At 39.3% G+C, this 144179-nt stretch overlaps 2 protein-coding genes, 2 non-coding genes and 1 pseudogene across 24 annotated transcripts; 2 read left to right on the plus strand and 3 right to left on the minus strand.

Annotated features, from left to right (window-relative positions):
- The first annotated feature begins 6049 nt into the window (after positions 1-6049).
- Positions 6050-84374, plus strand: ELF2 (E74 like ETS transcription factor 2). Of its 15 annotated transcripts, XR_008703312.1 has the most exons (10): positions 6050-6186; positions 25825-25990; positions 66728-66841; positions 68183-68356; positions 70649-70687; positions 71082-71168; positions 73502-73694; positions 75067-75417; positions 75867-76802; positions 83579-84374. XR_008703312.1 is itself a non-coding variant. In XM_055549835.1 (9 exons), exons 1-9 carry the CDS (start codon positions 6115-6117, stop codon positions 76492-76494), a joined length of 1824 nt encoding a protein of 607 aa, XP_055405810.1. In that variant the 5' UTR covers positions 6050-6114; the 3' UTR covers positions 76495-78185. The 15 variants fall into 15 exon arrangements, 14 of the variants coding, with proteins under 14 accessions (XP_055405810.1, XP_055405811.1, XP_055405812.1 ...); XM_055549835.1 differs by lacking the exon at positions 83579-84374 and having other exon boundaries at positions 75867-78185; XM_055549836.1 differs by lacking the exon at positions 83579-84374 and having other exon boundaries at positions 68219-68356; positions 75867-78185.
- LOC129629694 (60S ribosomal protein L4-like) lies at positions 6181-18656 on the plus strand (annotated as a pseudogene).
- On the minus strand, positions 79910-79991 carry LOC129630492 (small Cajal body-specific RNA 18). Its single transcript, XR_008703742.1, has one exon. It is a non-coding gene; the product is annotated as a small Cajal body-specific RNA 18 (non-coding RNA).
- LOC129630439 (small Cajal body-specific RNA 17) lies at positions 80059-80201 on the minus strand. Its single transcript, XR_008703705.1, has one exon. It is a non-coding gene; the product is annotated as a small Cajal body-specific RNA 17 (non-coding RNA).
- A 1346-nt stretch (positions 84375-85720) lies between the features above and the next one.
- NOCT (nocturnin) lies at positions 85721-104600 on the minus strand. 7 transcript variants are annotated; one of them, XM_055549854.1, is made up of 4 exons: positions 104362-104600; positions 91433-91470; positions 88799-89068; positions 85721-87684 (listed from the first exon to the last, which is right to left on the minus strand). In XM_055549854.1, the coding sequence occupies exons 3-4, from the start codon at positions 89058-89060 to the stop codon at positions 86861-86863; spliced, it is 1086 nt and encodes a 361-aa protein (XP_055405829.1). In that variant the 5' UTR covers positions 89061-89068; positions 91433-91470; positions 104362-104600; the 3' UTR covers positions 85721-86860. The 7 variants fall into 7 exon arrangements, with proteins under 7 accessions (XP_055405829.1, XP_055405830.1, XP_055405828.1 ...); XM_055549855.1 differs by lacking the exon at positions 104362-104600 and adding an exon at positions 103977-104039; XM_055549853.1 differs by lacking the exon at positions 104362-104600 and adding an exon at positions 90495-90624 and having other exon boundaries at positions 91433-91450.
- Between the last annotated feature and the right edge of the window lie 39579 nt (positions 104601-144179).

Genomic DNA, 144179 nt, shown 5'->3' on the forward strand with positions numbered 1-144179 from the left:
ATTGCTTCAAGTGTTTCTCCTTACCATATTCTAAGCTGTTTGAAGGGTGAGTCCTAGCTTTCTATTTTTGTGTTCCTGGCATAGTGCTGTATTTGGTATATAGTTAAGTGCTTAATAAATGTTACTGAAAGAACTAGTATGGTAGAGAGAAGAAAGAGGTGATGTTATTATAGGGGAAACGTTGTCCTTGGGGGACAGGTAGAATTTGAATAACCAAAGAAGAGGGCATTCCTGGTGAGAGAAGGGAACCAGCAAAAGGATAGGGACGGGAATGAGCTTGGTCTGTGTAGTGAACAGTGAAGATATTTGTCTTATTGGGACATGTTTGTTTATCCTTGTATTCACCACATCTTTACAGTGTATCTGCTGTATGAAACCCCTGGTTTAGTTGGTATAAATCACAGATTTTTAAAACCTGGATACACAGGTGTTTAAACTTGGTGCTTTGAGAAAGTAGTAAGAAGATAATATTAAGATGGTAGAGAAGCAAGATTTTAAGGAGCTCTGAAGAAGGGCGTTAAGTGTTGGGCTTGATATGGTTCATCGGAGGTGGTAAGTGGATGATCCGCTGGAAACTGTTATTTTCCTGATGTTTTTGTGAGGAAGGTATATAATGTGGATTGGGGGGAGAGAATTACAGAGAATATTGATCCCTTTGGTGATGCAGGTACTTTAAAGCTGAGACCTGTTAAGACAGCTAGGAATTGGCCAAATGGGCAAACAGAGGAAGGATGTCAAGAGAGAAGAAATAGAGAGCTGTAAACAACTGTGGTATTAAACAACCACAATGGAGGGAGTAAAAAGGGAAGAGGAGGCTGGACAAGGGAGCATGGATTAGATTTGTGACTTCCATACCCGGAGTGTATCAGAATGAACATTTCATAACTTCTGAAAAAGAGACCTAGACCCCTTACTTGTTCTTACTAAATCAGTATGCTTGCAAAGATTGAAATTTCATCGTGTAGGTGATGATGAACTGTTTAAGAATTTTGAGAGGGGCTTGACATTATTCAGTCTTGGTTTACCCTGCTGGTGTGGTTAGATGGACTGGAAAGGAGGGGAGATTAGAGGCCAAGAGGCAAATTCTGAGGCTCTTACAACTTCAAAAAGATGATAAGAACCTCAGCTAGGGCGGATCATATGAGATTATAGAGAAGAGTCAAGAGTGAAAGAAGATGATAATGATGGAAAAAGAAGCCACAGATGCCTTTAGCATCTGTTTATTAGGCAACTTGTGTAGGTGATGGTGTGGTTTTCAGAGCTAAGCACAGTAGGAGAGGTCATACTGTGGGGGAGGTAGCAGAGAAAAAATTTAGTTTGGGACATATTGGGTTTCTCTCACATTTTTATTCATCGCACTTAATGGCTAATCCAAGTGCTCTGATTGATTTCTCTGGAGTCATTCTTGACTCTTCTCTTTCATTCACACCCCATATCCAGTTTGCTATCCAATTTTGCTTCTTTTATCTACAAAAATTTCTGAAAGCTCGCTGTTGACTCACTACCACTCAGCCCTCACCACTGTCGCTTCCCACCTGATTGTGATAGTGGCTTCTGCACTGATGTCTGCTTCCGCCTTGTTCTCCTGCCTGCTCTCAGTCCAGTATCTGGTGAGTGATCCTTTTAATAATCAGCGCGTCTCTCTGCATAAAATCCTCCTTCTCCTTGGATAAAAGTCAGAGTCCTCAGAGAGGGTTTCCCTTTTCCCACCATCCCTTTCTCTTTCCTCTCTGTCATCATCTTCTGTCTTCCTTTTACTCACTTCACTCCAGCTCTGTTGTTGATATTTGAACTACTCAGGCTTATTCCCTTTTTAAGATCTTGAATTTTCCCTTTCCTTTCACTGGGGAGCTGCCCTGACTTCTGCCAGTCATTAGCACAGCTCATTCCTACTTCCTGAGTTTTCACTCATGTGTCACTTTTTCAGTGAATTCTTCCTTGATCACCCAATTTGAAATTGCAACCCTCTTCCTTGCTGAATATTCTCTCCCTTTGGCTCATTTGTCTCCTTAGCCTTTATCACCATCTGCACATGTGTAATACATATTTTGCTTATTTTCTTCTCTCCACACTGGAATTTAAGATGCATACGAATAAGGACTTGTGCTTTAAGAAAAATATGTTTATTTTTTATTGTGTTGGGTCTTCGTTGCTGCACAGGCTTTTCTCTGGTTGCAGCGAGTGGGGGCTACTCCCTTGGTTGTGTGTGGGTCTCTCATTGTGGTGGCTCCCTTGTTGCAAAGCGCAGGCTCTAGGGGGCTGCAGTAGTTGCAGCATGTGAACTCAGTAGTTGCGGCTCCCAGGGCTCTAGGGCACAGCTTCAGTAGTTGCGGTGCGCAGACTTAGCTCTGTGGCTTGTGGGATCTTCCTGGATCAGGAATTGAACCCTTGTCTCCTGCATTGACAGGTGAATTCTTTACCACTCAGCTACGAGGGAAGCCCAGGACTTTTGCTTTATTCACCACTGTAACTCTAACTGAAAACTGCTAGTACATAAAAGGCGCTCAATTAATATTTATTGATTGGTTGAATTAATTAATGTAGTCCTTGGGATATCCTGGAATAGATGCTTGCTGTTTAAGTTTGCAGGGAAGTATAGGCAAGAAAATATCTAGTAGACAAACTGGCACCCATAAAATGATTTAGACTGGAAGAGAGATTTGAGTGAAGCCAGGGCAGTGTCTAGGATAGTTAAGAGAGAGTGTGAAGATCTGAAGAGGACTAGGGAGGGATGGCGTCCTGGAAATACCTGCCAGGACTGACTAGAGAGTTACTGTCTCCTTAGAGTTATCCAGGCGGGAATCCTAGTCTGGGCCTTGTGCTTTAGAGGTCCTCATCTGGCCTTTTTCCAGCTATACCGCTCCTGATAGGATGAAGATTTTGAGGGACTAGTCCATCTGGAACCCGTATCTAGATCAAGCTAAGAGTATTTGTATCCTCAAATTCCCTGTCCACGTGGGTCCTTCACAGGTCTCTTCCCTGATTCTCTCCTCTTAGACTGTACCACATGTATGTATCCCTGGCCTAAGGGATGGCCAAGTGGCAGCTGTTTGCAGGCATGTAGGCAGAGGTTAGACATGTTGCTGGTATGTCCACATGTATATATATGAGGCTCCTTGTAGTATGGAGTGGAACCAGAGATGGGATGAGGAAAAGGCAGGCTGCATGGTGGTGGGGAGTATGGTCTTCCCATTCCCCATCCCCTCCCCCCCCCAGTTGATGTTGAGTCTGAGAATGCCAAATCAGAACTCAGCCTTTTAAGTTTTTATAAAAGTATATATGTCAAGATAGTGGGATAGAATAAAATTTACTAGCTTATTAGTTTGGTTTATAGCTTTAAAATATTTAGGCATATGGTATATGGGCTTACATTTGTACTCTTAAAGCTCCTTGAAGACTAGGGGTGGGCCTGCAACAGGAAATTGAAAAAGAGTATCTGGAGAGGGAGAAGATAAATTCAAGATAGTTTCAAGGAGGGAATGAACAACAGTGTCACATGTTTCAGAGACATTAAATCCTATGAAGACAGAAATGTATCCTTTAGATTTGATAACCAGAATTTAATAAAATTTCACTTGGTGGTGATGGATACTAAACTTCTGTAGAAGGAACACCTGAGAAATCAGAAAGTGGAGGCACAGTTTAAATGATTTTTTTTTTTTTTTTAAGTAGAACTGTATCTGAGAAAGGAAGGAACTAGAGGGCTATGCAGCGTCGTGGAGGAGTCATGTTTACAATGAAAGGGTCTTGAATTTCCTGGCGGTCCAGTCGTTAAGACTCCATGCTTTTACTACAGGGGCGTGGGTTAGATTCCTGGTCAGGGAACTAGGATCCCACATGTTGTGTAGCATGGCCAAGAAATTTAAAAAAAAAAAAAAAAGAGTCTTATAAATATTTGGATGTTGAGGAAAAGAACCCAGTGTTAAGAAAGAGAAAAATAAGGAAAAAGAAGGAATAATTGATGGAACAAGGCCTAAGATCCAGTGCATCGGTCAGTAGATCAGCTTTAGAAAGCAGAAGGGCTATTTGAGGAGGCTTGGAGTGTTTGAATTTTGTGTGAATGCTAACTTTTGAAGAGTGAGCAAAAAAGTGAATGGCAGGAAAGTTTAACAGGCAATAATATATTAATGTTGTTCAGTAGTAGTTTTCTGAGTTAGTCTTTTTTTTTAATTTAAAAATTTGTTTAAGTTTAAATTAATTGTTTTTTTAATTGAAATTAGTCTTTTTAAACTTGATTTAATACTCCTGGAGTTCTGGAGTTATACTTGCAGCCATGGGTTAAAATCCTATTGGCTGATTGAAATATAGCCCATAATGTGGGGTATAGGCTATGTATGTGGGAATCTGTTGTTATTCAATAATTGTCATTTAGTGATGACTTAAAACTTTAAGTCTGATAAAAAACTTTTGATTCTTCAGTAGCTTAGAAGTAATTTATTATGTTCATTATAAAATGTGTGCCATCAGGCTTGGAGATGATTTGTTGTAGTATAAGTACATATTGTCTGAATCACATCTATTTTGAGTAAAATATTTTTAATAGAGTTATATTAATACTGTTTTTTTCCCCCCACTAGTAGTTCCAGGGAACTGCTGTTTTATATTCTAACTCTTGCCAAATTGTGAAACTAGTGAAGGATGCTTAGACTACTTAACATTAAAATTGTAAGTAAAATTTATTTCTGCTTTTATTATCTGTATGATTAGAAAACAGAAATTGAAAATAATTGTTACCTTATGTGATAATAGTGAGATTCAGTGTGATGGGATTGAGGATTTTTCTTAGTTTTTATTCTTAAGATACAAATATTTCCTATCCCATTTTCTGTTGATAAGATCAAGAAGAAGACTAATAATACTGAATAGGTCTTAGGTAGTGAGGTGAAATTTTGCCTTTTTTCAGGAATTTTCTATTTGTTATAGAAGTTTATGGAAATTCTTTATTATTTTATTTTCATATTTAATATAGAACATGTTATTAATGGAATGATTAATTAGAAATGATTATTTTCTCTTTAAATATGCTTAGTTTTTCTGTACTCTTAAATTTTTGTGTGAAAAATTCTATTAAAAAGCCCTGTGATTTCTTTGTGAAATATTTAATGTACACAAAAGTAAAACATAACTTTTTAAGAAATAATCTAATACATAAATCAAGATGATGTACATATTGCCGTTCATCTCCACTAGGGAAAAAAAACTTGAATTATATTTACTTGAAACCATTTGCTATATTGCATTTTGAATCAATAACAAAAAAGTTATTGAAGAAAGAATGAGAAAGTAATATTAAAGGCATTCCAAGTCATTTCACTCCTTTATTTTCAAACTATTGTATTTGAAAGTATAAGTAACTCAAATTAATCTGTTTTACAGATCTTGTAGAGTATACAAAATGTGAACACAAAATGAGCCTGCTACTGTAAGCAAAAGATAATTCTAATTAGTTATTTATATACATATATAAACAACACAAACATAAATTCATATACATAAACAAACCAAATGAGCCAAGGAAGACTGAAATATTTACAAACCAATACATCTTTTAATTTGTTAAATAGGTGAATAATTTTAGAAGTTGTCTTGGTCCAGCACATTTTATGTTTTTAGTGCATAAATTTTTTTTTTAATTTCAGAAATTCTTACCAAAATATTTCAGGAATAATAGTACATCTTCATAAGGGGAGAAAGTTGTAACATTTTATTTCTTAGAATATAAACATCATAAGATCACCAATGTGCAATAGCTTGGTAAGAACTGCAGATTGTCAACTTGACTGCTCTAAGAGGAATGCTCATAACTGCCCTCTTTTGACACAGCTGTATAAGCCTAGCTCTTTTTTTCTCAGTTTATAAAAATGTTAAAAAATTTTATTGCAAAATAGTTTGTGCTGCTTTATATTCTTGTATTTTTTTTAATAGTTTTTCAAATTCTTCTTCTTAGGCTCTCTGGTTAATCATCTTAAGAAGACTGGATTTCTGGATATCAACTCTACTCCATCTCTATTGACTTTTAAAACATGATAATGCAAACCTATGACACTGACAATCATCCATGAACCTTTAATTACATTGATTGGTAGCGTTTGAAGCTTCCTCAGGGAGTAAACAATGACATCAGCAGTGGTTGACAGTGGAGGTTCTATTTTGGAGCTTCCCAGCAATGGAGTAGAAAATCAAGAGGTTAGCCATCCAATGTATTACATTTCTTTTTTGTTCATAAAATCAATGCATGAACTAATGAATTTAATGGGAAAAACAGGTATTTGAGAGTAGAAATGTATAGTGCATGAGACTGTGTATCTCTGTCATGTGTCCTCGTATAATTAGGTTCTAGAGCATTGAGGGAGGTAGTGCTGGGCCTGAGTTGCCTGAGTTGTTGGAACTTCTATATATTGGAATGAACTAGGAGGGAAAAAAGAAAGAAAACAATAGTATTAGTTGAGAAATAGATTTAAATCTCTGATAAAATCCATTGTTTTGGATTTTAGAGTATATAGGTAAATACTGTATCTAAATACCTAAATTATATTCATACTTTAGAATTTTGTATCTCTTCTTGTTGTTACCTTTGTCTTTTGATTATTCTAATTCATGGGAATCCATTGTATTTTAAGTACGTATTATTTATACTTAAGAATTTAATTTAGATAATTTGTAAATCAGAAGAGAAACTCGGTTTTGAAATTTTATACTTGAAGAATTTTGCAATGTTAGTGTATTTGGTTTTTTTTTTTGTTGTCGTTGTTATTGATAACATTAAAGAATAAGAGATAGAAATAGAAAGCAGCAGTACCTGAAATACATGGACTTTCAGGGCCTGGCTTTTATTCTCACCATTCGGTAAAGACTGACTATTGGGAATTATCTAAATTAAAATATAATAATACTGTCACAACAATGGTCAAATACTTGGACAGAGATAAGATGGGAAAATGGAGGAAAAAAGTCTGTTTTTCTACATTCTGTGAAAGATACTGCTGTTACTGGTACTTAGTATTATGACTGAGGTACAAATTAGGATGTCAGGCTGTGTGTTCTGGGTCTGGATTCTTTTTCTTGCTTGCTTGGTGTCTGTTCAGAGGTCTGTTCAGTCCTCTGAGATAGCGATGGACAAATTCAGTGGGTTTGTTTTCAGTGGACTTGGTAACTGAAATATCCCTGTAGTATTTGAATCTAAAACTGTTTCAAAATGTACTGAGAGAAACAAAGGTAAAGAACATGTTTTATTCTCATAATCAAGTTCTGCTTCCTTCTTGAAGTTTCACTTTCTGTATGATCACTTCCAAGTATGATTCACCCAAGAAATGAGGGACTTGGGATTTCTATCCCCTCCAGTATCATCCAGGACTTGCTTCTTCAAGTACTTTCCTTTTGCCCCATGGTTTTACTCTGTTGATATTAATTCTGTGGGGGAAGCTGCTAAGAACAGTTGGTGGAATATATTTACCTTGTGGTGACTGGGTACCACCATTATGGGAAAAATGAACAGAACACTTTGTTTCTGGAAGACTCTCTATACCTCCCTTCATTTACATGGAACCCCATGTGTTCATGGCTTGACAAACTGTTTGTAACCAAAGAAAGAATCTGACAAATGAAAATAATTTAGTCAAGACATTATTGACTAATGATTTATGCAGTAGTCTTCAAAGGTGGTCATAGGCATTTTAGGAAGAGTGGCACCAGAAAGGAGGAAACTATTCTCAGGAACTTTTTCTTTACATTATGTCATGTGGATACCTACTTACTTTCATTTCATTTATTCCTTCAACAAACATTAATTGACCTCTTACTGAATGTCAGTTACTTTTTTAGGCACTAGGGATAAAGTATTTCAGAATGGCTATGAAGAATAAATCAGGGCTAGAGATAGGGAATTGGTAGAGTATTTTGATTAGAATGGACAAGGAAGGCTTCTCTGAGCAGGTGGCATTTTAGTGTAGACCTAAATAGCATAAGGGATTGAGCTGTAGAAACACCTGGGGAAGAAAATTCCTGGAAGAAAGAAAAGCCACTAGTTTCTGTAATATCTCCCAAGTTTTTAAAGTGAGTTTTGGGGATAGTGGTATTAGAAAGATAGAATTTTGTCTTTATAATGTATTTATAATATATATCTATACTACTTATACTTTAAAATATAGGCTGGGGTGGGGAAAAAATGACCTTATTACCTTAGCTTCAGAATCTGAAGAAAAAATAAATGTTTAAAATATGATGGGCAACACATTTTAAATCAATTGTACCCCAACAAATTTTTTTTAATTATTAAAAAAGTGGTGGGCATTTTGGAGAGTTATTAGTGATGTTTAGGCTTTATTTCTTATAGTTTTATTCTTGATTATGTTTTCTATGAATATTTTATAAAATTAGGATAATTCTGTTTCTGACAAAGATAGCAAAAAAAGTAGACTGTAATCTTATTAATGAGTGTGGATACAAAAATCATAAATAAAATAGTAATACATTTATAAAATAGTCATATATTTAAAAATCCAGTTACCAAATAGGATTTAGATACATAAGGATATCCAATTTTAAGAAAACAAGTAATATATACTCCTACTAATATGACATATGATATAATGGTAGGATAAAATACTTGATGAAATAGGATTTTATAAAGTTCAATATCCTTCCTGATAAAAACTCTAAATAATATAAGTGTATATTTCCTTAACATTATTTTAAAAAATATATAAATCAAGAGCTAGAATCCTATTTAATGGGGAAATACTGGAGTATTTTCTCTGAAATTGGAGAGAAAGTCAGTATGGGCACTACTATTATTTAATATTTTCCTGTAATCAGACAAAATAATGAAAAAAATATATAAGTATTAAAAAGACCAAATTGCTGTTTGTAGATAATATAACTCACCACCTGGGAAAACCAAGGGGAAAATCCATGAATACCCATTAGAACTAATAAAGAGTACCTAATAGTTTGGTGAGTGCAAAATTAACATAAAAATATCTTGCTTTCTTTTAAGGACTGTAATTAGTTAGAAAAAAATCATGGAAATAAACTGTATTTCAGAAAATTAACAAAAATGAATAAACTGTTGAGGAATAAAAGTAAAAGATATATAGGACTTGTTTGAAGGAAACTAATGATACTTAAGTAGACTTTAATAAACAAAGAGATATATTTTGTATTTGGGTAAGAGAAATGGGAATGGTCAGTATTGTGGAGGATGTCAGTCCTCCAATTAATCTATATATTTAATTCCATGTCTATAAGATGTTAGGGCCAGTTGGGGGAAATTGATCATATGGGCCTAAAGATTGTATGGAAGAATAAACATAGAGGAGTAGCCAGAGCAGTTTTTGAGAAGGAAATACATATCAGGTAGGTCTCATAGAAATGGGGAATTAATGCAGAAAAAATAAAAAAGGATTTAGGTAAATTTAAAAAACAAAATGAATGCAAGTTTTAGAGAGCATCTGCTTCCAGACAAAGAAGATTGGGACTTCTTCCACTTCAGGTTGTGATGAAACAACTGAAACAAGATTTGTACTCCAACCATAAACAACTAGGAAAATGAACAAAACACGTGAGCCCACAGTGTTTATTTGTGCTATGGTCTTGAATGTTTGTGAACCTCTCAAAATTTATATGTTGAATCCAAACTTCCAAAGATGATTATCATTAGGAAGGTATTAGGAAGTAGGGCTTTAGGAAGGTGATTAGGTAATGAGGAAGGAACCTTTACAAATGGGGTCAATACTTTTATAAAAGGCTCTAGGGAAAAAAAAGGTTCTAGAGAGACCCCTTTCCCTTTCTGCCATGTAAGGACAAAAGAGAAGTCTGTGACTTGGAGGAAGGCCCCCACTCAGTCATTCTGGTACCCTGATCTTGGATTTCTAGCCTCCAGAACTATGAGCAATACATTTCTGCTGTTTTTCAGCCACCTAGTCTGGTATTTGTTATAGTAACATGAATGGATTAAGACAGTTGGACCACAGACGGTGCAAGACTGTTCTTCCTGAGAAATGATTGCACTGGCTTCCTGCTTGGACCTACTTTCTGGAAAAACATGGGAAGGAGAAATTCAAGCAGAATGTAGACAGTCTCACTGTATTGAGGAAACCAAAATTCGGAATTTGGAGAGGCTAATGCAGCCTAGATAGCATATTCAAAAGCAGAGACATTTCTTTGCCAACAAAGGTTCGTCTAGTCAAGGCCATGGTTTTTCCTGTGGTCATGTACAGATGTGAGAGTTGGACTGTGAAGAAGGCTGAGTGCCGAAGAATTGATGCTTTTGAACTGTGGTGTTGGAGAAGACTGTTGAGAGTCCCTTGGACTGCAAGGAGATCCAACCAGTCCATTCTGAAGGAGATCAGCCCTGGGATTTCTTTGGAAGGAATGATGCTAAAGCTGAAACTCCAGTACTTTGGCCACCTCATGCGAAGAGTTGACTCATTGGAAAGGACTCTGATGCTGGGAGGGATTGGGGGCAGGAGGAGAAGGGGACAACAGAGGATGAGATGGCTGGATGGCATCACTGACTCAATGGACGTGAGTCTGAGCGAACTCCGGGAGTTGGTGATGGACAGGGAGGCCTGGCGTGCTGCGATTCACGGGGTCGCTAAGAGTCGGACACGACTGAGCGACTGATCAGATCTGATCTGATCTTAATGCAACTAAAAATGGGAAAACAATGGAATAGATGGGGAAACAGTAGAAATAATGCAACTAATAGATGGGGAAACAGTGGAAATAGTGACAGACTTTATTTTTGGGGGCTCCAGAATCACTGCAGATGGTGATTGCAGCCATGAAATTAAAAAAACACTTGCTCCTTAGAAGAAAAGCTGTGGCCAACCTAGACACCATATTAAAAAGGAGAGGCATTACTTTGCCAGCAAAGCTCCGTCTAGTCAAAGCTGTGGTTTTTCCAATAGTCATGTGTGGATATGAGAGTTGGACTATAAAGAAAGCTGAGTGCCAAAGAATTGATGGTTTGGACTGTGGTGTTGGAGAAGACTCGAGAGTCCCTTCAACTGCAAGGAGATCCAACCAGTCAATCCTGAAGGAAATCAATCCTGAATATTTATTGGAAGGACTGATGCTGAAGCTGAAACTCCAATCCTTTGGCCACCTGATGTGAAGAACTGACTCATTGAAAGAGACCCTGATGCTGGGAAAGATTGAAGGCAGGAGGAGAAGGGGATGACAGAGGATGAGATGGTTGGGTGGCATCACCAACTCAATGGACATGAGTCTGAGCAAAGCTCTGGAAGTTGGTGATGGACAGGGAAGCCTGGCATGCTGCTGTCCATGGGGTGGCAAAGAGTCAGACATGACTGAGCAACTGAACTGAACTGAATGCAACTAATTTGAGGGGCAAAGTATCTGAAAGGAAGAAGCTGCCCAGAGGAGGAACTCAGAACTCAGCCTTTGGTTCCCCTAGTCTTTAGCTGAATGAGTTCCCTGGTGTAGTAAGAAACTGCATGAAGCCAAGCAAAGGATGATCAGAAAGGTGTAAACTCAGGAACCTACTGAAAAAAATCTACATAGTTCACTCAGGGCTGGAAGATGCTAGAATTCCAACCAGTTGGAAAAGTGGGTTTTTGTTAACTGCCCAGGGCACTCATTAGAGATTCCAGAAGGGTCATGCCCACATAAGTGGAGCTAAACTAGCTCTGGAATAAAGGGGAGTCCAAACTTGCTCTTGAAAGATTTCAAAATAAGCCTTGAAAATTGATCTACAAGTAACATAACTGTCATAGTAAACATGAAATACCCAATCATGTTAAATGCAAGGATGCAGGAATAATATAACTTAAAACTTGGAGAAAAATTTGTCAATGAAAATAAATAGAAATGATAGATATGTAATTAACAGATAAACTTTCAAAACAACTATTACAGATATGCTCTAGAAAGGTAAAGAGAACATGAATCGCAGAGGAGAGGTGTAAATGACATAAAAGAACCAAGTGAAACTTCTAGAAATGAAATATATCCTATATGAAAAGAAAAATCACTGTATAGGATTACAAATAGATTAGGTACTGCATAAGAAAAAACCAGTGAATTTGAAGGATAGAAACTATATCATTAAGTGCAGAAAGACTGAAAAAAGAAAAAAGATGAACAAAAACTTGGTTACCTGTGGGACAATATCAAGTTGTCTAATATAATGTAATTGGAGTCCCAGAATGAGAGAAGAGAACATAAAAAGCATGTAAAGAAATAATGGCTATACAATTTCCCAAGTTTGATGAAAATAGAAACCCATAGATCTGAGAAGGGGCTTCCCTGTTAGCTCAGCTGGCAAAGAATCTGCCTGCAATGCAGGAGACTCTGGATTGATTCCTGGGTCGGGAAGATCCTATGGAGGAAAGGATAGGCTATCTACTCCAGTATTCATGGGCTTCCCTGGTGGCTCAGACAGTAAAGTGTTTGCCTGCAATGCAGGAGACCTGGGTTTGATTCCTGGGTCGGGAAGATCCCCTGGAGGAGGGCATGGCAACCCACTCCAGTATTCTTGCCTGGAGAATTCCTGTGGACAGAGGAGCCTGGTGGGCTACAGTCCATGGATTCACAGAGATGGACATGACCGAGCAGCTAAGCACAGCACAGATCTAAGAATCTTAAACTCTAAATAGGATAAAGCAGAGAGTAAACAGACTGAGGTACATCACAATAAAGCTGCTGAAAGCAAACTTCAAAAAGAAAATCTTAAAAGCTTCTAGAGAACTTCTCCTGTGGGAGCCACAGGGTTGAGAGGAGTGTGGCCTTCTGTCCCGCCATGGCCTGTGCTCATTCACTGATACCAGTACTCCAAAAAGGGGGAGTCATCTGGAAAAATGCCTCTTTTCCTGCTGTGTTCAAGGCTCCCATTTGACCAGATATTGTGTACTTTATTCACACCAACTTGCACAAAAACAATGGACAGCTCTATACTGTCAGTGAATTAGCAGGTCATCAAACCAGTTCTGAGTCTTGGGCTCCTGGCAGAGCTGTGACTCCCATTTCCTAGAGTTTGAGGTGGTGGGACTCACTGTTCTGGCCAGGGTGCTTTTGGAAATATATGTTGTGGAGGCCACATGTTTGCACTAATCAAGGCCTGGTAATGTTGGCACTTCAGACTGAACACAACGCAGAAATGATACTCTTGTCTGCTCTGCACTGGCTGCCTCAGCGTTACCAGCGCTGGTTGTGTCATCTTATTGAGGAAGTTCCTGAACTTGCTTTGGTGGCTGAAGATAAAGTTGAAGGCTGCAATAAGACCAAAGAGATTGTTTTCCTTCTGAAGAAACTTAAGGCGTGGAACGATATTAAAAAGATCTGTGCTTCTCAATGAATGAGAACTGGCAAAGGCAAAATGAGAAGCCGTCACTGTATCCAGCACAGGAAACCCTGCATCTTCTTTAATGAGGACAGGGCAATCATCAAGGCCTTCAGAGACATCCCTGGAATTACTCTGCTTAGTGTAAGTAAAGTCAGTATTTGAAACTTGCTCCTGGTAGGCACGCGCGATGTTTCTGCATTTGGACTGAAAATGCTTTCCACAAGTTAGATGAGCTGTTTGGCACTTGGTGTAAAGAGTAACTGCAAACTCCCCATTCACAAGATGCTTAATATAGACCTTTGCAGAATCTTAAAAACCCCAGAGATCCAGAGAGCTCTCCAAGCACCATATAGGAAGACTCATTGCAAAGACCTGAAGAAGAATCCACTGAAAAACTTGAGAATCACATTGAAGCTGCTGCTGCTAAGTCACTTCAGTTGTGTCCAACTCTGTGCTACCCCATAGACGGCAGCCCACCAGGCTCCCTCATCCCTAAGATTCTCCAGGCAAGAACACTGGAGTGGGTTGCCGTTTCCTTCTCCAATGCATGAAAGTAAAATGTGAAAGTGAAGTTGCTCAGTCATGTCTGACTCTTAGCGACCCCATGGACTGTAGTCCACCAGGCTCCTACATCCATGGGATTTTCCAGGCAAGAGTACTGGAGTGGGCTGCCATTGCCTTCTCCTTACATTGAAGCTACTAAACTCATATTCAAAGACCATGTGCCAAAACACCATTCTTCTCCCTACCAAGAACCACAAAATTCAGGTGGACAGCAGCAGCATTAGAAGCCAGATCAGATGAAAAGGGGATTCCAGGCAAGAAGACTGTGGTGGGGAAGAAAGGAAAGAAGGCTCTTGGCACTAAGAAGCAGAAGCGTTGAGGGGAAAAGAGGCTGCAGTGATAAAACAACAACAACAAACAGCAACTGAGAGGAAACCCACAAAAAGGAAGCCCAACACAGAAGAAAAGAAGTCTGCTGGATAAACTCAAATTTGTTTATTCTGTAAAGGTCAAATCATTTTGTACAGTTAATTTTGAGTAAAGACCCGATCAAAGAGGTAGTGAGAAGCATGGGGGGAAAAGGCTTCCAGAGGAAAAAATTCATTACCTACAGAAGAATAAAGATATGACTGCAGACATCTTTATTAGAACCATGCAAGTCAGAAGATAATGACTTCCTTGAATTTCACAAAACTAAAACTTGTCAACCAACCTACAGTTACATATCCAGTGAAAATGTGCTTCAAAGTGAAATTTTTCTCAGCCCAACAAAAGCTGAGAGCATTTATCACCAAAAAATGCATATTATAATAAATGTTAAATGAAGATCTTTAGGCAGAAGGAAAATGATACCAAATTAAAGCATATATATAAATTTATACATAAAGCATTGAAAAGTGCTAGAGAAATAGTTAATGTGTGGGTAAATATTTTCCAAAATTTGTTTTAAATTTATTAAAAAGATAATTGTTTAAGACAAAAATAACCGAATTATATATATATATGTATGTATATAATAGCTGAATTATGGGGTTTGCAATGTGAAGCAAAAGAAGTGAATGTATAACAACAGTCGAACAAAGGATGGGAGGCAGTATTGGAAAAATACTACAGTGCTGTAAACTTTTTACATTAAGCATTGTTGGATATAAACTGTAATATGTTAGGAAGCCTGTTGTAAGATCTGTGCTTTGCTGTGCTTAGTCGCTCAGTCGTGTCTGACTCTTTGTGACCCCATAGACTGTGGCCCAGGCTCCTCTGTCCATGGGGTTCTCCAGGCAAGAATACTGGAGTGGTTGCCGTGCCCTCTTTCAGGGCATCTTCCCAACCCAGGGATCAAACCCAGATCTCCGACATTGCAGATGGATTCTTTACCATCTGAGCCACCAGGGAAGCCCAAGAATACTGGAGTGAATAGCCTATCCCTTCTCCAGGGGAACTTCCCAACCCAGGAATTGAACCAGAGTCTGCTGCATTGCAGATGGATTCTTTACCAGCTGATTGTTCAGTGGTAAAAATCTGTCTGCAATGCGGGAGACCTGGGTTCGATCCCTGGATGGGGAAGATCTCCTGGAGCAGGAAATGGCAACCCACTCCAGTATTCTTTCCTGGAAAATTCCATGGACAGAGGAGCCTGGCAGGCCATAGTCTGTGGGGTTGCAAAGAGTTGGACAGGACTGAGTGACTTTCACTTCACTTCACTTCTTTACCAGCTGAGCTACTAGGGAAGCCCATTGTAAGATCTAGTGCACCACTAAAAAATAAAGAAATCTAGATAGTAAGCCATTACTATGTATAAATTAAATAGAATTAAAATGGATACTAAAAAAATTCTTAATTAAAAACAAGACTGAGAATGAAAGGATCAAGGAATAAATGAAGTAAATAACAGAGCAGATGGTAGATTTAAACCTTGTTTTATTGATAATATTAAATATAAGTATTCTAAATAGCCCTATTTAAATGAAGATGTTGTTTAAAATGCAGATTAGATTTTTTTTAAAAGCCAAATCTGTTAGTTTCATCCAAAGAACTCACGTGAAGTATAACCACACAGTTTAAAAGTGAAAGTATAGATATAGATGATACCATGCAAATATTAATCATAAAACCAGGTGAAGTGGTTTCAAGACAAGACCAGGGATAAAGGTAGACATTTCATAAATGATAAAAGGACCATCTTTTCAAGAAGACTTAACATTTGTTAAGTCTTCTTGAAAACTAAATGTTTTCGCATTCAACATGAGAGCTTCAAAATACATAAAACATAAACTGATAGAACTGAAAGAATAGATAAACCCACAGTAATGGAGTTTGCAGCATTCCTCACTCAGTAATTGATAGATTGATTAGAAAATCAATGAGGATATCAAAAACTTGAATAACAGCATGAGCTAACTTCACCTAATGGACTTCCATGAAGCACTGTGGCTAACAGTATTAGAACACATATTCAAGTGCACATGGACAATAAGCAAAAGTAGATCATCTGCTGGGTTGCACATCTCAGTAATTTTAAAAACTTTCAAAGGATTGAAATTATATAGACAAATTGTGACCAAAGCAGGATTATGTTAGAAATTAACAAAAAAATATGATTGCAAATTTTTTAATACTTGCATATTAAATAGTCTACTTCTATATTTGTGTAACCCATGGATTAAAGAATAAATCACAAGAGAAAGTAGATGTTCAAACTGAATGAAGATGAAGGCACAGTACATCAAGTTTGAGGGATGAAGCTAAAGCAGTGCTTAGAGGAAAGTTTATAGCTTCATATATTTACATTGGAAAAGGAAAATCAATCTTAAGGTTTTGCCTCAACAAGCTAGAATATGAAGATCAAATCAAACCCAAAATAGAAGGAACAAAGTAATAAAAGTAAAAACACAAATCAATGAAGTTGAAAGTGGACAACCTCTAAGTAGACTGCACAAGAAAAAGGCAAAATACACTAAAAGAAAGAAAGATGCATTATTATAGACAGTAAACATTAAGAAGAACTTTAGGCCAGTAAGTTTGATAACTTAGGTGAAATGGGCCAATTCCTTGAAAGTCATTCCAAAAGGAAAAGCAGGCCTGCATAGCCCTCTGTCTTTTAAATAAGAAATCTTTTAAAAAGGTATCAATGTCTTTTAAAAAGGTATATTTTAAATAAGATATTTAAGTAACCTTTGGATTTGTAGTCAAGGTCTTTGCTGCAAAGAAAATTACAGAGCTAAATGGCTTTCTTGATCTGCTAAGTATTTATGGAAGAAGTAATACCCATTCTACACAACTCTTTTAGAAAATAGAGGACAAGAGAATTTTATGAGGTCAGTATTACCCTGATATCAAGACCAGACAGAGATTTTATAGGAAAAGAAAACTACACGTCCATATTCTTTATGAACATAGAATCAAACATTCTTGATAAAATACTTAAAATGAATCCCGGGGCATATAAAAGGGATCATATGTCTCAAATGGGGTTTATCCCAGGGAGATAGGTTTAATCAATTAGTGTAATTTTCCATGTTAACAAAGGAAAATGGAAAAATCATGTGATCATATCAGTAGCCACTTAAAGCCCATTTGCTAAAAGCCAATACCTATTATACAAATTCAGTAAACTAGTAATAAAAGGCAGCTTTCTCAGTCTGGTAAGTACATATGTGAAAAACTCACAGTAAACATACTTAATGGAGAAAGAAAATGTTTTCCTTTTAAGGTTGAGAACAAGGCAAGGGTATCTGCTCTAACTACTGCTATTCAACACTGCACTGGCGAAATTGGTACAGGGCAAGAAAAATAAAAGACTTACAGATCGGAAAAGAAGAAATAAAAACTGTCTTTATTGTTAAATGATGCAATCATATACATAGAAACTCCTAAGAAATCTGTGCAACTGTTAAACTAATAAGTAAATGTAGAATAGTTGTCTATGTAAAAATCAGTTGTATTTATATATTCTGGCAAAGTTCAATTCAGAAAGTAAATTTAAAAAGTAATACTATTTAACAGCAGCATAAGACCAAAGGGTTAAGTTTAGTGAAATCTGTACTTAGAAAACTACAAAATACTGTTAAGACAAATTTAGTTCAATTTAGTCACTCAGTTGTGCTCACCTCTTTGCGACCCCATGGACTGCAGCATGCCAGACTTCCCTGTCCATCACCAACTCCCAGAGCTTGCTCAAACTCATGTCCATCAAGTCGGTGATGCCATCCAACCATCTCATCCTCTGTCATCCCCTTCTCCTCCTGCCTTCAGTCTTTCCCAGCATCAGGATCTCTTTCAGTGAGTCAGTTCTTCGCATCAGGTGGCCAAAGTATTGAGTTTCAGCTTCAGCATCAGTCCTTCCAATGAATATTCAGGACTGATTTCTTTCAGGATTGACTGGTTGGATCTCCTTACAGTCGAAGGGACTCTCGAGTCTTGTCCAACACCACAGGTCAAAAGCATCAATTCTTTGGCGCTCAGCTTTCTTTGTAGTCCAACTCTCATATCCACACATTACTATTGGAAAAACTATAGCTTTGACTAGACGGAGCTTTGTTGGCAAAGTAATGCCTCTGCTTTTTAATATGGTGTCTAGGTCGGAGAAGGCAATGGCACCCCACTCCAGTACTTTTGCCTGGAGAATCCCATGGATGGAGGAGCCTGGTGGGCTGCAATCCACGGGGTCGCTGGAGTCGGGCACGACTGAGCGACTTCACTTTCACTTTTCACTTTCATGCATTGGAGAGGGAAATGGCAACCCACTCCAGTGTTCTTGCCTGGAAAATCCCAGGGACAGGAAGCCTGGTGGGCTGCCGTCTATGGGGTCACACAGAGTTGGACACGACTAAAGTGACACAGCAGCAGCAGCAGCTATATTGGTCATAGCTTTTCTTCCAAGGAGCAAGTGTTTTTTAATTTCATGGCTGCAATCACCATCTGCAGTGATTCTGGAGTCCCCCCCCCCCCCCCCCCCCAAAAAAAAAAGTCTGTCACTGTTTCCATTGTTTCCCTATCTATTTGTCATGAAGTGATGAGACCAGATGCCATGATTTTAGTTTTTTGAATGTTTTGTTTTTAGCCAGCTTTTTCACTCTCCTCTTTCACTTTCATGAAGAGGCTTAGTTCCTCTTTGCTTTCTGCCATGAGGGTGTTGTCATCTGCATATCTGTGGTTATTGATATTTCTCCTGGCAATCTTGACTCCAGCTTGTGCTTCATCTAGCCCGGCATTTCGCATGATATACTCTGCACATAAGTTAAATAAGCAGGGTGACAATAATACAGCCTTGACATACTCCTTTCCCAATCTGGAGGCAGTCTGTTGTTCCATGTCTGGTTCGAACTGCTGCTTCTTGACCTGCATACAGATTTCTCAGGAGGCAGGTAAAGTGGTCTGATATTCTATCTCTTTCAGAATTTTCCAGTTTGTTGTGATCCACACAGTCAAAGGCTTTAGCATAGTCAATAAAGCAGAAGTAGGTATTTTTCTGGAACTCTCTTGCTTTTTCTATGATCCAGTGGCTGTTGGCAATTTGATCTCTGGTTCCTTTGTATTTTCTAAATCCAGCTTGAACATGTGGAATTTCTTGGTTCATGAAGCTGGCTTGAAGAATTTTGAGCATTACTTTGCTAGTGTGTGAGATGAGTGCAGTTGTGCAGTAGTTTGAACATTCTTTGGCATTGCCTTTTTTTAAGATTGGAATGAAAACTGACCTTTTCCAGTCCTGTGGCCACTGCTGAATTTTCCAAATCTGCTGGCATATGACAGTAGCACTTTAACAGCATTATCTTTTAGGATTTGATATAGCTCAGCTGGGAATTCAGTCACCTCCACTAGCTTTGTTCGTGGTGATGCTTCCTAAGGCCCTCTTGATTTCTTATTCCAGGATGTCTGGGTCTAAGTGAGTGATCACACCATGGTGGTTATCTGGGTCATGAAGATTTTTTGTGTGTAGTTCTTTGTATTCTTGCCATCTCTTCTTAATCTCTTCTGCTTCTGTTAGGTCCATACCATTTCTGTCCTTTATTGTGTTCATCTTTGCATGAAATGTTCCCTTGGTATCTCTCATTTTCTTAAGAGATCTCTAGTCTTTCCCCTTATGCTGTTTTCCTTTATTTCTTTGCATTGATCATAGAGGAAAGCTTTCTTATCTCTCCTTGCTCTCCTTGAGAGAAATTAAACATCTGAATAAATGGAGAAATATAACATAGCTGTGGATCAGAAGATTTATGGTTTAAGAACAGAGTTGGAGGGCTTACATACCTGATTTAAAGACTTACTGTTAAGATCCAGTAATTGAGATAATGTGGTGTTGGTATACAGACAGACCTGTGAATCAGTGGAACATCGCATAGTCCCGTATAAGACTGATTAATTTTCAGTAATGGTGCTAATGTAATTCAGTGGAGAAAGGATAGTCATTTTAACAGATGAGGTGGAACAACTAATCCCTATGCAAATAAATGAACTACAGTCCTTTCTTGCATCATACACAATGACTAAATGTTTTTATAATTAATTGTTAAAATAGTGTAAATGGAGAAAAATGAGGAAATTTTTTCAGCCTTGAAACAGGCAGTAATTCCTTAGATTGATAATAAAACACATGAATCTTAAAAGAAAAAAAATGATAAAGTTCATTTAAATGAAAAGCTTCTATTCCTTAAAAATATCCCATTAATAAAATGAAAGGGCAGGAATTCCCTGGTGGTCCATTGGTTAGGACTTCGGGCTTCCACTGCAGGGGGCTCAGGTTCTATCCCTGGTATGGAACTAAGATCCTTCATGTTGTGTGGTGAGGGGGAAGGAGGGAAAGGTAAACCAAGGATTGGAAAGGAGTTACAATGCATAACCTGTATTCAGACTATATAAAAGGACTTTTATTCAGATTATATATAATAATAAGTTGGAGATAATCCATTAAAATTAGAAGAAGATTTGAGCAGATAAATATATGAATGGCTAATAAGCACACTTTTAAAATGCCCAATATTATTAGCTATCAGGGAAACACAAACTGGAAACACAAGGAAATACTACTACATACTTAGAGAATGGTGAAAATTGCAGAGCATGTTTGGAGAGGAACTGGAATTGAACCTTTCATACATTACTGCTAAGTCACGTCAGTCATGTCCGACTCTGTGCAACCCCATAGACGGCAGCCCACCAGGCTCCCCCGTCCCTGGGATTCTCCAGGCAAGAACCCTGGAGTGGGTTGCCATTTCCTTCTCCAATGCATGAAAGTGAAAAGTCAAAGTGAAGTTGCTCAGTCGTGTCCGACTCTTCACGACCCCATGGACTGCAGCCTACCAGGCTCCTCCGTCCATGGGAGTTTCCAGGCAAGAGTACTGGAGTGGGTCGCCAGTTACTAGTGGTCACAGTGTGACCACTTTGCAGAATAATTTGACAGTCCTTTTAAAACTAGATGTACAATTACCGTATGATCTGGTAATTTGATGTGTAGGTAAATATGGAATGGAGAGGGAGGGAGGGGAACAGCAAGACATTAATAGGAGTATTGCTGCTATTTAGTCACTAAGTCATGTCCATCTCTTTGTGACTCCGTGGACTGTAGCCTGCCAAGCTTCTCTGTCCATGGGGTTTTCCAGGCAAGATTACTGGAATGGGCTACCGTGCACTTCTCCAGGGGATTGTTCCTGACCCAGAGACTGAGCCTGTGCCTCCTGCTTGGCAGACAGATTGTTTACCACTGCGCCACCTGGGAAGCCCCAATAGGAGGGTTACAGTCTTGCGTAGAGAGGTCTGTCAGTACAGTGGGAGTCTCAGCAATGAAAAGAAATGATCTACTGAGCATGCAATGACAAGTATAAATCTTAACATTATGCTAACTTAAAGAACTCAAATGCAAAAGAGCAAAACTGTTGACTCCATATATATGAAATTTTAGGAAAAGAAAATTTATAGAGATAGAAAATTGGTGATTAACCACATGGGTGGATGTGTAGATGGGGGAGTAGATGGTGGTATGGTGGTGATTGTGAGAGTTTGACTGGTATGAGGGGTGCAAGGGAGCCTCCTAGGGTGATAGAAGTATTCTGTTTCTTGATGGTGATGATCGTTACAGGGATTTCTACATTTATAGAAATCCATAAAACTGTACACTTAAAATGGTTGCATTGTATTTGCATAAAAATACATTGGTATAAAAATACATTGGTAAAGTTGATTAAAACTAAATAATTTATTTTGTTAGTTGTGATATATTATCCTGCAAATTTTATATTACCAAAATGGTATTTCTTTTTAAATTACCCCTGTAAGTTTTAATATATATATATTTTCTGGTAATTGTTATTTTTCCTTTGTTTTTTCAGTTCTCTTTTTTTGTCATTGTTATATTTAAACAGGAAAAAAAGTATTTTGCTTTTTCTTATACAGGATTATTGTAAAAAACGAATTCAGACACACTGAGAAAATGAAAATTCTTTTTATGTGTTCACCTCTCTTACAGTGTTATTAGTAGTTTGAGGTATATTCTTCAGATTTTTTAATACATATGTAAAACAAATATGTTTATAAATAGAATCATATAGTAGTACTGTTCTGTTAATCGTTTCCCTCTGATTTATTTATATCATTCTTTTAACCAAACTACAAGTCCTTAAAGTGACAGTTTAGTTTATATGAGGTATTGTTGAGGAGGATACAGTAATTGACTCTTAATATTAAAAATGGGCTCTTGCTCTTAGTCATCTTACTGTCTTGTCAAGGTGTTGGATATGTAAGCAGGTAATTATAATACAGGATCATGTGCAGTGGTGATAATAGGGAAACAACTTTTTCTAGAAGTATTTGGTATGGAAAAATTGATTCAGATTAGAGGATTGTAGAAGACTCTGTGGAACTGTGCCCTGAGTGGATAAAAAGGGTTTGGACAGATAATGGAAGCAAAAAATCATGGAAGTTTCACTTTTGGGAACAGTAGACACTGTCTCACAGTTCTGCAGTCTAGGAGTTTGAAAACAAGGTTGGCAGAGTTGATTCTTTCTGAGGGCTGTGAGAGAGAATGTCTCCCATGCCTCTTTGTTAGCTTTTGGTGGCTTCAGGTGTTCCTTGCCTTGGATGTGGTCTCCCCAGGTAGTGCAGCCCACCAGGCTCCTCCACCCATGGGATTCTCTACGTAAGAATATAGGAGTGGGTAGCCATTCCCTTCTTCAGGGGACCTTCCTGACCCAGGGATTGAACCCAGGTTTCCTGCATTGTAGGCAAGTATTTTACCATCTGAGCCATCAGGGAAGCCCATGCTTCTCATTAATCACTGTTATTTAACTGGGTGGTGCTGTTGGCAGGCTGTGATTATAAAGCTGATCAAGAAGCATGATCAGCATGAAGATTCAACTGTCACTATATCCAATTGGTGAAAAAGAATTTTTTTCTAATGTTAAAAAGTTGGACTCATTTCTTACCTTATACACAGTAAGAAATTCAAGGTTAGTATTCAATATGTACTTTCTTTTTAATTCACCGTATCTTTGTTTTGTAATTTATTTAAAAAATTTGTGCAATATTTTATACAAAATGAAGAGTATATAAGATATTATGTTTCAATCTAAGAATAACAAAAAGAGGACATATTATCTATCATTCAGGTTAAAAAAATAGAAATTATTGATATTTTAGAACACTAAGTGTGCTGCACCTCCTGTCCCCATACCTGTTCCCTGAGGTGCCATGATCCTGACTTAATGTGTTAACAGTCTTTTACTTTTCTTTATAGTTTTATTCTCTCTGGATATCTCCTAGACAACATATTATTTACTTTGAGAAAATGCATAGTGTACTTAGCTTTAGAGTTAGGAAGGGACAGCATTACTATAGTTAATAAAAGCTTCCGGGAGATAGGCTAACTAGTCTGACATTGGATTCACTGAGCTTCCAGAGATTCTACTCAGGTAATCCTTAAGCAGTGTATTGAGTTAGTTTTGGAAACAGAAGGCCATCTTGATCAGACATATGGCAGTGCTAGGGTATGGGCTTGGTATTGCAGCCTTCTTCAATAGGTATATGGTCATATGGAAAGAGTGCTATTGTGCTGTTGTTTATTTTTGGTTTTTGAGCTCTTTGTGGTCTTCCAAAACTTAGGAGTAGAGTAAATAAAGCAGAATACATCTGGGAGGTTCTCAGCTGATCCAGGTAGCAAGGGAAGGTGGGGTGAGTAAATATAGCAAGATAAGCCAAATATAAATAAAAATCTGGAATAGGCTTATGGGCATCCTGTCCTTAGGACCAGTGTCAGTGGTCATCTTGGTGATGACAGTTCATCCTGCTGTCTCAGGAGTTACTTTGCTGCAACTGAATTAGTTGCCCTTCAGATCCAGTGCACAGCTGGTGTCCTGGAACCTCTCCTCACAGTCTGATCCTCCTAAACATTGGTATTTTCTCTCTCCCATATTAGACCTTCTATATTCTAGTTATCATCTTTATTAAACTTTTACTTTTTTAGTGGAATACACTCTCCAGTTTCTTCTTGAGAAAAGATGCATGGAAGGTAAACATTTTGAGATCTGTTGATTTGTCTGAGAAAATATCTTTACTTTTTTATAAGATTGGGTGAAGAATTCTAGATTGGAAATAATTTTCCTTTATAATTTTGAAGAAATGGTTCCATTGTCATCCATCTTCCTTCCAGTATGACTGTGGAGAAGACTGAAGTCTGAGTCCTGATTCTTTGTATATGACCTGTATTTTCTTTCAAGAATCTTATAGAATCCTTTTTTTGTTCCTTAATTGTGATATTTCACAGTGGTGTGCCTCAGTGTAGGTCTCATTCTTTATTTGTTTATGCTTAACAGTTGGTAGGTGTTTTTAAATGGTCGCCTCATATCCTTCCACGCTACGAAAATTTCTGAAATTTTTTTCTTTCTTTCCAGCTTTTTTCTTCCCTTGTTTTCTTTTTCTGAAACTCCTGTTACTCAGGAGCTTGGTATTGAACTGAACATTGGTCATCCTGGATTGATCCTCTAGTAGTGTTCCCATTCTCTCCTCTTTTTTCTCTGGTTCCTGGGAGACTGCCTCAGTTTTATCCTCCATGCCTCATTTTAGCTATTGTGTTTTTAATTTCTCAGAACTCTTTATTTTTTAATGTTCTTTATTAATTTGTATTTTGTTTCTGCTTTTTGGCTATATCTTCTCTTATTTCTGTGAAGAATATAAATTTATAAATGTATATGTAAGTAAATGGTATGTTTTGTGTTAGAGGCTTTTGCTTGGATGACTAGTAATACTTGGCTGTCTGCTCATGGTTAAAAGTGGAGGACTAAGAAGCTGATTGGGAACTCTACTTTGGGTACAGAATTGATACTAGTAAATGTGCCTATGTACCTCAAAGATGCTCTTGTTTTTCTCTCTCCAGAAAGTAACTCTCCAATCTTCTGCTGAGGTGGGGAAGGGCCGGTTGCCTAGCATCATGGAGGAGGGAGCAGGTCTAGGAATAAAAGTGCTTTTCAAACAACTTTAATGGAATCTTCCTTGTTTTAACCCCCCTCTTCTTTCTCCACCAACTGCTGCTCCTCTATTTCCAGAAGTAATTGGTATTGCCTTCTGTGGATTCTCCAGTGTAAAGTGTGTTGTGTCTCATTTATTTTTTGCTGCCAGGCTATGATTTGGCTTTCCTCGGTCTGCTAAACCACTTATTAATATTCATCCATTCACTATCAGTCTTTCAAGATTTTGTTGCTCTTATCTCTTCTTATGAGTTTATGTCTAAAAGTGTTTTATTGCATTTTAGTGGGCTTTCATGAGAGAGTAAAATTATATGCATGTTTTTAATTTGCCATCTTAATCCTAAAGCCCTGACTATTTAAAATGTTTAACATATGTCTCACCTTTTGAGACTTGAAAAGATTATTAAAATGAGTCCTTTTCATCTCTTGCTTTGGTTTTTACATTCATATTTATAATACATGAAACTCATTTGAACTCCTTGAGACTATATGAACTCAAGGATTTATAAATGAATTCAGAATTTGTGAATAAAGAGGCTGATTGTTTTTTTAAATTTGCTCTTGTAGGAAAGTGGAAAGGTTTCTGAATATCCAGCAGTGATTGTGGAGCCAGTTCCGAGTGCCAGATTAGAGCAGGGCTATGCAGCCCAGGTTCTGGTTTATGATGATGAGACTTATATGATGCAAGATGTGGCAGAAGAACAAGAAGTTGAGACGGAGAATGTGGAAACAGGTAGACATCTCATAAAATGTTCATTATTTTTAACTTTCTCATTTTGTAAGTGTCAACATAACTATTGCCAATTGAATAATATACTGAAAAAATCTCTTTTTTAATGCTATTTAGTATAGCTCGGAAATGAGTGAAACATTTCTTAAGAGAGTTTATATATTTATGAAGTTCTACATAATAATTCTTTGAGGTATAACAATCTCATATCATTGACTTCTAAAGAAAACTTACAGACCAATAATAATAAAACTATTTTTGTCATTTTTTTCCTGGGAGTGGCAATATTGACTAGTTATTTATTTGTAGACATCAGTAGACCAGTATATGATTTTTCTTAATTAAAAAAATAAAGTATCCTCATTCCATAGCAGATTAGAGTTTCTTTTAACCAGTAGCATTAGAGCGGTATCATTTCTTTTTCTCTAGCTCAAAAGCATCTTTGTAGTAGTGTATCAAATTTCTCTTTGCTTTTTGGTCTTAGAAATTTTGGTATTTCAATAAGTCTGTGGTGAGATAACTGTATGTTTAGTTGGGCATTGGTATGTATAATTCTTGGAGAAACCTTTTCATTTTTTGCCATTGACCCTAAAGAAAAAAGGATTTTTTTTACCAGAAAGATTATAATGACAGTTTTATAAAATAAACATTAAAATTTTTCTTTATTAGTTAATAGGAAAAGAAATCCTTATATTTGGTTTACAATCCTAATAAAAATTTCTAGTACTTTAGATAAATTTCTTTAAATGTAGCAGAATCTCATGATTAAAAATTTTTATTTGATGTCTTTCTGCTGGTTGAGGCCCAGTTGTATTCCCTAGGACTATTAGCTTCCTCCAGCTTAAATCTGTTCTTCCTCCACAGTTCTATTTTTTGTTGAGCTGAGGGATTGAAACTTACCTTGCTCTTTGGAGGTACAGTGATGACAGCCGTGCCGGCAAACCCTGTGTAGAGTGGGAATCAAGTCATTTTATTAAAACAGATAGCTAAACATTCATAAAGACTTCGTGGCTATAGTCTGGAGTGATACTTGATTTACAGTGCAAGTGGCAGGAAGATACTTCTTTTTTTTGAGAGTTTGGAGAGTTTTCCAGTCTGAAGCTACAAGTTTAGTGGCGGAGATGAATTTTCCTCTTGAGGAAAAGAAGAACACTTATAAAAAGTATTATGCAGGATGATATTTTGAAGTAGATATTGTAACTGATTTATTACAGGGGCATAACTAAGTAGAACTAATGGAACAAGAAAAATGTGATTGCTTAAGTTGAATAAAAAAAATAGAACCGATCGAAATTTCTGGAAAATGTTTTGATCAAAAAAAATAAAAACTATGATTTTGGTAGTAAATTGTAAACTTGGAAAAATGAAAATTACAATGCCAAATTTATATCAGTAGAAATTTAAATTCAGAGCCTGTTCACCACATCTTACCGGTTATACAGTTAATGGTCAACAGTTCATTAATTTAAATTAATATGGCAAAAAGAATTCCAAATAGGAAGTGAATATAATCCATTTAAGAGATTTTATTTTCTTCTTGAACTCTCTGAGGGGTGATGATATAATTTGCATTACAGAGATAAAAGTGATTATTTAGGGACTTCTCTGGTGATCCGGTGGCTAAGTTTCTGTGCTCCCAATGCAGGGGGCCCAGGTTCAATCCCTGGCCAGGGAACTAGATCCCACATACTGCAACTAAGACCCGGTGCAGTCAAATAAAAATAATTGAAAAAAAAAGTGATTATTTATAATATTGAAAAAGAGGATATACAAAGTCTGGATAAAAGAACAATTACTTTAATGGCATTATGAAAGTAGGTTTTGAATACTTGATAATATTTTTTAGATTTATTTTTCTTCAACACTAAAAGGAAATTTTAATAAATATATTATTCTGAAACAGACTAAAAGTACTGAAAAGTTTGTCTTACATTTTGTTTTTAATTCCATTCTGTCTCATGGATTTTAAAAGTCATTTTACTTCTGAAATCCATATTACTTCTAAAAATATAGAAGAGGATAGTGTAGCTATTCTTGGCTCTCTTTATAGAACAACACTGTAAGATATAAATTCAGATATAACTTTTTAAAAAGCAGTGCCAAATTCAGAATGAAAACTACTTGTTCATACATCTATAATCAGAACACTCATATTTATTCATCATAAGGCATGCAGAACTTGGAGACTACAATATACTAATTTATTTAAAAATGCCCTGGCTCATAGTAACTTAGTAAGATTGTTAATATACATAGATTAGTTTAAAATCAGTTAATCGAGCTGAATTATGTTTTTTCTTAAAGACTAAAATGCGTTTTTACATGAGTTAAAATCTAAATAAATTTTAATTTTCCTGATATCTAGAACCTACACAGATGAATAAAGGTTGTTATGACTTACTGTAATATATGTTTCCTTTTAGTGGATTTGGATCAGGTTCATTTCTTGTGGTGATAATAAATATTTCATTTAAATCTCAGATATATGTAGGTTTTGGAGAAGAAAATAATTGGGAAGGAAAGGAAAGGAATATTTATAAGATGGCTATAGCAGTTTCTGTTTGGTGAATTGGTAGAAATGAGATCTGTATAGAAAAGAGTACCTTTTGCACATCTGGGAAACACTTCTTGGAATGATCCTACATTATCATTTAGATTACATTAGTCTACAAATGTTCATAATTGTGTTTATTGGTCTGTTATATCAGTTCTCTGCATGTTTTCATTGAAGTTTTTCTTCTTTTATTCCTGTATACCCATACATACATGTCTGTATGAGACGCAATATCCATAGTGTCATCTAGGCAGGAGTACTAAAATCATATAATGATGTACATTTAGCTGTCTTCATTATTTTGTGTATAAAATGATTTCTTATTTTGTTAGTGATAACTATAGGCTGTCTTGCTTCACATTTTTTATAGACTGAATATCTACATTTTCCTCACATTGCTTGTGTGTAATAGTAATCTTCTCTTAAGTTATATAGGGAAAACCCAAATATATTTGAAACTTTAAAAAAGCAGACATATTCATCTAAACCTATAAGTTGCTTTTTGATGATAACTAAAGTTTAGTAATCATAAGGAACTTTTGAGGAATAGTAACAAAGTATGGATGAAGGGTGGTCTCGACTCTGGCAGACGAAATACCTTTGCCCGTGGCTGCAGATTCCAGCAGTTTTAGGAGGCTGCTGGAGAGACTGATGTGTTGAGTTGGGGGTGGAGAGGCATCTCTTAGATTCCCTACTAAGATGTGGAAACTCAGTTTTTATGTTCACTCTTTAAAAATATGTGTATATATATAAATAATATAAATTTTAAAAGGTTGTTACAGATTACCATGTAAAAAGTAATAAGTTTATACCAATACAATCAATAATATGTTTTCCTAGAAAACTTTTTTAAGACTTGCCTGAAAAGATCTAGTTGTTTAGCATCTGCTTCTTCATTTTGTAGCTTAACTTAAACTATATTTACACTCATCACCCTCCACTTCAATTTATGAAAACATATTAGTAAATATTTTGTGTTTGTTATGTGCCAGGGCACTGTGTTCAACATGTTTGTTTCCCACAGGGAGGAAGTGATTTATATTTTGTGGAGATAAGATACATATATTATAAAAAAAGATAAACCAACATAAAATCAATTGAGCACTATTTATAAATTCAAAGAAATGTTCAGAAGAGGAAAGTTCGATTACAGGATTAGGGAATGTTTTAGAGAAAGTAAAGGAGGAAGACAAATGATAGGATTTGGGTGAGGTAGGCGAATGGCATGAAGAATGAGGGAAATAGAGTTAACAAATGGGTGGAATGTAGAAATTCAAGATACATTTAGGAGATACTGAATAAATAAGATATTAATAGGTTCCATTAAGAATTGTGACTAGTTTATAATTTGAACTTAAGTTAATAATTAAGCATATAAGAAACAGCAAGATTTGGAGGGTTTTGAGTAGATAATCATAGATGCTTAGTAGTAGATACAGGATGAATTGTAAAGATGAAGCAGAAAGACTAGCTGTTGTAGTATGAGGCAGGGATGGCTTGAGAAGTACTGAGACAAGGTAGAAGTAATAGGGGGCTTCTCAGGTGGCACTAATGGTAAAGAATCCACCTGCCAGTGTGGGAGACTAAGAGACTTGGGTTCAATTCCTGGTTCAGAAAGATCCCCTTGAGGAGAAAGGGCACTGTACTCCGATATTCTTGCCGAGAGAATCCCATGGACTGCGGAGAGCTGGACACGACTGAGTGTCCAAGCCCATGCACAGAAGCAGTAGGAACAGAAGGGGCTTATATAAGCAATACTACATAAGATCTAATAAGACTTGGCATGATAGATTATGGAAAGAAACAGTTAAGATATTACTCAGTTTTTTTTAACCTTAATAATGATGAAAGTATCATAAAGGTGTTTGGGGAAAGCAGATAAGTTTGACAATAAGCATGTTGATTTTGATTTGAAGCAGGGCATCTGAGGGGATATATTTAGGTATTTAAAAAGACATGTAAGTGTATGGTCAGTGTCCCATCACAAAAGAGAGGGCATATTCAAATTAGGATAATTGAAAGAATGTTTTAATAAATGGATAGTTACAAATATGTCAGCGAGTGTAGAGTGACCATAAGTGATAGCGTGGTACTCCTGAGCTAGCAATAATAGAGTTATTTCTTTCCTTTGGCCCAAGGGCCAGAGGGAAGGGTTACTGGAACCCAGAAGAATAGAGCCCTGGAGAGAGGGTTACCTTGAGAGAATCTGGAACCTTTGGTCAAAGGACATAGCTGACTTGAGGGCAGTGCCACATAGAAGGAGCCCAGGGAAGTCAGCCTCCTGGGACAGAAAACAGGATGGAGGGTGGGGAATAGATCCATAGAGCAAATGAAAGACTTATCTGGTACAACTGAAGCTTAGTACAGAAAGGTCAAGGAGAGACTAATTGGAGAATCATCCTCATTGAAGCCACGGAAATAAATGAAAGTGGGAGAGGATTTTGAAAGATTTCCTCAGGGCAAGATTTTAAATTCTATATTTGTCATTCTGTGATCGAGAACAAAGGACACAGAATTAAGAAATTAACCTTAAGGAATGTTTACATTTTGAAGATGTGAACAAGAGCCAGAGAGTAGTCAAATATGATAGAAAATCCTGGGTGACTAATCTTGAGCTTAATTTTTTTTCTTTTAAGCCTTTTAAGTAGCTATCTTTAATAGGAAAAGGAAGAATATTGATTGGGTTAGTTAGTCTTGGTTTCAGGTTTCCACTTATCACTTACTTGACAATAATTAACCTTTTCATGAGTCTATCTTAGTGCCATAAGATAGGAGTTCAAGGTTGTGAAGATTATATAAAATAAACCTATAAAACACAGTGCTTGTGATGGAAGTACTCCGTAAGTGTTCCTTAACTTCATTAACACCTCTCTTTGTACCTTCAGATATGGAGAAGGCCTTTTATACATTGAAACACACTTTTGTTTAATACTTCTCTACTTCTCTGTTGTAGTACTTCTCTTTACTTTCACTTTGACTTTTTAAAAAGACAAATGTTTTATACCATAAGTCTGTACTTTTTCTTTCTTGTTCCTTCCTTAACTTACTGTGCTCTGGTATCTACATTTATCATTCTCCTGAAGTTCTTTTGTTTATCAGATTTCCAAGTCCACTCCTCTACCAAATTCATTGACCCACGGAATCATCCAGAAGTAGAGCCTTTTAAATCTGGCTTTCTTATCTACAGAAGTGCTATACTCTAGCTGTTGCCTTTCTGCCCTCTGCGTAGCTGTGCTACTTATGCTTTTGAGCTTTTGCTCAAATATAGTTTTCTATCAAGAATGTCAAGTATTATTCATACCTTCCGGCCCAGCTAAATGAAACTGCTCACACTGCCTCTCCTGATCTTCTGTTAGACCATCTGGATGTAGGCACTTGATCATTTACTTTCTTATACTATTCTTGTGTGTATACTCCTTTTGTTTTCAAAGTAAGCATACAAGCCCCTTGAATACAGGGCCCATACTTTTCTTCTATTTATTTTATTTGAATATAATATATAATATAGTGTTTAACACATAACTGTTAGGAAATATAGACTGAAGCAAATTGAGTTTTGACTTAGAATTGCAATATAATCAAGAATCATGTATGTAAAATCTTAAATGTGTTTTCTTTTTTATATAAGCTAAAAAAAGTTATTGGATACTGTTGGGTTATTTAAAGTATAAAAATATATCTATTTTTTGTTATTTAAAGTATAAAAACATATCTATTTTTTGTCATCCAAAACATAACTATTGTCATCCAAAATATATCAAAGCCATAATGTTGTCATACTTAGATTAACTTTATCTTAAAAATCACAGTAAGCTTTATTCATTCTTGCTTATACCTAAATTTGACTTTTTATTTTCGTCTAATAAAAGCAATACATGCTCACTGGAAAAACTGGAAAAGTATTGCAAAGAATAAACAAACAGTGAAAATCACCCATAATCTTACCAGTGAGGGGACTGTAACTACCACTTTTCTAAATTCCCTGCTGATCTTTTTTAATGTATGTTTTAAGCATAATTAGCATCATGTTATATAATGCACATAGATTTATTTATTAATCTTTACTAACAAACATTGACTGAAAGGGATCTGATAGCTTCCTACTACTCTCTTCTGATTATTGGGAACAGGACTTTGATTTCTAACCAGGTATCAAAATATAAAAGGTTGGTCTTACTAGTTAAAGTAATTGTCAAGAGAACTCAGAAAGCTTTTTTTTTATGATCAACAAAATTGTGTCTAGAGATTAGCTGAAAAGATAGATGAATGAAGAATTTTTATACACTTCAACAAGAAAATAGTGCTTTTTTTTTTTAAAATAAATGAAAGATAAGCTTTTTTGAAATGGAGTTTTAAAAAATAAAAACCAGATTTCTCTTGAAAAATAAGGAACCAGATTTCTTTCTTGAAGAATCTCAAGACTAGGTTGACTTCATGATGAGTTGTGAATAACGTTTGTATTTGTTATATCGTCAGAAATCCTCCCTGTGGCACAAGAGGACTCTTTTAATTAGAAAATATTGTTGCCACAGGGAGGTAGAAGATCGACATGAAAAACTGGGGATCTGAAAAGGAGCCCCTTTCCTAGGATTACCTGAAGGGGAAACAGATTGAGCCAGAAGGAAGACAATGCTGGTAGGTTGGTCTTTAATTTATTAAGAATGTTTGCAATTTACATTTAATTACAATTATTTCTACTCCCTCTACCATATTTTTGTTTAAAGGCTGGCAGTGAGTCCTCCTTATAGGAGAAAGATTAAAATAGTATTTTTCCTCCTAAATAATTTGTTATCTAAAATTAAATCCTCTGTCTTGTTCCTAATACTTGTTTCTTTTTATGGATAAAACTCTAGGACTATTTCCTGCCTCCACTTCCTTGGAAGTTACTACTGACTGAACATCTTCAAGTCTGTTTCTTTTTTTTTTTTTCATGTCTGTTATTTCTGCTACTAATCTATACTTTTTCCTAAAATAACTTTTTAAGAAGTGTTTTCTTTCAGTTACCTATTTTCTTGAGTTTAACCTGGTCACTAGTTTTCTAAAAAGGTGAAGTGTAAATCTTAAGTTTATTTAGTTTTGATTCTAGAATGTTTGAGTTACAATTATACTATTATTTAGTTAGAAAGCATTATTAGAGAAAAGTTTTCAATATTTTATTGACAGTATTTCATTTAATCTGAGATGCCATCAATTGTAAGAAAATTTTTAGACCACTGAAAGAAAAAATGCTGCCAATTGTGAAATACACTGATTTCAGAGATTCCAAAATGTGAAAAAATGTCTTAGAATTAATGAACTATGTTATCATGCAATTATTAATCTTCCTGAAATTCCCATTATCTGGGAATTAGATATCAAAATATCTGGTTTATGAAAAATGAGATGAGTTGCAGTTGTGGGGCTATCTATATATGCTGCTGCTGCTAAGGCTCTTCAGTCGTGTCCGACTCTGTGCAACCCCGTAGACAGCAGCCCACCAGGCTCCCCCGTCCCTGGGATTCTCCAGGCAAGAACACTGGAGTGGATTGCCATTTCCTTCTCCAGTGGATAAAAGTGAAAAGTGAAAGTGAAGTCGCTCAGTTGTGTCCGACTCTTCGCGACCCCATGGACTGCAGTCTACCAGGCTCCTCTGTCCATGGGATTTTCCAGGCAAGAGTACTGTAGTGGGGTGCCATTGCCTTCTCCCCTATGAATGCTAAGATCTCTAAATTCTTTACTGTCTTTTAAGAGAGGGTATTTAAAGCACCATTTAATTATATTGTTTAAAAGTATACACAATAACCATAAGATACAATTTTAAATTATGGAGGGTATAGAAGATGAAAAAGTATTCTAATATGATGCTTTTACTTAACTCAGTAGGAAGAGTTTGGGAATTTCCTGGTGGTCCAGTGGTCAGGACTTGGGTGCTTTCACTGCTAGGGCCCTAGTTGGGGAACTGTGATTCCTCAAGCCACCGCAGGGCCAAAAAAAAAAGTAGAATTTTATCATAATTGGCAGTTTTTAATTGAATTTTGTGACCTAGAAAGCTTTTAAACTATCATTTTAAAACAGGATCCTTTAAAGGCTCTTTTAAATAGCCACAGATTTCTAGTGGTCAAAAGCAAAGAACTACCCCATCAATTAATAAATGAAAAGGAATGATTTAAATGGTATTTGTATACTTTTCAAGAAACATCTGTTTTATACAAAAGGAAAGATAAGTATATCCAGACAGTAGATCATTAAAGGATATTTGTTTAGTTTGGGAAACTAGTAGCATTCATTCCTTTGTACTCAGACTTGTTTTTTTAAACACTAATAACTTCCAATTTTATATATAACAATGTATCTAAGTAATACAGTTTTATTAACTCAGACTCTGGAGAGGGTTAAATGCAGATTATATAAAATTTTAAATGAGTAGCACATAAGGTTACAAGTGTTACAAAGTAGGGATAGCTCAGGCTTCTTTGGTTTACAAATAGGAATGCTTTAAAACTGTAGGCAAATCCATTCCTCTCCCAGGTCTTACTGCGGACCTACAGCCTGTCAGGCTCAGAGCTGAAATTCTTGTGATAAGCAGGACCCTGCCTTTGCCCTCACCAGGCTTTCAGCTTTGTGGAAAAGATGAACAGTTACATTGCTGCTGCAATACAATGTGATGAGTTAGTGTTATGGTAGGATTAATGAAAGGTTTAGAGAGCATACAGCAGAGGAATGGCTAGGAGGTCAGAATGCCTTCATGAGGAAGTGACATTTAAACAGGTTTGAAAGGTGTGAAGTAATTAGCCATGTAGTGAATAGCATGTCTGAAAGTCTGGAGGAAGGAGAACATAGTCTATTTAATTAGCAGAAAGGTATTCAATATGGCTAGATTATGGTTTATGACAAGGAAAGGGGATTAAAATGAAACAAAAGAAGTAAAATCTTAACTGGTGAGGACTCTGAAACCTTTATATCTGTTTTTTGGGCCTTATCTAAAAGGTGGTGGGAAGCTTTTTTAAGAATTTTAAGCAAAGTATGTTTTTTATACAAATTTGTTTCCAAAATATTGAGTACTGTAAATGAAAAGTAAAGTAAGACAATAAAAGCATTACCTGAAATAAAGACTGAAGTCCTTAGCTCCTCATTCACAGTTTCCTAATTTTAAGCTAGTTGACTATTCTTATTCACTTTCCACTAAATTGTCTGCCTCTGCAGATTTGGGCTATAGATGTGCTTATTGCCAATTCTAAGCTGTAAGTTAATAGAGATTAAAGTAGTTGCACAACTAGTGTTTCTTTTAGTAATCAAGATGTGGGTGCTTTGATATAATGCTGTTTCAGGAGGAGGAATCATTGTCCCTTCTGCACGCCCCATGCCCTGTTGTAAACTTGGGAAAGGGTCTATACATTTTCTCAGATTTGTTAAGGGGCACATAACTTAATAAGAGGTCAAGAACACTTTTAACACAACTGTTAACTATTAGCTTTTGCATGATTTTTTAATGTTTTTGTATTGTGGGCCTTTTTGGCCATGTGGTAAACCCTGTGGACCTTCTCTCATATTTAACGTTTTTAAATACATAAAATACCTAGGAATACCAAGGAACCAAATATATTGAAATATAGCTTTTAGGCTATTTTTAATTGTGATATAATAATACATGTTTCCTTAATAATGTATTAAATAATGAGATTTAGTGGCAGATCAAATTTACTGCTATAATTTCAAAGTGGTGATGACCATCAATTATATTTTGAGAAATATGTAATAACTATAATAGAATATGAAAATATTTTATGATTTCTGTTGGTCATGAGGTCACAGATAATGTGACTGTGAAAACTACTGTGGTTTGTACTTTATTTAAAATTAAGGTGCTAAATTTCAGGTGGATCTAAAAAACAATTTTTTTCTATCTCATTCATGTCTTATTTTAGCTGTCTACCTTATCTTCCTTTTCTTCTCCATATTCTGCACTGCTTCTGTTCTCTTTCCTTAAGAGCTCATAGTAGGGATCTGAAAGCCACTTTAAATATATTTCTTATTGAATACAGTTTTATGATTTCTGCTAAGGAAAAGGAAAAAACCTCTTAACTGTATAGTGGTAGTTTTTCATGTCACTTAATGGCTTGACTTAACTTATTCTAAAAGCATTCTAGTGTTTGTACATCAAGTACATTTCTTAAAAGCCTCATCTAATCTTTCTTTACTTTTTTGTTGGTTTGAGATGCCTTCAATTTCCATGAAAAAAATTTCTGTGACTAGTGGTTCTCAAACTTGAGCATACGTCATAATCATCTGGAGTGCTTATTAAAATACAGATCGCTAGGCCTCACCTCCAGGATTTGTGGTTCAGTGGGGTGGAATTCAAGAATTTGCATTTTTAACAAGTCCCCAGATGATGTTAATGCTGCTGGCCCAGGGATCATACTTTGAGAACCATTATCTTGACTGTTGGGAATGATAGCATTAAAAGAGCTTCTGCCACTGTGAGAACTCAGTTAATACTGTAGTTTCTTATGTGTTGTATTTTACCCATCACAAAGATTGCTGTTGAGGGTGCTGCTGTCGCTTCAGTCATGTCCGACTCTGTGCAATCCCATAGACGGCAGCCCACCAGGCTCCCCCGTCCCTGGGATTCTCCAGGCAAGAACACTGGAGTGGGTTGCCATTTCCTTCTCCAATGCATGAAAGTGAAAAGTGAAAATGAAGTCGCTCAGTCATGTTCGACTCTTCACGACGCCATGGACTGCAGCCTACCAGGCTCCTCTGTTCATGGGATTTTCCAGGCAAGAGTACTGGAGTGGGGTGCCATTGCCTTCTCCAGCTGTTGAGGGTGAAAAACGTACTAAAGTTCTTTCAGGTTTGTATGAGATGATGTAGTGCATTACTGTTATTAATTAATTCACCAGTAAACCTTGATTGAGCATCTGCTATATATCAGGCACTGTTTAAAGCATGGGCTTCCCTTGTGGCTCAGCTGGTAAGGAATCCTCCAGCAATGTGGGAGACCTGGGTTCGATCCCTGGGTTGGGAAGATCCCCTGAAGAAGGGAAAGGCTACCCACTCCAGTATTCTGGCCTGGAGAATTCCATGGACTGTCCATGGGGTCACAAAGAGTTGAACATGACTGAGTGACTTTCACTGTTTAAAGCATGGGGTTAGAGTGATAGACAAAAGAGGCAATGTCTTCATTCATGCAATACTTAGGCTCTAGTGGAGAAAATATGTAAATTCCCCTTGGAGTAAAATTTCTTTATCACAAAGCAGATTACATAAATTAACAACTCCTGAAATTGTTCTTTACAGTTAGTATTTTCAGTTAAGCTAAAATAATAAATTCATGAACCATTTCTTTTCAAGCAATTGAAGCAACAGGTTAATTCTCCCTTTTCCTCCTCCATATGTCAGTTTTTAAGCATAGTTGTGATACTGGTGAACTAATATCTATCGTGTACAAAGTACCTATTATATGTAAAGTACTGTCACAGCTCCTAGGGAGTAAGTGATTCAGAGTTAACTATAACATGGTGGCTGGCCTCAAAGAAGCTTACCAACTAAGTTGAGAAAAACAAGCATTTGAGGAAATAATAGTATTAAAGTAGATAAGCTTGGGGAAAGGTGAGGAAAGACAAAAAATAACCAAGTATAGTAGTTAGTCTGTAAGTTCCAGATTGAATTATTTCTACTGTGGTGGGTCATATTTAAATTTTATCATAAGGGCATAGTTGACTGTTAAGGCAAAGGGTTTAGGGACAGAGAAGCAAGTCAAATGGAATTAAGCATTTGTAAATCTCACCTTTTTTTTTTTAATCGTGTGGAAATACTGCCATCAGAAGCATAAGTTACTTCTTCCCATTCACAAAAAATCAGGGAATAGGGCTAAGAACTCAGTGTGTTTGCGGTGCTTAGTTACAATTTGGGAATGGGATTAGGAGATGAGATAGGACTAGTTTTTATTTAAAATTTTTTTTACATTTCTGTAATTTTTTTGAGTATATCAAGGAAAGAAGGAATATAGCTAATTTCCTTTCTTTCTCTTAGACATTACTAAGATGAAGTACAGATTTTTATAATGGATATCCCATATTCTCCACGTTTAAATTCAGCATTTGGTTGTAACTGTTTGATTTCCTTTTACTTTTAAAATCAGCCAAAATATAAGTCTTACTTAAAAGGAATGAACAATTAAAAATTTTTAATTTAATGTAAATACTTTTCATATGTTTTCTGTAAGACTGAGTCATGATAATAAGTAGTTATCCTCCAGGATTTTTTTAAGAGTATATTTGAACAAAATGAATTATTCATTAGCCAGAATTTAGAGATTTTCTTATGATTAGATGAGCTTACAAAAGATAAACCTAGAAAGTTTTACATCAAAAAGAAAAGAGTTTTGTCTCTAAAGCAGTTAGCAAAAAAGGAGTTCTTATTATGCATGTTGTTTGATGCGACTTTTAGGAGAATCTGAATCCTGTTTTTGTTTTATTTTTCATACCTTTTTTTCCTTCAACTTAATTCTCATAAAATAAAGACTTAGAATAATAACTTAAAATGCAAAATTGTTTTGAAGAGGGAACCAAGGATTTGGGTGAAGAGGAGAAAGAACTCAAATAGTTAGCATAGTTAGCATCTGTTTGGATTTACAGCAGTAAGCTGTATCCATTTGGTTTGGAAAAAACAAGGCTGGCAGAATAGCATTTGTTTTTAATTCGATTGCTACATTACATGTCTACTTAGGAGACCCTTAGAAGTTCCAATTATCTTCTTGAGATAAGAAGACACTGATTATTATGTCTAGGCTTCATCTACAGGCTATATTCTGGGAAGAAAGGCCTTCACACACAAAAAAAGAAAGAACTTTTGGTGACCCTCATCCTTGGGAATAAAAGTAAGGGGCATTCAGTTTACCCTCTCACAAAGGGAGTCAGGAACTGTAAATTAAAGACCATTATTGTAAGATAATATAACCCTGTGTTTAATTTTGTTGTTAACTTTCATTTTTCAGTAGAATTAACAGCAAGCACTTCAACAAAAAGAATCCCTAAATACTTGTTTTTGGTGGCTTCAAGAAATTGGGATGCCAATGAAAAACTAGTTAATTCTGCAACTAATCTAAAGGGAAACAGAATCCCCAAAGATAGAATAATTGAAAGGAGAAGAAAGCAAACTGAATTTCCTTTCAAGGAAAGAAAAGAACTTGAGAAGTTGCCTTGGCTTTGAGACCATTTGTGGGGTTATTCAAGACTGCCTGTACTGCATGTAGCACTTTTTTTTATGTGGGCTAGAACAAGAAATATAGCCTTGACTGACTATAAAGTAACTTGCCTCTATTAGGGAAAATATATATTTAGGAAAAGAGCTCTTTATAATGTACAGAGTGTTGTGAGGAGGAGACAGCTATTAGCTCCTGTGATAGAAAGTTCGTGTTTTAGCTGAGCCTGGGAAGATAATTCTCATTTGAGAAGTGTTAAAAATATATATATAGTGACAGTCATTAGAGTACATACAGTAAGGAAGACTTTATTCAAGATTTGGGGCTGGGTATTGTAAGAAGCCATCATTTATACCCTTTCCTCCCTTAACCTCCTAGTCCATTACCAAATCACATCAGTTTTACCACCAAAATGTATCATAAATCTAACAATTTCTTTCCAACTTTATTGCTACTAGCCTAGTCCAACCTGTAGTTATTTTTTAAATTATGAGCTATTGTGATGACCTTTAGTCTTCCAGTAGATCTTGTTTCCATTCCTGCCCGCTGCCCCCTGCCCCCAACCCTAATCAATTCATTCATGTTGATTTTAAAAATATATTTATAAATTGCAATGTGATATTCCCTTCTTGAAGAACCTTTTAGTGGGTTCTGACTGCACTTAGGATAACTTTCAGGTTTATTTATTTGTTTACTTGGCTGTGTCAGGTCTTAGTTGCACCACTCGGGATCTTCCTTGCATCATGTGAGACCTTTTCTAGTGGTATACAGATGCGGACTCTGTAATTTTGGCTTTTGGGCTCAGTAGTTGAGGCAGTTGGGCTTCGTTGTTCTGGGGCCTGTGGGATCTTAATTCCCCTACCAGGGATCGAACCCATGTTCCCTGCATTGCAAGGTGGATTCTTAACCACTGGACCACCAGGGAAATCTCAATATTCAGGATTTTTAACACGGCCTTCAAGACACAGAATAGTTTGTCTCCTCTCATCCATCTAGAAACAATAACAACAATAATAGCAACAAAACCCAAAACTCTTAATATTAATATATCTTTACTATATTGCCTGGAATAGTTCTTAGGGCTTTATATAATAGATTTAATACTTTTAGCAACCCTAGGCTGAATAACCTTTCTAAAGCTAGACAGCTATTTAAGTGGTGGAACAAGAACTTAAAGTCAGATGATAAGTCAGATGGTAAGTTAGCTAGGGCTCCAAGGCCCAAGCTCATAAGCATTACACTCTGATGAATTACCCAGTACCCTTACCCCAGACATACACATACCCTTCCTTTAAATCAAACTTTATCTTCCTAGGGTGCTCACATATGCTGTTCTCTTTCTGGAACATATTACTTTCCATTTTTTAGCTTTTAATTCCTAGGCATCTTTCAGATATCAGTTTGAAAGTCACTTTCTCAGAGAGAGGATCTTTAGCTGATACTCTTCAGTCTCAGTTGTGACAGTTCTGGTATTTTGTTGGAGACTCCCATTCCTTTTTTCTTTTTTGATTAGCACCTGCAAAACTTATGATACAATAAACTCCCATGATAAAGTAATAAGTAATTCTAAAAAATTCAAATCACAAACGTGATTTGAAATATGACATTATTGTGAGTTTAATAAAATGACCCGAGTCAGTCTGTGTGGATGAGGAAATGTGTGTGTGGAATTCAGAATAAGGTATCCAAATCAGTCTAAGGTCAGACTTAGGTGGTTTGGTGCCACCTGCTGGTATTTGTGTTCTCCAGTGACTGCTGTTGGAGAATATAGAGTGCAAGATGGGTGCCAACTCCCAGTTAAAATTTATCTGAATTCATGAAGTTTTACTTTATTATATTTATATTTATTGTTTAATCTTTTCACTCCATGCTTCATAAAGCCAGAGACCAAATCTGTTGTGTTTACTGGTATTGCTCAAAGCCAGGCACCAAGTGGGTTTTGAGTAACATATATTTGTTGATTGAGTGAATGAATCAGAAAACGTCATGAACCAGAACAGAATTTCAGAAATTTTGTATTTTATTTAGAAGCTGATAAGTAATGTAGTTTAAACTGGTAAGTAATGTAGTTTAATTAGGCTTCATAGATGTATATGGTTGAGAGAAATGAGCCTAGAAAGATAGAGTGGAACCAGATTTTGGTGGCCTTTGAATAAAATAGGAGCTGTGTGAAACATGATCTGAAGAAGATGAGAAGTGAAAAGAACATTTATTTTAAGTAACTAGAGCATACTAAAATAATAGAAATAGAAAGTATGGCTTCCAAAGTACTAAGTTGGGGGGTAGGTTAGGGAATAAATTAAATTTTTAACCAATCTAACAAAAAAGCAACAAGAGGGGGAGGAAAAAACTATGGAAATATAAATCATAAATCCAGACAGTAGAAATAGTCCAAAATATCAATTATATTAAAATTACCAATTGTGATCTTAACATAAGTCTGCTATTTTTAACATACACAAAACAAAATTAAATAAAAACAATGGAAAAACATGTTTATCAGAGAAATACTAACCAAATAAAGCTAATGTACTATAATAGAATTCAGAGTACAAATTAATTGGGCCAAAGGCTCTCAAACTGCTAAGAGGAACAGTCCAGAAAATATAATCATCATAAACTTATATGCATCTAACAACATAGCCTTGTAATATCATTTAAAGTAAAAACGTTTGGGAATTCCCTGGTGGTCCAGTGGTTAGGACTCCTTGCTTCCATTGCAGGAAGATCTACTAAGATAACACAAGCTGTGCAAGCTACCACCAAAAAATAAAGTAAAAACTTAAAGAATTACAAGGCTGAGTTGATGTGTCTACAAAACTGGGACTTTAAAAACACCTCTGTCAAAATTGACAAATTAAGCAGACACAAAATTTAAAATGACATCAAAGAACTGAACCACAGGATTAACAAATTTGATAAACTAGAGATATATAGAACATTGTACCTAACTAAATAAAGTACAACCTTGTATATTTTTTTCCAGTTATATTCAGGTCAGTTTTTAACTGTTATAGCATAGTCTCAACAGTGACTGTCATAGCAGAATCTCAACAATGTCTGAAAACATCAGTATCATTCAAAACACACTATTTCAAACTTCCCTGGTAGTCCAGTGTTAAGAATCCACCTGCCAGTGCAGGGCACATGGGTTCAATCCCTGGTCCAGGAAGATCCCTCAAGCAGCAGAGCAACTAAGCCTGTGCACCACAACTACTGAGCAACTTAACAACAACAACAGGTAGATTTTAAAATTGCTTAGAAGGTTCATCAGGGTTGCTGTGTATACCAGAGCAATGAGACAAAAAAAGATCCCATTCACATGGTTTTAAAAATTTAATTAGGTACAGGTATATGCAATACCTGTATGAAAATAAGAACTTTACTTTATGGAATGACATAACTAAATGAAGAGATACACAACTTCCTTAAGAAACAATAGAAAAACAGACCAAACCGATTTTATTGGTTCCTTTAATCTTTAACCCATAAACACATGGAAAACTGGACATGGTAAAGCTGTTAATTTTTCCCCTATTAATGTATAAATTCAGTACAAGTCCAGTCAAAATTCTAAGAGGACCTGTTTTTGGTGGAATTGACAAACTGTTAGATAGAGATCCAAAAGTAGTCTATACTGCAAAAAACAAAATATGTGGTACTTACCCTCCTATTCATAAAATTTTTGAATGTGATATTGGCCCACAGATGAGTAGTTGGGTAGAATAGAAGATTAGAGAGCCCAGAAACACAGTAAGCATACATTTATGCCTGGTATATAATAGGCTGGGTTTACAGAAAGGAAGAATTATTCAATAAATTATATTAGGACAGCTAGCTTTTTATAGAAAAGTAAAATATTAGTAGATCCGTGTTTCATACTTTTATTTATTTTTTAATTTGTTTATTCCTCTTTACCCCTTTTATTTATGTAAAAATCCAATTTTCCTCCCTCATAGCCATCAAATTTAATTGGATTAATGGGTTTTTTTAGTGTATTAACTGTATATATGGACATGAGTTTGAGTAAACTCAGGGAGCTAGTGATGGACAGAGAACCCTGGTGTGCTGTAGTCCATGGGGTTGCAAAGAGTCGGACATGACTTAGTGACTGAACAACAACTGTATATATATAAGGTTGTATAAACTTAAAGTTTATAGAAATGGTATTATGTATCTTAGTCTGTTTTTTAGTAAGTCTGTTTTTACTATTCTTAATACCCATTCATGTTGCTTTGTATGTATCCAATCTGTTGTTTCTAACTGCTGCACAGTTCTCCCTGATAGACATCTGCCACATTTTATTCTCCTGTTTGTGGTTGTCTGTGGATCAACTGGGGAGCTTAATGACCTAGGATGGTCTCAGCTGGGACAACTCAGCCCTCTTCTCTCTAATCTCCAGTCATCTTCTTTTTTATTTCTTAAGATATTGATCAAGCAACTCTAATATGCTAGAGAGTAGTTATATTAATTGGCATTTCTTGGTGGTTTTTTTTTTTTGGTAATGGATTTTCTTTTAAATTTTTTTTTAATTAGAAAAAATTTTAAATGAGGTATAGTTAACTTATACATTGTATGTATCAGGTGTACAATAGTGATTCATAATTATTATAGGTATTATAAAATATTGGCTATGTTTCCTGTGCTTTATAACAGCTTATTTATTTTGTACATAGTAGTTTGTACCTCTTAGTTCCTTACTCCTATTTTGCCCCTCCCCCTCTCCATTCTCCACTGGCATGTTTTCTGTATCTTTGAGTCTGTTTCTTTTTGTTATAATAACTAGTTTATTTTGCATTTCTTATATAAGTGATATACAGTATTTGTCTTTCTCTGACTTATTTCACCAAGCATAATAACATTACAAGTCCATCCATGTTGTTGCAAATGGCAAAATTTCATTCCTTTTTTGTGGCTGAGTAGTATTCCTGTATATATATTTGTGTGTGTGTGTCTCTGTGTGTGTCTGTCTGTCTCCATAAACACACCACGTCTTCTTTATCCATTCATAGGTTGATTGATACTTTGACTGCTTTGTATCTTCACTGTTGTAAATAGTGCTGCTGTGAACACTGGGGAGCATGTATCTTTTTGAATTAATGTTTTTGTCTTTGAATATATACCCAGGAGTGAAATTGCTGGATCATATAGTAGTTCTAGTTTTAATTTTTTGAGGAACCTCCATAGTGTTTTCCACAGTGGCTGTACCAATTTACATTCTCATTCGCATTCCTGTTTTCTTCCAAAATCTTGAGAGTGTATCTGAAGTTTCAACCTGAAGTTTAGTGTTTGTTGTAGGTTTTAGTATATAATATATACCAGGTTAAGGAATTTCCATGTAGGACATTGGTTTTGCTTTTGTGTTAGTTATTCATGGAATCCTATCAGGTGCTTATTCAGCATTCTTTGATAAGTTATGATTTTTCTTCATTAATATGATCAGTTAATTGAAGAATTCTTAGGCATTGAACTCCCCTTGCATTTGAGGATACATTATCTTGCTCTTGTTTTACTGTTAGTTAAGGGCCTTTCATAAGTAGTATGGAACTATAATTTCTTGTATTATCTTTATCTAATTTTGGAATCAAGATCACACTAGGGTCATAAAATAATCTAGGTTGCTTTCACTTTTTTTATTTTTCTGCTATAAGATAAGAATTAATATAAATTTTGCTGGAATTTTCTTAAAAGGACATTTAAGCCTGTAATTTTTTTTTTGTTTTTGTAAAGGAGGTTTAAGACTACATTTTCTTTGCTGCTTAGTATTCTATTCAATTTTTTTCCTTATACACCTTACACAGTTTCTTTATACAGTTCATCCAAATTTCAACTTTGTTAGTGTGTAATTACTGTTCATAATCCTGATTTATTATTTTTGTATGTATTATATCTGTGGTTATTTGTACCTTCTTTTCTTGGTAACTCTTGCAGAGGTCTATCTGTTTTATTAACCTTTCCAAAACCAATTTTTGATTTTGTGAATCTTTTGTATTTTTAAAAATTATTGCTCTCTATTTCATTTTTCCTGCTTATTATTTTCTTTCTTATTTTTTCCATCTTTATTGCTGAATGTTTAGCTTATTTATTTTTATTTTTAATAATTTATTTATTTATTTGAATGAATCAGTTAAAAAATTTTTTTATATGATATTATACGTGTTTTAATTCCATTCTCCCAAATCACCTCCCCTCTCCCTCTCCCACAGAGTCCAAAAGACTGTTCTATACATCTGTGTCTCTTTTGCTGTCTTGCATACAGGGTTGTCGTTACCATCTTTCTAAATTCCATATATATGCGTTAGTATACTGCTTATTTATTTTTAAACCTTTTCATGTCCTGGTTAAGTACTGTTTTAGCTGTGTTGCATATAGTTTCACATATTGTATTTTTATTGTAATTAATTTCTAATATTTCTTAACTAGTTTATGATTTCCCTTTTATTCTATGGGCTATTTAAAATACACTGTAAGTGATAGCACACATTAGTTTGACTATATCAAAACTTAAAATTTCTGTAGGACAGAGGATACCATAGACCAACTAAAGTAAAGTCAAACAGCAGGCTGGCAGAAGATATTTGGAACACTTATCTGAATTATTATTATCTAGTATACACTACGGAGAAGGCAATGGCACCCCACTCCAGTACTCTTGCCTGGAAAATCCCATAGACGGAGGAGCCTGGAAGGCTTCAGTCCATGGGGTCGCTCAGGGTCCGGCACGACTGAGTGACTTCACTTTCACTTTTCACTTTTCATGCATTGGAGAAGGAAACGGCAACCCACTCCAGTGTTCTTGCCTGGAGAATCCCAGGGACGGTGGAGCCTGGTGGGCTGCCGTCTATGGGGTCGCACAGAGTCGGACACGACTGAAGTGACTCAGCAAAGCAGTATACACTAGATAATTAGTGTTGTTACACTAGATGTTAACATTCTACACATAAGTAAGACAGAAAGTGTCATAGAAAGATGACAAAGGATATGAATGGAAAATTCATAGGAGAAACGTTAATGGGCAGTAAATATGAAAAAAATGTTTATTCTCAGTACTTATTAGGTATATGCAAATTAATACAGCATTGAAAATTTTCCCACCATCCAGCAGATGGCAAACATTTTAAAAGTCTGATTATATTTTATATTGACAAGAATGGAAGAAAAATGGGAACTCTGACACATTACTAGGAGTATTTTAGACTTAAACTGCTACTTTGGAAAGAGTAACAAATAAATTAAAAATACACTTATTCTTTGACCTAAAAATTCTCTCTGCAGGTATGTACTATGGAGAGACTGTAGCATGCGTGCTTAAGAAAACATAGATAAGATTCTTTTTTTGCAACATTGTTTATAAAAGTAAAAAATGGAAACAACTTTATTTGCCTATCAGTAGATAATTTTTTAACAAAATGGGGTATTTTTATGCCCTGGGATAATTTGAAGTATGTAAAAAGCATAGCTATATCTACTTATAATAACATGGATAGAATGTAAATCTTGAATGAAAAAAGCAAATTTTAGAATGGCATATGTAGTATAATGTCATTTATGTACACAAAGCGTGTAAAATAATACTGTATGTCATTCTGGGATATATGCACACACATGTGAACATGTAAAAGTATACAAAATAGGCTGGAAGAATATACACAAACTCATGATAGTGGTTTCTTTGGAGAGATAGAATGCTGAATGAAGACTGGGGATAGTTCTCAAAGGTGTTATTATCTTCATTTGTAATGTACTGTTTCTTAGGGAGAAACAACACTTTCAAGTATAAATAACAAAATGATAATAGTTGTTTGTTCTGGATGGTGGGGGCATGAACTGTCTGTTTATATATATATATATATATATATATATATATATTTTTTTTTTTTTTTTTTGGTAATTTCACATACATTTTAAAATTTCCTTAAAAATTATATGACTTTCTTTTCTAAATTTTTTTATATTGCTTTACAATATTGTGTCAGCTTCTGCCACACACCAGCTTGAATCAGCCACAGGAATACACATATCCCCTCCCTCTTGAACCCCTCTCCCATCTCCTTCCCCACCCTACCCCTCTAGGTTGCCCAGAGCACTGGCTGAGCTCCCTGTGTCACACGGCAAATGCTCACTTGCTCTCTGTTTTACATATGGTAGTGTGTATGTTTCCTTGCTGTTTTCTCAATGCATCCTACCCTCACATTCCCTCACTGTGTGCGCAAGTCTGTTCTCTATGTCTGTGTCTTCCATATGGATGCGTTAACATATGGTATTGTCTCTCTGACTCACTTCACTCTAATAGACTCTAGGTCCATCCACCTCATTAGGATGGACTCAAATGTGTTCTTTTTTTATAGCTAAATAATATTTCATTGTATATATGTACTGCAATTTCTGTATCCATTCATCTGTCGATGGACCTCTAGGTTGCTTAAGAGATGACTTTTTAAACTAGGAACACAGATGACTCAAGATTTCTAGCCTGGGATGATGCAATGTTATTGATAGAGGAAACAAAGGAGATTTGTAGGTAAAAGACCTTTAGATACCACTGGGTTATCCAAATAAAGACATTTACCATACAACTGGAAATTAGAACTTAGACCTAAAAAAAAAAAAAAAAAATTAAGCCTAGAGATGCTCATTTTTGAGTTAGTTCAGAAATAATATTGAAAGTCTTGTTGGTGCATGGATATTAACTGTCATTCTTCAGAGAGTGGAGAATGAAGAGAGAAGTTGGCTAAGGTTTATGCTTTGGAAGAACAGTCACATTTGAGGGTTGCGCAGATGTAGGCTAAGTCAACTGAAGAAAATAGGGAAAAAAACACGATCAGACAGTCTATTATTGTGAAAGTCATATGAAGGGAAGAAGATTAATAATGGATAGTCAAAAATGTCATTTGTTTGAAGAGGTAGAGTCAGGTGAAAACTAAGAAGAGGTCCTTGGGCTTGCTTGGCAGTTAAAAGCTTGAAGGGACTTTTGAAGAACTTTTCAGTGGGTAGGTGCAGAAGATACATTGTAATAGTAGAAGAAATTAGTTAATTTGAATATTCCTTTTAGAATCAAAATAGAATTTGACTTACAGTTGCAGTATATTTTAGTTAAGAACTCCACTGTAAATATTCTCATAAATATGCCAAACAAGAATCCTGCATAGCCCTTGTACTTTTACAGGAATTTAAAACAATTTCTAGAGTATTTAAGATACATTCCCTAATGATAATAAAGAACTCAAGTCCTTGAAATCAGTTGTTATAAATGTTATTTAAAATAGATCATTAACCATTTTAACTCACGTTGTATGGTATCATACACATAAGGGTACTTAATAAATGCTTTTGGAAGACAGTTATTTGTCCAACATCCATTAGAAAAGACCAGCTACAAGAATCAGTTGATGTGCTGTTCTAGGAGTGGCTGCTAAGGATTAGAAAGTTTTTTGCTTAGTATAAACTGTAAAGTGAAGAATCAGCAGGCTCAAAGAGAGTTTGGCCCAGGGATAGCTTAAGTAAAATGCAGAAAACATGAATAAAATTAAGCTAGATTATCAGTTTCAAAAATGGTACATGCTGGATCCTTACTCATCATAGGTTTTTATGATCCATAAATGCATATGTGGAGAAAATTTTATGATAAAATAATTTTTGGGAATCATAGACCTTCTTGAGAATCTGAATAGTCATAGTTCTTTTCTTCAGAAAAAAATGCTATTTTTTGCTAACAAAATATTTTGCTAACAATTTTTCCTTTATGAACCCCCTATCAAAAATTCATACCTTATGAAGGATTTTATACATGTAAATATAGAATATACTCATTACTACTATAATTTCATGTATAGGCAATTTTGTATATCACACTTGTCTAAGAATTTCACCTTTGGTAGAGGTTCTGTGTGAATTGAGAAGGCGTAATTTTTTTTCTTTTGTTACCTAATTCAATGCTACCAGTAGTATAGGTGCCTACAACAGAAAGTGTTGTACAGAGTGCCTACAATACTTACTTGCTCAAAGTAAGTGCTGGTTAATTATTTGTTGAATAAATGAATGGATATGTGGGTTCAAACATCTTCATTTTAATAATATTTTATAAAACCTAACTATAATATTAAATAAAATGTATCAGTATAATAAATAACTAAAAATAGAGGATTAACCACAGTAGTTTAAAAATATTTGAAATAGTCTATCTTTTCTGTTTGTAAATTTACAGACTTGCACACCTGTATGTATTTGTCTCCCAGTATTGATGAACTGAGCTTTACTTAAAGGTCCTAAATCTCTTGATTCCAGCTTGTTGTCCTGATAGATATATTTATCTTAAACCTTAGTTTTCATGACTCTTTTTTTCCCTGCTAAACATGCCCAACACACCATACCCCAGCTTTGAGTTTCATTGTTAGTTTGGCTGTATCAGAAAAACTTAGACTGACCCCCTTTTATTCTTCTCCCACCATTCACTGCTCAAAATTTTTTTTCAATTTTTTCTTAATTTCTCAGGAATACTCTTAACCATTGCGCTAGCGTTCACATTAAAAAGTAAAACATCAACACTTTATAATTTATAAAATGGTAAAATGGGTTAAACTTTTCATCCATGTTGTAACTTCTAAGTTTTATAGAATATTGTTTTGTAGAATTTTTAACCTTGAAATCATAAGCTACCATGTGATTTTGGTTAAATTATTTAACTTCTTGGGGGTTTAGTTTCCTGATGTGTAAAATAGGGCATTGGATAAAGCTGGTGATTCTCAAATAACCCTACCATTGGTGGTTACCGAGTTACTATCGCTAAAATAGGAAGTTTTTATCCTTCTCCAAAATTACAGGATGTTAAAATTTTGTATATGACATTAAATGGATAAAATTTCTCCTTCATTTGATTCCTACCTGTAATTTTTTTAAAGCTTGTTGCCCTTGGTACTTGTATCTAATAGAGCACACAGTTACATATTTGGTTTTAAAGTGTAATATATTTGATTCATGGAAGTCAGGAAAAGAGATCATGATGTTCAGTTCAGGTCCTTAATTTTTTTCAAAATCTCTAGGTGATGTGGTCTCTAGGCACCTTTTCAACCATAAGATTTTATGATTCTCTTTTCTAGATAAAAGATACAAAGGAAATAACCAGAATAAGCTAAAAACATTAAAATCGGTATGGTGTAAGACACAATTGTATGTTTACATACCTCTAAAGAATTTTTACATCCTGGTTATTCCAGGACCATAAAATCATTCAAATACCCAAGGATATGTAATTATTTTTGGTTCTATTAGACCTGGATTCCTAGGTAGCTCAGTGGTTAAAAAAAAAAATCCACTTGCCAGTGTGGGAGCTTCAGGGGATGTGGGTTTGATCCCTCCGTGAGGAAGATCCCCTGGAGGAGGACATGGCAACCTACTCCAGTATTCTTGCTGGGAAAATTCTATGGGCAGATTAGCCTGGTGGGCTACAGTTCATGGCATCACAAATAGTCGGACACGACTGAGTACACATGCATTCATTCGTTCATTCATTCATAGTAGACTTTAATGGTAATGATTATATTTTGATGACTTACTTATTTTTAAAATGGAGAGGCTGGAGGAGGAAAGAATTGATATTCAGACTATACAGACAGACATGGAAAGAACTGCTCAGGACTCTGTAGTTGAAAGTTACAGGTCATTTTTAAACTTTTTCCTTCTTTCTTTAAGCTGTAAAATGTGACGAGTTGGGAGTTTAAACTGCTCCTTTTTTGTGTTATCTTTTGCTGATTAACAAATCATCCCAAATTTAGCAGTTTAAAACAATAAACATTATATTGTTTAGTTTTTGAGATTAAGGATTGGAGATTGACTTACCTGCATGGTTTCTAACTCAGGGTCTTTCATGAGGATGGAATCATCTGAGGGCTTGATTAAGGCTGGAGGGTTTGTGTCCTAGAGAGTTCAATCACAGGACCGTTGGCAGGATGCCATTGTTCCTTGTCTAATAGGCCTCTCCACAGAGATGCTTCCTCAGATTGACCCAATAGCAAGAGATCAAGCACTTTCTGAAGTCACATACGATCACTTCAACTCTGTTGTTTGTTAGAAGTGAGCCATTAAGTTCAGCCTACACTCAAAGGGAGAGATGGAAATTATATTCTACCTCTTGAAGGAAGGAATATTAAGGAATTTTCAGAAAAGTAGGTACTAAATGCATCATAACGGATAAACAAGCCTTGTTACTTTGGAGCTTGGGGAAGTGTTTGCCGTTTGGGGACACCCAAAACGGGAGTATCATGGTGGAGAGGTCTGACAGAATGTGGTCCACTGGAGAAGGGAATGGCAAACTTCATTCAGTATTCTTGCCTTGAGAACCCCATGAACAGTATGAAAAGGCAAAATGATAGGATACTGAAAGGGGAACTCCCCAGGTCAGTAGGTGCCCAATATGCTACTGGAGATCAGTGGAGAAAAAACTCCAAAAAGAATGAAGGGATGGAGCCAAAGCAAAAACAATACCCAGTTGTAGATGTGACTGGTGATAGAAGCAAGGTCCGATGTTGTAAAGAGCAATATTGCATAGGAACCTGGAATGTCAGGTCCATGAATCAAGGCAAATTGGAAGTGGTCAAACAGGAGATGGCAAGAGTGAACGTCGAAATTCTAGGAATCGGCAAACTAAAATGGACTGGAAAGGGTGAATTTAACTCAGATGACCATTATATCTACCACTGTGGGCAAGAATCCCTTAGAAGAAATGGTGTAGCCATCATGGTCAACAAGAGTCTGAAATGCAGTACTTGGATGCAATCTCAAAAACAACAGAATGATCTCTTGTTCGTTTCCAAGGCAAACCATTCAATATCACAGTAATCCAAGCCTATGCCCCAACCAGTAACACTGAAGAAGCTGAAGTTGAACGGTTCTATGAAGACCTACAAGACTTTTTAGTACTAACACCCAAAAAAGATGTCCTTTTCATTGTAGGGGACTGGAATGCAAAAGTAGGAAGTCAAGAAATACCTGGAGTAACAGGCAAATTTGGCCTTGGAGTACGGAATGAAGCAGGACAAAGGCTAATAGAGTTTTGCCAAGAGAACGCACTGGTCATAGCAAACACTCTCTTCCAACAACACAAGAGAAGACTCCACACATGGACATCACCAGATGATCAACACTGAAATCAGACTGATTATATTCTTTGCAGCCAAAGATGGAGAAGCTCTATACAGTCAGCAAAAACAAGACCAGGAGCTGACTGTGGCTCAGACCATGAACTCCTTATTGCCAAATTCAGACTTAAATTGAAGAAAGTGGGCAAAACCACTAGACCATTCAGGTATGACCTAAATCAAGTCCCTTATGATTATACAGTGGAAGTGAGAAATAGATTTAAGGGACTAGATCTGATAGACAGAGTACCTGATGAACTATGGATGGAGGTTTGTGACATTGTACAGGAGACAGGGATCAAGACCATCCCCATGAAAAAGAAATGCAGAAAAGCAAAATGACTGTCTGCGGAGGCCTTACAAATAGCTGTGAATAGAAGAGAAGCGAAAAGCAGTGGAGAAAAGAAAGATATAAGCTTCTGAATGCAGAGTTCCGAAGAATAGCAAGGAGAGATAAGAAGGCCTTCCTCAGCAATCAATGCAAAGAAATAGAGGGAAACAACAGAATGGGAAAGACTAGAGATGTCTTCAAAAAAATTAGAGATACCAAGGGAACATTTCATGCAAAGATGGGCTCGATAAAGGACAGAAATGGTATGGACCTAACAGAAGCAGAAGATATTAAGAAGAGGTGGCAAGAATACACAGAAGAACTGTACAAAAAAAAAGCTTCACGACCCAGATAATCACGATGGTGTGATCACTGACCTAGAGCCAGACATCCTGGAATGTGAAGTCAAGTGGGCCTTAGGAAGCATCACTACAAACAAAGCTAGTGAAGGTGATGGAATTCCAGTTGAACTATTTCAAATCCTGAAAGATTTGAGTGCCACACTCAATATGCCAGCAAATTTGGAAAACTCAGCAGTGGCCACAGGACTGGAAAAGATCAGTTTTCATTCCAATCCCTAAGAAAGGCAATGCCAAAGAATGTTCAGACTACTGCACAATTGCACTCATCTCACATGCTAGTAAAGTACTGCTCAAAATTCTCCAAGCCAGTCTTCAGCAATACGTGAGCCGTGGACTTCCAGATGTTCAAGCTGGTTTTAGAAAAGGCAGAGGAACCAGAGATCAAATTGCCAACATCCACTGGATCATTGGAAAAGAAAGAGAGTTCCAGAAAAACATCTATTTCTGCTTTATTGACTATGCCAAAGCCTTTGACTGTGTGGATCACAATATACTGTGGAAAATTCTGAAAGAGATGGAAATACCAGACACCTGACCTGCCTTCTGAGAAATTTGTATGCAGGTCAGGAAGCAAGTTAGAACAGGACATGGAACAACAGACTGGTTCCAAATAGGCAAAGGAGTACGTCAAGGCTGTATATTGTCACCCTGCTTATTTAACTTCTATGCAGAGTACATCTTGAGAAAAGCTGGGCTGGAAGAAGCACAAGCTGGAATCAAGATTGCCAGGAGAAATATCAATAACCTCAGATATGCAGATGACACCACCCTTATGGCAGAATGTGAAGAGGAACTCAAAAGCCTCTTGATGAAAGTGAAAGAGGAGAGTGAAAAAGTTGGCTTAAAGCTCAACATTCAGAAAATGAAGATCATGGCATCTGGTCCCATCACTTCATGGGAAATAGATGGAGAAACAGTGGAAACAGTATCAGACTTTACTTTTTTGGGCTCCAAAATCACTGCAGATGGTGCTTGCAGCCATGAAATTAAAAGACACTCCTTGGAATAAAAGTTATGACCAACCTAGATAGCATATTGAAAAGCAGAGATATTACCTTGTCAAAAGGTCCATCTAGTCAAGGCTATGGTTTTTCCAGTAGTCATGTATGGATGTGAGAGTTGGACTGTGAAGAAAGCTGAGCGCTGAAGAATTGATGCTTTTGAACTGTGATGTTGGAGAAGACTCTTGAGAGTCCCTTGGATTGCAAGGAGATCCAACCAGTCCATCCTAAAGGGGATCAGTCCTGGGTATTCATTGGAAGGACTGATGCTGAAGCTGAAACTCCAGTACTTTGTCCACCTGATGGGAAGAGCTGACTCACTGGAAAAGACTCTGATGCTGGGAGGGATTGTGGGCAGGAGGAGAACGGGACGACAGAGGATGAGATGGCTGGATGGCATCACCGACTCAATGGACGTGAGTTTGAGTGAACTCCGGGAGTTGGTGATGGACAGGGAGGCCTGGCGTGCTGTGATTCATGGGTTGCAGAGTCAGACACGACTGAGCGACTGAACTGAACTGAACTGAAGTGTTTGAGAGTAAGGGCTCTGGAGTTAGAGTTCTTGGGTTCAAATCCTGGCTCTGCTCTCTTGAACACCATGACCTTGCTTAACATTCTTCATCTATAAAATGAGCAGAGTGTTAATATCTGTTACAGAAATGTAAAGCAGAATAGGTGAAAAAACTTAAGGTAAAGCTCTTACCCTGGTGGCTTTGATTTCAGTAAAAGTTATTATTTACCTTTTTTCCCTACTAGATCATAGGAATACTTTGATATAAAGGATGTCATTCTGCAGTGTTATGAGCAGGATATGAATTTGCTATAAAGTTTCTATCATGCTAACCTAACCTTACTCAATTTTTAAAATTCTGCTTATGAATACCTGCTTAATCTTAAATCTTCAGAAATGCAGATGTATGTATGTGAATGTGTATATATACACACATATATGCATTATATACACATATTTTCACAGTCTACATGGCTTGAGTGATATTGTATGGAAGAAATGCATTATATTTTAGTCCTGCCACATTTATATTTTAACATTTTACGATGTTGTTAAAAATTCTTTGAACATGTTTTTAATAAAACAGTTCATTGAATTTCTTGATTATTTCCTCAAGCTAGGCCCTGGAAATGAAATTCCTAGATCAGTATATATTTACCTCTTTAAGACTCTTGATATCTGACACTCATTGCTTTTTTGAAAGTATGTACCAGTTTATATTTCCAGCAGCTATAATTTCTAAAATAGTAATGTGGATTTTAACTTTTCATCCATTTTGTAACTTGGTCTCACCTTGCTTGTTATTCCTATTATATTGGTGTTTTTTGAAAGCCTAGTTATAGGACCAAAATGGAATTGCATTAAACTCTAGGGAATTATGTTTCTATAAGAGCTTTACATATATAGGAATATTTTCTAGCCTTTCTACATAATTTGTATTAATATTTCATAAATATTATATATGTGTATATATTAACTGAAGTATTATGCAGAAATAGACACAGTGTCTGTTCCCTTGGAAGTTAAAATATAAGGCAGATATGGGTCTGTATAATTAAGATTCTGTTGTTTAGTAGCTGAGTCATGTCTGACTCTTTTATGACCCCATAGACTGTAGCCCACCAGGCCCCTCTGTCCATGGGATTTCCCAGGCAAGAATACTCTCCCAGGGATCTTCCCTACCTAGGGATCAAACCCACATCTCCTGCATTGGCAGGCAGATAAGTACTGAGCCACTAGGGAATCCCCTTAATTAAGATATATTCGGAGTAAAATAACACAGACACACACTGTTATCTTCCTTAAAAGATATACCTCAAGAAGCAAATAGTAAGATGAAAGTTATGTATGATGCTTCACCTCAAGAAGCAAATAGTAAGATGAAAGTTATGTATGATGCTTCAAAGTGACTCCCACAGTGAGAAGATAATTTGTTTCCTTTTGAGCCAAGTCAGATTGTTGCCTCTAGAAAAAATAAACCTTTAGTTTTCCTCACTCTCTTCCTTTCAAAACATATTAATATCTGTTGACTGATAAGAGTGGAAATTCGGGTTTGTTATCAATTTCAGTGTTCTGTCTAAAGCTAGAAATTAGCTCCTTCATATTCCTTATCATCCTCTCATCTGGAAACTCTCAGTTTATGATACTGCCTGTAGATTGATGGTCCTTATTTTAAATTAACTAGAAATTAAAAAAAATAAAAGTGACCAGTCATACAGTTTTTTTGTCCAATAGGTGGCAAGTTTACCTAACTACAGGGAAGAAATCCCTGTTTGGTTTAAGGGAAGGTTGTACTTTGGAAATGGCAGATAGGTTCTTTTTGCGGAGGCTGGGGATTATGGTGGTAGGATTAGGGGAAAGGTCCAAGGGAATCAATGAATATTTAGAAGAAAAGAAAAAAGTCATGGACTGTGTAATCTACTCTGAAGTTGCACTGACATGTTGGGCAAATATTTGTAAAATGACATTGTATTAATACTACCACTGGAAAAAGTTTTTTGTATAGTTATCAGTATAGTTCATTAAATCTAGATCATAAGAATTACACCTTATTAAAAATAAGTAACAAAATTTTATTTTGTTTATTCAGCAAATACTTTTTGAACACTTATTCCGGAGGGAGGCACTGTTTTATGTTTTGTGTAGAAACTATACGGCAACATTTTTTTATTTAATATTATGAAACTCTGAAACCAAGGAAGCATTTTGTGTGTGTGTATGTTTAATGAAGCTTCATCTAAGTCATTTTATAGGCTTGATTTCTTGTGTTTAAGTTTGTAGTCACTAAGTGGCAATTTAGCTCCTGCTTCTACTATATTTTAATATGTAGGTTATTTATAATAAGGTTAGTTTGATCAAAAAGATCTTTAAAAGTAGACGATGTGAAGTACGTTTGCTTCAGAATGAACGAAATATAAGAGGGTACATAAACTTCATGACTAGCAAACTGGGGGAGGATAATCTAATCTCTCAGAGGTTGGCATGTTCTGTTTGTTAATAAACAGTTATCTAGAGTGCTAACACTTCTGCAGAGGAGAAAGGACAAAGTCGGTCCCTGAGAGTAACTGGATGCTCCTTACTTTGTTCAAGGAAAGCTTTTATAATGTTTTCCGGGTATGACTTTTTTTAGTTGGTATTCCTGTTTTAAAGTGCAGCCTTTCAAGTGAACGGGTTACATGTAGCATAAGCTTTGACACGGCCAAACAAGTTAAACAGCTACCTTTATTTACAGCTGCAGGACTAGGATAAGATCTTTTCCAGAAAGAAAATTTGATTAATGACTCTTTTCTAGAGTGGGGACAACTGCAGACTTTTCTTTCGCAGAGCGTGAAATGTGCCTCTTCCTGCCGAGGGGCCTCGTCCTAGCCGCGGCTCGCGGGGCGACTTCCAGCCTCAGGTGTCCCCTTAGGCTGCGGGCCGCGGCCGCTCTCCGGGGCGGGCGTCCGGGACTTCCTGTCTGGGCGCGGGGCGGAAGGATCGCGTTGCCAGCCGAGGCGGCCACCGCCGCCGCCGCCGCCCCTGCCGTTAGGTGGTGGGGTTTCTCAGCCCGGCGGCGGGAGGCGGGCCGGCCTCGGCTTCCTGTCGGAGGACGCGCAAGGATCCGGGCGTCTGAGTGTGCGAGTGCGTGAGTGTGTGTCGGCCACACGGCGTGTGTCTCCGGCCGCGGGTTCCGCCTCCTCCCCTGCCGCCGCTGCTCACGGTGTAAGTCAATGTGAAGCAGCAGCTCCAGCCCCGGGATAAACATGGCGACGTCTCTGCATGAGGGACCCACGAACCAGCTGGATCTGCTCATCCGGGCTGGTAAGGACAGGGGAACTTTCCTCCGGTGCATCAGTGTAGCAGGAGAGGGGGTGCACAGGAGGCGGGGTGGCTCCCCTGTAGCGGTCAGTGCAGGGGGGACCATGTCCATCAGTCACTGGGGCGGCCGGGGGAAAGGGGGGTAGTGAATGAAGTAATGGAGGCGACGAATCAGGAAGTGATCACCTTGGAGAGTAACCTGCCTCGAATCCGGCGCTGTCGCTTCAGGGTGGGTTTGTGGAGCAGCGGCGGCAGCTGCCGGGCGGAGCGCTGGCAGCGGGTGCCGGGGAACGGAACCGCAGTTAAGTTGGGGACTCGGGGGCGGACGAGTTGTGCGCTTCACCCCAGTTGCTGAGGAACCAGGAAGTGAGTGAGGCTGTTGTCTCCCGGCAGCGCCTGCCACGCTGTCTGACCCGAGAGGCCGCTACTGCCTGCGGTCGGGGGCGGCCGGCTTCTCGGGTGGACGCTCGCCACTCCCGCCCCGTCCTTCTTTCAGACTTGGTCCACAAATCCTCGACTTCCGCATAGACGAGGCAGCCCCGGGCCATGTCCGGTAGATCGATACGCGCCAAAAAAAAAAAAAAAAAACTGACTCTCGTCCTCACATCTCCACCTTGTGCGGTCTCAGGAGTAACGGTTCTGGAAAGGATCACTTAATAACGTGGAGCGGCCCGGGGTGGTGTTTCTCTCAAGGGCCCGCCTCCCTTTCCTCGTTTAGTGGGCGGCAGTGGAGAAGTAGGTTTATGCCCCTTCCCTCGTGGGTTGTTTTTTTTAGGGGGGGAGAATGGAAAAGACACGGAATGTATTTTGTACCCCTGCCCCGGAGCGTTGGGGCGTCAGAGAAGAACGTTTATTTTGGTAAACAGTGGGTGAAGGTGGGGCGGGCGGGAGGGAGTCTTGGCCCTAGGGAAGTCTCCGCAAGGAATTGCCCCCCTTACCCCTCCCCCCCAAGCCTCCCACCTTAGCGGAAGCGCCTCGGAGAGGACAGAACGGACGGGATTGACAGGCCTCTGGTTCCAATCTGCTCGCTGAGTTGTTCCAAATAAGAACGTTGGTTTCTGGGGGCGGGACTCCGGGCCCGCGCTGGGCCAATGAAGATTGGGCGGGAGTGAAGCTGACAATGTACGCATGGAATTGGAGGGAAGAGGAGTGTAAACACGGAAGTGGCCGCGGGGGTGGGGGATGTGCAGCGCCACTGCTGCAGCGGAAGGGCACGGACTTAAGTTACATAGAAAAAGCAGCTTTACTTAATAGCAGACAGCGCAGTGAGAGTCCTGAATAGGCGTAGCAGTGCTTGAGTACGATTTACTTACTGTAGTGAACATAAATGTTCCTTTCCCTGGGTTCTGTTTCATATCGCCATCGATGGGAATTGGAAGATGGGGAATAGTCATCGAAGAGCATTGCTGTGAAAGGTCTTACGTCTGTTTTCCATCCATTGTTTTTAGGCAGTGAAGTTAGTAGTTTAGTTGGGGAAACTGTTTCAGTTCGATTGGGAGAAATCATAAATGTGTATTTAACAGAACTTAATCTTTAAAATGTAACACTGCACAGTCCCAAAGAAAAATCACAGTGAGTAGTGATGAAAGCACATTTGACAGTTATTTTCTGATTAGAGCAAGATCTTAAATATTAGTGAAAAAGGGGCAGAGTACAATGAGAACTTGGTCCCTTTGTGTAAGTTCAGTCTATTAATACTGTATGAATTAAGGGATAGAATTTTTGGCTTTATATTATTGGTACTAACAATACTTTTGTTTAGGTCTGTCATGTTGAGCATGTACCTTTTCAGAAACGTTCCTAGTGGTTAGGAGAACTTTAGGATAGCCCATGCAGTAAGAATTTTTAAAAATACTGTGAAGATAAGAAATCTTAATTTTGCCAAGAGAAGATCCTTTTTATAAGCTTTTGGCATTATCAAAACCGAATGTGATCTGTAGGTATTTTGCTAGGAGTGGATATGTACAGATAGTCTACAGTTTTAAAAATACAAAAGTTTTATCTTCTTTTGATGAGATTTTTTTTTAAAGTGAAATGCTGTTTTCCAGTTCTGCTGCATTTCACAAGGATATACAAATCTTACAATTGAAGTTTGTGATAATAGTGTTCTGTGAAGAATACATTTTAATACAATTGTTTTCAAATATTTCCTCAGTCATGTTCATGTAATCTGAAATTCCTTTATAAACTCTGTTTTAGAAGGAAATTTGAGACAGGTTTGCTAGTTTATCCAAGGTTTATTCATTGAAAAAGTTGGGGAGGAAATGTGACCTGGAAAATGAAGAATCATGGATCTAAATTTTTATTGCTGCCAGTTTCCAGTGATGTTCGGAGAGTAATGTTTAAAGGGTTTGTATTTGTAAATGGACATAATGATACTTTTATTCCCTTGAGCGAAGTCATCAAATGTTAGAATTATTCCTCACAAAGGTTTACAGTCTAATTGAGGAGACAGGTGACAATCTATATAATACATAAATGTTAAATTTAATTAAAGTGATTGCTGTATGGGTTTATGATAAGTGTAGAATAGAATAACTGATAGTAAGGAAAACTTTTACAGGAGATAAGCTTTAAACTGAATATTATTAGCATAACTTGTTTCTAAGTAGGTACAAAGTACTTAGAATTATCACTACTGTTATATGTTAAGATGTTAGAGGATATATTTTTGCTTTTATTTTCCTCCTTTAGAGACTTAACTGTCAACTTTAGCTATCAACTTCAGCTTTAGTTATCAGTGTTTATGTTGTCAGAGGTGTTTGAATGAAGAATGAAGTAAATATAAATACACTTGTTTATTAAAAATAACTTTCATTTTAACATACAAAATACTTCTTTGTGGTAGAGACTTGACATACTTTATTAAAAACTTTCACTGGCAACATGATATATGAGAAAGAGCCTTGACCCTGAGGTCAGGAGATAAGAATCTTCATCCTGCTGTCCCTAAACTGCTTTAAAGCTTCATTTTCTGTAAGAGAACAGGATTGACTAGGTGATTTCTACTAACTTTTAAAGCTCTAAAACTATAGGCAGCTCAGATATATTTAATGAAAAGTGAAGGTTCTCATTTTCTTGGATTTATTTACACCATGTGAGTGAATTTGTCTAAGGTCATTATGTAATGGCGAGGTTAACTTCTTTCACCAATCTTTGTAAGTGTCTGTATGTTGAATAAGACACAAGATATAGTTTATTTAATAATTTAGACCCATTTTTAGTCTGTAAGGAAAAATAAATATTCCTTAATATTTATGCAAAAGTATTGTGTACATGTGGTCTGTGTTTTTTGAAGACTTCAAGTTTAAAATATTCTCCCTTATTATCAAGTACATGCTTTCCTTGACTTTTTTTTTTTTCATCTTTTTTTGAGAAATTGAAAATTGGGAAAGTGGAGAATTAGAGAATTGAGAAATAGGGTAACCAAAAGTATTGTTCTGCTTTGAGTTATTGAAGGGAAGGGGGAAGGGGGAAGTTTTTCTGGAAATGCAGCCTGAGTATTTTCCCGGACAGAACAAATCTGTCTACTTTGTCAAAATTAATCATGAAATTTGAACTTGAAAATCTAATTTATTATAAACAGGAATACCTAGTATCAACCTTGAAAAGATCATTAATTTGAAAAAAAAATTTAGCAAGCAGTGAAAAAATGAGGGCCTGTGTTGAAATAAAATTGGAAGAATGGCATTAATTTTTTAAAAATTTATTTGAAAATGTGTTTAAGAAATTACTCTTCAGAATTCATTGCAGCATTAGTACTAAAATTCATAAAAAATTGAGTTAAAGAGTAAGTTATCAATATGTAAATAGTCATTCCAGGTAGTTCACCATCAGTTTCGTTTAGGGACAAATTTAACTGGTGGAAAGGGGCAGGCAGGAGAGTGTTTCTGATTTTTGAAAAGTTAAAAAAACTTCATGTGCAAGTAAGTTGACAAAATACTATCGTACTTATGGAAATGGAATTATAATTTTTTGTCCACGCATTGATTTTATGTTTAGAAGCTAAAACTTACAGAAATAAGAGGATAGAATTTGGGTGTTCTTAATTATGTTTGATACTAAATTACACCTGTGGTTCTTAAAAACTGAAATTCCTGGGAGTCCCCCCAGACTCTTTAAGGGGAGTCTGTGGAATCAAGTTATTTTCATGATAACGCTAAGATATATGCCTTTTCACTTTTACGAATGTTCACGGGAGTTTTCTAGAGGCTACATGGCTGGATGTAACAGATCAAATGAAGAAGCAAATATGAGAGCCCCAGTGTTTTCTACTATGTATTAAAAAGATTTGCAGAAATGTGAACTACTTTTTAAATTTTTGCTTTTAAGAAAAAGTTACTTTTTATAAAAGTAAAAGTTTTTTTAGTTTTAATTTCAAATAGGATAAATATCTAAACATGAGACTTATATAAGCAAAAGTGTAAAAAGATTCTTTGACCAAAGATGTTTGCAAATAGCTGTACTATAGTTTAATTAGTCTACACTTTGAGTACCATAGCGACTAGCCTTATTTGGCGATTGAGTATTTGAAATGTGATGGATAAACCAAATTTTTAATTTTATTCAAACATAAAAACTAACAGTAGAAAACTTCTTGACCATGTAAATTTCTTTTACATGTTGAAAAGGCAATGGTTTTGAATATACTGGGTTAAATCAAAGGTACTAATTTCACTTTCCACTAACTTTTCTCAATGTGGCTGCTGGACATTTAAAAATTACATGTGGCTCTTGTTATCAGACAGCTCTACTTTAGAAAATTATTTTATTCTCTTTCCGTTCTTAACCTTATAATGAAGCTGTAGAAAGTCAAAGGGGCACAGGTAAAGATGGATACCTTTATCTTTCCTCCTTTTCAGTGTGTTCATTTGTGTTCTTTACTCATCTGTTACTGTTACAGTCCTGGGACTTCAGAGAATAAGCTGTGGTAAGTCAGGTGTGGTAGTTGAGTGATGGCCTTGTAAATACTAGTTTATGGTCTTGTAGGGGAATACCACTATCACCTAATGAAGTGTTTTCTAATTTTTCCTATGGCTGTCAAATTGCTGTTAATTTTTATTTTTGACTTTTAAAAACATTGTTATGAGCTAAGTCTATTGCCAGCATTCTCTTCTGCAAAGCTGAGAGGTATGTCTCTTGTCAGACTTAATTACCAAGTTTGGTATTTAGTAACAGCTGTTGAGTGAGTCTGGAATCATCCACCATACAAACACCAGTTGATTAGAAAGCTAGAAATGGAACAGGACTCTTACCAATAGTAAAGGAAGGCATAAGCAAATTTAATTTTGACACTGATCAAAATAGTTTTGAAATTTATTTGATACATTTAGTTTTTCAAGGAATGTTGACCAGCAACCTAACTACTAGTGGTAACTAGTTGATGATGTGCCTGTCAGATAACTTTTTGCTTCATTGCTTCTATTTTTAAAATGAGGTTTTTTTTAACTCCCATAAATTTAATACATAGGCCTAGAAAAACACCAGTAAATCAGGTTTTAAGTAAGAGATAATAATTCTCAGCTGTCACTTGTAAGTTTACTTACTTTGATGGCACAACACTTTTATTTACCTTAAGAATTGTGCAGAATTTTAGTTGTATTTGAATTATTATTTAGTTATATTTGTATTGAATTCAAATTGTATTTGAATTACTGATAAGAATAAAATAGTATTGAAAAGTTTTCAATTATTACGGAAAGTTGAATAGGAAAAATATTTCTTAAATTTCTGTTACCAAAAACTACTTGTTGACTTATGTCAACAAAAGAAGAGTAAAAGGAGATAGTGTTGCCTTTCAACAAAATGGATTAAGTATTCGTGGAAACTGTCAAATTATTTTGCATCTTTGTTTTGAAATATTTTACTCCTGTTTATCTTTTCGATACTTTCTGAACTATTTGTATAAGCTTCATGAGGCCAGAGATCTTTCCACACTTGTATCTCAGGTTTGTAGCACAGGGTAGATCCTAAACAACCATTTATTGACTGTACATAGCAGAGTATAAGATCTGATCATTAGTTCATAGAGAATTGATGCATTTTTAATATTCTCATCCTAAATTTAAAGGATAAATGTGTTAATATTCTTCTTAAATTTGTATGTTTTCTCTTTGTTTTACTATGTACATGTACGATATTTTAGAGAAATAATATTTTGAACTTAGAAAGGGGAGGTTGAGGTTGGAAATAAGAGCTAGGAAATTTTAACTGACATAACTACCATGAAATCATGGTTTTGAAAATATACCTCAAGCTATGTAGGAATTCGGGGCAGCATAATATGTAACTGTTGGGAAATTTTGTTTATAACTTAAAACATTAAAATATCTGGTAAGATTCTATTGCTGTATTATTATCAAATACTCAGAGCTCTAACTTTAATATGGTAGAGTTTTAGGGTGTGTCTTAATACAATTACATAAGGAATTAGTTTACCCAGGGTAGTTTATTAATAGCACCTCAGACAACAGCTAAATTGCAACACAAGCAGACTTTAAAGAGAATGAAGTTCTTAGAATAAACTTTAAAACCCTGAAGCTGCTTCCCAAGGTTCTTTAGTGCACATGAGTATTGTAGGGAGGTAATTTGAAAAAAAAATACTTGAGAATGGTAATACATTTTGTACTTACTAATAGTAAGTTTCTTAAAGTTGAGCTAGAAGGACTGATTGAAGCCTCTGCTTCAGTGAAGCTGCAGATAAGAGTAAGCAGGGTCACCTAAAGATAGATTTACTTAGAGGTTTGGCTGCCTCTCTGGAACTGTTTAGCTTTGAGCAGATTTCCATAAATGGAAAGAGCAACTGGAGAGACTCGGTACCTTGGTTGAGAGTGTGGATGATGTGCAACAGGTGGTAAAGCAGTCACTGGATTTTTTATAAATGTTCTCCAAATGACTGGTGTTTAAGGCTGAGGCCTTAGCACTTGGTGAATTTTGAAACTAAGTGAAAAAATCTTTTTCAATTAAAAGTTTACTAGAAATAATTTTAAAAGATGCGTATCTTTAGTGTGTAGAACTTGTGAATATATAATGGTTTTACGAAATTTGTGTATTTCTTTTAGTCCTTGAGAGGACGTCTTGAGAAAGATCTATCAAATTAGAAACTGTTAAACATATTTGTGTTTCAGATCCTCTTACAAAGTAGATTTTCAGTATTTCAAATCAGGATGTGAAATTAATATATCATTAGGATAATGAGTTTGTGCTTGGATTGCTACTTTTCCTGTAAGGTCTGTCGGTTGTCCTTAACTTTAATAAATAAAAGAAATACTTACATACCTACTATATGAAGAATCTATGTTAGGAACTATAACAGATATAAAGGTGATTAAGACAGGCCTCCCTTGGACTTCCTTGGCAGTCAGTGGTTAAGGCTCCACGCTTCCACTGCAGGGGGCATGGGTTTGAACCCTGGTCTAGGAACTGAGATCCTTCATGCCATGCCATCTGGCTAAAAAAGTTGGGGGGGTGGGGTGGAGCTAGCCCTCCCTGATCTCATGGAGCTTATAATCACATAGAAATGATAAGAAATTATCACCATTTATTAAATTCTTAAGGAAATCACTGCATCTAATTCTCAAAACTATATGAGGTAAGTAATATTACTATTTAGTGAAAGAGGAAACTGGGCCATACAAGGATTTAAATTACTGGCCTTAGGTTACAGAAATAAGTGGCAGAAACTAGAACCAAAGCTTTTTCACAAATAATTTAACCAGCAAAGCATAAAATAAGTGTTAGAGAAGTTACAAAAGGTGGTAGAATTAGGAAAGGCTTCATGAAGGCTGGGGTTGGGGGGCGATAGGAACACTCTCTTTTGTCTTTCTAAATTTCTGGGGTGAAACCCAGCAAAAGCCAGTGAAATCGTGAAGAAGAAAGCAGATAATTGTGAAGAAAATTTCTAAGTTCTCTGGTGCACTCACCATGAGGGTTTGTAAGAATTGAACTAATTCATTAAAGTAATTTAGAAATATGAGTCTGACTGATTCTGATAGGTGTTAACCCCTGATTTTAGTAGCAATATGTTAAAATTACAATAGACTTCATAGGATTGTTAATCTACAGCTATCCTCCCCCCCCCACCCCAAGTTAGTTTTGGCTTAAAATTGATACAGAGTTCAAATTTCAAGAGTCTGTCTTTGTTTTCCTTTGGATAAGATTCAGAAATTTCTAATTAATCTCAATAGTTGCTTGTTAGTCAACATTCATTTTATAAATGGCAGGTTTGTTTTAGTTTTTAAATTATTGCTGTAATTTGTATAGACTAATATGCATTAATGGCTTATTTAGAGTTATGAACTAAACATGAGCATTTAGTTCAGTAATGTGTTCAATGCATTTTTATTGAGTGGAACTTATTTTCCCTCCAGTGGAAGCATCAGTTCATAGCAGTAATGCACACTGTACAGATAAGACAATTGAAGCTGCTGAAGCCCTGCTTCATATGGAATCTCCTACCTGCTTGAGAGATTCAAGAAGCCCTGGTATGTGAACTGTTCTTTATTATATTAAAGATATATCATTTCATGTATCTAGAATAAAAATTTTTTTTTAATCCAAGGGAATTATTGTTCTCAAAGTCTATTGTACATAAATATCTGTGACAGCAGTAACTGGTCTTTACCTGTCAATGTTCACAAGTCTTAAATCCTTTAAATACTTAATTTTCAAAATTAAGTCCTTCCTTCAGTGATAACGGGCAGTAGTTCTGGGACCACTCCCTGGAAGAGACAGGAGGCAGTGTCCACCTCTCTTCACACTCCCTTCAGGCTTCAGGTTTTCCATTGGTTTTGGTCTCTTTTAACAGATTGCCTTTGAGAATCTTTTTGTCCCTAATTTTAATGTCCAAATGTTAATTTGACTTAATACGGTAAGATTGACCCTTCTTTTAGGGATTTACAGTAAATACTAAGATCAACTGTACTTTTTAATTAGAGTAGTAATCCTGTGTGTTATTCAGGAATATGAGAAGAAAATTAGTGCACATTGGTCAGTGTATTAATCTATAGTAGTATGTATTAATTGAAATGGAAATGTCATATCCTACTCAGGCGCATTGAAAGGAAGCCAGAGTAACATTATTGTATGTAATAGAATACTAAAAATATGTATGCACCATTTCAGTGACCCAAAATATTAGGGACTGTTCCGTTAAATAAAAGATTGAAAGGTGATACTCATTTGGCTATAATGAGCAGGTTTTCTTTTCATATTTAAAATGAACTGTAGGAACTTCCCTGGTGGTCCAGTGGTTAAGACTCAGCCTTCCAATGCAGAAGGTGCAGGTTTGATCCTGGTGGGCAAACTTAAGATCCCACATGCCTCGGGGTGCAGCCAAAAGTTATTTAAAAAAAAAAAAGAGAGAGAGAGAGCCATAAGTGATTACTTTCACTGAATACGCTTTCATTATTTTAATGTTATACCAGGTGTATGTTTTACCTTGTTAGAGAATAATGATGAGTAAATAGAAGGAAAATAATTATTAACTCACTGTTATACTGTTTTATTTTCAACTGTTTTCCCAGTTGTCAAAATGATACAGTCTTTTACAGTGAACCTGAAGTACCTACAGTGTGAAGCAAGGGGGTTGACTCTCATGATCTCCCCCTTTACCCAGAAGATTAACATTTCCTTCAGGTCGAGTTTCTTTGCATCTATTTACTTACATACTTCAGATCATATCGTATATTCAACAAATTAACCTCAAGTTCTTACCCTGCTTTGATGAATTCTTAGTAACCTCACCTTTGCTAAAAATTGAATTGTCCATGCTAAGAGGCATTAATGGGGGTGGGAAATTTTAATTTTTCAACTTTTTTTTATAGTGGAAGTGTTTGTCCCTCCTTGTGTATCAACTCCAGAATTTATCCATGCTGCTATGAGGCCAGATGTCATTACAGAAACTGTAGTGGAGGTGTCAACTGAAGAATCTGAACCAATGGATACCTCTCCTATTCCTACATCACCGGATAGCCATGAACCAATGAAAAAGAAAAAAGGTAGGGTGTATTTATAAATTTCTGGGAAATTGGGTGAAATTTTTTCTAGTATCTTTTTTCTCCATCAAGGGAGATGGGAAATACATGTTGTATTTATGATCAATGTTATACTGATTAGATATTCTCAAAAAATTGAGATTTTTAATTGTGTCTTTTAACATGTTCATAGTGTTTAAAGGAGTTAGTAGTTGAGCCCTAAAAGTAGTTGCCCAAAAATGAGATTATAGTAAGAGCTTGATACACCAAAGGGGTCCATGGGGTTGCAAAGAGTCAGACATGACTGACCAACTGAACAACACAGAAGGAAGATCAGGGAGTCACTGCACATTTTTCTACTTTGTGATCCTTTTAGGTACTTGGTAACTTAAAAGTATTCTTGACTCTGTTTTTCATAACCTTATCTTCCTACTCTCTTGTGGGCATTTTAAAATAAAAAGCCCAATTTTCTTCCCCACTATCTTTGGCCTTAAAACATCAAGATTGCCCGTAGGGAATTCTGAGGAAACTAAACTCACCATTGGGTAAAGAGCATTTCCACTTACTCTTTGACTCCTGCTGAAACCTGTGTTCATCTGATCCTGGGGGTTGGGGCGGGTGGGGTGAACACAATGCTCCAGTCCATCTCCAGCATCCTGAGTGGGTTCTTTTTTTCTGTTTGAATCAAAGGTAAAATTTGAAAGAAGTGAAATTCTGTGTAAATGGGTACTCACCTAATTCCACTTTGTTCTCTGCCTCTTTCTGCACATTTTAGAAGGGGAGGGGGGGAGCGGATAAAATCAAAGGCAAAAAATAAGGGGGAAAGTTGTGTTAGGAATAATGGTATTATCTAATCATTTATTAGGTAGCAGTATTTCAGATTGCTGTGATGTTCACAGGTCTGTGCCTCATTGCTGTGAGGGACACAACAGAGAATAACACAGTTGCCTTCTCTCTTATAATATAGATTATATATGTATTTGAGATAAGGCATGGATGAGCGAATTTAGAAGGAAGAATTACTTTGCCCTGTAAATGTTTAAACAGAAGGCACACATGTAAATAACCCTGTTTACCCACTGCCCACTGTAGCCTTTGGCTGGTTGTATCTTATGCAAACTGTTAAAAAATACCTAAGAAAATTTTAGATTTAAATGAAGAGAGAAAAGACTATGAAAAGCTGGGAGTATTTAGGGAACCAAGATCTCTAGATAAATAGGTTGATCTGTGTACATGATAGTATGGTATAAACCAGAAAATAATTTGCCAATTTAATACTAATCTTATGTATTTGAAAATAGGTGGTCTTAATGAATGACAATTTAAAAATTACATATAACACTACCAGTTATTCATTTGTGGTTAAGGACATTTGGGACATAGAAAGTTAAGTAGGTTATTTTTAATAGTAGGGCCTTATTTTTATTTCCAGAGCTTTTAATATACTAATGTGCATTATAAATCTCCAAGAGATGATTATCTGCAGTTCTGAAAGTTAATTTGACTGTAGAACCCTTTTCCTACTGATGAATAACCTATTTGTCAAATAACATGATTTGGGACATGCTGCTATAGAAAACAAGCCTTTGGGGACTAACCTTTCCATTAAGGAGTTGGGCTTTTGTGCTTGAATTTAGGAGACAAAGAAGATGTTGGGTCTTATAACTGACTGCATATTTTGTACATATAAATATTTTGTACATATAAATAGTATTTAAATTGAGAAATTAGGCTCTATTTTTAATTAGGAGACTGGTGAACTTTGTTTTAATTTTTGCCAAAACATACTTCTTATTGATTAGAATTACCATAATGAAATCCTAGAATATAATAGCTATGCTTTTTCAAATATAAATTAGGGCATTTTAATTTAGCTCTAGATAATCCTTGATAATGAAGAGTAGAGACATCAGAAATCCCAGGTGTATGACAATCACCAAATCAGTAATATTATACTTAATATTCCCAGTCTCTTTCTTGAGACTTCCCTCACCTGCCAGCATTCATCTTTCAATGCTGAGGGTTGAACACAACACATTTCAGAAATACTCTTTCCTTACTGTAGAGAAGTGTAGCTCTTGCTTTTCTGTTCATTGTGGATGTTGGACTGTCTTGAGCACGGCTTAGGGCAGAAGTGAGTGAGGAGAAACGAAAGGGCACAAACATTTCTTAGACATATGAAGCAATTACTAGGAAGATTTTTTTTTTATCCTTATACCTGAGGTGGGGAAATTTATGCTTTAATTCTGGTGAATTGATTGGCTCAGAGCAGTAGAGAGTGTTTAAAATAATATTTTTTACTTTTCCTCATTTGAGCTCAAAGGGCTTCGCAGATTATCAGATCTTCTGCAATAGGTAGGTAAAGCTTTTTCTAACAATTCTGTAGAACAGAAAACAAAAGTTTATACTAGAATTTGTTTCCATTGCTACATTATTGGAAAAGGTTAGCAAATTGAGGCTGTGACCGTGTAAATAATAGGTTAGTAGTACCTGACTTGCCATATACATTGATTTTACTATCAATGCAAAGAGGGGTCGCAGAGTCGGACATGACTGAGCGACTGAACTGTAATTTATATTGCAGAAGTGCTTTTAATGTTCCTTTTAAAAGCAGCTTTTATATACACAGTATATTAATCCATAAATTAGTGTCTAGTTTCAAAAATAATGTGTTATCAAAAAGGCTGCTATCATGTTTCTGTTATTTTTCCTGTTTTCCATGTATGGTTTCAATATCTTCTTTTTTCAGTTGGCCGTAAACCCAAGACCCAGCAGTCGCCAATTTCCAATGGGTCTCCTGACTTAGGTATAAAGAAGAAACCCAGAGAAGGAAAAGGTAATTTGGGGAGGGCTGTTTTGTAGGTGAGATGGATATATATAAATTTTTTTCCCCCGGTCAAGTACATTTGTAGGAAAATTACTTCTAGTACGCACTGTAGTGCTGTCTTGGATTGTAATTCTTAATCGAGAGTGTATGAGCATCACACAGGGAGCTTTTTCAAACTTATCTCTGCCTGGTCCTTACCCAGTGAGGCTCTGTAGGCATAGAGAAACTGTTGGGAGTGAAGCTGGGCAAGCATTTGGATTTGGAAAAGGCCCTAAGTGCAGTCTGATGCACACCTGTGTTGTTTTGGACGATGTGTGTGTGTTTACACCCATCCTCATGGAGAGTCAAATGGAGGCACTTACATTTGAGAAGGTGTATGAAACTAAGACTTCATTTCTGATACATACTTTTTTAACTGATAGAAGCAAGGTGAATTTACTTTTCCAATCAACCAACTTCAGGCATGTCAGTAAGGATGTCTAAACAAAAATTTGATGTATTTTTTAAAAAATGTGTATATTGAATTTGTATATTCTCGTTAAAAGCAAAAATAACAATAAGCCTTCTACATTCTCTGCTCTCTTAATTTGTTGGATTAAGTCTTTAATAAAATTAAGTCAGTAAATCTACCAAGAAATTTGGTTAGATTTTTAAAAATCCAGTTATGTAAACCTCCATTTACTTAGGAACTGTTATTCAGTTTGGGACAAGTTTAGGATAGTTTTATTTTCTTTTCTGTCTTTGGTTGTTTTACATTCCTAACATCTTAGGTTTTATCTTTTAATTTGTATTGAAAACCTTAAAACTTTATTAGTAGTAAGTGTTAGAAATTTGAACTGTAAATATACAGTTATTACTGTTTTTAAAATTACTCCCATCATTAATGGTATCTCTTATATTCAAAGACCTTATGTTTACCACTGGAAAAAAATTTTGTGGTAACCTATTTTTACCAGTCAAAATCATCTTTCATTAAAATTTCAGTTTTGTAATAAACCTGAGGCAATATGTTGTCATGTGAAGATTAAAGTCATTACAGTCACACTTGGATTAAAAATCCAGTCAGTGCTTCATCTTCTGCAAAATTATGATGTCTGCATAGACTCCATGAACTATCTTATCTGATAAAGAAGGCTTCCCATTCTGAATTCTGTTTTCCTTAAAACCAGAAATAGAATTGTTCATTTTAACTTAGGGATGATAACTGGAATGAAGCAGTTGAAGATAATCTGAAGAATGTCAGTGGGTCTAACTATAACTAATTCATTAGACACCGGAGCATTCAGATCCCTACTATGTACAAGGCATTGTCTGTTGCACAAAAATTTCTTCTAGAATGAGTTCTTATAATCTCCAGGTCATAGACAGAATAAAAATCCCCAGCTATACCTCTTGATTCAGTTAAGACTGATGTAGTTGAAAGTTGTGATTTAACACTAAGAGTTTTTAGGTATTGACACTGATGTAATAGGGCTTCGGAGATACAAATGTAATAACATTGTAAAGTTGAAGATTAATCTTTTTAGGTCAAGAGAATGCACACAGGGCCCAACTATGGGTTATTGGATTTATTGAATTTTCGGGGAAATTACAGGATGAAAATGCTAGAGGAAGAGCATCAGTGTTTAGATTGAGTAGTGGAAGCCTCCCCACCCCAAGGGTCTTCTCATCTAGCTTGTAACTTGGATCTGAATTTTTGAGGATAGTAAAGGGTTAGTGGGCAGGAGCCTAGAGATGACCCGGTGGCTCAGTGGTGGCTTATGTATTCTAATCTTCTTCTCAGGACTCTCTTTCTCTTCTTTCATCAGTTTACGAACCTCCGTACCTAGAGGCTTATGGAGGGAATAAAGAAAAACAGCAGCCTGTCTTTAGTCTTCTCATAACACTGCCCACTACTCCTCCCCACCCTTCCGAAAAAAGAGTGATGCTCTCTTCTCTTTGGGACGAAGTTCCTTATTTTTCCTACCCACATTCCTTCCTTTCCTTCTGGTATGCAAATCTTAGCCCCCTGCCAAGACTTAATGTCTTACCAATCCACTTTATTTTCACTCCTGAGATCCCAGACATTATTTTCTGTCATTAATTTGAAATAAAATAGTGCATGGCCTTATGATATAGCTATAGTTTCAAAACTGTTATTTATTTCTTGAACTGTTATTCACTAGACAACACAGTTTGACACTGTACAAATGATTGATAATATAGTCAAGTATTTAATGGCAGACTCTTAGTACATTTGTTCTTTATCAGTAGTAAATTGATTTTTTTATTCAGCTTAAGTAAATACTTGCTTTTAGTTATGTTGATGAATTTTTAATCAGTGTCTATAATTGTTTTCAAAGGAAACACAACCTATTTGTGGGAGTTTCTTTTAGATCTACTTCAAGATAAAAATACTTGTCCTCGATATATTAAGTGGACTCAGAGAGAAAAAGGCATATTCAAGCTTGTGGATTCAAAGGCTGTCTCTAAGCTTTGGGGAAAGCATAAGAACAAGCCAGACATGAACTATGAAACTATGGGACGAGCTTTGAGGTAAGAACACAAGAGTTTTCAAAGAAAACTTATGTATCTCTTAATATTTAATACTATTAATACTTAAAGTGTGTGAGAGTGCTCAGTTGTGTCTTAACTCTTTGCAACCCCATGAACTGTAGCCTGCCAGGCTCCTCTGTCCATGGAATTCTCCAGGCAAGAATACTGGATTAGGTTGCCATTTCTTCCTCCAGGGGATCTTTCTGACCCAGGGATTGAACCCAGGTCTCCTGTGTCTCCTGTAAGGTGGATTCTTTACCACTGAACCACCTGGGAAACCTGATATTTAAAGAGAAGCTCTTAAAATCTCTTACTTATTATAGCTTTTAATTTTAATTTGGGTGGATTTTCTAGAGGAACTTCTTGGATTTGGAGGCAGATGGAGAGAGAGGTTTAGTCTAAATGGCTAAAATTTGAACACTATTGGAAAATCCATTTGTGGAAAATGGTGTGCCTTTAAGAAAATTAAACCCAAACATAATACAGTTTCCAAACTGAATTTGTTCTTTAGTTCCTGCAAATTTGTTATAATGGTTTTATTGTGATATGAAAATTTTAAGTTTTGTCAGTTTGAGGAACCCACATAACTTTATAATGTACACAGCTTATTCTAATTAAGGGTATTTGTAAATGAACATAGTTTATGTGACAGTGTTCACATATGCCACAAATTCATTTTTACTAAGTATGGTTTTGGTAATTTTCCCACATAAAACAAGTTGCTTTTATAACCTATGTAAATCAGAACTAAATTGTTGCCAGTATCGGTAAAATCCAGTTGTCCCTTAGTAGTATCTGAAGGGTGTGGCTCCAGAACCCTCCTTGGATACCAGAAATTCATGGATGATCAAAATCCCTCATATAAAGTGGGGTAGTGTTTGCTTGTAACCCACTTATATCCCCCCATATACTTTACATCATCTGTAGATGATAAAATACCTAACACAGTGTAAATGCTATCTAAGTAGTTGCTATCACATGGCAAATCCAAGTTTTGCTGTTTGGAACTCTTATGGAGATTTTTTCTCCTTGAGCATTTTCGATCTGTGGTTGGTTAAATCCATGGATGAGGAACCTATAGATATGGAGGGCCAACTGTACAATAATATATTCTGTATTTAGGTTAAATGACTTCCTTTAATAAAAAGTGAGCTTTTAGCTAATTCACAGATTTCAAGGTTATAGGCCATATGGTACCAAGTTCTAATTTCAGAGCTACTTCAAATTCTTAGTCTTTTGAATGGAGTCCCACCTTACCTCTTACTAGAGTAAGTGAATGTTTCTGTTAGCATCTCTTCATGGTATTTTTGTTTGGGGATTGTTGGGGGGCAAACATAATATACTTGACTTATATAATACTTTTTCCTTACAGATATTATTACCAAAGGGGTATCCTTGCAAAGGTTGAAGGACAGAGGCTTGTATATCAGTTCAAGGATATGCCCAAAAACATAGTGGTCATAGATGATGACAAAAGTGAAACCTGTAGTGAAGATTTAGCAGGAGCTACTGATGAAAAATCATTAGAACGAGTATCATTGTCTGCCGAAAGTCTCTTAAAAGCAGCAACTTCTGTTCGTGGTGGGAAAAACTCATCTCCTCTCAACTGCTCCAGAGCAGAGAAGGGTGTAGCTAGAGTTGTGAACATCACTCCCCCTGGTCATGATGCTTCATCCAGGTCTCCCACTACTACCACATCTGTATCAGCAACAGCAGCCCCAAGGTAAGTGAGGGAAACCAGTGGTTGTAATGTATTTAGTTTTTAGAAAACTCTTTGGCAACACTGGGATGTTCCTTTTTTAATATTTGCATTCTAAGAACTGACTCTTTGTCAAGACTTGGAAAAGTGCTTGGTATTTTTCAATGTATTAATTAAAATATTCTTCTTAAAGTAGATGTCTTTTCTTACTTGAATTGATTTTTATGATTTTATAGATGGAATTTAATGTAGGCTTTTAAATATATATATAAATATATTTAGCTTAGGTTTAAATATATTCATCTCATGTTATTTCATGCTGTAAACTTCAGAGATTTTCAGTACATCTGTAAAATTGGGTCCACTAGTTTTACATCTGTTGGATTTGCATTCACTTTTTTCTCTCTCTCAAAGAGACCTATTTAATAATTTAGCGTGACATATAATCAAATTTATTTTTTTAAATCAACCAGGACAGTTCGTGTGGCAATGCAAGTACCTGTTGTAATGACATCGTTGGGTCAGAAAATTTCAACTGTGGCAGTTCAGTCAGTTAATGCAGGTGCACCATTAATAACCAGCACTAGTCCGACAACAGCAGCCTCTCCAAAGGTAGTTATTCAGACAATCCCTACTGTGATGCCAGCCTCTACTGAAAATGGAGACAAAATCACCATGCAGCCTGCCAAAATTATTACCATCCCAGCTACGCAACTTGCACAGTGTCAACTGCAGACGAAGTCGAATCTGACTGGGTCAGGAAGCATTAACATTGTGGGCACCCCACTGGCTGTGAGAGCACTCACCCCTGTTTCAATAGCTCACGGGGCCCCTGTAATGAGACTATCAGTGCCTCCTCAACAGGCATCTGGCCAGACTCCTCCCCGGGTTATCAGCGCTGTCATAAAAGGGCCAGAGGTTAAATCAGAAGCAGTGGCGAAAAAGCAGGAACATGATGTGAAAACTTTGCAGCTGGTACAAGAAGAAAAACCGGCAGATGGAAATAAGACAGTGACCCACGTAGTGGTTGTCAGTGCGCCCTCAGCTCTTGCCCTTCCTGTAACAATGAAAACGGAAGGATTGGTAACATGTGAGAAATGAAACAGCCGCGCTCCCATGGACATTAGAATGTTAGTGATAGTCCTGATACAAGTATTTGCAAGGATGTCATCGACAGAAGTCAGAAGACTTTAAAACATTTTTAATGCATTTAAGAAAACAATCAAACTTACTGGAAATAAATTACCTATCCCATGTTTCAGTGGGAAATGAACTACATATTGAGATGCTGACAGAAAACTGCCTCTTACAATAGAAACAACTGAACCCGTCAATAAGGAAAAGGACTGAAAGGGACCAAGCAACTCACTACAATATCAAGTTACACTAAGACTTGGAACACTAACACTGTAAGAGGTTATATAGTTTTCAGTGGGGAGGGATTGGGATGGGTGATCTTGTTGTTACATATAGCAATTTTTGATGCATTTTATATGCATACCAGCAATTATTACTGTGTTCACACAGAACTCACTTAACTGGTGCTATGTGAAAACTGCTAATATAGGTATTTTAGAATGTGAATTGAATGGATCCAAAAGCTTCAGAAAGAGGTTAGCAAAAAAGATCTAGTGCGTTTTTTTTTTTTTTTTTTATCATATAGCTTAAGCTGATTTAAAACAAAGGCCTTAGACTAATTTTCGGTTTTCTTTATTGAAATAAGCTAATGGCTTGTTTGTGTAAAGCTTTTTTATTAAAAGAAAAATTTTAAAAATCTTGTACCTAGCACAGTATTGTTATAGAATTTACATGTAACATTTTATATGGTAGTTTAAGTCTGTCAGTTTCTTAATTGTGGACAAATTAACAGTTGGCTCTGGCCTTTTGCTATAACACGCCTGTTTGTCACTCACCTAGCCCTGGCATCTGTGCAGACATATCCGTTTCAGTTTTGCTGTCACTTGGAAGTTAAGGCTCAGCATGATTTTTGTCAGGTAACTCTAATACCTGGAGTTTTCTTTCTTCCTTTTTTTTTTTTAGTTGAAGTTTAAGAGGGAAAGTACCAGTGTTCAGATTTGAACTATAATAGTTTGTATATTCAACATTTGAAGTATATTCTATTTTGTTGTACTCTTGTTTCAAAGTGTATTCAAGTAGGTTTTCTGAAATATAGAAATGAAATTTACCTTGTGTTTTGGTCTCTGGTGATATTTATAACAATATTCAAAAGCTACTATATAAACATGTTGTTTTAGTTAAGAAGTAATAGAAGTCCTATTTTCCTTCCCAACTGCTGCTTGAAGAAATTATTTTGTTCCATTACATTAATATTTGGCAAATAACCTGCATGTTTCCACTTCCTAATTACTGTCATGTAATTATAATGTTCTACTTACCATAATGAATTTACTATTTTAGTGTTGGCCACACTTAAATAATTTATATTTCAAATCAGACCATATGTTTCTCAATCAGACCTTTTGTGGGTGAGGAAGAACAAATAATACTCTAGCCATTTTAGGAACTGGAGGGACCAGAGGAACATCATTTCACACCAAACTAGGTCCCGTAACTCCACATAATAATGTTCTTTCTACTACAAAGAGAAGTTGTCTATTTTTACATCTTTTAGAAATTTAAATAAACTGAAAATATTTGTGGCCTTTAATTGTGCATTTGGTTAGACACTACTTAGGTTGACAGATTTTTATAACAGCTCCCTTTGTAATCTTTTATGTTTTCCATAAACATACGTGATGGTACTTTTTAATAAAAGCTCAAAGAAAAACTCATTGATTCTTATCCCATTTGGGGTTAATCTCAAACTCTACTCCTTTTAAAACATTTCCTAAATATTTCATGTTTCAAAATCTGTATCATATGCCTTGACACATAACTCAATTGTCTTTTTTTGCACTGCAGTTTCATTTTTTGAGTTACGTCTCCCATAATATTCTTCTAGGGCAAAGAAGTCACGTGAAAAAGCGTTAGTCATTCAGTCATGTCCAACTCTTTGTGACGCCATGGACTGTGTAGCCCGCCAGGCTCCTCTGTCCATGGGGTTTTCCAGGCAAGAATAGTGGAGTGCATTGCCATTTCCTTCTCCAGGAGATCTTCCCAACCGAGGGATTGAACCTGGGTCTCCTGCATTGCAGACCAGTCTTTAACATCTGAGCCACCAGGGAAGCCCAAGAAGTTACATGGAAGATAGCTAATGAAACATATTTAAAATGAGCATTTCTTTTCCACCTATGCTGTATTACTAATTGGTTTTCATTAGGCTAAGCCAAGGCTGCTTGCTCACCTCTACCACTCTACCTTAACATTTTCCATGTCTCTTGCAGAGTAAGTTCACCTAAGGTCTCGATTTAGAAATACATGTTGACAGTATGTAATGACGAGGGTATTTCTTCTGATGGGAATTGTCAGTGGTATGGCTTTTAATTGCAACTCTTCTGTTAATCATTATAACTTGTATTTGCATTTTGTGTCCACTGTAACAAAGAACCACATAGCAATGACTTGATGCCACTACATTTTCTAGTCTGGCCAGGCTTTTGAACAATGAATTAGCAGTCAGCCCATTTATTCTTTGGGTCATCTTCCAGCAACAGTTTCAGCCGTTCACCACCATCCTGCTTACCAGCTGGCCAGTATACCTCTTTATAGAGAAAATCGAGGTCTGAGCTGTGAACTCCATTTCTGGACGGCTTGCTGTAAGAGCATCTCCTTATTCCAGCATCCATCCTGAACACCTGCCTTGGGAAGGAGGCAGGTGTGCTGTTCTCTTGTACTTATCACCTCCTCCCCTTTCACAGCTCTTTGGTTTCTTTGTTCCAACAGTCTGTCATTCTTCAGTAGCTTGCAGTTAATTCTGGCTTAGAATAAGTTCCCGCCGAGGTCTCCAGGAACCCAGTAGTCAAATCCAACAGATACTTCATTTTTCCACGTCATCAGCCTACTTCTTAAAACTCGCCTTTGTTTTCCCGTGACACCTCTCTTCTAGTGTACCTCCTGCCTGACTTCTTAGTCTTTGTTATGTCAGCTTTCCCATTTAAAGGTAGTATTTACCATGGGGTCTTTTCCTTTATAGAATAGTTGTATTTACTATTACGGTTTTGCTTGAACATAACTGTTCAATAATCTCATCCATGCATATGGTTTTTACTATCAAATCTATTGTCTTAGGCTAGACTGAAAGTCTCAAGATGGGTTTAATTACCTACTGGTTATTTCTTCCTGAATGTCCAATTGAACTCTTCTAAAATCTGTCCTCTTAGCTCAATAAATGACACTACACCAGCAACCAATTACTCTTGCCAAAAGAAACCTGAAGGCCATTCTAGACACTTGACTTCCAACATCCAATCTGTCACCAAGTCCTATTGACAGTTCATTCTAAATAACTTCCTTTCCCATCCTCCCTACCTTACTGCTTTGTAGTCTCAATCCTCTCTCTACTGTTTTCCATGCTACCAGTTGAATTTCTTTTTTTTTTTTTTTTTTTTTTCGGTCTCAGTCCAGTCCGTTCTCAGAACACGCTCCATCACCTAGTTCCCAGAACTCAGATTGCGCAGTGGTCACGTCATCATCGACCAGGGCTTGCAGGGACCACCCTAACGTCACCCAAATCTTAGCCTAACTGCCTCCCCCTAACCTCCCAGCCCCCGGGTCCCTGGGCCCATTTCGCCTGACACGTTTTCATAATCCTCTCAGGCTCCGGGCCAGCGGTGCCATCAGCCACGGGGCCCGATCATATAAGGAAAATACTGTGGCCTCATCCGGGGGCTGCATCGTGGACCCGGGGGTGACCCTGTCCCCTACGCCACTCTCTACACCCCAAACCTGCCAACCCCCCTGCCCCACTTCTCGCGCCCGGGCCTCTTGGGCGGGTCCCAGTTGAGTTTCTAAAATGAGTATTTTCATCAACTTCTTTGTGACTGCATTAAATTCTTCAGTGCATCTCATGCTAAAAAGATAAAAAACCCAAAGTCCTTGGATCTGGCATCTGCCTACATTCCCAGGTCTTAACTCTCTTGACTGTCCTATTTTAGGCATCTCCAGGCTACAGACCTACTGACATATATTTTCCCAAATATTTCAGGTATCTACCTTTGTTGAGCCATGTCATTGATGGCTTCTCTCTGGTCCAGTCTCTTCACCTGAATTTGAAGTGAAGGTGACAGACATCAAAATATTTCTGAAATAGGCTTGGAAGCCACAGAAAGGCAACAGGATAGATGAGGTCACATTTCAAGGTATGGTGGGAACATTCTCAAGTGTACCAGGAAGGGCCAAGCAAGTAAGGTCAAAGAAAAAGCCACCAAAATTGATGGAGTGGCAATAAAGAGGCAGTTCCATTAGGGGGATGACTGTGAAACCAGAATGTAAGGGACACAGCACCTGGTTCATTATCAGCCACTCTGACCCCTGTATGCAAATGAGTCAGGTTTAACAAGATTTGGGCTTATAAAGTACCTATCCTGTGATCCTTTAAGCCTCTTGGTCTACTTTATATGAGGACATTACATATGTGATCTATATTAGAGCACACTTTGGGGAGGCAAGAGGAACCCTACCTTGAATTCTACAGCCATTCCAGTAACTTCCCTTTTCATGGCTTTTCACTGTTCATAGTACAAGTCCTCTGTACTTGTGGTTCACCTGTCCTTCAGTCCCTTCGTTATTATCATCCTCCACAGTTAAAGCTCGGCCAGTCCTCCTGAGAATAAGACACTCTTTCCCCACCTTTGCAAGTACACTGATCTGCCTCCTGAATCACGCCAGAAACACAAGTGCAGCAGGGAGACTTGCAGGCACACTTCGTTTCACTAGGCTGCACTCGCAGATACACTGCTTTATACAGACCTAAGATCTGTGGCAACACTGCTGTCAACGTGTGTCTGTCACCGTCCTTATTCCAACAGCATTTGCTCAGTTTCATCTCTGGTAATATTCGTATTTCAAACCTTCCTCCTTCAGTGAAAAATAACTGACTCACTAAAGGCTCAGATGATGACTAGAGTTAATAAAGTATTTTTGAATTAAGGTACATAGTTTTCTTTTTTTTTGGAGATCATATTATTGCATTTAATAGACTAATGTCATGCAAATGTCACTTCTATGTTCACTGGGACACCGGAAATTCACATGATGCTTTATTCAGATGCTTCATTGTAGTGGTCTGGAACCAAACCCCCAATATCTTTGGGTACACTGTATTTGATTTGACATTTATGTACTTCACTTTTTATGTACCTATAGCTATCTTTTTAAACAGTGCACTTCAGCAGTAATGCTCTGGGTTCAGGACTTATAAATAAATGATATATTACAACTTCCAAGTTAAGAACTTAGAAAAACATGAATATTTAATGCAAAATGCTCCATAACAAAAACAAAACTCTAGACTAAACTAACAGCTGTTTTCTCCCATTGTATGTTTAAACAAAAAAATCTTGCTTATTTTACAAGGTTTTAATGATGTGATAAGTGCATGAAAGGTGGGTACTAAACTGTTTTACAGAATCTGCAAATTACTTGAGTTGTAGGACATGAATTCACTGAAATAGTGGTAACTTTGCTGCACGCTGGAAATCACCTGTGAAGATTTTAAAATACTATTGCCGATGTCACATCCCATATCACTTAAATTATGTGTGGAAGGGGGAGCCAGGCATTGGTATTAAAAAAAAAAAACAACTTAAAATTGTTATTAAAAAAAAAATGATTTCATTGTGCAGCCAGGTTTGGACACCTCTGTCACAACTTTTACATTTAGACATCTGTCTTAATCTAAGCTTTTCTAAAACGTTCAACAGAAAAAGGTAGTTTAGGATATTATATACTAGATTCTAAAGCCGTTTTCTCACATTTTAATGAGATGAGTTAATTAACTAGGATGAGTTTTTTTAAGTTCTTAAAAGAGTACACTACGTTAGTACCTTGTCCTTTAAAAGAAAATACTTTCAGAAAGCTATGTATTAAGTGCCACCAATGCTACCATCGTTTGAAAAAATACTTTTGAATTACTTCTTGGAGCAGAACCTAAATTTTTAAACATACTCAACTAGGGACACAGATGGTAAATCCCCGATGGCTCAGATGGTAAATAATGTGCCTTGCAATTCGGGAGACCTGGGTTCGATCCCTAGAGAAGGGCATGGCAACCCACCCTAGTATTCTTGCCTGGAGAAGCCCATGGACAGAGGAGCCCAGCAGGCTACAGCCCATGGGGTTGCACAGAGTCAGACATGACTGAGTGACAAACACAAGGAGAAGAGACAAATTTTCCTACCAAGGGAGGTTTTAGTTGTAGAAATAGTGAAGTCACTTGAGATTAAGAAACCGATGTGAATTAAACTAGGTAGGTACTGCCATAACTGGCAAAATGAAACATGGCTAAAGTGCACACTACTTTTCTTGAGACCTAAAGAGAACTGGATATCCAAACTGTTCCAAAAAGTTTCAAAAATATTTTTAAGCAGTGGCAGCAATTAACCCAAATTGTCTTGAAGTGCAAATCAGTTTTAATGCTTTTAAGAAACCTAAGAGATTTCCTGGTCTATTCCCTGTATTGTAAATAAACAAGTTCAGAAAAACTTGACTCAGTTTCAGTTCAGGTAATCAGTGGAAGACCTAGAGACAGAACTCCTCTGGCCTCAACCTCTGTTCCCTCCCATCTATCTCACCATGCAGTGATCCCTGCTCTCACAAACTTAAATAGTAAAATGCTGCAGAATTTTGCTGGGTGTTGTCTCCAGGTTTACCAATCTGAGATGTCAGGGGTATCCCGTATGCAGCTTTCCATCATCTCTCCTGACTGGTGTTTTTCTCCCTGTGATGCAGGACTGTAATTATATTCCAGCATTCTAATGTGGTCTACATCTAGAAGCCTGAATCTGCTCAATGTGGCAGTTTAGACTCTGCTTTAGATTAAAAACAAAACAAAACAAAAACCAAAAAACTTGGTAGTTTATATATTGTAAGAACAAATGAAAGTCAACAAAAATAAGCAGATGAAAGACAGTGACATGAAGAAAAAGGCAGGACAGCAAAAGGAAATGGAATACATGCTACAGAATGTCACACAGTAATTAAAATCCAGCTATAAGGTTTGGTTTTGAATGTCTCAGCACCCAAAGCAAACAGGAATTCATCCTGAGATTTCATCTTGGTTTACCAGGAGCAGCCTAGAAACAGCAAGGCTTCTCCTAACATTCTGTCAAGAGGAATGGATGCAACTACGTCCTAATGAATAGTTTCTTAGAGGTGAGCTTTCCACAGACATCTGGTGAACCTGGAGTTGTGGCTGTTGCTTCATCTCTCAAAGGCAGGTATTTCTACTCTCAAGTCATAGTAGGGTTGACATCCTGTCCTGAAACTGAATCACTAACCTACAACCTCACATCTGTCTGGAGAAACGGGGGTGAAAAAATCTTGGCACTCCCAACAGTCCCTCACCTATTTGGGTCTTAATTTCTATTAACACTATCTGCCCTTTCAAATGGAAGGATTAAGAGTGCCTTGTTAGGACATCAAGTACTGTGCCCTTTCCTTTTTTGCTTTGAAGCACCGACCTTAACCTTAAACCTTTACTCGATGACTTACCTAAATTTACAATAGTTTTACAAATATCTGACAAATCTGAGGTTGACAAGATAGGTGTGATGCTATACTCTGGATGAGAAAATTGAGGGCCTAGGGAGTGTCGCAGTGGTCACAGCTAAGTCCTTTTACTTACAGCCCATGCCCTTCTACAGAATTCGCTTTTATAAGCCCAGCTCCAGACCTCTTGCCATTCCAGTATCCAACCACTCTAGATAAAAGCCTGCCTGTACTGTATTTTTATACATGTCATTTAAAAAAGGTTCAGAGCTCCTTATTCAAGCACATTTTTTGGATGTCTTTCCAATTGAAATCAATTATGATTATCAGCGTGTGTTTTTATTTTCTTTTCTAGAATTTAGTCCCACTGGGACTTTGCTCAGATTATTTGGGCTTTTTAGGCCCAATTATTTTTTAAAATATTTGGCTGTGCCAGGTCCTTCCTTGTGACACATAGCTTTTTTTAAGCTGTGGCATGTGGGATCTAGTTCCCTGATCAGGGATCGAACCTGGGCACCCTGCACTGGGAGTCTTACCCACTCCATCACCAGGGAAGTCCCTAGGCTCCATTTTAAATTAGGAGCAGTTTTATGTCATATGCAAAGTTCAGGGCCAAAAATAAGGGACTTAAATGTTATACACACCATTATGCTTTACTGTGTCATCCCTACCACCTCATAGGATCTCATGAAATACAGCCATGGAGGAATAAAAAAATCCACTCTCACTGTCTTCAAGAATCTGGACAATTTACCTTCGAAGACTGATTATAACCGCAGTCAAAATATCATGGGCTATAAAAGGAAAAGCTGGCTCAAAAGGGACGTAGGCATGGAATAAGAAACTCAGTAATAGAACATATTGATACTTTAGAAATCTAGAATAGAGATTTGTTATTTGCCGTTATGCCTTCAGGTAACTGATGGTCCACAAGGCAGAGCTGTCTACAAAAGAAAGACTAGAAAAGTAAAAGTGCCACCTAGCACGATTTATGAACTACTAAAAAAAACTTTACATAAAATGCTCACATGACTACATTTTAAATGAAGACAAATACAACAAAAGCATACAGAAGTATGTGTTTAGCCTACCGCCATGGCAATGCTGAAGGGTGACCGACTTGTGATATTTCCAGGAGCCCTTTTGCTTAGAGGCATTCCCACCAACTCCCACCCTTCTCCCATAGCCTGTTAAACATTTGCAATTGAAACACTTTTTTTTAGCTTTTATTCTCATCTAGATTTGCTTATGATATGGGTATGATGATTTCAAACTGGTGTGCTTTAAGGGTAGGTAAACAATATTTAATGCCTGTCCAAATCAGTATTCTGCTTCTCAATGTGCAAATTGATAAGATCTGAACCAGATGACAGCTGATAACATATGTTCTTCCTACTTGCCATTCCTTCCAAATATTTTGTGTGTACAATATATACTGAAACCCTTATTTGTTTCAAAAGCATTTCCAATGCAGAATACCTGGAGGAACTGTTTTTGGGGACTCCAACCTTGTTACCAAGTGTTAGCTTGCAAACAGCACCAGATGCTGCCTTCAACTACACAGCCACCTTTGTCCACTTTAAAATGAAGGTCTGACTGTCTGGGATCGTGTAGAAAAGTAAAAGTGCCACCTAGCACGATTTATACCACATAACAGTATTAAAAGACCAAACTTATTCTCAGATTCTCTATGCATTAAAAAAACAAGATATTAAAACACTAGCTTTAAAAGACTATTTATTAATCTTAAATATTTACAACTCATGGGTTAAAATATATTATTACCAGTGGGCTGTTTTCTGGGATTTCATTAGGAAGGAGTTTCACCTTTTATCTTTACCACTTTATTTCTGAGCGAAGAGAATTTCAGGTTAACTTTTTATATTCTGCTTTCTAGATCTTTTAAAACCAGTTACCTGGCTATCTTAGTAAATCTCAACCACAGCGTCATGAACAGACCAGGAAGTTTCCCATTGCTAAAAAGAAGGTCCTACTGTCTTTAGCCACTACCACATAACAGCTCCTAAATATATCTACCGTGCAAAGCACATTCAATACAAATAACGGCAGAGTGACTGCAAATGAACACCAAGAGCACTCCAAGGGAATACCGGAAATGTGTAACAGTGACTAAATAATCAAGACTAGCCATGGAATCTCTTCAAGAAACACAATAAAGGAGAACACAGAGGCATAGCAAAGATTTATGAAGAACAGATCATGGAGAACTGGTATCTCCACTTAAATAACAAAAACCCCTCAAGACTAAATAGTTCCTTTGTGTACACTATTATTTTATTAGATTCCAATAAAAACATCTTTAAAGCTTTAAGAAAATTACTATAAATTACTCTATAACTTATGTTTTGCATGGTTTTAACATGTTCATGTTATAATTTACTTAATTTTACATGAATATATAAAAAATAAATATTGCCATGCATAACTTGATATTAAAAACCACATAAATAACTTGAAATGTCTAGAGAAACTGTTCCTGCATACTTGTTAATTATGGGAGACTCAAGCAAGTCTACTATTTTAATATGACTAACAGAAAAAGCTTCAAAACAATCCTAATATAATGCCCTTAAATGATCAACATGTAATTAATCCTAAGGGAAAGAAAACAATGCAAAGCAATACTGGAGTGCAAAAACCTTTTTTGCTGTAGGTTTTAATGGAAAAGGTTTTAAATGTGAGCTAACGGGGTTCCTTCCCAAGGGCATGCTGGAAACAAAGAAGTGAGAGAAACTGGGACCCCTTCCTCAGTCAACTTATTCTATTTCAGTTTCCTGAAACATCCCTGGTTAAGACTTCTGCGATTAAAAAGACACAGACAAGCGTTTATAAATATCCATCAAGGTTCCTCGTTAAAGCTGAAGTCACACACTAGGGACAGGTGGTCTGAAGGGTAATTGAAGGACGGTAGCCGGTTGGGTCCAATCTGCTCCTCGGTGAGTAGGTCCAGGGCTGACCGCACGCTGAGCGCCTGCCTGGAGTACCAGATATAATCCAGCGTGTGCCGGCACTCGCCTGAGGTCCGGATCTTCCAGGTCGTGTACGGAGGTTCCGACTGCCCGTCAGCGCTCAGCAGCTTGTAGGCGCTGTTCAGATTGAGGCTGGAGGAAGCAAAGTGCTTGTAGACCTCCTCTGTGGGCTCTGCGTTGAAGTCTCCACAAACAATCAGGGGAATCTTGGCCCCCTGGGTGATGGTCTGCAGGTTTTGGAGAAGGTCGCAGCCTTGAGCTGATCGAAACCGCTCCCAGCCGGTGCGTGCCTTCAGGTGGGTGACGGCGATGCAGAACTGGCGGCTGGACTCCTTGCACTCCAGGGTCTGGGCAATGGCCACCTGGTTGGTTTTCAGTGTCATGGCCGTCAGCCGGATGTTGGCACTGTTGACCAGCTTGAATCGGTTTTGGAGGAAGAACAAGGCACAGCCGTCGGGTCCATTGTTGTGCTCCACATCCAGACAGGGCGACCAGGGCTTGGGGAAGAAGGTGCCCTGATAGCCCAGTCTACTGAGGAGGGGCTGGAAGGTGTCAAAGTAGTGGTCCACCTCTTGGAGGCACAGGATATCGGGCTGGTAGGCGAGGATCTCCTCCAGGATCAGACATTTCCTTTCTTCCCACTTGAGGGCTTCGATAGGGCACTGGACAAAGTTGTCTTTGCCTTCTCCAAGAGCTGAAATAAAAAAGCCGGTCAGTTGTCAGCTGCTAAATACCTGGGGGTCTCCTTAGGTGTGACATCACCCAAGACCTTCAGAGTACTTTCTCTGCTTCAGGTGCTCTGGAGGGGATTGTCTTACTGCACCGACCTCCAAACTAATTACCTCTTACCATCCACATGAAGCAAGGAATTGATTTTCACATTAAAACTATCTATTCCAGGACAGAAGACATAATAAAGCCACATATTCCAGGACATAAAACATTAAGTTTTGGCTTTAAACAATGTTCTTTGTAGTCTAAGAGATCTAAGCTATGTCAGATGAACTAAATACATTTAACCCAGTACTAGGCCTTTATAGAAACCATAAATGACACCTATTTTAAACGGGCAGCTTTTACCTATATCTGGGAAAAGAAAAAAAAAAAATGAATCCAAAATTATGGAAAGTCATTCAGTATGCCCTATTCCAGAAAAGGAGGGGAAAATGGTGACCCTGCTTTCTTCTTAAAATTTCAACAGCTCCATGATCAGCAGCACTGCACAAAGTTGACTGACACACCTGTTTTTTAAATCCAGCAGACCCAGGAAAGGAGTCCTTTCTACCATAACAAATATCTCCAAGCACAGAGAACAGAGGCAACATCTCTGGCCTCAAATTATAAAGGTGCGTTTGGATGAGAATCTGGCCAGAGTACCCAGACCAACTCCCCCCTCCCCCACCATTTCCTGCAGAAGATTCTACATCGCCCACTCAGTAGACTCAGTTTCTCCCTGGCAAATGTTATCTTAGTGCTGTGGACTGAAAGCTGGAGACAACAGAAAGTTTCAGGCTAATGAGAGACGGGGGCCTTGAAATCTGGATGTGTTGGGAGACAGAAGCTGTCACTAAATGTGCAAAGTCTACCAACATGTAAGTAAGAAATACCTCTGAGTCGCTCGATTTATCAGCGAAAATCATATGACTCCCTTTCCCCACCTCCCCTTGGGAGAGCTCCCCGGGCGTAGCCGCCCCCAACCCCTCGTCTGACACCCCGCCCCCGCACATGTGCGCACATGCGGAGGTGCATCGGGCATGCGCAGAAGCAGGGAGGCGGTGGTAGTTCGGGCAGAGATGCAGCAAGCCTACCTTGAGCAAGGATGTTCCACTGCATGACCCTAATGGGAGGGTGGCTACTGGGGCCATCGGCTGGCAGAGCCACAAAGTCCCTCTGGAACCGTGGGGGCCGGGTGTGCAGGACAGCCCTGCATTCCTCCAGGAGCTCTTTGGGGTCGATCGGCTCCAGGTGCTCTGGGTCAGGGGCCACCAGGTACTCTGGGTGCTGGGACGCCGCGCTGCTGTTGAGCGTCTTGGCGAGAGCACTGTAGAGCCTGCTCGTGCCGTTTCCCATGGGATACACTGCGGGGAAGGAGACACGGTTACACACTCAGCCTTCTCCTGCCTTTCTCCAGTTCTCACTCAGAGTGACCACAAGATAAAGCAGTTAGTGTCCACAGAAGCTGGGGCCGATGTTGCCACGTTCATGGTCTACGGGGTGGATTACAGGAGCTCCCAGGTTCTAGCTTTCTAGGAGGACAACTACTTGAAATACTACAGCTGAAATACCTTGATCTTTATGGCTTATTCTAACCTGAGACTTGTCTTTATAATTTGTAGACACAGTCTTACGAAAGCATGGGTAAACAAAATCCATATTCCTTTTTCTATGTATTTTAAATGAGAACTTGAAGGCCAGTTTTAAAGAGCCAGATGTCAGAAAGCCTGGTTACTCCGAGATGGCATTAGAGCAGGCTCTTAGTGTGTCGGCTACTCGGATCCCTATTACGCTGGATTAAAGAATCAGCCGGATTAAATCCAGGCTCTGGCTTTCTATAGGATTCTGAGAACATCACTGAGCAGTATAGTCTGCAATCTAATCTTAACTGCCCGATTTTTTTAAAATCAGAAAAGAGGTTGGCGGTGGTGGGGGAGAGATGGGGTGGGGAGGGGAGGGCATGGTGGTGCAGGAAGAATTGTCTAGGTCCATTTCCTGATGCTTCTGATTCTTCCCTAACTGGATAATAATTAAGGACAACAGAGCACAATCTTCAACAAGTTAACATGAAGGGAGAGGTATCTGTCACCTCACTAGGAGGCAGTGGATTGCTCCTTTAAAGGTCAGCCTTGTTTTCTCTTCATTACTGTGTAAATCAGGCCAGATTCTGCTTGGAATCATGTCGAAGATTCCTGGTTTGGAGGAACCTGGATTTCCTGACCTCATCCAAGTCCTTGCCTTCTCTTGAAGGATACAAAGTTTTCTTTACAAAACACATTGTTTGGCAAGCTGATTGCACGTGAAACTAGCAAGCCCTTGAATTCACCTTACACAGCAGGTCACAAAGGCAAATCCAAGTGTTCACCCCTAGGACCTATCCTTAAACATCAAGATCAAGATGCAAGCATGCTCTGTCATTCCTTTTCAACGACTCCCCAATGAGAAAGTGAGGCAAAGAAACACCAGTTTTCCCAACACACATTTCTGTGTACATGCAACTGCCTGCAAGCCTGTTCTCACAAAGGCACATGCATGAACACGCGCACACACTTGTTTCCTGGATGTCTGACTTGAATATTTTCTTTTTTAATCAATTTGCTTGCCTATCTGAGTACATGGGTCCAAAGAAATTTTCTTCTTGGCTGGCAGTACAACTTTGAAAATCTTTCTTCTGTACTTCTAGTTCAGCAAAAAGCGGTAAAAAGTTCTACTGTTTTCTCAAGCATGGTTTCCAGCATCAGTAATAGCCTAACAGTAGACCAATCTGTCAGGGCATCATGGCAAACTCACAAGGGCTCCAATATCTGACATCTGTCAGGCTCCAGGCAAATGAGCAGCTTGAAGCTGTTCAGTTTTAACAGGACTGCTCTGCATCCTTTTGATGACATCACCTTCTCCAAGCTGTGTTTCAGGGTGGTTGCTGTGATAAAAAAGCAAGTACCATGCGAAAATGAATGTGAAAAAGGTTAATTGTGTCCAACAGGAGTTGAAGATTTAAGGCGTTATCTACTAAACAACACTTCCTCCTAAAAACTTAAGAAAAACCTTTCAGTGAACAAGGAACAGTATAATGTATTAACACAATGAAAGTGCTGGAAGACATGCCCAGAAAGCCAATTATAATATAGGATAATTATATTAAGAAAATGACAAAGTAGTCTAAATTAGAAAACTTACAAATGAGGCAATGTGAAGAATTAGTAAAACATGTAACAGAAAGAAATGAGGAGATAAAGCTTGCGAGACAGTGGCAAATACTATGTACTTATTTAAAGCAAAGATGCAAATATGGATAAAAGGTTCTTGTAGCAGGAAAACCAATTCAAGGAAATGAAACACGTATTGATACGAAAAACTATAAATCAAGAAAACTCTTCAAAGTTTCAATCATGCAGGATGAATAAGTTCTGGAGGTTTAATGAACAGCAAGGTAACTTTAGTTAAGGATACTGTATCTCATACTTGAAATCCCTCCTCTAAGTGATCTTAGATCTTAAGTGATCTCACCCCACCCCCCGGAAACACACACTATGTGAGTGACATGTTAATTAGCTTGATTGAGGTAATTATTTCAAGATGTGTACAAATATCAAACCATCACTCAGTACACCTCAAATACACACAATGTTTGCTAATTATACCTCAATAAAGCTGAAAAAAAGGTCAATGGTTTGAAAGAAAAATTATGAGGTTAAAAGAACATGTATCATGGACACAAACACACATACCTGAGACTATCAACCCAGAATGACCAACACCGACTGGACTGTAAAGAAACAGAAAAAAAATCCCTTGGACTCCAGGCCAAAAACAGCAAGTAACTTAGAAGTTAGAGTATCAGACTTCAACTGTAATGTTTTTAGACCAGAAGAAAATGAAGTTACATATTTGAAACATGTCAGGCTTTATATGTGAGCCAAGAATTTTACATCTAGCAAAACTGAAATTCTGACTCTAGGAGCACTTCTTCCAGAAAATACTAGAGCAGGGGATGGCCAACTGCAGCCAGATGTATTTTGTACAGTCCTTGATCTTCAGACGTAACATACACGCCCACAAGCACACGGTATGTGACAGGATAATTTCTGGCACTCAAAGCCAAAATGTTTACTATTGGGCCCTTCTCAGAAAAGTCTTAACCATCCCTGGAAGTAGCTTTAGACTAAATGACCAGAGATACTGATATACTGGTGGTGCTGTATTAAACAGAGCAAATCAAGTCTAACTGAGATTAAGATAGTACAATATCCACTGGCTATGTGATCCAAGAATGAACCAATGAGGATTTAGTACAACCAAAAAAAGAAAAGCCTGGGGTGGGGGTGGGACAGAACAGGGGCACCAGAAAGAAGCAAGCATATTCAATTAGGAATTATTTAGGGACTTCCCTGGTGGTCCAGTGGCTAAGACTCTGAGCTCCCATTGCAGGGGGCCCAGATTCGATCCCTGATCAGGGAGCTAGATCCCACATGCTACAACTAAGACCCAGAGCAGCCAAAAAAAAAAAGAATTATTTGCAGTGATCATCATTAGTAATGGTAGAATCAGAATTGTTACTCTAGACTGCTTAAACTGGATGTTCTAATTTCATCATTCCCTGTTGTCCTTTTTTGGTTTGTTTTTGGAAATTTATAGGGCTGTTAGCTACAAAACTCAAGGAAAACACATTCTTATTAAAGCCAGCTCAGCTCAAAAAAAGCTCATTCTGGTCTAATAGTGGATTACTATATTTTGTCATTCACCTTATTTGTGACTTTTGGGGGTTTTCAAAAATTCAATCTAGCACCTAAAGACAAAGGCTTTGCAGCAAAAAAGAGGAAGGACACACTGCAATGTGGGCCTCAAAGCCCCAGTTCTAGGCCCAGTTTAAGTGGCTGGATTCTGAGTAAATCCAAAATTGGAGCCAACAAGTTTTGTTGATGACTTACTTGGATGTGGCCTATGAGAGAGCAGTCAAAAAAAGTTTCCAAGATGGGTGGGCTGAGCAACTACAAGGATGAAGCTGCCAATACAGGTTAGGAAAACCGGGTAGGGTTTGCAGAAATAGGAGTGTGGCAGTCAGGTATGACGATGTTCAGGAGAAAAGTGCAAATTGGAAACAGGTGGGAGATGTTTATTGACAGAGAAGGACTGAGCTCTGGAGCAGACTACCATGTCTGTTTGCTAACAGGGCTGACACATTAGAGGAAGAAACCCATCAAGCAGGCTTCAGGCGTGACGGCATGAGGGAGCTGACAAGTCCTCCCCCGGAAGAATTATAAACCTGAACCAGTGTCAAAACCAGCCACTTCAGTGCTCTGGATGTAGACCAAAGGCATACAACACACTGAGAAGCCTTTATTTGCGAAAGCTATTGAACCTCAGTTAAGAACAGTGCTGGTCTGTGCAGGTCCTGCCTGGGGCAGGCCTGGCCCCACCTCTCCCCTTCAGCTCTGTGGAAGTGATTCCAACTAGAGCAGCAAAGATAACGAAGTAAGTTAACATCTGCCCAGAAAAAAGGCCTAGGCCTTGATGGCTCTCGCTGGTGAGCCTATCAAATATTTAAACAATACCCATCCCTTCATAAACTCCCACCTACTGCTTCCCATGTACAGCCCCACTGGAAGACAGTCTGGGAGTGTTTAAAATAAATAAAGAACTCATGCCCCTAGGGATTTACCTAAGTGAGCTTAAACTTAAGTTCATTCAAAAATATGTACGCAAATGTATATACACAATTGTATTAATAAATGCCTGAACTGGAAGCAAAGATGTCGCTCAATGTGTAAATGTATACAATCACACAAAATAGTACACAATAAAGGCGAACAAGTCACAAGCATTTTGTAAGTGAAAGAAGCCAGATCCTAAAAATTACATACTGCACGATCCCACTCATAGGGCATTCTAGAAAAGGCAAATTATATAGAATGGTTTTCAGAGATTGAGGGAGGGAGCAGTGGCTGACAAGGAATTTTAGGGCAATGGAACCACTCTGTACAGCCATAGGGTGATGCATACATGACTCTGTGTCAAAATCCATTGACTTAACTATCCCTCACAAAGAGTAAACTTTAATGTGCGAAAATTCAAAAGATCAACAGGGAGGTGGGGGGATCAAGAGGAAATGCAGACTCTGACAAATAAATCTATTACAAATATATGACAAATTCACAGAAGGGGCTTCAGGAAAAAAGGAATCATGTCACTTTGGAAAACAGCTTTTAACTGCTCAAGACTAAAGAAAGTGCACTCAAATTAGCAAAGCTATTTCTCTTGGGGGGTGGGTGTCAGCAATTCCAAAAATGCTTTACATGTATATTGTGGTTGAACAAATACAGTAAGTGATGGATGGTGGGAGTCTGATTTCTGTGAAAGAGGAAAGCTGCAGATAAATGAGGAAAGGTTTAGAAGGAATCATGTGGTACTGAGGGAGTCAAACATATCATCCAGATTCCATGTTTCCCTTATAGTACACATACATATATAGACAAAGCCATTAGGGATGTCTGAGACACCTTTGGAGAAACGCAGGGCCAAGGGGTTTTCATATTAACACTGAGGCATCCTTTCTGTCTTGTTTTCAACTGTGATGAAACCGCCGCTTTGTCAGCATTAACTCAGGCAGTTGGCCCCAGGCTCCAGTAGGGGCCACTGTGCTCTTCACCATTATTCATTTTTTAAATTGCCTGCTTTACCCACAAATGTCCTTAAAGTGAGGCAGCAATAAGTACTTCTGTTAAATTTGGAGCCCTGAAGACCTATCTTTAATACTTGACAAAAAGGAAAGTCCACATAAACACTTGTGCTGCACACAAAATACGCTGCCTTAAGCAACAGCACTCAGGTGAGTGCCTGGACTGCAAAACTCTCCCCTGTCTTCACCTCAAAGAACCAACAAACTTCAGTCAAGAAACAAGGCAGACATTTATCCACTAAAATGTAAGACGTGAGCCTGTCACTTTAAGGAAAACAGCTGACAGTATTTTTGCCCATGAGAAAAATTTCCCAGAGAAAATTCTGTAAAACACATCTGGCATCAGGAGCCTGACAAGTCCCCAGTACTTAAAAAACTTCTCTGACAAGATTGGAGATGATAGTTACTAAGGTTATTTTGGAGAAGGCACTGGCACCCCACTCCAGTACTCTTGCCTGGAGAATCCCATGGATGGAGGAGCCTGGTGGGCTGCAGTCCATGGGGTCGCGAAGAGTCGGATACGACTGGGCAACTTCACTTTCACTTTTCACTTTCCTGCATTGGAGAAGGAAATGGCAACCCACTCCAGTGTTCTTGCCTGGAGAATCCCAGGGACGGGGGAGCCTGGTGGGCTGCCATCTATGGGGTCGCAGAGTTGGACACGACTGAAGCGACTTAGCAGCAGCAACAAGGTTATTTCTATACTGTATAACATCTGAAGAGCCACGTAACCTAGTTAACAAACTTCCCAAATAACCAAGAAGATGTTCACTGATATGGTATATCAGATTTGACGTTGCAAATAACTATTAATATAAGCTACCACAAAAGACTACCCACAATTATTGTAAAAGGCTATTAAAATAATTCTCTCCGATTATATAACCAGTGAGAGACTGGATTCATATCTTTTAACCAAAATATCCCAACAGACTGAACGGAGAAGCAACTAGGAGGATATAGACAGCTGTCACGTATTGAGCCAGACTTTCAAATGAAGAGATTTCCAAAAACGTCAAACGGTGCCACTCTTTCATCTAACCTTTTTATTTGGGGGGGGGGGGGGGGGGAATGCTGGTTAAAAAGTAAAAACACAACAAAAGCCAGGATTATCTGGGTACACACCTGAGAAACTGCTGGAGTTGACCAACCTCGGGGCCCAAGGAAACGTCGAAGAGAAAAGCACACCAAACCCTGAAGGACAGACGTCACAGGAAGGCATCGTTGGAACAGCAAGCCTGTGCTGCCACCCACTGGCCACTGTGCTGAATCACCTCAGAAAGGTTAGAAAACTAACTCAGCAGCTAATTTTCACTGGTTCCCTGAAGGCTCCTGAATAAATGTGGCCACCTTCAAAATATTCACAAGACAACCATCGACCTAAAACAGCTTGGATGTTGGGTATGCAATATATTTAATACTTAATTAATAAATCAATAAAGATTTACAGTCCCCATGGCTTACAGCTTCATGGATCCCTTTTTCTTACATATAGCCTTCTTCTGGTACTTGAAAAGTCAAAGTGAAGTCGCTCAGTCGTGTCCAACTCTTTGCAACCCCGTGGGCTGTAGCCTACCAGATTCCTCCATCCATGGGATTTTCCAGACAAGAATACTGGAGTGGGTTGCCATTTCCTTCTCCAGGGGATCTTCCCGACCCAGGGATCAAACTCGGGTCTCCAGCATTGCAGGCAGACGCTTTACCCTCTGAGCCAGGAGTAAGAACCTTAAATCACCCTTAATATTTAAATTACAACCCCTGTTCTTCACTCATTAGTTCCATGAGGATAGAGACTATATCTGCCTTGTTTATGGACTCAAGGTAGGTCAACTGGTTTCCAGAAATCATGGCTTCTCTTTTCACTAGTCAGATCCTGAACAAGTTATCTCTGTGGCTCTGTTTCTTCATCTGGGGATCACCATGACCTACTTCACTGTGTTACTGTGAGGGTTAAGAGAGTTAAAGGAGCTATATATACCTAGTACATTCTAAATGGCAGCTATTTTGTTACTTTTCTTTCTGGGATCAAAGAGCAGCTATTAACATTTGAGAGCCAAGCATGTACGACACTTATCTTTCCAACAATCCAGCAAAGCAGGTACTGTATTCCCCATTTTATAAACATTGTGACTGACTGCACAGTTGGCAAAGGATCTGGGCCTGGAGAGGGCTGCCTGCACCTTGGACCACTGCTTGTCTCTGACGGTGCCGACCCAGTCAGGATGACTGGATGGAGCTGCGCCAGGGGCACGCGTGGCAATTAACAAAGGTCCAATTTCACCTCATCCCTCTGCCCAAGTCACCGCCGTCAGGGCGTGCACACTGGCACAGCACAAGGTGTACAAAGCGGTGTAATGACCCGCTTTACTGGCACATGGCATTACTAGAGATATCAAGTGAAGGTCATGTCTCCCAACCTAGCAGGTCTATAAATACAAGCTCCTAGACACAGTGACAATCCCAGTGACCTTTCTTTGCTAGGCAGCAGTCAGACACAAGAATATCCAAGTGTGTTCTGGACAAAGCGGAGCTGTCCTTCAGTCATGCCAGATTCATCTCGAAAATATGGCTAGGCAAAGAGAAATCCCTCCACAATGAATACTTAGGTTAGCGTGTGAAAATTGGTGGTTGATTATGAGTGGGCTGGCCAAGCATTTGCACAAGCCAGACTCTTCCAGCAAAATGCTAGAAAACTGAAAAGGCAGAAACAAAGAACCTGGCGTGACAGCCGCTCTCCACCAACTGAGACGATCAGGTTTGTGTCACTACCTGGTGCCCATCGCTAACGCTCCCAGGAGCTCTGGGTTCACGGCTATGAATGAAATACGGAGCTGAGGAGTACTCTGCTATTCTTTCCTGTGAGTCAGAGGTCCACATACATCTCCCAGTGCCCTGTATGAGATGCCTATGGCTGCTTACATTTTTAAATGGTTGAAAAAAAGAAATTGTAATAGTATTTCCTGACATGTGAAAACCATCCAAAACTCCAACTTCAGTATCCGTAAATAAGATTTGTGTATTGTCAGCAGCTACTTCCACACTATAGCAGCCGAGCTGAATAGCTGTAACGGATATTTAGTCTATTAAGCCCAATATATACTAGCTGGCTCTCTATAGAAAAGTTAGATTTCCATAGCCTTGCTTGAATAATCACAGCCCTTGTAGGAAAAGAATCATCTTTTAAAATGTGTAGTGACACTGGCAGCCGTTTTAAAACCTCCAGTCCAATGACTCATTTTTAAGATGGAAATTGATAAATAATGTACAATAGGTCATCAGACATGAGGCCAAAAATACATTATTCTTAAGAGCTTTCCGGAATAAAGTACACACACGCAGATTTTTCTAAAGACTGAAAGAATATGGTTAAAATCAGAAAGGACGCCACCAGTGGGCTTAAGAAACAATTCCAGGAAGACAGAGACAGGTGTGAATTAACAGAGAACCCAGAGTGGAGGGCAATGCAGTACAAACTACCGAAGGTAAATTAAACATGGCTCTTCCCAAGGGAGCTCTGAAGAAACCCAAAGCTAAGTCCACCGAGACAGAGGGCAGGAGAGGCAAGGGGCCATCGTTAGGGCCATTCTTTCCGCAATGGTATTTGAGACAGCTGCTAGTTCTGTCGCTTCCCCTCTCAGACAGAAGAGGGTGGCTTCTGCCAGCTGGAGAACTGGCTTCAGAGATGTGGGCCCTGGAAGGGCTCCCAAGAGTGATGGACGGGAAGGGAGGCAGAGCAGACCGTGGACCTCAGAGATATTTCTGAAGGTGTGGCTGGAGGGGTGAGCTAAGTATTGGAGAACACAGAAGGGAGCCTGCCTGCACCCCCGACCCCCAAATCTCCCCAACTACAGAGAAAATGCAAACTGCTCTCCCAGGAGGAAAGATATGGGGGAGAAACAGGCTCACATAACTATATAGGACACAAAGACAGACTAGGCTTCTAGGAAGAAAGGAGCAGAGAATTAGAAAATGTCCAAAAATTGTAAACAACTGCAAAATAGACATGTTCAAAAAAATCTCATGAAATACAAAGAAACATTCTTAAAAATGCAAGAGCAGCCAGATGGTGGATCCATATGGACAACAATCTGTCTAGCAGGAGTTTAATAATATGACAACAGGCAATGTGATAAAATAGTGATGAAAATGATAAAATTCAAGAAACAGAACAGAAATTTTCCTGGGCTAGAGAATGGTATGTCCTGGGGCTTCCTTAGTGGATCAGTGGTAAAGAATCTGCCTACCAATGCAGGAGACATGGATTCAGTCCCTGATCTGGGAAGATACCACATGCCGTGGAGCAGCTTAAGCCTGTGCTCAACTACTGAGCCTATGCTCAAGAACCTGGGAGCTGCAACTCCAGAAGAACTTGCACCCTAGAACCAATGCTCTGTTTTGCAACAAGAAGCCACCACAATGAGAAACCCGTCAATTGCGACTAGAGAGTGCCCCTTGCTCTCCATAACTAGAGAAAAGCCCACAGCAATGAAGGCCCAGCACAGCAAAAAAAAAAAAAAAAAAAAGAATGGTATGTCCTTAGACTGAATGGGCTCATCTGATGCTGAGACGTTTATCCTGACAGAACTTCTGAACACCAAGGACAAACAATCTTCAACTTCTAGAGGATAATCAGTACCGTCAAAGAGATTGCGGTTCTGAGGCAAAATTAACAGACATGTTATTTTTTAAAAATTATATTTTAAAATTGTCACGAAAATTTTCCAAATAAAAATTTAGAATGAACCACTCCTGGAAAGAGAAATTAATTGTAGAACACATCTCAGCAAATCTATTTGACCTAGAAAATCTGAAAGATGAACATCTTCAGCAACCCCCTCAGTGAAAGCAAAACATAAAGGAAACAGAAAACCATCATGTCCAGGGTGTCAGTAGGATATGCAAAATAACTTCCTTGTACCCCGTACTGGATGGACCTGCCCCAGCACTGGACGCTCAGAGTGGGGGACAGGCTGGGAAAAGCAAAGGAAAATGATGCACAAGGCGCTTCCTGGACACCCTGCTGCAACTTTTCTTTACTGCTCCATGATTCTGGCTCCAAGTAACTTTGGACTTCTCAGACTACTCCAGTTCTGAAGGGAAAAAGCAGTTTTCAAATCATTCTGCACAATCCCTCATAATCCAATAGCCGTCTCTACTGGAGACTAACTTCTGGGGACACTAGTTAAGAAACCTCTAGTAGGCTTCCAAGCATTTAGCAAAGCAAGTGTCTCACTGGCTGTCTGCCCAGGCTATACATCAGAACTAGCAGATGCTCAAGGCCCACTTGCAGAAACTAAAATTCAGATGATCTGAGTGGGACCCAGGCATTCTTTTGATAGCGTTTTACTGGGAAAAAAAAAAGTCATCCCTCGGGGATGGGTTCCAGGATTCTCCTCGGATGTCCAAAATCTGGATGCTCAAGCTCCTTTTATATAATGATGTACACCCTTGGTATCTGCATCTGGGGATTCAACCAACCTTGGATGAGGAACCCACCCATGATGGGGTGGGGCTATATTTCATAAAGACATTTAAATCTGACAGGTATTTTTTCCTAGCCCTCTTTCTCCTGGACACTCCCGCCCACATCCCGACACTGATGCTGAATTCTGTGTAGCTGGTAGGTTTCAGGTGCTGCTTTGAGATCACATAGAGACAAGAAGAGAGCTACGATTTTTGCTTGAGGTCATACTCCTTCCTGTAGGAAGGCTGCTCTCCCCACAGCAAATCCAGAACTTCCTGGCTAGAACTCTGTGTTCCCAATGCAGGGGGCTGGGTTAGATCCCAGTCCCCAGGAACCAGTTTCCACATGTCTCAACAAAGATCCCATGGACCGCACAGCCAAGTATTTTTTAAAAAATATCAAATCCAAAAATTTTCATTGAAGTACAAGTGGGTTTACTATGGAACTAAACACCCATGCACATCATCCTTGCATTCAAATGTGATAACCATTCAAGTGGTTAGCAAAATTCTAGGAATCCTGATGACAGATCTTCATTTCCAATGCAATTAGTCATGAGACAATAAAATATTTGGCCTTTTAAGTGTACTGTGCTCAGTAAAACTTACGGATCAGTTGATATCGTGGTTTCTAATTCAAAAGCCCCCAGTAACTCACTGTATTTAAGCTCTTACCATTGAATGCTATAACAAATAGCTTGTTCTCCTACAAAGAAAATATATTTCTATAAAGCTTGATAATTACAAGCTGTTGCACTTCTCTCTCATAAGCAGATTACTCACATTGTTAAAGGACATACTAAATAAAACCGCCTCCTCAAATGAGCTGGTATTTGCTTTTAAAATCGTACCAAGAAAAAAAGCAATGTGTTCCGGTGGTAGAGAACAGTAATTCAGCCAACTCTTCATTATCTGAGGAGGTGGCATCTGGAGGATGGCATTTATAAACCCAAAGATGACACCAGACCACCGAGTAACTGTGACAGCTGCTGCTTGTCTATGGGCCTGGGATCCTTCCGTGAGAAAAGGTCCCCTTTAAACTCTAATAACCCAGCATCTGATGACTGCAAAGGGGCTGCACTCACCTTTCCAGTGACATCTGACTGCCACAGGGCATAAGTTATGAGGGAACTGATTAACAAATAGGGTCAACTTGGGATTTAGCACCCCTCCCCAAAAGATTGGGGCTTCCCAGGTGGTGCTAGTGGTGAAGAATCCACCTACCAATGCGAGATGTTAAGAGACTTGGGTTTTATCCTTGGGTTGGGAGGATCCCCTGGGTAAGGACATGGCACCCCACTCCAGTATTGCTGCCTGGGAAATCCCATGGACCAGAGGAGCCTGGTGGGCTTATGACCCATAGGATCCCAAAGAGTCAGACATGACTGAAGTGACTCAGCACACACGCACCCCAAAAGATGCTGGAGTGAGCAAAGTATAGCTTTCAGTTCCTTGGACTTTCTCTAGCCAGATGTCTAAACCTTGAGGCCTGTAATAACAATAATCTGCTTTTTATTTATTGCTGTCATTTTGTTAAGTAACGTGGAATTCGGGGCCCACCCGTAACGATTCTTCTTAATAAGTCTACAACAGGATCTATGAATCTTGGGAAACATTTGGCAAAGTACCTCCTCTCTCACCTTGCCACCACCCATGCCTCACACCTTCCACTTTGCTCCTGGCTTTTCCCAAGCAAAATGTTTTTAATCTCTTTCAATCTTAACTGTACTTCAAGGACCAATTCAAATGCCAACCACTTTCTGAAGCCAAAATGATCACCACTGATGGAAGGGACTTTATGCTCTCCAGCACCCTTGTGCCATTTGCAAACCTTTAACTGAAAGAGAATAAAAAAAGGTGTTTTATTTCTTTAAACACTCAGGTCTTTGTGCAAAACCCATCTCTCTGACTGGGCACTAAACTCAGAGGCAGACCATGTCTCACATTCTTTTACCTCCTATAAGGTGGCACCTAGCTCAAATGGTAAAGAATCTGCCTGCAATGCAGGAGGCCAGGGTTCGATTCCTGGGTCAGGAAGATCCTCTGGAGAAGGGAACAGCAATCCACTCCAGTATTCGTGCCTGGAGAATCCCATGGAAAGAGAAGCCTGGCGGGCTACAGTTCGTGGGGTCGCAAAGAATCAGACACCTCTGAATGACTAACACAATAGAGTGAGACAGACCAGAAAGGGAAAGACTTTTTGAATGAATGAATGAGTGAGTGATCAAAGGATATGCAAATGAATGCATTCATGAGTTTCTCTCAACACGAAGCTGAAGCCAAAACTGAGCAAAATGAGAAACTGCCCTAGCTCTTGTAGTAGTTTAGCAGCCATAAATCCTTTCAATTTCTTTCTAAAACTAGGGGATTTCAGGGGACTTCCAGAAAGTTCATTAAGCATCTTTCTATGTCAAAGGCCTAAGATTCAACATGTCCTGACCTTTCTTCCCAGCTAACAGCACAGCTCTCTTATCTGTATTACACAAGCTATGTGTATTCCCAAAATGAACCTACTGGCTAACTCTGCCCCAGCACCTACAGGAAATTTAAGGTAAGAGGTGAAGACAAGAGATACAGTGCTACAGAAGACACCAGTTGATTTTCTTTTACTTCTCCCACCTCAAACCCAACAATGTGCCTCTAGAAATTTTCCATTCTAACAGTTATTTCACAAATGCCAAATTGCTACATAATTGCAAAGAAAATCTCAATGACTGTCAAGTTCATCCTTTTTAAAAAAAGAACAAAAGAGTTTAGTCTCCAGTAATCAGTTTAACTTCCTAATAATTTTTATTTTTGGTCACCCTGGGTGGCATGGCAGACCTTAGTTCTCTGGCCGGGGGTGGAATCTGTGACCCCTGCAGTGGAAACGCTGTCTTAACCGCTGGCCGCCGGCGAAGTCCCTTTACAAAAATAAAATCCTGATTTTAAAAAGAAGGTCTCAATCTAAACATCCGCCAATAATCTGAATAGAGGCCAATCATCTGAATAGAGTTTAAAATCTTGACTTCAATCACATTTTGGGTGATCACTTTCAGTAAAGAAAGCCACATTGAACATACTCTCTACTGCTCGGTTCTGAAGTTAATACAAAACTTGAGAATTCCCTGGCAGCCCAGTGTTTAGGGCTCCGCCTTTTCTTTCACTGCCCTGGCGGTTCAATCCCCCATGGGGGAATTAATATCCGGCAACCCGTGTAGGGCGGCATAAAAGAGGTAACACAAAACTTTTGGAGCAAAAGGTAGTCGTTAACAATCTGAGATGTTCATACGTCTTAAACAGCAATAAACTTGAGTACGACTAAAATATATCTGCTAGCGTGATGAAACTGCCCACTTTTGAAAGAAAAGCTTTATTAATTTGTATGTAAATTGTGGCCGCGGTATTGAGGCCTCGGGCAGAAACTTACGTGGCCAAAAAAGGGAAAATCCAGGGAACTTCCCTGGGGGTCCAGTGGTTAAGACGCCAGGGTTGCAATGGAAGGAGCGCAGGTTCGATACCTGGTCAGGGAAGTAAGATAATGCCTGGCGTTTCCCTCCCCGCAACCCAAGCAAAATCCAGAGTACGTGACCTATAGAACAGGTTCTTGGCAAAGAGATAGCATCATCTTTACAAGATCTTAACCCCAGATATACAGGGCGCATAATGACGCAAATATTAAGACTGGAAGGCTCCCCCCAAATTCAAGTAGATGTCCAAAGAGTCAATGCGTGTTCATACATTTTTCAAAATTCAGACCACCTAAGCCATTCAGGCCACAGGATCAGATAAGTGTAACTTCATATACATATTGCATAAAATGTTCCATTAGCGCAATAAGTAAAACACAAATAATCTGCGGCCTCGGAAGGGGAAAAGGTAACTTAGGTCAAGAGCGAGAAATACTGAAACCGCGGCATCAAACGGGAAGGATTAAACGGGAACCTAGCACGGGGTTGCAGCTCCTACCGGACGCGGTGCAAGCCCCAGGCAAGAGAAGGCGGCAAAGGAGGGCAGACACGGCGGCTCAGGGAGAAGAGGCACCGCTTCCCGGTCGCACCACACCGCTCGGCAGCCCCCGGCTTCCCATTCATTCCCCGCCGTCTCCAGGTGGCGGCCGCCGCGTTCTCCGCCCGGAACGGCGGTGCACTCACCTGTTCGGGAGCAAGACCTCGCGACGTCGCGGGCCGCCGAAGCCGCCGCCAGAAGCCGGGGGTACGGGAGCCGCGGTGCGGCCGTGGGCGAGAGGCGGCGCGGCGGCGGCGGCGGGCCGGGCGGGCCGGGCGGGCGGCGCAGGCCGGGAGCGTCCCTCTGCAGCAGGGCGGAGCAGAGCCGCCGCGGGCTCTGATACATGCCGGGCGCCGCCGCCAAAACCGCCGCGGCCCCTCGCGCGCCCCACCGACCTGCGGGCCCAGCCGAGGCGGGCAAGCCCAGCAGACTCTTGGGGCTTTCCGAGCAGAGGCTCCGGGGATCCTTCTCTTCCAGCCGCGGCCCGGGGGAAGGTCGCAGGCAGACAAGCCCGAGACGGCGCGAACGAACCTGCGGATGCTGTGAAGCGGAGGCGCTGTCTGCCGCGGGCCGGCTGGAGCTGGAGGGTAACCGGCGAGCGCAGCGCGCTGACAAAGCGGGCGCTACCAAGCGAACCAGGGAGGGGGTGTCCGTGGGACCTGCGCCCGGCGCGACCTGGCAGGGATTCGTAGAACCGGAGTGATCCTTCTTTGAGAGGACGCAGATCTTCACCTGTTTATGGGGTGGAGGCTGTGGAAGGTCCAAGATAACAAGTATCCCTCAAGGCAGTTTTAAAGAAATAAGCCTCCCCTTCCTCTGGGTGGAGTGGAAACGCCCACAGGCTGGGAGTCCCAAGACCGTTCCAGGCTCTGGCCCCGGGGACACGTGTGTGTCCGAGTAAAAGACAGCATCCGTGTACGCGTGTAAGTGAGAATCCGGCAGAGGGTGTCTGCCCTCCACCCCTTCGGCGGGATGTGTTGCGTTAAAACGAAATTAAGCACGATAAAGCCCCTACTGTGTGCGAGGGCGACGCTGAGTAAGACCACGTCCCTTTCCTCAAGAATGTTATCCTCAGGCAAAGGGGGCCCAACGTGGCGAGAGAGATCAGACCATAAAGCTTTACAAGGTAGATTAAGATCAGTGCCATAAGTTTATGTAAGTTTGGCGATAGAGGTCGTAACACGCCTGGATTTTCTAGAAGGCTTATTAGAAGAGCCACGACTTGGATTTACATTTGTGGAATTTGGGAGAAAGAGTGGTGGTGATTTACACAGGCAAAAAAGGAAATAAAGCAAAAAACCCTAGGTATCTTTGCGGCAACATCTCTTATGTAGGATGGCAGTGAAGAAGTAAGGCAGATGCTTGGATAGGTTACACTGCGGAAGGCAGAGATAGTATTAGACTTAATAATATGGTAGAAAAGGGTGAGCTGTTTGTAAGCTGGGCAAGGATATGTCTTAGGGCCGTGCTGTCATTGGAGGTCAAGTATCTCGGGCGTGTGAAAAGGCAGGAGAGAGTAGACTAGCTGATATGAAAGATATTCGAGACTTCCATCTGGTACTGGAAAAGAATGAATGGAAGAACTATCTCAGATAGCTTGGGCAGGAAATGATGACTAACCAGAACAGGAAGTGGGGTGAGTGGGAGAGATGCCCAAGACTCGGTTCCTCTCTGAATGATTTATGACCTAGAGATGTTTTCTTGTTGGTTTTCCCATGATTTTGCTGAGTCTCCTGTCGTGTAGAATTGGAAGCTTTTCATTACTAAGGATATTCAAAGTATTTTTAAGACCAGAGGGTGTGGATGTGTCCGCTGACAGGGTTGCTCATAACTGCTGGGAGACACCCTCCTTGGCAAATCGTTAAATCTCTTAGTCTCACTTTCCTTATCTATAAAAAGCATACCTTAGTCATTAGGTCAAATAAAAGGTGATGATCAAACTAGTCCATAAAAAGTGTTCTGCAAATATAGCAAAATGTTGAATTCGAATCTAGGGTCTATGGAAATTCACTCACAGTTCTTTTTCTTTTCCATATGTTTGGAAATATCCATAATAAAGTGTTGAAATAAAAGTGCTTTGAAAAATTAAAAGTACTGTTTGAATATAAACTGTCATTATTAAAAGGGATTCAAAGAGCATGCTCTCCTGAAACTGGGTCAGCAGCATTATTTTTGGTACATGCTAAAGACTGTATACTTTAAACAATCAGAAAAATATAAATAAAAACTTTATTCACTTCAAATTCATTTAGGGCGCTGGTGGCTAAATCCCCAGGTTGACTGGTAGCCAACCATGGTGGCTCAATGATAAAGAGTCCATCTGCAAATGCAGGAGACACAGATTCAATCCCTGGTCCCGGAAGTTGCCAGGGATACAGGGGAGCAACTAAACCCGGGCGCCACAACTATTGAGCCTGTGCTCTGGAGCCTGGGAGCTCCAACTACTGAGCCCACGTGCCACAACTTCTGAAGCCCTAGTGCCCTAGAGCCTGTGCTCTGCAACAAGAGAAGCCACCGCAATGAGAAGCCAGCACACCACAGCTAGAGAGTAGCCCCTGCTCACTGCAACTAGAGAAAGCCCTTGCCCAGTGATGAAACCTTTGTTGCAGCCAAAAATAAATAAAAATGTTTACAAATTCATTTAGTAAACATTTGTTGAGTACATATTATGTGTCAGTCTTCACGACAGAGCTATATAATGAAATGAGCAAAGTCTGCTCACAGTTGGGTGGGTGAGACATTGTATAAACAGAAATATTTATAGTAGTCATCCGATAATAAATATAGAATCATGATTTGAACAAGGTCCTGTGGAAATACAGAAGAGGAAGTGCCTCACTGCCTGTAGGAGTCAGGAGAGGCTTTTGAACAAAGTGGATTACAGGCAGAAAAGGTTTATGGAAGGAAAGGAGGGATGTTTCGGGAACAGCAAGTACCACACTTTGATAAGCCTTGAGTGCAGGGTGCCCTAAGGGAGTGGCAGGAGATGAGGTGGAAATTGTGAGCAAGAAACAGTGTCAAGGGTTTTCCAAGGAATCTGGACTTTATCCGAAGGTTCTGGGGAACCTCTGAAAGACAGGTTCCACTTTCAGAATTGCGTTTTGGAAAGATCATCTGTCAGCAGTGTGGAGGATGGATGGGAGACCGGGGAAAAATAAGAACAGTGTGGGGAGGAAGAGGACTTGCTGGTTCAGAACCTCTGGAGGAGGGCCAGGGTAGGCATGCTTCTTTAAAAAGAAAACCACAGAGGTGATTCTGATGTACATCTCTGTTTCTGCTGCCACACTACCTCCCAAACCAATAAACAGGGGGCAGAGATAGTGGAAAAGAGATGGGTTTGAGAACTATGAAGGAGACAGAAACCACAGCATTGAGTTAAGTTAAATCTGGGGGGTGAGGGAGGAGAGGACAGAGTCCTTGGTAGATAATGGTAACAAACAAGGAAAACAGGTGGAGATCAGAACATATAATTGAGATGCCTCTGTGGAACACCCAGGTAGAGTTACTTTGTAGGCAAATAAACTAAGAGGAGGAGTTCATAGAGGAGTCAGAGCCAGACACTTTTGAAAGTCTAGTAGTTAAACTCATGGATAATGAGGTAACTCACAAAATGTCTTTTGAGGGAGAGAAGAAAAGTGTCAAGGATTAAATTCCCGTGAAACACATCTTCAGGGATGGTTGGAAGGGAAAGAGACTTGAGACCTGGTCAGAGCTGGAAAACAGGAAGATTGGTATCTTGGGAGTAAGGGAACCTAGAGCTGCCAGAATAGAACACTGATGATGCTGCTTAGAGGTCAAGGCAGCACGTGACTCCTTTGGATCTGACAATTAGAAGGCTCTTCGTGCAAACAGTTACGTGGTGGTGGAAACCAGATTGCGGTGGTCAGTGGGGCTGGAAGGCAGGAGACCCGTGAAAGAACAATGCCTTAAGAAACCAGGTGAGTCTTCTTTTTTTCTGAAGACTGGAGGAACCTCATAAAGTTGAGGAAAAGGAGCCAAGAAACACAGAAGTTATAGTTTTTCTCCTGCTGAGACTTCCTGCAGTTCTCCTAGTTCTTTTGTTAACGGCTGAAGTGCAGCTATATATACACATGTATGTACATATACACACATATATAGATACACACATATACACGCAAATACACATATGTTTATACATATGTGGGCATGAGGAGAAGGGAAATCTCTCTCTTCCTCCTCTTATGAGGCCATCCGTCCTATTGGATTAGGGGTCTACCTTTATGACCAATTAACCTTAGTTACCTTCTTGAAAACTTGATCTCCAAACATCGTATTAGGGGTTAGGACTTCAAAATATGAATTTGGAGTGGGTGGGTGGGGGACACATTTCAGTCCACAGCACTGTCCAAGGGCTTCCCAGGTGGCACTAGTGATAAAGAACCACCTGCCAATGCAGAAGACCCAAGACACATGGGTTTGATCCCTGGGTCAGGAAGATCCCCTGGAGAAGGAAATGGCACCCCACTCCACTATTCTGGTCTTGAAATCTCATGGACAGAGGAGCCTGGTGGGCTACAGTCCATGGGGTCACAGAGAGTTGGACACAACTGAGTGACTAAGCACATACATACATATAGACACTGTCCCAAACTGGAAATATATCAGTCGATGAGTAGTCGAAAGAAAAAAAAGTAACGAAGACTCTAATTCTCTCACTAGAAATGATTCTTCAGTTTCTAGTAACTGAAGTGATATCACCTTTAGCATATTTTAAAATGCAGAAAAATCCCAGTTACTTCGGCTCTATTTTTATAATTATTAAAGAACAAAAATTTATGTTAGACTCTGTTGGAGTTTTTTTATAATCCTTTTCTCAGAAGGGAAAAGACCCTGATGCTGGGAAAGATTGAGGGCAGGAGGAGAAGGGGATGACAGAGGATGAGATGGTTGGATGGCATCACCGACTCAATGGACATGGGTTTGGGTGGACTCCGGCAGTTGGTGATGGACAGGGAGGCCTGGCGTGCTGCGGTTCATGGGGTCGCAAAGAGTCGGACACGACTGAGCGAATGAACTGAACTGAACTGAACACTGTGCCAGGTGTCTTTTCAGAGGTTCATCAGGTGTCCTGAACCAGGAGAATGTGGCTCTCAGACCTCTCACTGGGACTGCAAAGATAAGATTGACCTATGCCCTCAGAGGGTTTGCTCTGACAGGCATCACTGGAGCCGGGGCGTTGATTCTCACAGAAGCGTTCCCAGCCCACTGCTGAGCGCAATGGGGACCCTAAGGCAAGCACTGTGAGACAGAGGACTACTCTGAGGGGCGAATTTGGCTGGGAAACTCCCATGGCCTTAGCAAGCTCTCTCTCTCTCTTTTTAATATATTGGAGGATAATTGCTTTACAATCTTGTGATGGTTTTTGCCATACGACAATGTGAATCAGCCAGAAGTATACATATATCCCCTCTCTCTAGAATCTCCCTCCAGCCACTCCCCCAGGTTGTCATAGCAGCAGGTTGAGCTCCCAGTTACAAACTCTCATAACTGCAGTCACCTATGGTCCTGTTACCCTCCAAACTGGTTTTGCCTTTCTGTGGGTGTTGAGCCAGTAGACACAACCAAGCCACAGATCAGGAGAAGGAGGATTTATTATTACTTGCAGCAAGTGAGGGGAACACCAGGATCTTTCCCAAAGCAGTATCGCCCTGAACAGCAGAGTTGGGGAAGTTCTAAGCTAAGGTTTCATGCATATTTACGAAGGGGAGAATGCAGCATAGAACTAGGGCAAAGGTCCACAAGTCCGAGTGATGCTGGAAGGGAGATGCGTGATGCCGGAAGGGAGATGCCTTCTAGCACCGAGAGTGAGCCTGTCTGACACTGGCAAATGAATTATCTGAGGAGACATGTACTGACAAAGAAAGAGACTATTGGGAAGGAGTGCCCGGGAAGAGGGCAGCAGGGTGAGAGAACCCAGGAGAATTGCTTTGCCATGTGGCTTGCGGTCTAGGGTTTTATGGCTATGGGGTTAGACTCTGGGTTGTCTCTGGGGAGTCATTCTGACTCAGGTCCTTTCTGGTGGCCCACGCATTGCTCAACCAAGATGGATTCCAGTGAGGAGGATTCTGGGAGGTTGGCAGGACATATGGGCTGTCATTTTGACTTTCTTCTGGTTGGTGGAAGCTTGTTAGTTCTGGTTTCCTTACCAGGACCTTCCTCCCGCCCTCTCTCACTCCCTGTTGTAAAATAACTTGTGCAAACGGTTGCTGTGGTGCCTGGCCAGGGTGGGCAGTTTTGGTCAGTGGTTCCCCGAACACCAGCTTTAGTTGACAGAAGTCAGAAGGGTCAACATTCTCATACTCCCTCCACCTGGGTAAGGGGGCCGCAGTTTCTGCAGAACGCAAAGATATATTTTTAAGTGTATCCCTTGAGGAGGAACTCTGGACTCTGCTTTCTCACTGCACTGTTGTTCGACTTGCTTTTTCTCTGTTGCTGAATTCTTTTGTTCTCTTTAGATCATTAATTATTGAGACCTGTTCAAGGGCAAGCATTGTGACCAGGCTTAGATCATAAAATGATTTAGGCCAAAACAGTGTCTCTTATGTCAAGAAAGCCATGCCTGGTTCTCTTTCTCCGGGGACCCCTTATCTGCTTACACTCCTGCCTTCCCTTCCTTTTTCTTTCTTTTTTCCTCTCTCCCTTCCTCTCTCTCTCCCTTTCCTCTTACCCTTCATCCTGCTTAGATGCAGACCATTCTGCAGAATGAGGGCTCTTTCAGCCTCCTCCACGCTACTGCCCTGTTTTCACAGGTCTTGCTCTAATAACTCTTTTGCCAGTCCGGTACTCTTGCCTAGAAAATCCCATGGACCGAGGAGCCTGGTGCAGGCTACTGTCCATGGGGGTCACAAAGAGTCGGATACGACTGAGCGATTTCACTTCACTTCATGTATCAAATGCTAGCCCCCAAATATCACCAATGAGATAAAACTGAACTTGTTGCTCCCATGGAATGGGGGAGTTACCACCACAAGAGAACTCTGTATCTATTTCAACACTTTTGGGGAAGGGTCAGAGATTTCCAGGAACTGAGCCACTATTCACTTTTTGACTTTTTATGGTTAGCGGTGGAAATGTCATGGCACCTGTAGGTATGTCATGAAATGCTCATGTATTACAGTGAGCATACAGTAAGGTTCAAGTTCCATGGGAAGACAAATCTTCCCCCATCTTGGACTTCGTTCTGACCAGTTTATGTCATATCCTCAAGGGCTGTGTCATTCTTTTAAAGGTTGTGCCCTGCTTCCTTCCCTCCTATTTCACACCTAGCCCACACCCCTTGCAGGTATCTCTGATGATAGTTCTATTCCAATAAGCCTTTTTTCTAAGTTCTTTGGGCAGCTAAGGGAGAGGTAAAAAGAGAGACTTCTGTTTCTTAAAATAATCAGCTTACCAGTAAATTATGTATTTAAACAGTACATTCTATGAACTGTAAACTGTATCTCAATAAAGTGGTTTTTAAAAATCATACACACACAAAATAATCAGCTTAAATTAATCCTCAGGTCAGAGTGATACATTTTGGGGTGGCAAATTTTGCTCTCCTATAGCAATTAGCTCAGAATAAAAAGTATATGTCTTGTTATTTAAAAGATAAGTATATAAAGAAAAAGATTCCTTGTTGTTTTAAAAGAACATTTATTGTACTACTGAAATCTTCAGAGCTAAGAAAAATGATGATTAGTGTAGTTAGGAATTGTGGTTAGCTGATAAGAAACTTGAAATAACTGGCTTAAAACAAGACAGAGGTTTATTTTTTCCATGCATAAAATAGCAGAGGGGCTGGCAGTCCAGGGTTGGCATGATGTCTCCACATCACCAGAGATTCGGACTCCAAGTATTCTTCTGCTCTGTCCTCCACTGAGCAGAGATCCCATCCTTAAATTTACCTCATTGTATAAGACAGGGCTGTTGAGTCTATCATGTCTGCATTCTAGGCAGGAAGAAGGAAGGGAAGGAAGCACATCAGCTGTTTTTTCCCATTTCAGAGATCTTTTCTAGAAGGACTTCGAACAGTTTCCATATATATCTTATTAACTATCTGAGCAACCTATCGTCAAGGGAGATTAGAAATGTGGTCTTCTAGTTGAATATATGGTCTCTAAGAAAGAAAGAGAAACGGAAACCAGGCTGGCAACTAGCTGTTTCTCTTACATATAAGAATGAAGGTAGATAACTTTTATATCTGAAGTAGGCATGCAATAAATGATTCAGGCTTAAACTGTGTCAGGATAAGGAATACCAGAGCATGAGATGGACATGGGGACGTATTTATTTGACATTTCTGTTGCAACCTGCTATTAAATCTTGCCATTGGGACTGACATAATAATGATTAAAAAACCAAACTTTTCCCTATTTCATTTGTTCTTTTCTTTTTTTAAATAGGTAAGTTCATAATCATACGGGAGATTTAAAAATATATATATATTTATTTATGGCTGCGCTGGGTCTTGGGTGCTGCATGTAGGCTTTCTCTACTTGTGATGAGCGGGAGCTGCTCTCTAGCTAATGTGGTGCTTGGACTTCTTACTCTGGTGTCTCCTCACCGCGGAGTGTGGGCTGCCAGGTGCAGGTTTGTGTAGTTGTGGTACACGGGCTTAGTTGCCCTACCATATGTGGAATCTTCCTGGACCAGGGATGGAACCCGTGTCCCTTGCATAGGCAGGCAGATTCCTAACCATTGAGCCACCAGGGAAGTCCTTTGTTCTTGAAACAAATATTTTAGTGTCTCCTATATGCCAGGCACTGTTTAGATGCTTGAGCCACTATTTATATATATATACTGAGATATATCAGTAAACCAAGATTCCTGCCCTTGAGGAGCTTGTATTCTAACAGGGCTATATAGACAAGGAACAATAAATAAGTACTTCAGCAGTGATGAAGATGTAACAAAAATTTCAGGTCTTAATCACGCTTGGTAGCGCACTCCCAAATGATCAAACTAAAACCATTGAGTTATAGGTTTGATATCCTCTATTCAAGGGAAAACAGTCCACGTGTTGGGGGACGACAGCCCTTCACAAGCAGTGGGGCCCTCTTCCAGAGGGATTTTGGGCAGAGGTTGTACAGAGCTTTAGAAAGAGCCAATGGAAACGGGGTGTGATTGGCCTGGAGGTTGGCAATCTCCTTGTAAGGCTGGCAAGTCCTGTTTTCTAGGGAAAGGCGAGCTGAGCTGAGTTGGAGGAAGTGATTGGTGTCTGTTTGGTTTCCTTGACAGTGAGGTGTTTGGGGTAAGTGCAGACTGACTTAGGTTTAGATTTGTGACATGTGGGATCACTGGGTTGGCCTCCCTTTTGTGGGTCCCAGTATACAAGTTAACTTTATCACTCTCAATATGAATATAAATTGGTACAATGTGGGGGGGAGATGCTATGAAATGGTCATGTCCTGTGATGCATTCACTTTACTTCCTATGAATCAGAATCTAATTCAAGGAAGTAACCCTAAATACCAGAATGCTTTTTGCATGAAGGTAATAATCCTTTTCCCTCATTACTGAAGATCGGGGAAAATGGGAACCAGTCTATCAAAGATAGGATAGTGGTTAAATATCATGACTCTACTACTGGCATTAAATAATAAAAACGACCTGATGATATGGAGATGTGCTTCTAGTGGTAAATGAAGAAAGAGCTATGATGCAAGACACCATCCGGTAGGGGTCTGGATGCCAGGTTCTTTTATAGAACCAGAGAGAAAAGTGCTGAGGAACTGCAGTAAAAAGGCAGAATGGAGAGAGACAACGAGGAAGTAAAGTAATAAGGGCCATCAGTCTTGCAAAATGGGAAGTGCTAATCTCTTCTTTTCACAGGTAGGTAGGGTCAGATTTTTCTCTCTGTGAGCTGAACAAAGGCACTTCAGTTTAACAAGCGGAGGGGCATCTGAGGCAGGACATTACATATGATTATAGCAACGAAAGCAACAAAAAGCAAAGGTTAAAGTCAAAGAAACAGATCCAGCATGGAGTCAGAACTGGCTCTTCCCTGCAACACTATTTGGATACATTTTACTAACTTTCTTGATTGGTCATCTACAGACTGGTTAAAAATTAGAAGTTAGCACAAACTACTTGATTCTAATGGGGGTACTAAGTAATCCACCTCCACAGATGCTGAACTCACAGTGTTATGCTTCTGTGGTTTCTACTTTAGATACAAAGTCCTGAGAGTGCCCCTGCTCAGGCATGACCAGCTCTTTGTGACCCTATGTCTTTGTGACCCTGGCAGGTACAGCCTGCCAGGCTTCTCTATCCATAGAAGTTTCCAGGCAAGAGTACTGGAATGGGTTGCCATCTCCTTCTGCAGGAAATTGAACCTGCATGTCTTGCAACTGGCAGACGGATTCTTTACCACTGTGCCCCCAGAAGTTTTTTTCATAATTGGCCCTGATAAATAAATTGAAAAGTAAATTGAAATCACAGCAGATTTTGACTGCTTGGCTCTGTAGAAGTAAACAGAACCAACACTACTTCTACTGATGGGATTGAAGCTCTTTTAGTGTCACAAGGAAGGACCTTTAGAGATCATCTGCTCAATTTTTTTTACTTACCATTGAGAAAACTGGGACCAATAGTGTTAGTCTGGTAATAACTGTTATCAAAAGCTTGGCCTCTGTACACCAGTTTCAAATCAAATCTTGGAGAAAGAGTTGTGGGTGAAGTAGGAAAGAATAGCTTTATTTGTCAGGCCGAGGGGGACACAGTGGACTCCTGCCCTGGAAAACCATATGTCCCAATCCAAGAAGATTTGATGAGGAGTTTTGTAACTATGGTTTGAAGGTGCGGTCTCTGACAAGGTTAGGGTGGGATTAGGGCATGCACTCCCTTAGTCAAATGATCTGTTTCCTAATCTTGATGAGTTTTTCTGGTCCTTATAATCTTGCCTGGGATGATTTCCTGGCTGCTAATCCCTTGGTTAGCAACTGTTTGAATCCACCCTTTGGAACTCAGGGAAGGTCATGGAGACTGTAGTCTTGCCTATAAGAAATGGGGAACAGAAAGTCTTCCCCACTTGGTTTAATCACTAGGCAGGGTTGGGAGTTAGGTTTCCTGACTTTTTAGGAAACCAAGCCCTTTAGAATCCAACCAGAGCCTTATGATTCAAGATTTAATTCCTCAATCCTGGCTATTAAAAAAAAAAAAAAGCTGTCCGAGAACCTTGATGGAAAGAGGAAACAGTGAAAAGTTGTTAACTTATTATTTGGACATCTGCTTGAAAATATAAACAAAAAAAAATATTGGCTTTCTTTGTTAACAACTTTATTGAGCTGTAATTCATGTACTGTATAGTTCACCCATTTAAAGTGAACAATTCAGTGCTTTTGCATACATCTGCGGAATTGGGCTTCCCGGGTGGCACTAATGGTAAAGATCCGCCTGCCAATGCAGGAGACGTAGAGAGACTTGGGTTCGATCCCTGCATGGGAAAGTTCCCCTGGAGAAGGAAATGGCAACCCATTTCAGTATTCTTGCCTGGAAAATCTCATGGACAGAGAGCCTGTCGGGCTACAGTCCACGGTGCCACAAAGAGTCAGACATGACTGAAGCGATTTAGCAGACACATGGAATTGTGCAACCATCAGGAGAGTCCATGTTAAAACATTTTTTATAACCCTAAAAGGAAAATCTGTAGATACTAGCTGTCACTCTGTATTTCTCTGCAAATTCCCCATTCCTGGGCAGTAGATTCCTGTGAATCTACTGTCAACTACAAACTGGCACTTACCAAGGGCATTGCCAACAACTGAACAACAAAGGCATTTCCCATCTGCCTCTACGAGATTGAAGCCCTTGCTGCTATAGCTGTTGACCTTCAACAACCTCTGAGGGAGCTCAGGTGGAGTGAGGCACTCTGTGCTCCAGGGAATCTGGTGGGACAGGTCTTTAGATAGTTGGATATTTTTAGGAACAGATTTTATGATCTCAATCCTTGCATCTCCTCATATCTAGAGAAGCAATAAATCTTTTCATGGTGACATCAGAGCCCCATGACTAACAAAACCCTTTTGTAAAATGAGTGCTCCAGTTCAGTTCAGTTCAGTCACTCAGTCGTGTCTGACTCTTTGCAACCCTATGAACCGCAGCAGGCCAGGCCTCCCTGTCCATCACCAACTCCCGGAGCCCACCCAAACCCATGTCCATTGAGTTGGTGATGCCATCCAACCATCTCATCCTCTGTCATCCCCTTCTCCTCCTGCCCTCAATCTTTCCCAGCATCAGAGTCTTTTCAAATGAGTTAGGTCTTCGCATCAGGTGGCCAAAGTATTGGAGTTTCAGCTTCAACATCAGTCCTTCCAATGAACACCCAGGACTGATCTCCTTTAGGATGGACTGGTTGGATCTCCTTGCAGTCCAAGGGACTCTCAAGAGTCTTCTCCAACACACGGTTAAAAAGCATCAATTCTTCAGCACTCAGCTTTCTTTACAGTCCAACTCTCACATCCATACATAACCACTGGAAAAACCATAGCCTAGACGGACCTTTGTTGACAAAGTAATGCCTCTGCTTTTTAATATGCTGTCTAGGTTGGTCATAAAATGAGTACTTAATGGTATTGAACTCCACTTTCACCAAAACCATATATATTGACCTTCCTCCACTGCCACTTTGGAGCGGAATTTGGGGTATCTCTCAGAGCCATCTGAGATGCTGCCTCCCAGGCTGCAGTCCTCATTTTACCTCAAATAAAGCTTAACTCGAAACTCTCAAGTTGTATATCTTTTTTTAGTCGACACTACTTCCTGTTGTTGGGGGGAAGAAAACTTCCTCTATAGTCCTAGGTTCTTCGTGCTGGTCTAAGAATTAAATTGTTGTGGGACAAATTAACAGGAGAAAAAGGAAATCAATCCTGAATATTCAATGGAAGAACTGATGCTGAAGCTGCATCTCCAATCCTTTGGCCACCTGATGAGAAGAGCAGACTTGTTAGACAAGACCTTTATGCCAGGAAAGATTGAAGGCAGAAGGAGAAGGGGACAACAGAGGATGAGATGGTTGGATGGCATCACGAACGCAATGGACATGAGTTTGAGCAAGCTCCAAGAGACGGTGAAGGACGAGGAAGCCTGGCGTGCTGCAGTCCATGGGGTCGCAAAGAGTGACAGAATGAACCACAACAACATACTTGGGAGAAACTCAGAAAAAAACTGAGTAACTTGCCGAAAAGGCCAAAACCCTCACGCTAAGTACCTTTCTCAGCTAAAGATGAAAGAGGATGTTGAGGGTGGGGAGAGTCAGTTATATAAGACTACCTGGAAAAGCACAGTAAACAAGAGTGACTTGTGATGCAAATTTAACTCTTTGCCTTCTCCACTGATTTGGTAATCCTCTTTCTGGTTCAGGGAGGGACACACCCTTACAAATGGAGATTTCCCTTTCATGCATTAGTTTCTTACTAAAGGGAAACTCCCAACTTGGTTTTCAGAGCCCATCCCTTGTCTGCTATTTACCGTAAACAGTTTAACACAATTAATATGCCAAAGATATTTCAGGGTGGCTGATTCTCCTCACTTCGTCCCTCTTTATAAATTTACCTGTTATCAACATTTCCATAAGTACAGTAATAATATGTGATTTTTAAAAAAACTTTTTATTTTATATTGGGTGCTGCAGTCCATGGGGTCACAAAGAGTTGGATGCGATTTCACAACTGAACAACAATAGCCGATTAACAATGCTGTGATAGTTTCAGGTGAACAGTGAGGAGACTCAGCCATGCATATGCGTGTTCATTCTCCCCCAAACTTCCCTTCTATCTAAACTGCCACATAACATTGAGCAGAGTTCCGTGTACTACACAGTAGGTCCTTGTTGGTTATCCATTTTATATATAGCAGTGTGTACAGGCAACCATGGGCTTCCCCAGTGGCTCAACTGGTAAAGAATCCGCCTGCAATGCGAGAGAACTGGGTTCGATCCCTGGAATGGGAAGATCCCCTGGAAAAGGAAATGGCTACCCGCTACAGTATTCTAGTATTCTGGCTGGGAGAATTCCATGGACTGTGTAGTCCATGGGGTCACAAAGAGTTGGACACGACTGAGCAACTTTCACTTTTACAGCCAACCATAAGTTTGTTTCCTAAGTCTGTGAGTCTCTGTTTTATAAGTTCATTTGTATCATTTCTTTTCAGATTCCACATGTAAGGGATATCGTATGTTTCTTTTTTTTTTTTTCGTATATTTCTCCTTCTCTGTCTTACTTCACTCATTATGACAATCTCTAGGTCTATCCTTGTTGCTGCAAATGGCATTATTTCATTCTTTTCAATTACTGAGTAATATTCCATTGTATAAATGTGCCACATTTTCTTTATCCATTCCTCTGTCGATGAACATTTAGGTTGCTTACATGTCTTGGCTATTGTAAATAGTGTTGCAATAAACATTGGGGTGCATAAATCCTTTCAGATCATGTTTTACTCTGGATATATGCCCAGGAGTGGGATTGCAGGGTCAAATGGTAGCTCTATTTTTGTTTTTTTTAAGGAGCCTCCATATGGCTCTCCATAGTGACTATACCAGTTTACATTCTTACCAATAGTTTAGGAGGGTAATATGATATCTTTTTTTTTCCCCCCCCAAATATTCATTTATTTATTTGGTTGCACTGGGTCTTATTTGCATCATGTGGGATCTAGTTCCCTAACCAGGAATCAAACTCGGGCCTCCTGAATTGGGAGCACAGAGTCTTAGCCACTGGACCACGAGGGTAGTCCCTGGTGGCTTCTTCCACGTAGAATAGTGTTTCCAAGATCCACTGATGCTATAGCATGAATCAGTATTTCATTCCTTTTCATTTCCAAATAATATTCTATTTTATGGATATACCACATTACTTATCCATTAATCAGTTGGCATATTTGAGTGGTTTTTACATTTTTGCTATTATGAATAATACTGCTGTGAACATTTATGTTTAAGTTTTTTGTGTGGACATATGATTTCATTTCTCTTGGGTATAAACTTAAGGCTGAAATTGCTAGGTCATAGTGGCTCAGATGGTAAAGCGTCTGTCTGCAATGCAGGAGACCTGGGTTCGATCCCTGGGTTGGGAAGATCCCCTGGAGAAGGAAATGGCAGCCCACTCTAGTATTCTTGCCTGGAAAATCCCATGGACCGCGGAGCCTGGTAGGTCCCCGTCCATGGGATCGCAAAGTGTTGGACACGACTGAGCGACTTCACTTTCATTATGGTAACTCTTGTGTTTAATCTTTTGAGGGACTGACTCCTTTCCAAACCAGCTACACAATTTTATATTCCCACCTGCAGTGTAGGAGGGTTCCGAGTTCTCCCCATAATTACCAGCACTTGTTAATACCTGTTTATAGCTATTCTAGCTAGTAGGTGCAAAATGTTATCTCATTGTGCTTTTGATATGCATTACCTAATGATTTAATGATGTTTAGAGAAGGGTCTATTCAGATTTTTTGCCCATTTACAAAGACTGGATTGGGGAGTTCCCTAGTGGCGGAGTGGTTAGGATACGTCTAGGCTTTTACTACCTGTGGCCTGGGGTTCAATCTCTGGTCGGAGGACTGAGGTCCCATGTAGCTTTTTGAGTTGCATCGTACATATTCTGAATAGAAGGTCCTTTTCAGTTATATAATTTGCACATGTTTTCTCCTATTCTGTGGATTGTCTTTTCAGTTTCTAGATGGTGTTATTTAATTTTTAAAATTTCTATTTACTTTTTGGCCATCCTGAGGGCCGTGTGGCACCTTAGTTCCCCAACCAAGGATGAAACCATGCCCCCTGCTGTGGAAGCAGTGGACTGCCAGGGAAGTCCCAGGCTTGTGTTACTTAAAGCACAAAAATTTTAAATTTTCATGAAGTCAAATGTATTTATTTTTTCATCATTTGTGCAGTTGATGTCATGTGTAAGAAACCGTTGCCTAACTCAAGGTCACAACGATTTGTTTCTACATTTTCTTCTAAGAGCTTTGTAGTTTTAGCTCTTATATTTTGATCTAGAATACATTTTGAGTGAATTTTTGTATATGGTGTTAGGTAAGGGTCCAACTTTAAATTATCTTGGCACCTTTGTTGAAAATCATTTGACCATGAATGAAAGGGTTTATTTCTAGACTCTTAATTCTATTCCCTTAGTTTTTATATTTGTCATTTTATGTTAGTATCAGATTCTTGATTATAGTCATTATTTTTTTTGCTTCCATAACATTAAAAAAATTTTTTATTGGTGTATAGTTGATTTATTAATACAATGTTGTGTTAGTTTCAGATGTACAGCGAAGTGAATCAGTTATACATATACATATATCTATTTTTTTTTTCTTAGATTCTTTTCCCATATTGTTGTTATTGTTCAGTCGCTCAGTCACGTCCAACTCTTTGTGACCCAATGGACTGCAGTACTCCAGGCTTCCCCGAGTTTGTTAAAATTCATGTCCATTGAGTCCATGATGCTAACTAACCACCTCATCCTCTGTCACCCCCTTCTCTTTCCTTCAGTCTTTCCCAGCATCAGGTTCTTTTCCAATGAGTTGACTCTTTCATCAAGTGGCCAGAGTATTGGACCTTCAGCTTCAGCATTAGTCCTCCCAATGACTATTAAGGGTTGATTTCCTTTAGGATTGACTGGTTTGATCTTGCTGTCCAAGGGACTCTCAAGAGTCTTCTCCAGCATCACAGTTCAAAAGCATCAGTTCTTCAGCATTCAACCTTCTTTATGGTCTAACTCTCACATCCATACATGATTATTGGAAAAACCATAGCTTTGACTATACAGGCCTTTGTTGACCATTACAAAATATTGAGTTCCCTGTGCTATCAGCAGGTTCTTATTAGTTATCTATTTGATATCCATATACTGTAGTGTGTATATGTCAGTCCCTTGATTACAGTAGCTTTGTGGTAAGTTTTGAAATTGGAAAGTGTGAGTCCTTTAAATTTGTTCTTTTTCAAGATTGTATTGGCTGTTCTAGGTCCCTTGAATTTCTGTGTGCATTTTACATTCAATTCACCAATTTTTGCCAAATAACCAGCTGGGATTTCAATAGGAAACATGTTGAACTGATAAATCACTTTGGGTGGGATTATCATTTTAACAATATAAAGTCTTTTGATCAAGGAACATAGGGCATCTTTCCATTTGTTTAGGTATTCTTTAATTTCTTTCAGCAATATTTTGTAGTTTTTAGAGCCTAAGGACAGTTCGTTTGTTTATTTTTCGGAAAGAGCAATGGTGTTGGAATTAGTCAGCTCTGTAGTTGAATGTCAACCACTCAGAAACTGAGTGATGTTGGGAAAGTTACATAATTTCACCAAACTACTTTTTTCATTAGTGTAATTGGAGCTGCCATACCTATTTTACAATTGTTTACAGTTGTTAGGGTTAAATGAGATATTGCAAATATCCTCAGCAAAAACAGTGGTGTTCAACACAATGAATTCCTTTTGGAAAATTCCTCTCGGCATTGCATCATCTCATAGTAGATTTTCTGACTGATCTATGCCACTGTTTTGTCCTTGTATGGACCTGTTTCAAACAGTAAGCTTCCCAATTTACTCGTCTGTTTTCTTCACATGGGAGCCACTCCAGTTTCCTAAAATACTTTGTCCAGTTATATTATACTTATGTCAAATAACCTGAAGTTTCACCCTGTAACTTTGTCTATAGAGTCCAAATTTGCTGAAATTCCCAGGTCTCACTCTACCCAGTCAACATTCTTTTCAGGGTTGTCTTCTCTTTATAGAAAGTGAACCAGAGATTCTACGTTGTATAGCAGGGCAAAGAGAGCTGGGATTATTTTGGGCTTGCTGTGACAGATATCTGTTCCTCCATCCTCACAACAATGCAGACAATTGTATAAGGAAGAACATTCTATCCTCGAGGCTTCAGGTTGAATGGATCTGTTAGGCAGAGCTCCTCTGTATTGAGGAAGTAGCAAAATATACACTGTCTTAGTCATACAGGCAATTGACAGGATTGAAAATACAGAATGTTAAAACCAGTAGTCCATTATTATGGGATTATATGAAATCATGTGTGTGAAACTTTTGAAAATTTTAAAGCACTATTAGAATCTAAAGAATATTTCATTCAATTAAAAAAAAAAAACCACCAAACAAACCAATAATCCAAAGCCAGTCATTCAAAATGTAAACAAATAAGCATAGAAAATACTATACGGTGGCTCAATGGTAAAGACTCTGCCTTCAATGCAAGAGACGTGGGGTCAGTCCCTGGGTTGGGAAGATCCCCAGGGGAAGGAAATGGTGACCCACTCCAGTATTCTTGCCTGGGTAATCCCACGGACAGAGGAGCCTGGTGGACTGCAGTCCTTTGTGTCTCAAAAGAGTTGGATCCAACTTACCAAAACAACAACAAAAGAACAAACTATGAATATATAACATGATGGGATAGAATCTTTTTGACTAGAGTTATCAGTCTCTAGCTGACAGAATACAAAGCCTACCAGGGCAACCAAAATTGATTTAAATCTCCAGTGTCCTCTTTGAAACCTGTAACAATAAAAAATAAAATGAAATACAAATTTAAAAGCCTACAACATACCAATTGATTTAATGACCATGTGGTATCCCTGAAGGTATTTTTTTTTGGAAATAAGAAACCAGTTAAGGGACCTCCCTGGTAGGCAGTCCAGCGATTAAGACTCCTCACTTCCAATGCAGGGGACATGCGGGTTCGATCCATGGTTGGAGACGAAGATCCCATATGCTGGCCACAGGGTGTGGCCAGAAAATTAAAAAATAAATAAAAAGAAGCCAGTTAGAAAGTTTTTCCTTGGGTATCTCTGTAATGTTAATGCAGTGGACTTAGAGGTAGGTGTGAGTATTTCAGTCCACCTTAAAGATCTCACAGAGCCCGATAGTGACGCAGATCCCCTACGTAATGCACTCTTGTCATAGCAAGTCCTCCCCTCAGTAACCTGGTCTCCAGTTTGTCTTGAGCATGCTCACCCAGTTCTGAAACTTGTCCTAACAACATTTTTGCCAAGCTGAAACAACTGTCATTATGTTTTTGCATACCATGAGCTCTGCATCATCAGTTCTAAGATACAAAATACAAGTTTGATTTTTTTTTCCCCTTAACATTTTAACACCTTGGAAATGGTCTCTTAAATTCAGTGAAATTCACTATTTATATCCATTAAGTGTGTAAATTTTAACCGATCCTTTCCCTAACACCTTTTTGAGATCTCCTTTACTTTATCCAATAGTAAGAAATCCATAATTTTCCTGCAGTATTCTAAATCCTGGTTGGCTGAGTTAGGCCCAACCAGCCCAAGCTTCATTAATTAACACGGTCATCATAGAACCTGAGTCCCAGGCCCCAAAGGATACAAGTTCTTTAACTTTTAGGTTGTTCAGAGACATTTTTTCCCCCAATGTCTAAATATTCTGTCCTCACATGTAGCAGTGGTCCCAATCTCACTTCATTTTTTGGCTTAAATCTGTTTATAAGAGACTGAGCTTGTCAAACCAAGAGGGGCCCTGTGGGGCTCCCAGGCACAGAGGCCATTCTGTTCCCCCATTTCTTGTAGGCAAGACTCCAGCCTGCATGACCTTCTCTGAGTTGCAAAGGGTGGATTCGAACAGTTGCTCATCAAGGGAGGAGCAGCCAAGAAACCACCTGAACCCTGCTCATGTCCTAATCTTGTCAAGAGTCTCCAGCTTTGAATCATTGTTACAAAACCCTTCATCAAATCCTCCAAGGTCGGACACATAGCTTTTTGAGGCAGAACTCTGGTGTGTCTCCCTTTACCTGGCTAAGTAATAAAGCTATCACTTTCTCAGTTCAGTTCAGTTCAGTCGCTGAGTTGTGTCCGACTCTTCGCAATCCCATGAATCGCGGCACACCAGGCCTCTCTGTCCATCACGAACTCCCGGAGTTCACCCAGACTCACGTCCATCGAGTCAGTGATGCCATCCAGCCATCTCATCCTCTGTCATCCCCTTCCCCTCCTGCCCCCAATCCCTCCCAGCATCAGAGTCTTTTCCAATGAGTCAACTCTTCGCATGAGGTGGCCAAAGTACTGGAGTTTCAGCTTTAGCATCATTCCCTCCAAAGAAATCCCAGGGCTGATCTCCTTCAGAATGGACTGGTTGGGTCTCCTTGTAGTCCAAGGGACTCTCAAGAGTCTTCTCCAACACCACAGTTCAAAAGCATCAATTCTTCGGCGCTCAGCCTTCTTCACAGTCCAACTCTCACATCCATACATGACCACAGGAAAAACCATAGCCTTGACTAGACGGACCTTTGTTGGCAAAGTAATGTCTCTGCTTTTGAATATGCTATCTAGGTTGGTCATAACTTTCCTTCCAAGGAGTAAGCGTCTTTTAATTTCATGGCTGCAGTCACCATCTGCAGTGCTTTTGGAGCCCAGAAAAATAAAGTCTGACACTGTTTCCACTGTTTCCCCATCTATTTCCCCTGAAGTGTTGGGACCAGATGCCATGATCTTCGTTTTCTGAATGCTGAGCTTTAAGCCAACTTTTTCACTCTCCTCTTTCACTTTCATCAAGAGGCTTTTGAGTTCCTCTTCACTTTCTGCCATAAGGGTGGTGTCATCTGCATATCTGAGGTGATTGATATTTCTCCCGGCAATCTTGATTCCAGCTTGTGTTTCTTCCAGCCCAGTGTTTCTCACGATGTACTCTGCATATAAGTTAAATAAGCAGGGTGACAATTATACAGCCTTGACGTGCTCCTTTTCCTATTTGGAACCAGTCTGTTGTTCCATGTCCAGTTCTAACTGTTGCTTCCTGACCTGCATACAGATTTCTCAAGAGGCAGATCAGGTGGTCTGGTATTCCCATCTCTTTCAGAATTTTCCACAGTTTATTGTGATCCATACAGTCAAAGGCTTTGGCATAGTCAATAAAGCAGAAATAGATGTTTTTCTGGAACTCTCTTGCTTTTTCCATGATCCAGTGGATGTTGGCAATTTGATCTCTGGTTCCTCTGCCTTTTCTAAAACCAGCTTGAACATCAGGAAGTTCACGGTTCACATATGGCTGAAGCCTGGCTTGGAGAATTTTGAGCATTACTTTGCTAGCATGTGAGATGAGTGCAATTGTGCGGTAGTCTGAGCATTCTTTGGCATTGCCTTTCTTAGGGATTGGAATGAAAACTGACCTTTTCCAGTCCTGTGGCCACTGCTGAGTTTTCCAAATGTGCTGGCATATTGAGTGCAGCACTTTCACAGCATCATCTTTCAGGATTTGAAATAGCTCAACTGGAATTCCATCACCTCCACTAGCTTTGTTCATAGTGATGCTTTCTAAGGCCCACTTGACTTCACATTCCAGGATGTCTGGCTCTAGGTCAGTGATCACATCATTGTGATTATCTGGGTCATGAAGATCTTTTTTGTACAGTTCTTCTGTGTATTCTTCCCACCTCTTCTTAGTATCTTCTGCTTCTGTTAGGTCCATACCATTTCTGTCCTTTATCGAGCCCATCTTTGCATGAAATGTTCCCTTGGTATCTCTAATTTTCTTGAAGAGATCTCTAGTCTTTCCCATTCTGTTGTTTTCCTCTATTTCTTTGCATTGATCGCTGAGGAAGGCTTTCTTGTCTCTTCTTGCTATTCTTTGGAACTCTGCATTCAGATGTTTATATGTTTCCTTTTCTCCTTTGCTTTTCGCTTCTCTTCTTTTCACAGCTATTTGTAAGGCCTCCCCAGACAGCCATTTTGCTTTTCTGTGTCACTTTCTACTTCACCCAAAACTCTGTCTCTGAGGTTTGATATGGAATTGGTGCACAGAGAGGCTAAGCTTTCAGTAACACTGTTAGGAAATTAAATTCTGCCTCCGTCCCCCGCCCCACCTGCCCCTGACATGTCAGCTGCCCCCTCTCCTTTTTCCCTAGCAAAACTGTGTGTTAGCACTTAGGCAAACTAAACAACCTGATTTTTTGCTGGCATTAGACAGTCAATCTCTGAGCTACTTGTCTGGGTAAATAATAACCAATTTATTTCATTATAATCAAACTTTGGTGTAGTTTGATAAGACCTCTGTATTTCTATACCTTAGAAAAAGGAAATATGTTTTTTTGTGTGTGTAACTGAATCTCCTCCTCATTTGCATACCCACCCCTCAGATGTCTGGAACCAATTTGATAGTCCTCCAAAATGTATTCTTAAACTTTACATTAGCTGGTATAATAATTATAGGGAACACACACTAAAACTGGTAATTCTACCAAAGCTTTATTTAAAACGAATCGCAACCTTCAAGCAGACACCATAATGGAATGTTACCAGCCACGAGAAGCTCTGAAATGAAAAGTTCCACCCTTGAAAAGTCTATCTGCAGGACACTTTGTCTGGAATCTTAGTATCAAAGGAACTGCTGGGTTATAAATGTAATCACGAGTTAAGACTGTGTGCCTTCAGGGCCACATAGAATTATTTACATCAGAATTGAGACCCTTCCTTGCCAATCAGCAGATTTCCTTAAACCTGTGTGAACTGACTGGGAAATTATTTTTCGTAGCAGCAAATACAATATTATTACATAGGGATTCTATAGAAATGGGATTACCAGCCATTTTCAAACATTTTATACTATCATAATATGTAATCAAAGTTTTGTTGTTGTTTAAATCAGTTGGCAGCCTGTAATATCAATACTATATAAGATGTGAATCCTGTTGGGGCCTTAAACTATAGGTTCCAAGTGGGCACTCTGCAATTGGTGATAAGACTAGAAAACAGCAATGAATAGAGTCAGCTTATAACGAGGAGGAGGAGAGTGTGGTGGGGACAGTGCAGGGCAATGAGGGGCTTCTCAAACTTTGCTTTATTTAAAGAGACTAATGCATTGTAAAATTTGTTTCAAGCCTCCTGTTTCATTATAAAAATCACTGCAATTTGACCCTCTACACCATCATGTTTATTATAAATAAAATTCCTAAATTTAATTTAATTCCTAAATCCTGGAGTGAAATGTGTACTGCATAGCTGTGCTTAGTCACTCAGTTTGTGACCCTGTGGATTGTAGCCCACCAGACTCCTCTGTCCATGGGGATTCTCCAGTCAAGAACACTGGAGTGGGTTGCCATGCCCTCCTCCAAGGGATCTTCCCAACCCAGGGATTGAACCCAGGTCTCTCTCATTGCAGGCGGATTCTTTACCATCTGAACCACCAGGAAAGCCTGTACTGCATAGAGGATGTGCTATATTTTTTTGTGTGGCTTCAAACAATCTCCCCACTCATTTCTGAGGATGAGACTCTTGTGCTGAGTGAACCAGATTAGTACTGGGTGCTGGAAAGTACAATGGCTCTGGAATGAGAACAGAGGTAAAATTCCAGCTTTAACATGTGGTTGCTAAGTCGCTTCAGTCGTGTCTGACTCTGTGCAACCCCATAGACGGCCTCCCACCAGGCTCCCCCATCCCTGGGATTCTCCAGACAAGAACACTGGAGTGGGTTGCCATTTCCTTCTCCAATGCATGAAAGTGAAAAGTGAAAGTGAAGTCGCTCAGTGGTGTCCAACTTAGCGACCTCATGGACTGCAGCCCACCAGGCTCCTCCGTCCATGGGATTTTCCAGGCAAGAGTACTGGAGTGGGGCGCCATTGCCTTTTCCGTTGTTCATTCACTATGTTGTGTCCAACTCTTTGCGACCCCATGAACTGCAGGACGCCAGGCTTCCCTGTCCTCCACTATCTCTTGGAGTTTGCTCACACTCATGTCCCTTGAGTCTGTGATGCCATCCAGCCTTCTCGTCCTCTCTCTCGTCGCCTTCTCCTCCTGCCCTTAATCTTTCCTGGCATCAGGGTCTTTTCCAATGAGTCAGCTCTTGGCATCAGGTGGCCAAAGTATTGGCGCTTCAGCTTCAGCATCAGTCATTCCAGTGAATATTCAGGGTTGATTTCCTTTAGGATTGACTGGTTTAATCTCCTTGCAGTCTAAGGGACTCTCAAGACTCGCAAGAGTTTTCTCTAGCATGACAATTCAAAGGCATCAATTCTCAGCCTTTTTTTTTTGTATTTTAATTAATTATTTTTTAATTCTTTTATATTGGAGTACAGCAAATTAACAGTGTTTTGATAGTTTCAGGTGAACAGCAAAAGGACTCAGCCATACATATATGTGTATCCATTTTTTCCCAAACTCCCCTCCCATCCAGATTGTCACATAGTTAGCCTTCTTTATGGTCCCAACTCGCACATCTGTACATGACTACTGGAAAAACCACAGCTTTGACTATACAGACTTTTCTCAGCAAAGGGATGTCTCTGCTTTTTAATGAGCTGTCTAGATTTGTCATAGCTTTTCTTCCAAGGAGCAAGTAGTCTTTTAATTTTGTGGCTGCAGTCACCATCCACAGTGATTTGGAGCTCAAGAAAATAAAATCTGTTACTGTTTCCACTTTTTCCCCTTCTGTTGCCATAAAGTGATGGGTAAGTTATTTAACCAGTCTGGGCTTCAGTTTTCTCAGCCACAGAATGGTTTTAACAATGCCTGTCTGAATGGCTATGCATTCTCCCCTTCTTCTTGAGCATTAATACCCTGTGTTTGGCAGGACAGTGTCACCAGTTAAAATATTTCATTTTCTAGCCTTCTTTTCACAGAGATTTAGCCATTTAACTAAATTCAGGTTCAGATCAGATCAGTCGTTCAGTCGTGTCCGACTCTTTGCAACCCCATGAATCGCAGCACGCCAGGCCTCCCTGTCCATCACCAACTCCTGGAGTTCACTAAAACTCATGTCCATCGAGTCAGTGATGCCATCCAGCCATCTCATCCTCTGGCGTCCCCTTCTCCTCCTGCCCCCAATCCCTCCCAGCATCAGAGTCTTTTCCAATGAGTCAACTCTTCGCATGAGGTGGCCAAAGTACTGGAGTTTCAGCTTTAGCATCATTCCTTCCAAAGAAATCCCAGGGCTGATCTCCTTCAGAATGGACTGGTTGGATCTCCTTGCAGTCCAAGGGACTCTCAAGAGTCTTCTCCAACACCACAGTTCTAAAGCATTAATTCTTTGGCGCTCAGCCTTCTTCACAGTCCAACTCTCACATCCATACATGACCACAGGAAAAACCATAGCCTTGACTAGACGAACCTTTGTTGACAAAGTAATGTCTCTGCTTTTGAATATGCTATCTAGGTTGGTCATAACTTTCCTTCCAAGGAGTAAGCGTCTTTTAATTTCATGGCTGCAGTCACCATCTGTAGTGATTTTGGAGCCCAGAAAAATAAAGTCTGACACTGTTTCCCCATCTATTTCCCATGAAGTGGTGGGACCGGATGCCATGATCTTCGTTTTCTGAATGTTGAGCTTTAAGCCAACTTTTTCACTCTCCTCTTTCACTTTCATCAAGAGGCTTTTGAGTTCCTCTTCACTTTCTGCCATAAGGGTGGTGTCATCTGCATATCTGAGGTGATTGATATTTCTCCCGGCAATCTTGATTCCAGTTTGTGTTTCTTCCAGTCCAGCGTTTCTCATGATGTACTCTGCATAGAAGTTAAATAAGCAGGGTGACAATATACAGCCTTGAAGTACTCCTTTTCCTATTTGGAACCAGTCTGTTGTTCCATGTCCAATTCTAACTGTTGCTTCCTGACCTGCATACAGATTTCTCAAGAGGCAGATCAGGTGGTCTGGTATTCCCATCTCTTTCAGAATTTTCCACAGTTGATTGTGATTCGCACAGTCAAAGACTTTGGCATAGTCAATAAAGCAGAAATAGATGTTTTTCTGGAACTCTCTTGCTTTTTCCATGATCCAGTGGATGTTGGCAATTTGATCTCTGGTTCCTCTGCCTTTTCTAAAACCAGCTTGAACATCAGGAAGTTCACGGTTCACATATTGCTGAAGACTGGCTTGTAGAATTTTGAGCATTACTTTACTAGCGTGTGAGATGAGTGCAATTGAAGGTGTAAAAGGAAGTGTCATATGGTACTTCTGAGAATTCTCCTTAAAACAAGTGTGGGCGCACTTCTTTCTAACTGTATGTTTCCTGGAATGTGAGAGTGATGACTGGAACTCTGGAAGCCATTTAGAATCATGAGAATGAGGGTTACACTTTGTGGATGTTGAAATAGAATTGAAAGGAGCCTGCATTCCTGACCACATTATGGAGCTGGCATACCACCCCAGAACTGCCCACCTCTGATCATTTTTTATGTGAGAGAAAATAAACTTTTATTTAAAAAAAAAAAAAACCCACAATGGAGGAGGGAGGGATAAAGAGTTTTGTTTTTTTTTTAATTGATGTATAGTTGATTTACAATGTTGTGTTAATTTCTGCCATACAGCAAAGTAATTCAGTTATAAATGTACTTATTTTAATATTCTTTTCCATGATGGTTTATCACAGGATATTGAATATAGTTCCCCGTGCTGTACAGTAGGATCTTGTTGTTTATCCATCCTGGGTATAATAGTTTGCATCTCCCAACCGCAATCTCCTACTCCATCCCTCCCCTACCACCCTCCTCCTTGACAACCACAAGTCTGTTCTTTACGTCTGTGAGTTGGTTTTATAGATACGTGCATTTGTGCCACGAACATGTGTCAATTTATATATATGAATTTAGATTCCATATTTAAGTGATATCATATTTGTCTTTCTCATTCTGACTTACTTCACTTACTGTGATAGTCTCCAGGTCCAGCCATGTTGCTATGAGTGACATTATTTTATTTTTTATAGCTGAGTAGTATTCCATTATATATATGAACCACATCTTGATAAAGAGTTCTTTATAGCCAGCTGAACCTAACAGATTCTGATGGAGTCTATTAACAGAGTATAACCTAAAAGATATGTATATAATATGCATATTATATATAACATAGATATATGACTTTAGTACATTACATATATAATATTAATCAAAGAAGAGATAGTATTTAGTCCAGGCAGGATCTGAAACTCAATAAATAGCTTCTGCAGGGAATTCCCTAGTGTTCCTATAGTTAGGACTCCATGCTTCCACAGTAGGTACAAGCTAACACACATGTACAAGAAAATACACACACAGGCAGGCATCTTATACACATCACTCTGCATCTTGCTTATATTCCTTAAGGTACCTTGGAGATCTCTTTGTATTTTGGCCTAATGCTATTATTTCACTCCTGCTTTCTTCATCTATGATTATTGTTTCTTGACTGAGCTATTCCAAAAGTACACAGAGTGACCGGTATCAATAGCCAGACTTAGTTAATCCTACCAAATACATGCTCCATTTTCAACTAATGAACTGGCATTTTGGCTTATACATGGATTTTCTTGTGTGTTTGATTATCTTGAACTTGTCCTCTTTCCCTCTAGATAATAACATTACCAACTACCATTTCACCTAAGTCTAAAACCTGGTAATTATCCTTGCCAGGTTTAGCAAATAAAAATGAAGGTGCTAGTTAAATGTGAATTTCATATAAACAACGAATAATATTTTAGTTTAAGTGTTAGTGTAAGTTTGCCTGTGTAACATTTGGGACATACTTATACCACAGAATTACTCATTTTTTGGTCTGAAATTCAAATTGAGCTGGAAGTCCCAGTTATATTTTATCTGGCAGCCTTATCTCCTTAGGATCCCTAAAGGTAGCACAGATTGATGTCTAAACTCTAGAACTCTTTCTGCTGTTGGAGAGGAAGACATTTTCCTCTCCCCTTCTAGGTTCCTCTGACCAGTCTAAGAATTAAATTGACCTGAGACAGATTAACAGAAGAAAAATCGCACAAAAGCTTAATAACACGTAAACATGGGAGAGACCCAGAAGTACTGAGTAACTCACCAAAATGGCCAAAGTCCTCGTCTCAAATATCATCAGCTGAAGATGAAAGAGGATATTGTGGCTACTGGTTTCCTCACAGTTGAGGAAGACGATTCATTTGGAGGTGGAAAAGCAAATGTTTGCTGGGTCCTGGGAGACGGTATAAGACGCAGAATAGACGCTGGACTCTGGGCCCTGTTTCCCCCGCAACACCCAGCCCATCTTCTTGGCAGATCTCTCTGGTGGTAACTCCATTGTGTGAACAGACCCTCTAAATGCTTTTAGACAGTTAGTGGGAAGGCCAAGGTTCTCCCTGAGTCTTTGAGGCCTTGATTATTTCCATCTGGAATTAATTTGCATGCCAGAGAGACATTTTGTGGAGGCGAATTTTGCTCTCCTGCAGTACCATTGGCCTACCAGCTTCCCAGCATTTCTTAATCTCCCCAGGAGGTAGATAGAGCCAAGGGACTAAGTTCTTTCATGGAATAATAGAAGGAGGGACATATGCTACCTCCAAGCCTTGTTGAAAAAATATCCCATATGCTTTTCTTTATGTTCTGTCTTCCCTCCTCTCAGAAGGTGAATTGCCCTTTACAGTCATGGCCAGAATTGACTTGAAAAACAGTGTATTAAAGATGGTGGAGACTCAGCCTGGATCCCTGAATAACTGAGAATCAGAGCCCTTGCCAACTTGGAATTGATATTGAAAGCTCAGCTTCTGTGCACAGTGCCAAATAAAATCTTGGAGACAGAGTTTTCAGTGAAATAGTAAAGAATAGCTTTATTGCTTTGCCAGGCAAAGGGGAACACAGCAGGCTCCTGGCCCTGAAAAACTGTGTGTCCTAACCTGGGAGGGTTTGGAGAGGAGTTTTATAGCAGTGTCTCAAGGTCGGGGTTGCTGATGAGGATTAGGGTGTGTGTAGGGTCTCAAGGTGTGAAGAGCTTTTCTGGTTCTTTTAATCTGAAATGAAGAATGCTAACATCTTCCATTTATTGGGAGTTTTAGTTCTCTAAAGACCTGAAAGATAGTGTTATGTATGTTCCTTGGCACAACCAGGACCCTGCCCCAAAGTTGCACTGTTGGTTCTAGGCTTTTCCTCTCTGTCTCTGCATTCCTTCCATTCCCTGATTAGCAGCTCTTTGAAAGGCTTCCATGCCCAGGAGCCACACAGGTTCCTGCTCGGTTTCAGCAAAAAGTATGGTACTCAGCCATGGATTTTAGATTGTAATGATATTAATTGTCTTTGGGGTTTTATTTATCTACCTATAAACTGGACTGGAACCTGAATTTTTCTATGGAAATATTTGGCTATAACTCTTCAAACTAATATTTCTAATTTTTCTCCCACTGTTGACTTGGAATCTTTGAGAACTAAGTTCAGTTCTGTCGCTCAGTCGTGTCTGACTCTTTGCGACCCCATGAACTGCAGCACTCCAGGCCTCCCTGTCCATCACGAACTCCTGAAGTTCACCCAAATGGTGTATCGAGTCAGTGATGCATCCAGCCATCTCATCCTCTATCGGCCCCTTCTCCTCCTGCCCACAATCCCTCCCAGCATCAGGGTCTTTTCCAATGAGTCAACTCTTTGCATGAGGTGGCCAAAGTATTGGAGTTTCAGCTTCAGCATCAGTCCTTCCAAAGAACACCCAACAATGGTCTCCATTAGGATGGACTGGTTGGATCTTCTTGCAGTCCAAGGGACTTGCAAGAGTCTTCTCCAGCACCACAGTTCAAAAGCATCAATTCTTCAGTGCTCAGCCTTCTTCACAGTCCAACTCTCACATCCATACATGACCACTGGAAAAACCATAGCCTTGACTAGACGGACCTTTGTTGGCAAAGTAATATCTCTGCTTTTTAATATGCTATCTAGGTTGGTCATAACTTTCCTTCCAAGGAGTAAGCATCTTTTTATTTCATGGCTGCAATCACCATCTGCAGTGATTTTGGAGCCCCCAAAAATAAAGTCTGACACTGTTTCCACTGTGTCCCCATCTCTTTCCCATGAAGTGGTGGGACTGTATGCCAGGATCTTCGTTTTCTGAATGTTGAGCTTTAAGCCAACTTTTTCACTCTCCTCTTTCACTTTCATCAAGAGGCTTTTGAGTTCCTCTTCACTTTCGGCCATAAGGGTGGTGTCATCTGCACATCTGAGGTTATTGATGTTTCTCCTGGCAATCTTGATTCCAGCTTGTGCTTCTTCCAGCCCAGAGTTTCTCATGATGTGCTCTGCATAGAAGTTAAATAAGCAGGGTGACAATATACAGCCTTGACGTACTCCTTTTCCTATTTGGAACCAGTCTGTTGTTCCATGTTCAGTTCTAACTGTTGCTTCCTTACCTGCATATACGTTTCTCAAGAGGCAGGTCAGGTGGTCTGGTATTCCCATCTCTTTCAGAATTTTCCAGTTTTTTGTGATCCACATAAAGGGTTTGGCATAGTCAATAAAGCAGAAATAGATGTTTTTCTGGAACTCTCTTGCTTTTTCAATGATCCAGTGGATGTTGGCAATTTGATCTTTGGTTCCTCTGCCTTTCCTAAAACCAGCACAACATCTGGAAGTTTATGGTTCACATATTGCTGAAGTCTGGCTCGGAGAATTTTGAGCATTACTTTGCTAGCATGTGAGATGAGTGCAATTGTGCGGTAGTTTGAGCATTCTTTGGTATTTGCCTTTCTTTGGGATTGGAATGAAAACTGACCTTTTCCAGTCCTGTGGCCACTGCTGAGTTTTCCAAATTTGCTGGCATATTGAGTGTAGCACTTTCACAGCATCATCTTTCAGGATTTGGAATAGCTCCACTGGAATTCCATCACTTCCACTAGCTTTGTTCGTAGTGATGCTTTCTAAGGCCCACTTGACTTCACATTCCAGGATGTCTGGCTCTAGGTGAGTGATCACACCATCCTGATTATCTGGGTCATGAAGATCTTTTTTGTACAGTTCTTCTGTGTATTCTTGCCATCTCTTCTTAATATCTTCTGCTTCTTTTAGGAAATGGCAACCCACTCCAGTATTCTTGCCTGGAGAATCCCATTGACGGAGGAGCTTTGTGGGCTACGGTCCACGGGTCACAGAGTCGGACATGACTGAGCAACTTCACTTTCACTTAGGTCCATACCATTTCTGTCCTTTATCGAGCCCATCTTTGCATGAAATATTCCCTTGGTATCTCTAATTTTCTTGAAGAGATCTCTAGTCTTTCCCATTCTGTTGTTTTCCTCTATTTCTTTGCATTGATCGCTGAGGAAGGCTTTCCTATCTCTCCTTGCTGTTCTTTGGAACTCTGCATTCAAATGGGAATATCTTTCCTTTTCTCCTTTGCTTTTTGCTTCTCTTCTTTTCACAGCTATTTGTAAGGCCTCCGCAGACAGCCATTTTGCTTTTTTGCATTTCTTTTCCATGGGGATGGTCTTGATCCCTGTCTCCTGTACAGTGTCATGAACCTCCGTCCATAGTTCATCAGGTACTCTGTCTATCAGATCTAGTCCCTTAAATCTATTTCTCACTTCTACTGTATAATCATAAGGGATTTGATTTAGGTCATACCTGAATGGTCTAGTGGTTTTCCCTACTTTCTTCAATTTAAGTCTGAATTTGGCAATAAGGAGTTCATGATCTGAGCCACAGTCAGCTCCCGGTCTTGTTTTTGCTGACTGTATAGAGCTTTTCCATCTTTGGCTGCAAAGAATATAATCAGTCTGATTTCGGTGTTGACCATCTGGTGATGTCCATGTGTAGAGTCTTCTCTTGTGTTGTTGGAAGAGGGTGTTTGCTATGACCAGTGTGTTCTCTTAGCAAAACTCTCTTAGCCTTTGTCCTGCTTCATTCTACTCCAAGGCCAAATTTTCCTGTTACTCCAGGTGTTTCTTGACTTCCTACTTCTGCATTACAGTCCCCTATAATGAAACGGACATCTTTTTTGGGTGTTAGTTCTAAAAGGTCTTGTAGGTCTTCATAGAACCGTTCAACTTCAGCTTCTTCAGTGTTACTGGTTGGGGCATAGGCTTGGATCACTGTAATATTGAATGGTTTGCCTTGGAAATGAACAGAGATCATTCTGTCGTTTTTGAGATTGCATCCAAGTACTGCATTTCGGACTCTTTTGTTGACCATGATGGCTACTCCATTTCTTCTAAGGGATTCTTGCCCACAGTAGTAGATATAATGGTCATCTGAGTTAAATTCACCCATTCCAGTCCATTTTAGTTCGCTGATTCCTAGAATGTCGACATTCACTCTTGCCATCTCCTGTTTGACCACTTCCAATTTGCCTTGCTCCATGGGCCTAACATTCTAGGTTCCTATGCAATATTGCTCTTTACAGCATTGGACCTTGCTTCTATCACCAGTCACATCCACAACTGGGTATTGTTTTTGCTTTGGTTCCATCCCTTCATTATTTCTGGAGTTATTTCTCCACTGATCTGTAGCATATTGGGCACCCACCGACCTGGGGAGTTCCTCTTTCAGTATCCTATCATTTTGCCTTTTCATACTGTTCATGGGGTTCTCAAGGTAAGAATACTGAAGTGGTTTGCCATTCCCTTCTCCAGAGGGCCACGTTCTGTCAGACCTCTCCTCCATGATCCGTCCGTCTTGGGTGGCCCCATACAGCCTGGCTTAGTTTCATTGAGTTAGACAAGGCTGTGGTCCGTGTGATCAGATTGACTGGTCTTGAGTATGGTTTCTGTGTGTGTGCCCTCTGATGCCCTCTTGCAACACCTACCGTCTCACTTGGGTTTCTCTTACTTTGGACGTGGGGTATCTCTTCATGGCTGCTCCAGCAAAGCCCAGCCACTGCTCCTTACCTTGGACGAGGTCACCATTCCTGACCTTGAACGTGGAGTAGCTCCTCTTGGCCCTTTTTGAGGACTAAAGCAGTCCCTTTTTTGAAGCCCTGCAAAGTGAAGCTGAATAGCTGATATACATTTAAGAGAGATCACCACAATGTAACAGAGACTGGCTGATCACAGTCCTTAGCAATGGACTGTTGCTATGCACTATTACCTTCACACCCCTGCCCGCCCCGCCCCCCCCCACCCCCCCCTTACTAGGCAACAGTTATGTGTGGACCGTTAATGGTCCTGCTCAGCTATTGGTTGGCACTGCAGTGGGCTCCTCCCCCAAGTGACCAACTGTCACTGAGTGACTGTTAGTGGTCCTGCTCTGCCATTGGTTAGTGCTGCAGTGGGCCCCTCCCATGAGTGACCAACTGTCAGTGAGCAACTGTTGGTGGGGGACTCATCCAAGGATCCAAAGAGTGGTGGCCGTCAGGTGGAGAGTGAGGTAAGAGGCAGATCCTGGGCCTCGGGACAGCAGGTGATATGGGGGGCCCGGGGAATAGTCTGGGGGCTGTGCCTGCAGGGCTCCAGAGCCCCCATCAGGGCCCCCCGACTGGTGAGGTCTAGGTCTTGAGGTGGCAGTGAACCTCTCCCCTCTCCCCACCTCTGTGACCTAATGGCAGTAGCAGCCTCTGCCTGGGAGACACTATGTGGAACCTTCCTCCCACCCATATTTGGGTGGCCTGGGAAGCCAGAGGGCTAGTTGGGTCCTGGGCGCCTGGCTTCCTCAGCGATGAAAGCTAGACAAGATCTGGGGACCTGTTCCTAAGGGAGCCACCATCTGAGATCTGTTTCCAGCCAGGACTGGACCTTGGATTGTGAGGATTGAGCCTTGGGACCTTGCCCTTCCATGTCAGAACAGAAAAGATTTGTTTGGTGGAGATTTACAGGCTCTTCGTTACCTGACCATGACTTGACCTCAAGAATAAAGGTCTGACACCAAGAAGTTTACAATAGCCAACCACAACCCTCCCTCACCTTTCCTATGTCACGTGAGTGTATGTTCCTCGGTTCTTTGTCTCGTCACAACAAAGATTTGGAGCAATGGACATTAAAGCCCTCGGCGCATCACAGCTCTCGGGTCTTGGACAAACCGTGTTACAGCTCTTAGGCAAATCAGTGTTACAGCTCCATTTTATTTAGAAGATAGCAGGAGAATCCAAGACTCAAAGAGAAGGGAGTGGAGGAGTGTGTGGGGAGGGAGAAAAAGAGCAAGAAAGAGAGAGAGCGCGTGCGCGCATGCACGAGGGAAAGAGAGTCCCAGAGAAAGCGCTTTGGCTCCTCCTTTTATATGTTTTTTTCTTCCACCTGGGCCTGCCCTATGCAAATTGGGCTTAGCCAGGAGTGCTGTTTGTTCTGCCTGAAGTTTTCACTCTGGTCCTCGGACCTTCCTTTGACCTTCCTTGTCTTTTAGCCACCGCCATTTTGGACTCCTTTTCCCTATTCTACCTACCTAACACCTAGGAAAGGGCTTTGCTGAAAGCTTTCAGGAGTTTGGGCCATCTCCTTCCATTGGTTCAGTTCAGTTCAGTCACTCAGTCGTGTCAGACTCTTTGCGACCCCATGAATCGCAGCACGCCAGGCCTCCCTGTCCATCACCAACTCCCGGAGTTCACTCTGACTCACATCCATCGAGTCAGTGATGCCATCCAGCCATCTCATCCTCTGTCGTCCCCTTCTCCTCCTGCCCCCAATCCCTCCCAGCATTAGAGTCTTTTCCAATGAGTCAACTCTTCACAGGAGGTGGAGAGTTTCAGCTGGAGTTTCAGCTTCAGCATCATTCCTTACAAAGAAATCCCAGGGCTGATCTCCTTCAGAATGGACTGGTTGGATCTCCTTGCAGTCCAAGGGACTCTCAAGAGTCTTCTCCAACACCACAGTTCAAAAGCATCAATTCTTCGGCACTCAGCTTTCTTCACAGTCCAACTCTCACATCCATACATGACCACAGGAAAAACCATAGCCTTGACTAGACGAACCTTTTTGGCAAAGTAATGTCTGCTTTTGAATATGCTATCTAGGTTGGACATAACTTTCTTTCCAGGGAGTAAGCGTCTTTTAATTTCATGGCTGCAGTCACCATCTGCATTTTTGGAGCCCCCCAAAATAAAGTCTGCCACTGTTTCCACTGTTCCACCATCTATCCATAGTCCTGCAATAAACCTTTCTCTGTTCCAGACTACAGTGTTTTGATATTGTTTGACCTCACTGTGCCTTGGGCACACAAACTTGTGTTTTGGTAACAACAGCTCATGTTGAGATGATCTGTCTGTTGCTAGAAAGTCTCCCTGCACATCAATGACATTATCAGAGACATTGCAACCTGCAAAGCTGGCGGTTCTCAGGACTAAGACACTGAGTTTATAATTTGCTCCAGCTACTAACCTTTGTTTTTCTTTTGTCGCCATAGAAATGCCTCTTAGTAAATACCGGACTTCTCTCACAATATAAGACTAATTTTAAGAGTCTGGCAACATCACCACTTCCTGAAATGAGACACAACTGTTTAGCTGAATTGACCTATTCTTAGGACTGAGTAACTGGTTCAAAAAAGATAGGGAGTAATGTATCAATTTAGCTTCTAAACTGTGAAACTTCTTGGAGAAGTTTCAAAGGCAGGACTGTAGTGGAACAGAATTTGCTGCCCCAAAATATGTCTCTTTAGAATATATTTAAGTTGGTTATATTCTAAGAAACAGCAGATATGGAAAAAAATGTGAAAATCAAGTAGGACTTAACCTTTCATAAGAGATATTTACAAAATTTCTGTAAGAGAAATACCCAATTGTAAGGGTATCTCCCTGGATGTACCAAGAAGAGGAGGATGACCAAATCTCTAAACACTCTCATGAATGGAGGAGGGAAAGACTTGATTTCTGTGTAAGAACCTTAAGCCTTATTTACTGTGCTTTTGCTGGTAAACCCCCGCCCATGCCTGACCCTCCCATCTTCAATATCTTCTTTTTCCTTTAGCAAGGATGGTACTCAAGGTAAAGGCTTCAGCCATTTTGGCAAGTTACTCAGTTTTCCTGGGCCTCTCTCATCTCATTAAAATTTTGTTTGATTTTCTACTGTTAATGTGTCTCATTCCAATTTAATTTTTAGACCAACCAGAAGAACCTTAAAGTCTAGAAGAAATTTTCTTCCTCCCTAACAAAAGATAAGCTGTTGTCTTAGAAATAATGTTGTTTTCTCTTTTTATTATAAGTAATACATGAATTCGTTCCTACTTTAAGACATTAAGTCAGGGAATTCTCTGATGATCTAGTGGTTAGGACTCCGTGCTTTCACTGCCAAGGGCGTGTGTTCATTCCCTTGTTGGGGAGCTAAGATCCTGCAAGTCACACAGCAAGGCCAAAAAATAAGTAAATAAAAAATTTAAAAAAGAAAAAAGAATATTAAAAAAAAAAAAAGACATTAAATCATTCACACAACTAAAGAGCAGCTTCACTTCTAGTTCCTCTTATAAGCAGGTAGGTTGGGGGAGGTCCCCAGAAAAGAAGAACCAGGCATGGCTTCCTTGACATGAGAGGAGCCATTTTGGACTAAGTCATTTTGTGATCTAAAGCTGGCCACAATGCTTACTTACCCTTGGACAGGCTTCAGTAATCAATGATCTTAAGGGAACAAAGGAATGCAGAAACAGCAGAAGGGCAGTCAAACAATAGTGCAGTGATAAAGCAGGGTCTTAGTTCCTTCTCAAGGGATAGACATAATAATATATCTTTGAGTTCTGCAGGCGCTATGGCCACACTGTCCAAGTGGAGGGTGGAATGATGTTTGTCTTCCTGACTTGAATCAACTAAAGCTTGGACTCCTGGATATTTGCCCCAGTTCTACGCTGACTTCTTTTCTGCTCAAGCCCAATCACGAATATGCACATACTCTTAACACTTGCCCAATTTTGCTATTCAGAGAGACATTGCTTTGGGAAGGATCCCCAGTGTTCTCCTTCCTTGCTGTTCAGTTCAGTTCAGTTCAGTCGCTCAGTCGTGTCAGACTCTTTGCGACCCCATGAATCCCAGCACACCAGGCCTCCCTGTCCATCACCAACTCCCGGAGTTCACTCAGACTCACGTCCATCGAGTCAGTGATGCCATCCAGCCATCTCATCCTCTGTCGTCCCCTTCTCCTCCTGCCCCCAATCCCTCCCAGCATCAGAGTCTTTTCCAATGACTCAACTCTTCGCATCAGGTGGCCAAAGTACTGGAGTTTCAGCTTTAGCATCATTCCTTCCAAAGAAATCCCAGGGCTGATCTCCTTCAGAATGGACTGGTTGGATCTCCTTGCAGTCCAAGGGACTCTCAAGAGTCTTCTCCAACACCACAGTTCAAAGCATCAATTCTTCGGCGCTCAGCCTTCTTCACAGTCCAACTCTCACATCCATACATGACCACTGGAAAAACCATAGCCTTGACTAGACGGACCTTTGTTGGCAAAGTAATGTCTCTGCTTTTGAATATGCTGTCTAGGTTGGTCATAACTTTCCTTCCAAGGAGTAAGCGTCTTTTAATTTCATGACTGCAGTCACCATCTGTAGTGATTTTGGAGCCCCCAAAAATAAAGTCTGACACTGTTTCCACTGTTTCCCCATCTATTTCCCCTGAAGTGATGGGACCAGATGCCATGATCTTCATTTTCTGAATGTTGAGCTTTAAGCCAACTTTTTCACTCTCCTCTTTCACTTTCATCAAGAGGCTTTTGAGTTCCTCTTCACTTTCTGCCATAAGGGTGGTGTCATCTGCATATCTGAGGTGATTGATATTTCTCCCAGCAGCCTTGATTCCAGCTTGTGTTTCTTCCAGCCCAGCATTTCTCATGATGTACTCTGCATATAAGTTAAATAAGCAGGGTGACAATATACAGCCTTGACGTACTCCTTTTCCTATTTGGAACCAGTCTGTTGTTCCATGTCCAGTTCTAACTGTTGCTTCCTGACCTGCATACAGATTTCTCAAGAGGCAGATCAGGTGGTCTGGTATTCCCATCTCTTTCAGAATTTTCCACAGTTTATTGTGATCCACACAGTCAAAGGCTTTGGCATAGTCAATAAAGCAGAAATAGATGTTTTTCTGGAACTTGCTTGCTTTTTCCATGATCCAGTGGATGTTGGCAATTTGATCTCTGGTTCCTCTGCCTTTTCTAAAACCAGCTTGAATATCTGGAAGTTCACGGTTCACAGATTACTGAAGCCTGGCTTGGAGAATTTTGAGCATTACTTTACTAGCATGTGAGATGAGTGCAATTGTGCGGTAGTTTGAGCATTCTTTGGCATTGCCTTTCTTAGGGATTGGAATGAAAACTGACCTTTTCCAGTCCTGTGGCCACTGCTGAGTTTTCCAAATTTGCTGGCAAATTGAGTACAGCACTTTCACAACATCATCTTTCAGGATTTGAAATAGCTCAACTGGAATTCCATCACCTCCACTAGCTTTGTTCTTAGTGATGCTTTCTAAGGCCCACTTGACTTCACATTCCAGGATGTCTGGCTCTAGGTCAGTGATCACACCATCGTGATTATCTGGGATGTGAAGATCTTTTTTGTACAGTTCTTCTTTGTATTCTTGCCACCTCTTCTTGATATCTTCTGCTTCTGTTAGGTCCATACCATTTCTGTCCTTTATCGAGCCCATCTTTGCATGAAATGTTCCCTTGGTATCTCTAATTTTCTTGAAGAGATCTCTAGTCTTTCCCATTCTGTTGTTTTCCTCTATTACTTTCTGTAAGTAATAATAAATCCTTCCTTCTCCCAATCTTTGGCTTGGTTGATCTGTTGTCTCAACACCTACCATGAACCAGTTTTCAGGTAACCCTACCCTCCTCCCCCAGGTAATTCTTACTAACAGTTTCCTCAGAAGGAGCCTGCTTAAGACCCTTAGGAGAAACTTGAGCTGCAGTGCTTGGGCCAGCAAAACAGAAGGGAGAGGAGGTGCCTGAGATGGGAACAGCCCTAGGCTTGCTAGCTATAGAAAGATCGCTTTTTGCTTTTGGGGAGCAGTCATCTTTATTATGGCTGTTCTTTCCTTACATTCTTTCCCCTAGAATATACAATGTTTGAGAAACACAGTTAAATTCCCCTGATGCTCATTATTTCTAGACTAGGTTTAACCGCAGCCCTCTGGGTACAACGCAAAAGAAATTCCTTAGCATCTCTGCATCCCAGTTATATCATGGATTCCTAAGGCAACACTTGGTAGAGATTTAGCAAACACCTGGTCTTTTCCAGAGCACTTGAAAGATGTGGCTACCAGATGTATTCTAATTTCAAATGGTAAATTCATCCTGAATTTTTTTATTTTTTAAATTCCGAGGGTAGGACAGAGACACCTTAATTGTAATTCTTATCACACTGAGTATTTGCTAAGAATACTCAATGAATTGCAGTATACTTATTTTCCCACAAGATGGTATACATTGGGCATCTCAGTTTCATGGTCACTGATTGGGGCAGAGGGTAAAGGGGTCTTTAAGCACTCATTCTTGTCTGTTTCATGACACTTATATTGACCACTGCCTAATCCAGGCACACTTCTCAGTGCTGGGCATGTTACCCAAGAAACTAGGTGCACCACTTTGTGGGTGTCGAGCCAAAAGACATAATCAAACCAAAATATGAGAGAAGGAAGGATTTATAATATGCAGCAAGTAGGAGAACACTGGGGACCTTTTCCAAAGCTAGTGTCTCCCTGAACAGCAAAATTGGGAAGTTTTAAGCTAAGGGTACATGTATGTTAATGATGGGACTTGAATAGAGGAGAGTTCAGCATTGAACGGGGCAAAGGTCCAGGAGTCCAGACTTTCATTGACTGAAGTCAGGAAGGTCAAAAAAGTTCAGTATTACCATCCCTTAAGTTCAAGTTGACCTGGTGGTGTAGTGTTTGCTGCTGCTGCTGAGTCGCTTCAGTCGTGTCCGATTCTGTGCGACCCCATAGACAGCAGCCCACCAGGCTCCCCCATCCCTGGGATTCTCCAGGCAAGAACACTGGAGTGGGTTGCCAGTTCCTTCTCCAATGCATGAATGTGAAAAGTGAAAGTGAAGTCGCTCAGTCGTGTCTGACTCTTCGCGACCCCATGGACGGTAGCCTACCAGGCTCCTCCGTCCATGGGATTTTCCAGGAAAGAGTACTGGAGTGTTTGAGGGGTGTTTAAATTCTGCAAAACAGCTAGTCTCTACAACTGAAACCAAACAGGGAGTCTTTGCAAAGGATCTGTTATCTCTGCTACTGTTACTTCTCTGGCCTGAAAATTTGTTTGTTGTTCCCTTAAGATCATTATTACTTAAAAAAAAAAAAAGCTCATTGATTACTGAGACCTGTTCCAGGGCAAGCATTGTAGTCAGGGTTAGATCAAAAAATGGCTTAGTTAAAAATGGCTTTTCTTATGTTAAGAAAGCTGTGCCTGGTTCTTTTTCTCCTGTCCTCTACCCCAGTGGACTCCAGCCTTTTTGGCATTAGGGATCAGTTTCATAAAAAACCATTTTTTCACAGACCTGTGTGTGGGGGAGATGGTTTCAGGATGATTCAAGTGCATTACATTTATTGTGTACTTTGTCTCTATTATTATTGCATCATAATATATAATAAAATAATTATACAACTCACCATAATGTAGAATTGGTGACAGCCCTGAGCTTGTTTTCCTGCAACTGGAGTGGTTATAAATATAGATGAAGCTTCACCCATTTGCCACTGTTCACCTTCTACTATGCAGCCCTTTCCTAATGGGCCATGGATGGGCACCAATCTGTGGCCTGGGGGCTGGGGA

The sequence above is a fragment of the Bubalus kerabau genome, chromosome 16 (genome assembly GCF_029407905.1).
Source record: "Bubalus kerabau isolate K-KA32 ecotype Philippines breed swamp buffalo chromosome 16, PCC_UOA_SB_1v2, whole genome shotgun sequence".
Classification (NCBI taxonomy): Eukaryota; Metazoa; Chordata; class Mammalia; order Artiodactyla; family Bovidae; genus Bubalus; species Bubalus kerabau.

Bases quoted from the DNA above. Each gene is read 5' to 3' on its own strand.
- ELF2 (XM_055549835.1), top strand. From the start codon at position 6,115: ATGACATCAGCAGTGGTTGACAGTGGAGGTTCTATTTTGGAGCTTCCC. The intron at 6,187-25,824 runs GTTAGCCATCCA...TTGCTCTTGTAG, and splicing joins ATGGAGTAGAAAATCAAGAG to GAAAGTGGAAAGGTTTCTGA. The intron at 66,842-68,182 runs GTATGTGAACTG...TTTTTTTTATAG, and splicing joins GAGAGATTCAAGAAGCCCTG to TGGAAGTGTTTGTCCCTCCT.
- NOCT (XM_055549849.1), bottom strand. From the start codon at position 103,487: ATGCGCCCTGTATATCTGGGGTTAAGATCTTGTAAAGATGATGCTATC. The intron at 89,069-103,252 runs GTAAGTTTCTGC...CCTTCCCCGCAG, and splicing joins ATTTTCCCTTTTTTGGCCAC to TGTATCCCATGGGAAACGGC. The intron at 87,685-88,798 runs GTAGGCTTGCTG...TTTTTATTTCAG, and splicing joins GTGGAACATCCTTGCTCAAG to CTCTTGGAGAAGGCAAAGAC.